We start from the raw sequence: 121,896 nt of genomic DNA on the forward strand, positions 1-121,896 counted from the left end.
GTATGCAATTTTACCTATATGTTCTCAAAAATTCTAGTTTAGCACTTCTTAGTTGGGATTCAGGAATCTGTGGTTTAACAACTCCACCAGGTGATTCTCATCATGAGAGAAGGTTGGGAAACACTGACCTAGGTTGATTTGAAGGCCAAGCTGATTACACTTCCTGCCATCTCGGGCAAATGTGCATCAGAGCCTGGGCTTTGCCAGTCGTCTGGGACTCAGCTGGCAACAGTTAAAAGAATGCCCAGGTGCCTTCCCAGGCGGCCTCTACAGGGTGGTTGGTTGGTTTTTCTTACAGTAAAATCAAAGCTGGTTGCAAGGTCTCTGGCTGCTCTCCAGACTACTGGTAGGCACTGGGGCATGCTGACTGGACACGGTGTGGAAAGTCAGAGGACTTTCGTTAACTCAGCTTGATGAGCTGTGGGAGCCCACGGGGATGACTCTCATGACATGCCAGTGAGTCACAGAGGTTCACAAAGGCTTCGTGTCTGTCCTGTGCCTTCAGGGAGGGGCCCTAACTGGGGATAAGAAAGGGGAAATGGAGTCAGCAGCTAAGGACAGGAGGGAAGGTTAGAAAGGAAGAAAGCAGGTTCCTCCTGCCGTTCCTTTGCCCGGTGTATGCATTCCTTTGCCCTGTACATGCGGCCGCCTGGGTTCTCACTGCAGGCCCAGCTGTCTCAGTGCTTACCTGTTCTTCAAGGCGCCATGTTTGGTCTGCAGGGATCTGACCCTGCAGACGGTGGACAAGCCTCAGGGGAGGAGTGACACGCACAAACCCACAGGGGAGTCTGGGAAGGAATCGCTTCCCTCCTGGCCTGTTTCAGGAGTGGAGGCAGGAGGGCAAGGAGTGGGGAGACAACCCAAATGTGGGCGCTGGGACTGGGCACGTGGCAGCCTCCAGGCCCTGCCTGTGGTGGCGGGTCACTGGTTTCCTGCTGGCCGCGGAACCGTGAGCTGTGCTGGGGCGAAGGGGAGCACGGAAGGCCTGGGGATGGTTAGGAAGTTGCCCGTCACTAGCCCTCCAGGGGCCAGGAGACAGCAGAGGGCCAGGAAAGGCCAAGGTCGGGACTGGTGGGTGCTACTGGAGGAGGCTGAGCCAGAATTAGGGACTCTGACATCCTTCTGGCCAGGGCTCCCTCTCTGGCCTCTGTTCTCCTCTCCTGCAGCCCAGAGAGCTTGGGGAGGAGTCAGTGTACACAGGGGAGGCAGCAAGATGTGCCTGCCCTGTCCTCTGGGAGCCACAGGCAAAGCCCGCCCTCCAGGACTGCCTCCCAGCGATGATGGGACTGCCCTCTTGTCACTCTCAAGGGACCATCACCACATTAAGGCGACAGCGACCCTTCTCTCCTGAGCGAGCTGATGCACATTCAAAGTTCACGCAGCAAGTGAGGAATCCCTTAGGCCTGGGCAACCCAACCGCAGGAGAGGCTGGGCTCTGGAGCCCTGGGACATGAACCTCGCCCACGCTGGCTCGCCTGGCAGTCTCTACAGATTCCTCATTTTCAAAGTCCCATGGGCCTGACTCACCACGCGTTACTGTGGTCAGATGGACTGAACCACCTGAGCAAAGTGGGTGAAGTGGGAGGAAGGGTACTATCGGGTCAGGGAAGAAGCAGGTTTGTTTGACTTTGTGTCTCCTGGGACCTAAGCCTTCCAGTGTCCCCACCATCTCCCCTTCCGGTGGCCCCACCGTCTCCCCTTCCCGTGGCCCCTCGGTCTCCCCTTCCCTCCCCCAGAACCTCCGGGGAAGGCACCCAGGGATCCCCACTTTCCAGAGGAGAACACGGAGGCACCGGAGTCCAGTGCTGCCCAGGGTCTGAGCCAGGCTCTGCCTCTGCCTCCCAGCCTGGTTTCTGGTTCTTTTTCTTTTTTAACATTTATTTGGGGATGACTTCAAACGTACACAAGGAGAACCAGAATAAGGGTAGACGTGTAGGATCTCTTCCCCGGGTTCACGGACTGCTACCTTCCATCCCACCTGCCCTGGCTCCCCTCTCTCTCGGATTGATTCCCCCCGGAACCGCCCGAGGACCAACACCGGGCCCTTCCCTCCGAGCCTGGGCGCGCACAGCCCAGAGCCCGGAGCCCAGGCCCAGGGTCGCGGTCCCAGCGCCCCGGCGGGGCTGCCCCTGTGGGCGGGGCGGGAGGCCCCGGGCCGCCTACCTCGTCGGCGATGGCCTGGATCTCGGCCGTGGCGGGCTTGGTGTCGGAGGTTCCACCGCACCGAATCATGGCGGAGCAGCGGGCACGGATCTGTGAGCAGCGGCCGGGGAGTGAGATCAGCAGCGGAGACAGTGGCTGCTAAGCTTTGAGCTCTGCCTCCTCTTAAACCCGCCGTCAGCTGACGCGGGCGGAGCCGCGGGGAGGATTCGGTCCGGTGGGCGGGGCCCCTGTGCGGGTTGGGGGTGGGGTGGGGTGGAGTGTGGGTGGGGTCGGGGTGAAGGGAGCTGGGGGAGGGACAGGCGCCTTGCACAATCTGGAACCCCGCGAGGGCGCCGCCTGGGGACCATGTCCTGTGCTGCAGGCAGTGCCTGCACCCTGTTTGGTGTGGGTAGGCTTGGCCTTGGAGACAAGCAGGGCGCCTCCAAAACATGTCACTTTCACCTGTTGATTCTGCTGAGCAGAGGGCCATCAAGACCCAGCCACTGGGGTGGTGAGAACTTTCACCTCTCCCTTCATAGCATGTAGGTACGGCCCTGGCCGGTGTGGCTCAGTCGTTGGTAGCTTTCCCCTGTGCACCAAAGGGTCGTGGGTTCAACTTCCTGTTCCATGTCCCCAGGGGGCCCTAAACTGTAGACAACTGATCCATGTTTTTCTCCCACATTGATGTTCCTCTCTTGCTCTCCCTCTCCCTTCCTCTCTCTAAAATAAAGGGGGGGAGGGGGGGACAAAAAAATGAAATGATTCCATTAAAATCATGTGGGCAGGGAGCCTGGTCCAGAAAGAGAGCAAAGGTCAGAGGTCATTTCTTTTTAAATGTGAGGCTCGCCTGCGTGGCAGGCAGACAGCTGGCCACCACACTTCTGCTCTCCCATCTTCCTGTGATGTGTCCTCCTCCCCTTCGAAGCTGCAGTCCCACATCCTGGGCCTTAGCTCTGGAAGCTAGGAACTCCGAACTCCGCTGCCACACTGCCGGCAGGGCAGGTTCCGGTGGGAGAGACCCAGAGGTGAGTTGGAGCTGGACCTGAGAGTCCCCAAGAGCAGGAGGGAGAGAAGTCTGTGCTCCGGAAGTAGCTGGGGGACAGACCGCCAGGGCATCCTGGAGTCCAGGACCGGGCCCTGCCTGGCCTCACTCCCCAGTGCCTTGGACTGCTCTGCACTCCTCATCTGTGAGACCTGACCCAGCAGCCAGCTTGCACCAGCCACTCCGGGTGTCACCAGCGTGTGACCCAGGGACTCGGTGAAGGGCTGATGTGTGTGAGCAGAGGAGGCACAAAGGAGTCCAGTGAGGAGATGCCTGCCAGGGCCTCCGGTTGGAGTGGGAGCAGCATTCCGGCTCACCCCTCCCCCACTCCAGGGCTGCACCTCAGGGGATGCTGGGCCTCTCCCACCCCTGGGTGCTGACTGCAGGAGCAGGCCCAGCCTTGCCTTCTGTAGGGCTCCGTGCAGAACCCTACAGAAGGGGAGGGAGTGGCCCATGAACAGGAAAGTGGGAGAGGCAAGCTTTTCTGGTACCTGCCAGGGAAGAGCCTGGTGTGTAATTCCAGGAAGGGTGGGAGGCCAGGTGTGGAGGGGAAGGAGAGACCCCTACAATTCGGTTATGAATGAATGACAGAATGAATGAATGACGGAATGAATGAATGTGTGAATGAAAAAGGGGCTACACAGCAGACCGGACAAGCTCTGGGCGCTGCTAGGTGAGCCTGACAGTAACACAAAGGTGATTCGATAATAAATTCCTAGCTGGGCAGGTCATGCTGGCAATCACATCCCACGCCCATAGCTTCTCGGTAAAGATCAATCTTTATCTTAAGCAAGCCCTGCCCATTGTTCTTATGCACCTAGGAAAGATACCTCTGATAAGTCAGTGTGAATTTTTTCCCCAAACCCCTCGGAGGCATAACCACACTGGCACCAGTTATGCTGTTCCCCACAAATTATCTCTACTTACTGTAAATGTTAACTATCCTTTACTCACTAATGTCAAGGAAGTGGGTGTTTCTCCATTTTGTGTCCTGTGTTCTCCATTTCGACACCTTACACGTGCTGTCAGAGCTCCGTGCTGGGGAGGTAAGTGTGGCCTGTGTGACTTCACCTGGAGAGGATTCTGGAAGCTCCTCCCGGTGTCTCCTGGACTCACTCTATATGACCGTTTCCTGTGCTGTTTGCTGTGTGTCTGTTTGCCATAAGAAACCACAGCCCTCCATCCTGGTAGCCTAGTATGTCAGCAGGCTTTGGGTTCCCTGACACGTGGCCCTTAACAGGAAAAATCTGCTGAGTCCATTCTGCATGAACATAAACACATAAACACAACATTGTCACACCTAAGAAAATAAAAAAATTATTCTGCACTATAGTCCAACATCTAGTCTATATGCAAACTTTCCCGTTGATCTCAAATGACTTATAGAGCTTTTTCTTTGAACCATGATCCAACCAAGATTTGTATATTCAACTATGTGAAGGAGTAAATCCCCTTCTTTACATAGGGGTTCCTTCCTTCCTTCATCCATGACTTTAACTCTGAAGATATTAGGACGGTTGTCTTGCCAACTGTCCCAGACTAGGGTGGTGATTGTCTTCTTGTGCACCCTGCTCAGCCTTCCTATGTCCTGAAACCGGGGGTGCAGTCCTGAAGGCTGGATGAGGGTCAGCCTTGACTGCCCACAGGTGCTGCTGCTGCGTGGGAGGGACCATCGGCCCACAGGGGCAGGCCATTTGGGGCGGGGACTGATAGCTGAGACCACCTTTCTTTAGCCCTTGTGCCATTTTCTGACGACTGTCGCCCTGAATCAAAGATTTACTAGGAGCTGCACAGATTTTTCTCCAATTCTACCATTCCTTCCATCTGTGCTCGCTGGCATTCTTTGCTAAAGAACCTTCTCGTCATCAACCAGGTTAAACTACCGCCCCCCTTGAAAGGCGGGCACAGGCTTAGTGACCCTTTAATTACAACTGTCTAGTGCTGTCATTGCGGTGGCCGGCCATTACGGGGCAGTGGCGTGCGGCCGGGGAGAGGCCCTTCTACGCGCTCGTAGTCAGAGAGCGCGCCCGGGCCAGGCCGGCGCGGTCGTGTGACGTCACACCGCGCGACCGGGCATAGCGCGGCGGCGCGGGCGCAGGTACCTGGAGTTCTCGGTGCGATCGCCATGGTTCCGCAGCTCCCCCCTGAGATCCAGCTGGCGCAGCGCCTGGCAGGGAACGAGCAGGTGACCCGGGACCGGGCGGTGAGGAAGCTCCGGAAATACATCGTCGCCAGGACTCAGCGGGCTGCAGGTTGGCGCGTGGCCGGCGGGGCCGCCCCGGGGACTGGGCCTGCCGGGTGGGGGCGCGGCGCGGCGGGGGCGGTCCCGGCTGGGTGGCCTCCGAACCACGCGGTCCGGCGCGCCTGCGGGTGTATTTTCCACGGCCGCTCCCCGCGGCATTTGTCACTTGTCACTGTAATGCTCCTTGTGTAAGTGTTGGGCTGTCATTTGAGTTTCACTGGTGCGTACGCTCCGCCAGAGCAGAGAACATGCTTGTTAACTGGTCTCTGCTGTAACAGTGGTTCTCAAAGTGTGGTACCCCATCGGCAACTTCGGCGTCGCCGGACGTTCGTTGGAAATGCAGTTTCTTTTTTATTTTATTTTATTTTTAAATATATTTTATTGATTTTTCACAGAGAGGAAGAGAGAAGGATAGAGAGTTAGAAACATCAATGAGAGAGAATTATAGATCAGCTGCCTCTTGCACACCCCCTACTGGGGATGTGCCCGCAACAAGGTACATGCCCTTGCCCGGAATCGAACCGGGGACCCTTCAGTCCGCAGGCTGACGCTCTATCCACTTAGCCAAACCGGCCCCGGCCTTTTTTTTTTTTTTTTTTTTTTTTTAAACAAAATATATATTTTATTGATTTTTCTACATTGAGGAAGAGAGAGGGATAGAGAGTTAGAAACATCTATGAGAGGGAATCATCAATGAGATGCCTCCTGCACACTCCCTACTGGGGATGTGCCCGCAACCAAGTTACATGCCCTTAACCGGAATCGAACCCGGGACCTTTCAGTCCATAGACTGATGCTCTATCCACTGAGCCAATCCGGTTTTGGCTGGAAATGCAATTTCTTGGTTGCCTCTCAGCCTTGCTGAATCAGAAACTGGCCGCAGGGTTAGCGATCCGTGTGTTTGGAAGCCCCCGGGTGAATCTAGCACTAGTGCTCAGGTCTGAGAACCACGGCTCATTAAACACGGTGCCAGACACAGGAACTCAGTCAATATTTAGAGTGATTGTATGTGTCTTCTTCCTGTCGTGGCCTGATGACGTAACCTTTTCCTTTGAAATTTGAAATCTGCAGAAAAGTGCACAAACCCCAAGTGTAACGCTGGATGAATTAAAATTCACCTGGGTAGCCAGCTGCCATCCAACTCAGGACATAGTGACTCACTCAGTTTTTTTTTTTTTTTTTTTTTTTAATCAATCTTTATTGTTCATATTATTACAAAGGTTCCTCATTTCTTCCCCCCTCCACCAGGTTCCCACCCCACCCTCCGCCCCCTCCCCATCCCCCACTGTCCCCATCCACAGGTGCAGTTTGTGTTCAGTCTCTTCCTCCCTCCCTTTCCCCGATAGTAAATCCCTTTTCAGATAGTAAATCAGTTACTTAGCATTTTCTCATATCAATAATACCTCCACATGCCCAATGATACATTTCACACAAAAGACACTTCCAAATAGGTCAACCAGCCTCATCCAGGCCCCACCCAAGGCACTCACAGATCAACACCCCAGCCCTATACTAACTCAACACATCCAGATCCAAGCCTTCATCACTTGATTCAGCAGACCCTCAAGTTCCCACAAAAGTTTCCAGCCATGTCTGAGAGGCAGCCGTGGGGCAGGGGCAGGCAAGGAGCGAGCTGTTCCGGGCCTGGCTGCTCTGGGCCTGGCCTCTGTTGCTCTGGTTTGTTCCACAACCAGCTGCTCCGGGTCTGGTCACTGCCGCTCCCGACCTAGCTGCTTTGGACTTGGCTGCTGCTGCTCCAGGCCTGGCTGCATCAGACCCGGCGGCTCTGGGCCTGGCTGCTCCCAGCCTGGCAGCCACTGCTCCGGGCCTGGCCACACCCGACCAATAGTGACTCACTCAGTTTTGAATCTCCAAAAATGTACAGTTTTGGAGGTTCTCAGTTTTTATTGCAAGAATGAGATGGCAGTTACCTGGGGGAGTCCCTGTGGGCCCAGGCCCAGTGGATTCCGAGTTAGGAGGATGTCTTGAGAGGAGAGGGGAGGTACTAAAAGGCTGGGGTCCATGTAGTCTGAGCGTTGCCGTTTTGATGCAGGTGGTTTCACTCATGACGAGCTGCTGAAGGTGTGGAAAGGTCTCTTTTATTGCATGTGGATGCAGGACAAGCCGCTCCTCCAGGTGAGTGTATGGGAAGGCAGAAGGAGCTGGAGCAGCAGCGTCAGGAGGCCAGATGGGCCTGTGGTGGACTCTGGGCGAAGATTACAGCTTTTTTATTTATTTATGGCAGGAAGGTGAGGGCCTTCGTTTAGAGAGGGTCTTGTATGAGTTGAGTTGAGCGCCATAGCCACACAGTCGCTCACCAGTGCAAGTCAGAGTAGTTTCATTGCCTTAAAATGCTAGCCTTTGTAAAGCAGTGTTTATTAGAATATGAATTGTTTTCTCTTCTTTAAGATCCTTGGGTGTTGGGGCAGTAGTTAAAGTGCAGAATCCTGCGCTGTATTCCATGCCCACTAAACTGGAGTCTCAGGGAAGGCTCTGGAGTTAGCCATTTAGGAAGTGCACTGAGTCCTGCTTGGCCAGTGGCACAGCAGGCAGTGAGAAAGTTAGACGGGTCTGGTAGCTCCCTCTTTGTACTGGTCAGGTGGCTGCATGTCCCGCACCTGTCTTCTCTTATTCTTTGACGGCCAACCTCTGTTGCTCAGGGCTCAGTGGGATCATGCGGGCAGTTACTGCCCTGTTGCCAGGTTCTGCTGGCCCAGCTGTACAGTGAAGCCCTTCATAGCAGGGATGTAGCTTGCAAACTCATGCACTCTGGGCTGAAGCAGCCAGGGAAGCCTGTCTCCTGGCGGGTGGCATTGAGTGTGCTGCCTGTTGTTGTGAGACTGCGTTTCCTCAGGGGCTGAAGGAGATTACTGTTTCCTGCACAGGAGGAACTAGGAAGGACCATTTCCCAGCTTGTCCATGCTTTTCAAACCACAGAGGCACGTGAGTATCCTTACCCTATGGGAAGGCCAGAACCACTGAGTCAGTAGCTACCACACACAGAAGCCTAAGCTCTGAGGTCTAGAGCAAGAGAGAAGACCATTGTAGCTGGTGTCTGCTGGCGCTTATGTGTGAAACACTTCAAATACACTCAGCTCAAAAGTCTAAAGGGCTAAAACCCTACATTTTAACGTTAAAATGGCAAGCTAGTGTGGTGTTACCAAGCTGCCGGACTGAATCTCATCCGATCGTTGTGGAGTTCCTCCGTGAGCTTCTGTTTCTCTTCTGACCACGATGAGTAGTTGTCAACACTGCCACTTGCCCATGAGGTCACATGGGAGTCTTTAGAGTCTTGATATCCAGACCCTGCTGACCTTAGGTGGAATTCTGAGGGTGGGGCCTAGGCCCCGGCATTGTGCCTCCCTCTGCTGCCCCAAGGTGGCCAGGGCCAGGAGCATCACCGGCATAGGCACTAGGACCATTGCTAGTGGGTTTAGTTCAGACTTAAATCGGCAAAGGATCTGGGGGTAGGGTGGTGGGGCCTGCACAGAAATCACAGAAACTACTTACTCAACTTGGCAGAGTGTAAGGAGAATATCTTCCTTCTGTACTTTTTACCTCCTAAGAACCTGCAGGAGAGTCTGCTCAGCAAAAGGCAAAGTAGAGAGTGTTCACCTAGTGACACTGGAATGAGTCAGTGCACGCAGGCCCGTCCGTTGCTGAGCCATCTGATCAATTTTTTGCTGTTGGAGAAGCCGTAAGGGGGGATAAGAGGTGCCCCTCTGTGTCCTGATGGCAGGTGTGGGCAGGGCTGGTTTCTCCTGGGGCCTCTTCCTTTGGCATGTAGATGCTGTCTTCTCCCTGTGCCCTCAGTGATTGTCCCTCCGTGTCTGTGTCCTGATCGAATCTTATAAGGACAGCAGTCTGAATGGATGAGGGCCCACACCAGTGACCTTATTTTATCTTTACCCCTTTAAAGACTATATCTATAATAATAAAAGCGTAATATGCTAATTAGACTGGACGTCCAGCCGGGGCTGCAAAGGAAGCCTGGGTCCCGGGTGCCTGCCGGGGCCGGAGGGAAGCGGTGCTGGCAGCCAGGGGAAGGAAGGCCTGCTCGTGCATCGGGCCTCTAGTATTCAAAGAAAGTCCTATTTCTAGGTATGGGGGGTCAGAGCTTCACCACAGGCGTCTGTAGGGCATAGCCAGCCCTAGTGCTCTGGCACAGCCATTGTCAGCAGGGTTTTGTGTTTGGTTGGTTAGTACGGCTGGTGGGGCAAGAGGCGAGGTTCTGCATGGGTGTCAGGGAGGCCGAGGGCCCGGGGAGGAAGTGGCCTGAGCAGCCTCCTTTCTTGCTGCTGGCTTTGCAGGCTCTCTGCACCTGCTCTTCAGAGAATGTGGCTGCCGTGCAGAGTTGTAGGGGAGCTCTGCTTTTCCTTCTGAGGTTCCTCATTGCTCCATCTCTAAGCCAGATTCTCAGCTCAGCAGACTCAGACAGAATGGCAGGGGTTGGTTGCACACAACGTCCTGACCAGTTTCTCATGATTCTGTCCCTTTGCTTTCCAAAGTGGCTTCTGTAGCCCTCCGTGATTCTCTTGTGGCCCGTTTTCCTCCCCAGAGCACCTGTTCCTTCAGACCTTCTGGCAGACCATGAACCGCGAGTGGACGGGCATAGACAGGCTGCGCCTGGATAAGTTCTACCTGGTGAGGAAGCAGCCTGCGCCCCTCGGCCAGGTCCCCTGCAGTGCCAGAGTGGTGGGGGGAGCACTCTGAGCACCCAGAGAGTTGGGGAGGGCGGGCTGGGGGTGCAGCATAGAGTGGTCTGGTCTTTGAGCCTCCACTCCAACAGGGCAGAGCTAAAGGCTCTGGTCAGTGCGGCCACCCTGACCGCTGACCCATTAGCCTGGTGGTCGAACGGGGAGCCTAGGTCTTGTTCGGGGGCACAAGCGCTTGGAAAGCTGGGCATCCCAGCCCCGGGTTCTGAGGGCTTGTGTCCTGTCCTCCTCCAGCTCTGGGGCCTGCTGTGTGTTTGGGGCTCGCAGACGACCCCGGGGCAGAGGGGCAGTCTGGGGGGGTTGGGCAGATGGGCAGTCTGGGGGGGTTGGGCAGAGGGGCAGTCTGGGGGGGTTGGGCAGAGGGGCAGTCTGGGGGGGTTGGGCAGAGGGGCAGTCTGGGGGGGTTGGGCAGAGGGACAGTCTGGGGGGGTTGGGCAGATGGGCAGTCTGGGGAGGTTGGGCAGAGAGGCAGTCTGGGGGGGTTGGGCAGAGGGGCAGTCTGGGGGGGGTTGGGCAGAGGGGCAGTCTGGGGGGGTTGGGCAGAGGGACAGTCTGGGGGGGGTTGGGCAGAGGGGTAGTCTGTGGGGGGTTGGGCAGAGGGGCAGTCTGGGGAGGGTTGGGCAGAGGGGCAGTCTGGGGGGGGGTTGGGCAGAGGGGCAGACTGGGGGGGTTGGGCAGAGGGGCAGACTGGGGGGGTTGGGCAGAGGGGCAGTCTGGGTTGCGCTGCACTAACGGCCTCCTCCTGTGCACAGCTCATGCGGCTGGTCCTGAAGGAGTCCTTCAAGGCCCTGAGAATGCGGGCGTGGGAGGAAAGGTCAGTATCGCAGCGCGTCCTCAGGCTGCTGCTCGCGGCCCGTCCGGGTTTCTGTCGGGGGATCGGGTTCACGGCTTCTCTCTCAGTTATTAGTTGTAAAGGAGACGTCACCCTAACATTAAGGAGTGACCGATGGCACTTACAATGAAGGTCATTGAAAAATTACAGTTTGCATGTGTTCATGTAAATGTTTGTTTTCAACCTTGATGCTAAGTTGTGCATTAGAATTGAGTTCTCACATAAAAAATACCGTGTATTCATGTTTAGCTCTTATCAAAGATCATAGCTCCTGGTTCTAGAAATAGTTGCCCAGACTCCTCACTGTGCCAGTGGTGCTTGTGGTGGGGTCATGTGTGTCCTCTAACCTGCAAGGGGCCTCCGTTCCCGCTGGCACAGGCAGAGCCGCTCAGCCGCGTGGGCGGCCTGGGCTCTGCTGGCTCTGCTCTTCCGGCCCCTCCTGGGACCGGGCAGGGCCCTCCAGCCGCCTGGCCTGGAGCTGTGCGTCCAGCTGAGGGGGAGCAGGTTTCTAACCTGGGGGGGGGGGGGGGGCAGACTGAGACCCACCACACACAGTGGGTTTCTGAATGTTCACTTAAAAATTTTTAAAAATTAATCTAATTTGGTTTCTTTATAATTGTTTTCTAATTTTGAGAGTGATACACGTTAGGTATAAAGAACTCAGAATTTATAAGACGTTAAAAAGCGACTTTAACTACAACAGACACTTTTTATTTTTATTATTATTTTTTTTTAATAAATTTTTATTGTTCATATTATTACAAGTGTTCCTTCCCCCCCCCCCCTTCCCACCCCACCCTCTGCCCTTTTTCCACTCCCCATTGTCCTCATCCATAGGTGCACAGTTTATGTTCAGTCTCTTCCCACATTCCCCTCTCCCCTTTTCCCCAAGAATCATCAGTTCACTCCCCTTCCATACCTCTGATTCTATTATATTCAACAGTTAATATTGTTCATCAGATTTTTTTTTTTAATTTCCTTGGTTTTTAGATTCACTTGTTGATAGTTACGTATTTGTTGTTCATCATTTTTATCTTTATTTACTTTCTCTTCTGAAAGAACTCCCTTCAGCAATTCATATAATTCTGGTTTGGTGGTGATGAACTCCTTTAGCTTTTTTTTATTAGTGAAGCTCTTTATCTGACCTTCGATTCTGAGTGATAGCTTTGCTGGGTAAAGTATTTTTGGCTGTAGGTTTTTGCTATTCATCATCTTGAATATTTCTTGCCATTCCCGTCTGGCCTGCATGGTTTCTGTTGAGAAATCAGCTGACAATCGTATAGGTGCTCCTTTATAGGTAACCACCTGCTTAGCTCTTGCTGCTTTTAATATTCTCTCTTTGTCCTTTGCTCTTGGAATCTTAATTATGATTTGTCTTGGTGTGGTCCTCTTTGGATTCCTCTTATTTGGAGTTCTGTGTGCTTCCTGCACTTGTAAGTCCAATTCTTTCCCCAGGTGGGGGAAGTTTTGTGTCACTATTTCTTTCAGTATGTTTTCGATATCTTGCTCTCTCTCATCTTCTGGGACCCCCATGATTCTGATGTTGGATCGTTTGAAAGTGTCCCAGAGGTTTCTTACATTATCTTCAATTTTCTGGATTCTCTTGCCTTCTAGCTTCTGCAGAGGAGTGTCTTCTGGCTCTTTATGTTCCAAATCTTTGACTTGCTTTTTGTGATCTTCTATTCTGTTTTTAGGACTCTGTATAATATTTTTTATTTCAGACAATGTATTCTTTATTTCTTGTTGATCCCTTAGCATTTCTTGTTGATCCCTTTTCATATCCTCATAGGTCTCATTTATTTTATCGGCCTTTTCTAGGAGTCTCTTGAAAAACCTTATAAGTGTGGTTTTGAACTCTATATCCAGTCGCTTTTTGTCCTCCATTTCTTTCGTTTGTGATCTATTTGGTTTAGGCATTTTCGCAGGCAGCTTTTCTGATGGGGCGGAGTTTCAGGGTGGAGCCTACAGCCTTGGCTTCCGTCCGCCCCGCCCTATGCGACTCCTGAGACTCAGGGTCCTTCAGTACTTGTTGCAAGCACCTCTGAGAGAAAGGTGCCCTCGATTTTCGCCTGCTGCCAAACAGTGTAAGCTCTCCCGCAATGGGCCCGAAACTGGGGTTCAGTTCAGTTGGAAGTGGAGTTGGAGTTGGCGTTCAGAGCAGTCTGGAGCCCCAGTCTCCTTCCCGCCAGGGCAGTCCTATGGCACAGCCGGCAGTCCCTTCTCTGCGCGCTGTGTGCGCGCCTCGGGGACCTCCTTTCGCGGCTTCCCCGGGTACCGCCTTACAGCCCAGCTCCCTCTGGATGAGCCTGGGTCCCCGGGGTCTGGCCCAGAACGGGGGTTCAGAGCAGTTGGGGGCCCAGCACAGTCCGAGTGTTTATCTCCTTCCCGCTAGGGAACGCCCGCCAGGCACTCGGCCTCCCTCCTCTCCGGCTCCGTCCTCTCCGCGCGCGCCGCGTGTCTCCGTACCTTGGGCTTTTACAGCTCCTCCGCGCTTCCTTCTGGTTTTCTCCTTGCTTCTCGTTGTAGAATTTCTAGTCAGTTGACTTTCCTGTAGTTCTGGGTAATGTCCATTTTATATTTTAGTTGTATTTTATTGAAATTGTTGCGTGCGGCTGCGGCTAGGTGCCTACCCGAGCAGCCATCTTGGATTCTCCAACAGACACTTTTTAAGATGCTACATTGCTTTGTGCACATGGTACGAACGTGGTGTCATTCAAACATGACATCTGCAGGCTGCTCTTTATTTTACTGAGGATGCACAAGAAACATCCTGCCCGATTGTAGGGCAGGGGTGGGGAAGACAGGAGGAAAGGGGCTCAGAAACAGAGTATTTTGAACTGATTTATAAGTTAAAGTGTACATTAAAGGAGTTAATTTCAAGTACGTGGATACTAAAACCAGTCCCCAGATGCTAGAATAGCTACCGAACCAGAGACTTCAGCTCACAGCCCCCGGTGTGCGAGGACTTTTTACCTTTGGAAAACAATGTTAGCAAAACCTTGGCCCTGCCCGTTTTTCCCATGTGAAAAAGATCAGGAGGAGTTGGACTGTAGTTAGCTGATTGTTTGTTTGTTTGTTCAGAGGCCTTGTGGGTGACTTACGTTGGGGTGGGAGTTCTCTGGTTTTAAGTGGGGTCAGCCCTAAGTCCCCAGGAGGGCCTTGCAGCCTGGGGGTCTCCCTCATGTCAGGACCTTGGGCTGTGGGTTCCCCAGGAGCAGCTAGTGACGGGAGCGGAATTCAGTGGTAAAGGCACAGTTGTACTTGAGTTAACTTCCTGTTGGTTTGTGATTACGGAGGTAGCTTCGTCCTCATTGTTGCTAGAAGTTCAGTGCAGGGATAGTGTTTGAGCACGTGGCCTCCCGTTGCCTGGGTGACATTGCTGTGTGCCCTCTGCTACCCTTCTCGGCCCTGACGCACATCTGTAACCGGCTTGTTTTTTGGTAAGCGTTCCTTAGCGTGGTCAGCAGCCCTGGGAGGACGGCTCCTGCACCTGCTCTGGCTCGACTCCTTTTTCCCACTTTCCCTTCCCGAATGCTGAATCCCTCCTGTTCCCACACATCCGGGCAGCCCCTTACAGAATGCCCACTTTCCAGCTCAGGGGGAGAGATCTGTGTGTCATCAGATGCATGTAGACCCTGAAGATTGGCCTCCGAGCTCTCCGACCTGGGAGACAGGCCTGTGTGGTCACTGAAACCAACGTGCCAGGCAGCGGTCTGGTGCGACCTTCACGGGCGTGTACTCGGTGAAGCAGCACCTGGAGCAAGCTCAGGCCCGCGTGTGGCCTCCGTCTCCTTCCTTGGCACTGCTGGGCCCTGGTGTGCCTTCCTGAGCAGCTCCCAGCGAGGTCAGAGGGTGCTAGCCTCCTGTCGCCCCAGCCTCTCCCTGCACAGGGACAGGGAGGGCCTGTGGGTGCTCACACGTCTTGCACTTTGTAACTGAGCTTGAGTCAGGCCGTATGTTCTGGTGCTGGGAAGGTCACGTGACTCGGTAATTGCCAGGGTCCTTTGTCCTGGAGGACCGCGTGCCGCTGCAGGTTGGCTGCTGGATGGCTGGGTGTCTGCATGATAAAGTATAGAACACCATGCCCTGGTGCCTGTCACGGCTGCTGCGTTACGTGCTTGTTTCTTTCTTCAGACAGATTGAGCAGCTGTTGGAGCTGCTGACGACTGAGATCCTGCACCCTGATAGCCAGGCCCCCAACGGGGTGAAGAGTCACTTCATCGAGATCTTCCTGGAGGAGCTGGCCAGAGTGGGCGCCAGCGAGGTAAGGGGGCAGGGGCAGTGGGCTGGGCAGGGTTGGCAGCTGAGCTCCTCCCTGGGTGTTGGTGAATGAGGGCCTGAGGCAGCTCCCGCTTACCTTCCCCTGCAGCTGACGGCAGACCAGAACCTCAAGTTCATCGATCCCTTCTGCAGAATCGCTGCCCAGACTAAGGAGTAAGTGGCAGGGGCTCCCTCCTGCCGGCTCTTCCTTTGCACTGAGTTCTTCAGGGACTGTCTTTGGGAAGCTGCTGTTCCCTTCTGGGAAGAGGGTACGAGTAGTGTCCACAGGACAGATCCCCTGGAGGGGCCGTTTGCCGCGGTGTGGGAGAGATGGTCACAGGAGGCAGCAGGCCTTTTTCTGCGGGTCCTGCCTAACGCCTGCCTTCGTGCCTGCCTCCCGTTCAGCTCCCTGGTTTTACATAACATCAACCGAGGCATCTTTGAAACGATTGTGGAACAGGCCCCGCTCGCCATTGAAGACCTAATGAATGAAATGGAGGATGAGGAAGACGAGAATGAGGAGGAGGGGGAGATGTCAGAGGATGATGGGCAGGAACAGGGCATGCCACCCAAGAAGCTGTTTGAGAAGCCCCCTGAAGGTGAGGCTTACAGTGTGCTCAGTACGACGGGCCTGCCCCCTCTGCGCACCTGCCCTGGGCCTCTCTTTTCTCCTCTCTGCCTTTGCCCCCAAAGTCTGTTCTTGGCCCGATGGCCAACGTGTCTTTTAAAAACAAGCACCATGTCACTCACTCTCCTGGCCCTCGCTGCATGTGCGCCATCCTGACTCCCCCGGCCCTCTCTCTCCCACCGGTCTCCACCCTGTCCCTCCGGGGCCCTCCCCTGACCGCCCTGCTTGAGGCGAAGCCTTCCAGCCCTCGCCCTGCCTCACTTGCTGTCTCACTTCCTGGCATAACCCGCTCCTCGTTACACAAATCCCTTGCATTGTTCCCAGCCCATCTTTCCCACTGGATGTCCACTCCACCAGGACAGGGCGCTCTGACCATCGATGTGGAAGTCTGTGTCAGGATCTGCTCCTCTTTAAGGCTGAATGGTGTTCTGTTGTGTGGATGGACACTTTTTGTTTGTTTTTAAAAAAAATATATTGATTTTTTACAGAGAGGAAGGTAGAGGGATAGGAACATCAATGAGAGAAACATCAATCAGCTGCCTCCTGTACACCTCCTACTAGGGATGTGCCCGCAACCAAGGTAGTTGCCCTTGACCAGAATCGAACCTGGGACCCTTGAGTCCACAGGCTGACGCTCTATCCACTGAGCCAAACAGGTTAGGGCAGTAATTCTATTCTTAATTTTTGAGAAACCACTGTGCTTTTTCCACAGTTGCTGTACCATTTTACATTCCCACCAACATTGCACACGGGTTCACATATCCCACATCCTTGCCAACACTCGTCCTTTTCTGGGTTTTTTGATAGCCGTCCTCATGGGTGTGAGGTGGTGTCTGGTGGTGGTTTTGAGTTGCATTTCCCTAAGGATCAGTGACGTTGAGCATCCTTTTGTGTCCTAGTTGGCATTTGTATGTCTTTGGAGAAGAGTCTGTTCAAGTCCTCTGTGCCTTCTTCATGGATGGTTTTGTTGAGTTTTAGGTGTCCCCTATATATTCTGGATACTAACCTTTTCCAGATGTATGATTTGGAGATAGCTGTTCCCATTCTGAGCTGTTTTTGCTCTATTGATAGTTTCTTCTGATGCACAGCATTTAAAAATTTTCAAGTCCATTTTGTCTATATGTTCTCTTGCTGTCTGTGCCTTTTGTGTAACTCAGTGCCACATCCAATGCTGTGAAGCTTTTGTCCTGTTTTTTTCCTAGGAGTTTTATTAGTTTAGGTTTCTTTGTAGGCTGTGGGTCCATTTGAGCTAGTTTTTGTATGTGGTGGTAGGGAAGACCAGCTTCTCTCTTTCGCTTGTGATGGCCGGCTTTCTGGCACCATCCCTGAAAGAGACGGGTCCTGGCGCCGAGTGGAAGGTCATTTGACCATAAATTAAGGGTTAATGTCTCCCTCTTCCGACTCTTAATGCCCTTGCTGGCCTGCTCCTTGGCTTTCTTATTAGTCAGCACTCCCCTTTCATTTCATGTTCTCTGGCCATCCCTGTCCCTCCCTTTCTCTCACTCTAAGCACCTGAATGGCCCTGGCCTGGGCAGACCCAGGAGTCTCCTGACTTGCCTGCCCGTGCCCACCTGTGCCTGTTGCAGCCTCGCTGTCCTCATCTGTCACACACACCTGCCCCCACGGCCAGCTGTGGTCCTGAGGTTTCTCTGTGGGCAGTGACATGAGAGCCCCAAATGTTCTGAAACATCGTCTCCGTAGGCCTGCCCTGTGGCTGGACTAGCTGCCCTTCTCCCTGGCATCCGGAACTCTGGCACCCCATGTACCTAAGATGCCACTCGTAATTCCCTCTGAATCTCCCTCAAGGACCTGTCAGGCCTTCAGGTCCTCTGGGGCGTCTCCCTTGTGTCCAGGCCTGTGGCGGCCCCACTTCCCTCAGCATGAGGCTGTCGGGGTCCCCCAGTGTCTCCGGCTGTGGGCTCCCACAGCCACCCCTGTGCACTCTGGGCCTGGCAGAGGGCAGCCTCCCATTGTTTGAGTTGATGCAGCTCTCTCATTCCAGGCTCCCGTGGGGCTGCCCCGGGCCTGGCTGAGGAGCAGGGCGAGGACGATGAGGACGGCACTGGCGCCGTCCTTCAGGTGGGTGTCCTGGGCTGTGGGCTGAGCTCAGCCGATCGGACCTGGCAGAGCTGGAGAGGAGGAGGCGCCAGGAACGGGAGGGCAGCCGTTGGCTGGGACTTGGGGGGCCCTGCGTCTGCCAGAGCACAAATCCTTGAAAACGGGTTGGGGGCCGGGCACCTGGAGACTTCACCGTTTTCGGCCGCCCAGTCCCAGGACTGCCCACCGCCTCCTGGGGCTGGGCCAGTGAGGACCTGTGATTTCAGGCGAATTGGGAAATGTGGGATAATTACAACTTTTCAATATTGATTACTTTGGAAATTAGTCAGGTTTTAGATATCTTGATTTAAATAAAATTTATCAAAATTAATTTTATTTGTTTTCCTGTGGCTATCAGAGGATTTAAATTTACACATTGTGTCTCCCTCTCCCTCCCCCCAATTTCTTTTGGGGGAGGCACTGTCCTGGAGTGAGCTGTTCAGTCACCTTTGCTGATGGGAGAGCAGGTGCTTCTCTCAGCACCTGGCACTGACCGGCTCTTTGTCTCCCTGTGTCTCCTTCTGAAACAGTTTGACTACGAGGCTGTTGCTAACAGGCTGTTTGAAATGGCCAGTCACCAGAGCACCCCTTCTCAGAACAGGAAGCGTCTCTACAAAGTGATCCGAAAGTGAGTGTTTCTCTGAAGGTGGCGGCCTGTCCTCCCCACTGCCCCGGTGGCCCCTTCCCTCTCAGGCGGCCTCAGCTAGGGGGGCGGGGCAGGACTCCACTTCAGAGTTCAGGCGGCGCGGGGCCTCACCGAGGGCCACTGTGCTGCCCCCACGGGACGCAGGAGTACCGCCTCCTTCCCCCTGCGGGGTCTGCAGCCATGGGGAGTGACTGTCTCTTGTTCTTGCAGGTTGCAGGACCTCGCTGAAGGTGAGCACCCGGCCGAGCACTGAGACCGGCCCCAGGGGGAAGGCATCTGTCCCCTCCTCCCGGGAGAGCGGTCTGCAGAGAGGGGTGCTGGGGTTCTGCAGCTCGAATTAAGTTCTGGGCCTGGGGCAGCATGGGGCCCAGGAACCTGCATTTTTAGTAAGTTCCCAGCTTGCTAAAGCTGCTGGTCTGCGGCAGACCTCTCCACGTCCTGGTGTGTGGCTCATGGAACTGGTACGGTCTCTCCTGCAGCCAGTTTTCTGGAAGGCTCATGATTGGACATGTAGCATTTCCCCCGCCAGCATGTCATTACAGACATATTTACACAGATAGCAGAGTTCAAAGGGTTTTACCCACCACCTTGACTCTGTCATTATTATTTCACTGTCCTTGTCCTATCATGAATCTGCCCATGGAGTCCTCCCGAGCCCCTCCCAGCATAAGCGTTTTAAAGAAGTGGGCCTGGCATCCTACATGCTCCAAGAGCGGGCTCTTCCCCGTTGTGCCGACTAGGGTTTCGGGCCGGCTGAGCTGTGGTGGGCGAGGAGCAGGGCCTCCTGGCACAAGCTTGGGGAGGGCTGCTTGCTGGGTCACAGGGAGCAGAGAGCTCACAAAGGAACGGCCTGCCCTCAGCCCTGCACTCTCTCTGCCTGGTCCGCAGGCCTCTTCCCTGAGGAGGACATCCCGGAAGAAGCCCACAGGAAGCTGCGGGAGGGGACGAAGGGGAGGAGGGCGAAGAAGCGGTCGCCCAAAGCCCAGCTGCAGAACAAGACAGGTAGGACCAGTGCCTGCCGACGTGGAGGCGCTTACACACTTGTAATGCGAACTCACCTGTCACTGTCCGGGGGTGGCCTCCAGGTGTGCCCCCTCCTGCCTGCCCGGGCTGCCCAGCATCGTGATGCCCTGCAGCAGAACACTGCCCTGTGCAGCCGGGACTCAGCTGGTCTGGCTTCCGGGCCACTTGCCATCTTCCCCGCTCTCCTTGTCTGCAGTTTTGGTCTGTGCCGCCGCTGCCCGATCCTTTTCATCTTGGATCTGTGTGCATCTGAGGGTTCGGACCCATCCACTCCTCATCCTCAGTGTCCTCCCGAGACCAGTTCGCCTCACCGCTCTCCTTGATTCTAGAGGCTTTCCTTCCCCTCCCCTCTCCTTCCCCCTCCTTAGCTGTCCACACAGTTATGGTGAGAATGTGACAGCCTCCCTAAGGACGACTCTGCTGCTGTCACCCAGGCCCTGGGCCACTGCAGACCGCCAGGCATGGGCTGCCTGTTGCAGTGAAGGGCCGTGCCTTTTGAAGGGTCTCGATTCACTGCTCTGGCCAAGGCCCCGCCGTTCATACCGTTTCACACCTGGGCCTTGCGGCAGGCACAGGGCCCACTCAGCACCTACTCCAGCGGCCCCCAATGCCATTATGGTTCTGGTGCACCAGGCCGAGTCCCTGCTCCTGGCTCTGCTTCCGAGCCTGGCCCTTCTGACCAGCATCACCTCCAGCCCCAGTGCACCCGCCCCTGCCATGCCTTTGCCTTGATCCTGTGCTCACCGTTCTTTGTGAGGCTGCCTCCCTGTTGGCAGGAGCCAGCGTGTCCACACGGTGCGGGCCCGCCTGCTGGTGTGTGTCTGCGCCTGAGGCTGTCGGTGCTTCTGTGCCAGGTGCTCTCGTGTCCTCTGCTGCCCTGCCCTGGGGCTGGCCCCTTCGGTCAGCATTGCAGTGAAGCAGCCCAGGCCTTCACGCACCTCATCATGTGGCCTTGCTGTTTTAGGGAAAGGTGAACAGGAGGACCCGTGTGCAGACCCGAGTTCCAGAGTGGAGAGAAAGAGGCGGCATCGGGGCCCAGGGGCTGACCCCGCTGCGCCCCAGGAACAGTCCGGGGGCCGTGGCAGGAGAGGAGTGCGCAAGAGGCGGCGGCAGCCTCCGGCAGGGGCCAGAGCAAAGGTGCCTGGGTGCCGGGAGCCAGGCGTGAAAAAGAAGCGGACACGGGAGAGCAAGAAATGACGTGGCTGGGCCCAGCCCCGAGGACAGCGCCGTCTCCGCCACTTCTCCCGTATGTGCTGTGTCGAGTGAGCAAACAGGATAGGTGGGCCGTGCTCCCAAGACTCCAGACATGCATGGTCAGCACTAAGTGAGGCTGGCTCTCAGTCAGCCATGCCCCAGAGAGCGCTGCTGCTGTGCTGACCCCTGTCAGGCAGGACCCCGCTAATACCCCTCCCTGGCAGGGCCGGGGACTAGCCACGCAGTGGGCGGCTGTAAATAAAATGCTACGCATTCTAAGAAATGGGAGTCCCGCCTTGTCTTCTTAAGCTGGAAGGTTCCCATGGGGTGAAATGATAGGTGCCGGCTCCTGAATGGTGCACCAGTGGGGTCCCTCGGCATAGCCTGCCGGAGATCGGGCTGAAACCGGCAGTCCAGTGCCGCCTGCCGCTCCTGTCTGCTGCTCCTGCTCATCTCGGCCCCGACACGCCTGCCACCACCATTGCTGCTGCTCCACTGTGGTCTCCAGGCTGCAGCAGCCGGCCCTGAGCCCTATGTCTGGCACCCATTGGTCAGCTGAGCAGTGCTCCCACACCAGGGGGCAGCTCCTGTGTCGAGTGTTCCCTGGTGGTCAGTGTATGTCATAGTGACCGGTCATTCGGTTGTTTGGTTGCTTAGGCTTTTATATATATAGATATAGATATATAGTTACCCATTTTTGTAGGTAAAATGGTTTATTCATTGCTCAAAATCTGGGAGAGGATGCCAAGTGCTGGTAGTGGGTTTCTGGACAGGCTGTTACTCTCCACCTTATAGACTGTGTTTAGTGCTTGGGGTTGATGTGCCTGAGGCAGGCAGAGCGGCTCCTCTGCCCACCTTCGTCTCTGTGACTTGGAGATAGAACCTGATCTGGCAGCCAGGAGGCAGACCTGCCCGTTCCCCATACTTCTTTCTTTTTTTTAAATATATATTTTATTGATTTTGTACAGAGAGGAAGGGAGAGAGATAGAGAGTTAGAAACATCGATGAGAGAGAACCATTGATCAGCTGCCTCTTGCACATCCCCTACTGGGGATGTGCCCACAACCAAGGTACATACCCTTGACCGGAATCCAACCCGGGACCCTTCAGTCCCCAAGCTGACGCTCTATCCATTGAGCCAAACCGGTCTCGGCCCCCAAACTTCTTTTAAAGTTTTTATTGATTTGAGAGAGGGGAAGGGGGAAAAAGAGAGAGAGAGAGAGAGAGAGAGAGAGAGAGAGAGAGAGGAGAGAGAGAGGAGAGAGAGAGAGAGAGAGGGGGAGAGGGAGAGAAATCGGTGAGAAAACCATCAATCACCTGTCTCCTGCATGCCCCCTATTGGGGATTGAGCCTACAGCCCAGGCATGTGCCCTGACCGGGAATCTAGTTGGTAACCTCTTGGTGCATGGGACAACTGAGCCACTCTGGCCAGAGCGGTTCCCCATACTTCAGCGCCTTCAGATTATCTCAGAGGTCCGTCCAGGAGGGTCTGAGCGGCTGTATGTTTGCTGGACCCTGACCAGAGTACCGTGAAGGGGACCTATCGGGACAAGCCCTGGCTCCTGAATACCAATGAGAAGGGAAACAGGGATGTGAAATAGTGCTGTGTGGCTCCCCGTGGCCTCCGGGCAGGGCTACAGCCATCACCGCAGACGTCACGTGGGCACTATCTTGGGCTCAGTGCACATTCTGTGTTCCGCCGGCATCCAGGCCAATTGGGCCACTGCTGGGCCAGGGCGTGGGGGTGAGCCAGCAAGCGGACCGCCCTGGGCAGACCCCCCCGAGGCTTGGACTGAACCCCGTTTCCAAAGCCCTGTGCCTGAGCACATCGCCCACCCAGGGGAGCCAGGGCCATGTGGGCCCCTTCCATTCTGGCTGCCGGGCAGGGGAGGCTGGCTAGGGGAGCAGGGTCAGGGGACAGGAAAAGGCAGCACGCAGCAGAGTCATCAGTTCACAGTTCCCTGTCCCCGAAGAGACTCGCAATTTTGTTGATTCTGTTGAAATTCCTTTAGTCACAGGGAACAGCGCGGCTGGAGTTGCTCAGCAGTTGAGTGTCCACCTGTGCACCAAGATTTCCGGGCCGGGCAGGATTTCTCCCTCTCTCTCCCTCTCCCTTCCTCTCTCTCTAAAAATCAATAAAAACATTTTAAAAAAGAAAAAAGTAAGGGAACCAGCCATTCCATAGGTCTATCTGATTGCAGGTCCTACCACCACCATGGTTTGTTACTGTCCCCCCGAGGATTTACAACATTTACGACATTGTGCTCCTGGCATAATGGCATCACTGTTAGAGTGCCAGCGGCTGCTGTGGACAATGGGCACTTCTCCCCGTCAGGAAACGTTCTCATTGGGCAAAGTGGCGAAACCCTGAGAGGAAGTTGAATGTGACCATCAACCACTGTCCCCCAGGAAAGCTTGTGTTCAGAAGTTGGCATTGATTTTCTTTCCTGTTCTCTTAAAAATGCTTTAATGAGAAATCGTTTACATACCATGCAGTTCCCCCACCCACGGTGGACAGGTTGGTGCTTTTATTTTTAAAAAATATATTTTATTGATTTTTTTTTTTACAGAGAGGAAGGGAGAGGGATAGAAAATTAGAAACATCGATGAGAGAGGAACATCGATCAGCTGCCTCCTGCACCCCCCCCCCCCCCCCCACTGGGGATGTGCCTGCAAACAAGGTACATGCCCTCGACTGGAATCGAACCTGGGTCCCTTGAGTCCACAGGCCGACGCTCTATCCATTGAGCCAAACCGGTTTCGGTAGGTTGGTGCTTTTAGTGTATTCAGTTACCACAGTCAATTTTAGGACATTTTCACCCCAAAGGACATGGTTAGCTGTCACCCTCCCAGTCCCTGGCAACCACTGATCTGTCTACAGATTCCCTGATTTGGACTTTGAAATAATTGGGGTCATACAGCGTGGTGGTCTGTGTCTGGCTTCCTTCACTCGGCACGTTTTCAGCGTTCATCCACGTTGTCTGTGTCAGAATCTCGTTTCCCAGTGGCTGGATGACATTCCCTTGTGGAGATGGGCCACGCGTTAGTTTACTCATTTGTCCCCAGGGATTGCCCTCATCCTTTCCCTGCCACTGGTTACGGGAGTAACGCTGCTGCGAGCGCTCACACGCAGGGTTTTGCGTGGCCTCACATGTCTCCTGTATATCTAGGCGTGGAGCTGCTGGGCCAGGAGGCAGGAGGTGATCATGTTTAGTGTGAAGAAATGCCAGTCACATGGCCACACCAGTTTATGTGCCCACCCTGGGGTTGGGGTCCCTCTCCAGGTGTGACCTCATGGTGCAGCCTCAGGGGAGCACTTGCTGGTGCTCCTTAACCGGTAAGCTGTGGTGTGGCCGGCACAGGGGCACCGCTGGCCAGAGCGCTGGTGGTCCAGCAGAGCCCTCGGCTCACCCCTGCGGAGGGGTGCACACTGAGGAGGCCCACCCCGACTCCTCCCATCTCTGCCCCAACTGGTCCCTTTTAGGGCCCCATGAAGTGACTCTTCTCAGGAGGCTTGGCTCAACCAAGTGTGTGACCTTGGGCTGCAACCACTGAACCCTCACTTACTGACCTGTAAAATGGGAATAATGAGGCTGTGATGAGGGTTGTGTTGCTTTTCTTTTTGAAACAGAAACAGGAAAGTTGCAAGTAGAGAGGTTCCCGCCCCTCCCCCAACTGTCACAGTTTGTGCTGCCTTGATGTGCGTCACCCCAAAGAGTTAGGGTGAGTTTCCTACAACAGTGATACACAACCACAAAGCAACCATCCAGTCAGAATAGCACAGGCCCCTCACTGACGCCTAACCCACAGGCCTGATCAGGGGCCTTTTTCAGTCACCCTTTCCCCGCTGGGAATGGGTTTTGTGTCTTTAGTCCCTGCCATGGGCCAGTTCCTCTGTCTGACATTTGAGATCTCAGTTCCATGCTGCAGCACCCCCTGCTGTGGGTCTCTGAAGGTACCCCTTGTCTGGACTCAGAACTCTGGGCCAGGAGCACCACAGAAAGCAATGAGGGCCCGTGTCCTGCCTGGGCTGCGTCCTGCAAAAGGTCTTGGGGAAGTGGTTGAGTGGTGGTGTGGGGTAGTTGACCTACATTTAGTCGTTGACCTACATCATGGCTGTGGTTTTTTGTTTATTCAGTGGATTTCAGTCCATTACTATCACTTGTACCAGTTTGGCCATGGGAGTCTGCAGGCTGGCTCTGTTCTCTTTAAGGAGTCCCACCATGCCCTGAGCATTCCTTGCTTTTATTTTTTTTTAATTTTTTTAATTATATATTTTATTGAGTTTTTACAGAGAGGGATAGAGAGCTAGAAACATCTATGATAGAGAAACATCGATCAGTTGCCTCCTGCACACCCCCTACTGGGGATGTGCCTGCAACCAAGGTACATGCCCCTGACTGGAATAGAACCTGGGATCTTTCAGTCTGCAGACCAACGCTCTATCCACTGAGCCAAACCGGTTTTGGCATTCCTTGCTTTTATTAGTATAAGAAGCCCAGGCCCCTCTAGATTCCAGTCTGGAGTCAGGCTGACCACTTTGATTCCACAGTGAGGCCAGGGGTGGGGGTGGAAAAGCAGGGAGCAGCTGGGCCCAGGCTGCATGGGAGGGGCCTCATTAGGAGAGAGGGGCAAGGACGTGGGGAAGGCCTGTGTGCTGGGCGGGGCCTGAACCAGGTGGTTTTGTACCCAACCCTCCAGTAGCTGGTTGGAGGGTGGAACTGGGGACAGTCCTGCCAGCAGCCCCAGTGGGGATACTCAGACCAATGTTTTGGGGAGCGCCAGCTTTTCCACAAACTGCCTTACAAAAACAGCCTTTTCATTACTTAGGGCCGGGCAGCAGGAGACTGTCTCCTCATCCTTGGCCAGAAGTTAAATGTGCAGCAAGACTCAAGACCCAGCCTCCAGGTGGCCCGTGTTGAGGCCTGGACTATGGAAGCAGCAGGGGAGGGGCAGATAAAGGGGAGATGCCACTCCCCATCCAGGGCCCTGCACCAGCTGGAGGAAGAGGTGCCTTAGTGGGAATCCATGTCAGGTGGTCAGCTTCAGCCCGAATGCAAGGGCCGAGGCAGGGGGCCCAGTGCCATCTGAGTCCTCGAGGGGCCCAGCCCGCAGTCCGGAAGGACCAGCTAAATCTCGGATGGGAACAGTCCCCAGTGGACTTGCATACTGCGAGAAGAACAGGCCAGTCAGCTGACCGCTGGCTCAGGCTCGGAGACTAGATTGAAATGGGCCACTTGGCCTGTAAGCCGGGCCAGATGTGTTTCCCACACTGGCTTTGGCTGGAAGGCGCCATCTCCGGAGGTGCCACGGCTCCTTCCCGCAGCCGGCGGGAGTTTGGAGGGTTCCCTCAGATCCGGCCTCCTGGCGCGAGGATTTCTTTTGGCTCCGCCTCCTGAGCTGTTTCTTTGCTTTGAGCTGGTTGGTGGCTAGCCAGACATGTCCACTCAGGTTGTGCTGCAGATTGTCCCCACAGAACTGCCTGTGGGCGTGTTTGCAAATGAACACGCAGTGATATCACTGCCCATCCATTTGTCCACCTCTATAGCTGCCCACCTACTCACCTATCCTCTCTTCCTACCTGTCATTCATCCATCACCTCTGCCTGCCTGCTTATCATCGTCCACCTCACCCCCCACCGCCGCCTCCTCCTCCTCCTCCTCACCTTAGAGAAGAGGTAACGGAATGAGAACCATGGTAACTATCTTCAAAGTAGTCCATCCCCCTCAAAAGTGTCACCCCCCCTCCCCACTTGGTGTGTCTGGGTTACCCCCACAATGGCGTCCTCTGTGGCAATGCCTTATTTGTGGGGAGCCCTCCACTCTTTTCTTTTTTAAAAAATATACATATATTTTTTATTGATTTTTTTACAGAGAGGAAGAGAGAGGGATAGAGAGTTAGAAACATCGATGCGAGAGAAACATCCATCAGCTGCCTCTTGCACACCCCCACTGGGGATGTGCCCGCAACCAAGGTACATGCCCTTGCCCGGAATTGAACCCGGGACCTTTCAGTCTGCAGGCCGACGCTCTATCCACTGAGCCAAACCGGTTTCGGCAGCCCTCCACTCTTACTGTGGATGGGGGCAGGATGGAGGTCCAGGGGGCTGCCCAGCCCTCTCTGGCCCTGATCCTGGGGATATTGTTGCTTCTCCCCACTCCTTCCCTTGTCACCTCCTTCATCCACTCCCATCTGGGTCTGGCCCCAGGGAGCAGGTGCAGTCCCACCATTGGCCTCTGGGGGGCGGCCGTGGCATCTCCATTCTCTTCAGGGTCAGAATGCCATCCCACCCTCTGCCAATGGCCAACTCCACACTCCATCACACTTCTGCCTTATTCTTTTCCTCAAGCCCAGCCTCCGAAGGCACCTCCCAGCACCTGAACCCTGCAGCCACGGCCCTCCCAGAGCTGTCCATCCCTCTGCTCCATGCGGGTGACCAGGGCTCTGAGTGTGTGGTGGGCATGGGCTGCTTGGTCACTCATCCAGCCTGGCACAGGCCTGGGGGTCCTTGGAGCCGGGTTCAGCTGTTGGGCAGCCCATGTCACATGGCTGGCTTGGAGGACTTGGCTTCTCACCACTGGGCCCATCAGGAAGTGGGGAGCGGGGAGGACGGGAAGAGATTAACCAAAGATCTATATGCATTCTAGAGGCCTGGTGCATGGATTCGTGCACTGATGGGGTCGGGCCGAAACCAGCAGTCCAACATCCTCTGAGGGGTCCCGGATTGCGAGGGTGCAAGCCAGGCCGAGGGACCCCACCAGTGCACGAATCCGTCACCAGGCCTCTAGTAGTTATTATAATAATTTCTGCCCTGATACAAATCCAAGATCTGCTTGAATTTCAAAAATGGGGCCAGTGTGAATCTGAATACCTCAGCGAGCAGCCTAAATGGCCTAAACAGGACAGAATTCACTGGCTCTGGGCCCTGAAGACTTCTGGAAGTGCCGGCCTCAGGTGAGGTCACCGATGGCCAAGCCCCTTTTTCACCTACGGAGGAGCAGCTCCGGGGCTCCCACGCCCTCGGTCACCCCCTCTGAGAAGCTCACCTGGACGGGGCCACCTGCCCTGGCCAGGCAGGAACCCAGTCTTCACCTTCTCTTGGGGTAAAACTGGCCAAGTGGAGTCATGTATTAACACCAAGAAGCACCATGGTCACAGCCTCAATGACCACCTTTCATCCCAACCCCCTCCCTGGATGCCCTCACACTGCGTGACATCCCACTTGGGTAGCCAGGCTCTGGGCACAAAGATCAGCGTTTCTGCCGAAACCAGTTTGGCTCAGTGGATAAAGCATCCGTCTGCGGACTGAAAGGTCCCAGGTTCAATTCCGGTCAAGGGCATGTACATTGGTTGTGGGCACATCCCTGGTGGGGGGTGTGCAGGAGGCAACTGGTCAATGTCTCTCTCTCATCGATGTTTCTAGCTCTCTGTCCCTCTCTATTCCTCTGTAAAAAATCAATAAAATATATATTTTTAAAAAAATCAGCGTTTCTCCCCACCCCTCCCCGGCCTGGTAACCCTGTGTCCCTCAGCACTGTGCCCACTGGGCTGGGAGCTGGGCAGGATGCCCTGGCTTCTTACTGGCTTCTTCCTGCTGGTCCAGCTTATGGGTCAGCCTCCCCGCCTCTCAGAGGCTCCACCCCGACTCTAATTACTCCAGTCTCCACCTCGTAGGCCTGAAGCTGCCTCCTCCCACCTGACCTCCCATCACGGTCTTCAGCAGCTCCGCCTGGGCTGTGCCTTGACCTTGAGAGGAAAACCACACAGTTTATACTTCATGTGATTGACTTGAGGAAGAGCCAGAGTTCAGGCCTCAGCACAGTTCTCTCCAGGCCCGAGCGGAGGGCTGCTGGCCCCGAGCTGTCTGTAGGGCGCCAGGCTGTGGAAGGGAGCCAGACAGCCGTGCCTCGGCTTCCCCCTCTGTCACATAGTGATCGGCATTAGTTCCTGCCTCAGGGGCTGAAGACTCAATAAATCAATGTGTGTGGATTTTTTGGGAGTGAGCCAGGACAGAGCAGCTGTGGGCAAGCGCTAACCATCTGATTTTTTTCCTGTTTTCCACTCTGCCTGTGCTGGACAAAGGCCGCCCCCGGACGTCAGGAGGGCGTCGGGAAGTGGACAGGGAATGGGAGACGCTGGGCAAGTGGGAGAGGCCGGCCACGGCGAGCCTGAGTGTGGGGAGCCACCTTGCCCGCCTGGCTGCGGTGACCGGACAGAGCCGCATGCCCGCCCGCCCGCGGGGAAACGCCATTGGCGGTTTACTTCAAGGAAGTGATATTTTTGGAGAAGCCTCTTGCAACATAAAAGCACACACATTGCTTAAGAGAAAAGAGCCCTTTTACTGCTTAACCCGCCAGAGACGGAGGCCCCTGAGCCCACGTTCCGGGCCTGTCGGTAGCGCGCTCTCCGAATGTAAAGATCACGTTAGGGGAGTAATTGGTGTCTTAAATAGTCACCTATAAATAGGACAGATGGAGTCGGAAGGAAGGAACGGAAAGGTGCTGGGAACAGCAATTACCCCTGCCAGAGGAGAAGGGGCTCAAGGCTATGGTCCCTGCCACCAGCCCTGCAAGGCCAGGCGCCCCTGCCAGGCGGCTGCAGGGGCTGACCCTGTGGGGCGGGTCCATGGAGCCGCCTTTGCTCTCTGGATGGTCCGTGCCCTCAGGCTGGTGGGGGCAGTTCTGGCCCCAGAGCCCACCTGCCCTCCCCACGGCCCTGAAGAGCCCGGTGACCAAGCTCAGTTCAGACCACGGTCCACCCGGCAAGGCGGGCTTCTCAGGGACGATGCCCAGCAGAGCGTCACCCCCTGTCCCACCTGGGGAGCCTGACCCCTTCTCCCTCCCCTCTTAAGAGGTCAAGCTGCCCACGGGCTGGGTAAGGTCAGGGGGAGGTGAGTGAGACCAGTAGGCAAGCTCAGGGCCAGATTTTGAATTTATTTAAAATTTTGACATTTTGTTTCTGCTATCGATTTTTTGGCATCAGTTTTGATTTGTTAAATATTGTGTTAAAGCCTTAGTGGGTAGAGCGTTGGCCCACAGATGGAAGGGTCCCCAGTTTGATTCCGCTCAACGGCACATGCCTCGGTTGCAGGCTCAATCCCTGGGCCCAGTCAGGGCACGTGTAGGAGGCAACAAATCAGTGTGTCTCTCTCAGGTGGATGTTTCTCTCTCCTTCCTTTCACTTTCTCTAAAAATCAATGAAGCCCAGCTGGCATGGCTCATTGAGTTCTGGTCAGGGCACATGTCTGAGTTGCAGGCTTGATCCCCAGTGCAGGAGGTAGTTGATGGATGCTTCTCTCATTGATATTTCTATCTATCCCTCTCCCTTACTCTCTCAGAAATCAATAAAAATATAAATATTTATTTATAAAAAATAAAATAAAGTAAGTGTTAAAGTACTATTGAATTGACCTCAACTGCTGAGTTTTTGGCGCCTCTGAAATTTTTCGCCCAAATGAGCAAGGCTCTCCCGCCCAGCCCCGCCTTCCCCACACCTGGCCCTGGGGGACACCAGCCCAGTCCACCCTCCCCTACTCCCTCCCTAGCACCAGAGATTCCGTCCTTTATGCACACAGTTTGGTGGTGACACAGTCACACCCTTGGGCTTAGTGAGATGGGAGGGATAAGAAGAAAGGACCCTGCCCTGGCTGGTTTGGCTCAGTGGCTGCAGCATAGGGTTCCTGGTTCAATTCCAGTCAAGGGCACATGCTCGGGTTGTGGCTTGGTCCCCAATAGGGGGTGTGCAGGAGGCAGCCGATCAATGATTCTCATCATTGATGTTTCTATCTCTCGCTGCCTCTCCCTTCCTCTCTGAAATCAATAAAAACATATTTAAAAAAAGAAGAAGAGAGGCCCCTGCAGTGGGGGTGGGCTGGACCCTGCATCACCCTCATCCCGCTGGCGAAGGGTGATGACTCCTGTGTCCTCACATGCCTTCACCCCCTCTCTTCCCCCTTCCCCTGCTTCAGTGGTAGGCCAATCAGTTCTATTTCCTACGAAGTGAAGTAAAACACAAACCGCATGAATGCCTTGTCAGGGTGACAAGCAGAAGCAGCAAAGATTGAGCAGTTAAATAGCAAGTGGAGAACAGACTTTATTCTTCTGCCTCAAGTTCATCTTTGAGTATCAAAGCCAAGGAGCATAAAGGGCCAGAGGGTGAGCTCAGACCCTGAGTGTGCATGTGTGAGTGTGCAAATGTGAGCGTGTGTGTGTGTGTGTGTGTGTGTGCACTTGAGTGTGAGTGAGCATGGGAGCCTATGTGTGTGAGCATGCCAGTGTGTGTTTGTATTGTGTGAGTATGTGTGTGAGCATGTGAGTGTGAGAATTGTGTGTGTGTGTGAGCATGTGAGTGTGAGAATTATGTATGTGTTTGTGTGAGCATGTGAGTGTGTGTGAGCATTGTGTGAATATGTGTGAGTGAGCATGTGAATGTGTGAGTGTGTGAGTGCATGAGTGTGTGAGTGAGTGTGAGAAAGAGAGCTGAGAGGAGCCCAGAGGAGAACCCGCAGAGATGCCGTCTCCATGGGAACATTTCTCAGTTCCGGTAACAGCCCTGTAGCCAAGTCCCAGGTTCCCCTGAACAGAGGAGATGCCATGATGGACACGGGTGGTGGTGTGCCGTGTGCTGTGTCCCAGCCATGACCTGTGAGGTGTGTGTGTGGGTGTCTCTCCCACAGCTGGGTGGACTCCTGCCTCAGTGCTCTCCTCTTGGCACCTCACCCCCACCCTGGGAGCATTCCGTGTGGCAGGGCCTGACACTGCATCTGATCTCTGGAGGAGTGGCTACACCAGTTGGGTCCTTACTGGACAGCAGTAGAAGCTGGCTCATTCAGTTTGAAGGGATGTCAGAGAACACAGGGCCACCGGGAGGCCAGAGATGCTTCCAGAAGCAGCCAGCACCCCAAACTTGCTGAGACCTGGGCCACTAGAATCAGCCTGAGTCTGCTGGCACCCACAAACACAAAGGTTTTGTGCTGAGCCTGCCCCTCCAGTCCCCCACCCCAATGGGGGCTGGAGCCTGGTCCTGTGCCTGATGGCGGGGGTGGGGACCGGAGCTGTGTCTCTGACCCAGGTGACGCTGATGACCTGGACACTTCCCCAAATAAAGACAGGCCTTTCCAGACATGTGCCACCGAAAGGGACAGAGTTGACACACACACACAGCTGGATGGGTCTACGGGACATTTTGCGTGAAAAAGCCAATCCTCGAGGCTATGTGTGTGTGATTCCATTTAGAGAACTTCCTTCAAACGCAGACTATGGAGCCAGAGGGCAGATGGGTGGTTGCTGGGGGTTGGAGGGGCAAGGCTGTGGGAGGGCAGCTGAGGACCACGTGGGGACGGGAAGCCCCGTGTCTCCTCTGTATCAATGTCAACACCTGGCTCTGACACTCCTGTGCTGCTGTTTGCTTGTTTGTTTGTTTGTTAATCCTCACCCAAGGACATTTTTTCATTGATTTCTAGAGAGAGTGGAAGGGAGGGGGAGAGACACAGAGAGAGAAACATCGATATGAGAGGGACACTCCATTGGTGTATCTCCTCTATCATGCGCCCCGACCTGGGCCAGGGATGGAGCCTGCAACCCAGGTGCGTGCTCTTGACTAGAATTGAACCCGAGAGCCTTCAGTCCGTGGGCCGACACTCTATCCCCTGAGCCAAACCAGCAAGGGCTCCTTTTAAAAAATATACATATTTATTGATTTCAGAGAGGAAGGGAGAGGGAGGGAGAGATAGATACATCAATGATGAGAGAAATTATCAATCGGCTGCCTCCCCTATATCTCCCACTGGTGCTGGAGCCTCAACCAGGGCATGTGCCTTGACTGGGAATTGAACCATGACTTCCTGATTCATGGGTTGATGCTCAACCAGCGAGCCACTCCGGCCAGGCTGTACTGCTGCTGTTTTGCAAGATGTTGCCATTAGGGAAATGGAGTAAAGCATCTCTCTGTGTTATTTCTCTTCTTAAAAAAAAAAAAAAAAAAAAAAAATCTGCCGAAACCGGTTTGGCTCGGTGGCTAGAGCGTCCGCCTGTGAACTGAAGGGTCCTGGGTTTGATTCCGGTCAAGGGCATGTACCTTGGTTGCGGGTGTATCCCCGGTAAGGGGTGTGCAAGAGCAGCTGATCGATGACTCTCTCTCATCGATGTTTCTAACTCTCTCCCTTCCTCTCTGTAAAAAAAAAAAAAATCAATAAGCTATATTTAAAAAAAAATCTTTGTTGTTGAAAGTATTACAAATGTCCTCTTTTCCCCCCACTGACCTCCTCTAGCCCACCCCACCCCACCCCAACCCTGTGATATTTATCACAACTGCACGGGAAGTGACTCTTATCTCAAGATAAGAAGGTTAACGATGAAACAAAACAGCGGGCAGCCAGGCCTGGCCAGATGCCCATGTGCCGGTGATGGCGGCCACGCTGGCTATGCGTTGCTGGCACTGTGTGATTTTATCTGCCCAGGAACGTGCAGACCCGGGACACGGGCCTGGCAGCTGGAGGCTTGCTCCCTCAGATGTCTCCCGGCCAGAATCGGGGGGGTGGTCACAGGAAGATGAGCCCGTGGGGTGACACTGCCGCGCCTTTCCTGGCCCTCAGCGTGTCTCTGCTGTCCCTCTGACCAGCTTCACAGGTCGCCGTCTCCAGAGCCGCAGAGCAATGCCATCCACAGCGATCACAGCTGTGCTTCTTGCACATCCGAGGAGCCGGCAGCTCCAGGGACAGTGCACTGGCTCTTTTATTTATTTATTATTATTATTTTTTTTTTAATTTCCCCCCCTATTTATTTATTTTCTTTATTGATTAAAATATTACACATGTGTCCTTATCCCCTCATTGTCACCCCCCCCCACTTGTGCCCTTACCCGCCCTCCCCCGCCCCAGTGTCTGTGTCCATTGGTTAGGCTTATATGCATGCATACAAGTCCTTTGGTTGATCTCTCCCCCTTAATCCTCCCCTTCCTCCCCTCTGAGGTTTGATGGTCTGATCGATGCTTCTCTATCTCTGGATCTGTCTTTGTTCATCAGTTTATGTTGTTCATTATAATATAAAAATAAGTGAGATCATGTGATATTTATCTTTCACTGACTGGCTTATTACAATAATGCTCTCCAGGTCCATCCATGCTATTGCAAATGGTAGGAGTTCCTTTTTACAGCAGCAGCAGCGTAGTATTCCATTGTGTAGATGTACCACAGTTTTTAATCCACTCATCTGCTGATGGGTACTTAGGCTGTTTCCAAACATTAGGTAATTTTTTATTATTTAAAAAATATTTTTATTGATTTCAGAGAGGAAGGGAGAGGGAGAGAGATAGAAAACATCAATGATGAGAGTCATTGATTGGCTGCCTCCTGCATGCCCCCTACTGGGGATGGAGCCCACAACCTGAGCATGTGCCCTGACTGGGAATGGAACCATGACCTCCTGGTTCATTTGCTCAACCACTGAGGTCAAAGCTCAACCACTGAGCCACACCGGTTGGACGGCTCTTATTTTTACTCTTTTCTTCAGTTTGCCAGTGTTTCATGTCGACTGTGTTTGCGAAGAAGCATGAGCACAGGAAGCTCTGATGCTCCGAGCTTGGTTGAAACAAGACAGAGGCGTGTGGGGGGCAGGGCACACCGTTTTGCTGACGTTGGCGTGGATCTGGGGTTCCACGGCCTCTGGCTCAGGGGGGAGCTTCCTGGGGCCTCTCTCTGTGGGGCCCCGCCTGCTCCTCGGCAGGAATGTGGCATCTGCCAGATGCAGACCATCCAGGCGACCAGATGTCTCCTGTCCGGGTCTCACTGTCTGACTCAGCGTCCCCAGCGGACGTCACGGTGCAGGTGAGATTCCAGCGCGTGAGGCTCTGCATGTCCGCCTGGGGTTTAGCTGACATGAGAGAGAGGGATGGAGCCACAGACTCCCCGGGACCGCACAGCAGATGCCGGACACAGCAAATTCCAGCCACCAGGCTGGCGAACGGAAAACACAACAAAGCAAAGGCCAACCAAGCAAATTCCACCCTCCGGAGTCTCCTGGTGGCTTACAGGCCATCTGCTCACCTCTCCTCACTTCTTTTCCTTTTCCTTTCTTTTTTCTTTTCTTTTTTTTTTTTTGGTGGCAGTGGTGGGATATGAACTACTTCCCTTCTATTTCTGAGTTGCTGGCACTGTGTGGTTTTACCTGTTTCTGTCACAGAGAAGAAGCGAGGATCTGATTTTAGAGCCGTCAGTGGGACAAGCATTGCTGCCATCTGGGGTATCTTCTCTCTCTATCGGGGCCCAGCGCACATGGGCAAGACCCTTCCCTGCATCCAGAGGGGCCGCCATCCCTCAGGAACCCTCCTGACACCAGAAGGCTCCCCTTGTTTGCCCTCTTAGCTGTGTGGGTGTTGGGAGGGGAGAGTTTGGAGAGGGTGGGAAGCACAGGTTTTAGAATGAAAAGTCCAGTGCTTAGACTTTTTACCCTTGAGCGTCCCCAACACTGTTTGGGAAGGTCGCTTCACATCACAGAACGGCTCCTGGAGCACCAGCCATCATAACCACATCCCGGGCAGGAAGGAGGAGGGTGAGCGGGAGAGGGCACCTCTCAGCCCAGGCGGTCCTCTCGAAGGAACTTTCTAGAGCGTGGGGAAGCAGGGAACGTGGTTGGAGGGTCTGTAAGGAGGATTCTCGAAAGGCCGGGCCTCTGAGGGGACCTTGGTGAAGGCGACAGCCCCGGCCTTGACTTTTCCAGGCACGTCCGGGTGTGCTGCTAGAATCTCCGTGTTGAGCCTTACAGACGGGCCTTGTGGAAGCATGTGCGTTCCCAAGGATGCCCACCTGCTGATTGCACCCAGAGATTAATTTCCGTTCCAGCTGTTCTAACAATAAAAGGCAGAGGAGGCAGGCGATAGCCGAGCGTCACTTTCCCTCTTGTTCACAGAAACGTGTATCAGAGCAATCTGTTCATCCGTCGCTCAGGGTCTGCGGCCAGCCCGGCACTAGTCTGAGGTCATCATTTATATCTCTCCGCGCCCCCTTCCACCCCCCCCCCCCCCGCCTCCCTCCCACTTCCTCCCTCCCTCCTCCGGCCTCGGAGTTGGCAAACTCCACTGCAAGGGGCACTGAGGAACCTTTTCAAAGCTGCGCTCGTGGCTGCATCACCAACACGGAGACGGTGCTCCAGGGAGGAGGGAGCGTGCATGCTGGACAGGTGCCCTCGCAAGGAGGCTCCCCTGCTCCGTCTGTTTTGCTTTTGTTTTGTTTTTAGCTCCTATTTGCTTTGTTTAAGGCACTAACCACAGATGGTAACTATGGCTTTTGTTTGCCTCCCCATAAGAATGCACGCTTGCCCTAGCTGGTTTGGCTACGTGGATGGAGCGTCTGCCTGTGGACTAAGTGGGGGGAGGGAGGGGTCCCAGGTTCGATTCTGATCAAGGGCATGTACCTTGGTTGTGGGCACATCCCCAGTGAGAGGCGTGCAGGAGGCAGCTGATCGATGTTTCTCTCTATCCCTCACCTTTCCTCTCTGTAAAAAAATAATAACAATAATAAAAAGAAGAATGCACGCTCCATGAGAGTGTGGGCTGGGCTGATCTGTACCCCCACCCCCAATCCTGGCTGCAGCCCCTGTTGGCCCCTGGAGCAGTGCAGGGTTTGCTGGAGGGTGGGTCTGAGCCCGCCACAGGGGACCAGGTGGGTGGAGACCTGCAGCATCGACTCAGGGGCCTCCCCCACCCCCCAAACCCCAGCCTGGGGCCTCGCTTCCCACGGGGATCCAATCTCTGTGGCCCTGGTGTGAGGTGAAGGAGAGAGGACTCCCCGAAGCCCTCTGACCAAGCACAGCTTTGGCAGAACGACGGCTTGGCCCGAGCGGCCACAGCTGTGAGGAGGAGGCCGGAATAAAGTGGGGATCCCTCAGCCCTGAAATCAGCCCAGAGATTCCATTCCATTTAAATTCAAATAATGTCAATGGAAAGCATGGAGGGGTTTCGTTTTTTGGTTTCCATTATGAAGTTAACCCGTGATTATTGATTTAAAAAGCCATGACTGTTCTCAAGAGTCACCGCTGCTTTTTAATAGACTTGTTCGTTTTTGCTTTAATCACCCACTCATTTGTCCGCGGTTGTCTGAGCTTGTAGCCTGCTAGGTGCTGGCTGTGGGCGCGGGGAAGGAGTACAGAGCAGGAAGGTAGGCCCATCTGCAGGGCATGTGGCTGCTGGGAGGAGGGGAGGCTGAGGGGAAGGTTGGGGGGCAAGATGAGAAGGGGCTCAGGGAACACCCAGCTGGACGGGGTGGGGCAGGAGTTAGGGGAACCGGCACCCCCAGCAGGCACCACGGAGTGCTCCCATTTTCCCAGCACGGGCTCCGGTGATGGCAGGGTCCCCGCGGAGGGGGCCCCAGTTCCACCCGTGCTGAATCGCTGTGGCCCCAGGCTTCTGGCCACCAGAACCCCCAGTTCCATGGGGGCCATCTTGATGGGTCCCGGGGATGAGGACACCAGCCAGAAGCAGGGAAATGGCATCACTGCAGAGTGTTGGTGTCCGCTGGGAGCAGACAGGCTTCTTGAACCTCACCGTGGCCCTCTGGGAGGAATGGAAAAACATCCCATGGGTGCAGAAGTCCATGCCCAACGTGTGGCCCGTCTGCCCTCGGTGCTCCGGGGCCTGCGCTGCAGACGGGTGGGAGGAGGCTGCCCACACAGCGGATGTGTGAGGGCCTGAGCACAGGTTCCCCAGACACTCTCCCACTCCCTGCCGGGACCCCGCTGTGGCCGTTCTGGTTTTAGGTGGTTGGGGTGGTAAACTCTTCTGCTGTCTGGAAAGCAGGCACGTGGGGGTTGCGGGCTCGGTCTGCAGTGGTGGTGGTGATGGTGGGGTAACAGGAGGTATCAGACCAATGGCACTGGGTAATTGTATCTGGTTGCAGTCACAAAGGAAAAGAATTAATCTCCTAATTATAAGGAGGTTAAGCAATTAGGACCCAAACAGGCCCCAGGGCCTAGCTCTCAGACAGGGGTCTTTGTAGTCTTCTGGAGTCCTCCAAAGTTTCGATTTCTGCTCCTTTTTATGCAAACAGGGAAAGTAACCCAGAGAAAGGTGTGGATGTGTCCCAGGCCCCTCAGGTCATCAGAGGCACAATGGGCTCTCCTCCAGGTTATGAGGTGGTGGTGGTGGTGGTGGTGGTGGGGGAGGGGGTTGGAGAGATGGGGCTGTGTTCCCCAAGGATTCCAGGCTGGGTCTCCCACCCACAAGGGCCTAGGGGACCCACTGCCCCCTGGAGCCTCCTGGCTCTGTCTGCCCCCAGGTGACCTTGGCCTCTGCTTCTTCTTGGACAACACGCCGGGATCTGCTGAGCGGGCGGGGAGACCCTGAGCAGAGGGCAGGCCTTCAGAAACGTGGTCCTTCCCCCTCAGGTTCTCTCTCTCTCGGGACCTCTCCTGGTCCATCATGAGACACAGAGCACCCTGGCCAAGGAGCACCGAGTGAGGGTCCACCCATGGGAACAGCCCTATCCTCCCCGGGACCCCCTGCCCCAATGCACACTGGCCCTGAGGGTGTGGCAGGAAGGCCCGCCCCGTCCCCACCTCTCCTGAGCACCGGGCTCAGCGTCTTTCCTCTCCCTCCGTGCCTGTAACCGCCCCGCAAACCCCTCGCTGGAAACCGCTTTCCAGAGGAGCGCACAGGACCTGCTTCTGTAAGTGTTGGCGTTCGGAGCTGAGGTCGGCTCACCTCCCGCCAGCATCTCCGGCCCCGGTGTCCACACCACAGGGCCTGTCTTCAGCCCCGGGCTGCCTGCGGTGCAGAGGAAACCTGGGTTAGCCAGTGTCACCTCTCCACTGGACAGTCGAGGGTGCTGGGGGCTGGTAGGTGGGGGCAGCTCACACCTCCACAGGAACAGACACCCTCGCAGGACCCTCTGACCTCGCCGGTGGCTTCCGCCTGGAGTTCCCTTGTCTCCTTTGTATTATAACACAGCGGGACGCAGGCAGGAAGACCCAGAGGTGACAGAGCAGCCTGCCCGTCCGGTCTCCCTTCCCCAGCTTGGGAGGGCTCGGGGCATCTGGCCACATCTGTCTGTGCTGATGTGGAGATGGATGTAGCCAGTGTACATGCATGTCATGCAGGGTGAGCTTTCCCCATCAATATCAACCTGCACATGGCCTTCGGATACTTGCTATTTATTTATTTATTTTATATTCCTTTATTAATTTCAGAGAGGAAGGGAGAAGGAGAGATAGACAGAAACATCAATGATGAGAGAGAATCATTAATTGGCTGCCTCCTGCACACCCCCTACTGGGGATCAAGCCTGCAACCCAGCCATGTGCCCTTGGCCGGAATCGAACCTGGGACCCCTCAGTCCGTAGGCCGACTCTATCCACTGAGCCAAACCGGCCAGGGCTATTTATTTATTTATTTATTTATTTTTAATATATTGTATTTTATTGATTTCTTTACAAAGAGGAAGGGAGAGTATAGAGAGCTAGAAACATTGATGAGAGAGAAACATCGATCAGCTGCTTCCTGCACACCCCCAACTCGGAATGTGCTCGCAACCGAAGTACATGTCCTTGAATGGAATCGAACCTGGGACCCTTCAGTCCGCAGGCCAATGCTCTATCCACTGAGCCAAACAGATCAGGGCTAGATGCTTGCTTTCTATATGAACTCCATGCCTGGGGAAACTTTGGAAATGTCAAGTAACAAATGATGTCTGGAGCGATACCAACGGGCTTAACCCAGAGTCAGGGACCTCCCCCCCATTGGTTCACATACATGGACGGTCTCGGGGGGCCGTGTAGTCCAGCTGGCGTTTCTGTTTTGCCCGTTGCCCTGCGTGTGCTCCTGTGGGGTGTTGCTCCCTGAGGACCAGGCCTGGGCCCCAGTCCAGCGGCTCTCCTGGAGCCTGAAAGGAACGCTGGTCACAACGAGCTGCAGGCACACGGTGGCACAGTTAGACTCCTGGTGGCTTCTCCAGTTCCCGAGGAATGAGGGTCCCCATCCAGCCTCCTACTGTGTCCCCCGGGGCCCAGAGTCCAGTCTCTGCTCAACAACTGGTGTCCGAGGACGATCCAGACACCCAAACTCGGGGACTTGAACCCCCTGGGGGTGCGGGCAGGAAAACACAGGCAGCGCTCAGAGAGTTGAACTCGGCAGGAACGGGGTGAGGAGGTGGGGAGGGGTGGGCAGGGCAGCGTCAGAGATTTGAGGGCAGTGGACGAAGTCCGAGAATGCGGGACACGGGTCACAGGGCCAGGGGAGGGGACGGGAGGCCTCTCGCCCCAGTGGGGCTGGTGCCGGTGCTGGTGCTGAGAGCAGGGGAGGTCAGCTGGGGAGAGAGGAGGGCGGACGATGTGGAGTCCTCCATTTTCAGGGAAGCTCCAAAAATTAAAGGATCTGCCCTGAGAGTCCGCTGGCCTGTGCCGGTGCTCACTCCGTGTCTGCTGGGTGAGTGGTGGGTGGGTCTGGTAAGCTGGGCCCCTGCCAGCCCCTCCCCTGCTGGGCATTGCTTCAGCCGCCTGGCCGGGAATCTGGAACAGAGGAGCCATGAATGACCCTGCCTCTCCGGCCCGCAGCCCTGGAGCTGTGCCTGGACAACAAAGCCAGGCCTGGGGTGGGGCCCGGATCAGGCCTCCCCTAGACGTGTCCGGTGTTAAATTGTGTCCCCAAAAAGACGTGAGGTCCTGGCCTCCCACCTGTGGCCTGGTTTGGAAATGGGGCTGCTGCAGACGGAACTGGGGAAGACGAGGTCCCGCTGAGGCAGGGCGGGCCCTGATCCGGGGACCGGTGTCCTCATGGGGAGGCCCAGGGATGGCACAGACCAGGGGGCAGCCACGTGGTGACGTAGCCGGAGATGGGGTGAGGCACAGCCAGCGACATCGGGAGACACCAGAAACGAAGAGGCAGGAAGGAGCCCCCCATACCCCCCAGGAGCAGGCCCTCCACTCCTGGATCCTCTCAGGAAGCTGCTCCAGGTGCCGGGCCTCCAGGGTGAGGGTCAGCTCGCTGGCTCTCAGCCGCCCAGTGTCCCTGGGACCTCGGGTAACTTGTCATGCAAGTGACTTCCCTGCATATCCTGACCTCGCCCCCAGCCCCAGACATCCCTGGAAACAGAGAAGCACCAAATAAGCAGATCTGTAACCTATCCTTTTATTTTATTTTTTATTTTTTAATAACTTCAGGTGTGTTTTTTTTTATATATATATTTTTATTGATTTCAGAAAGGAAGGGAGAGAGAGAGAGAGAGAGAGAGAGAGAGAGAGAGAGAAACATCAATGATGAGAGAGAATCATTGATTAGCTGCCTCCTGCATGCCCCCTACTGGGGATCGAACCCGCAACCTGAATCAAATCTGGGACCCTTCAGTCCGCAGGCCAACACTCTATCCACTGAGCCAAACCAGCTGGTGCTAACCCTGTCTTTTTAGCTCAAGGCCACGAGAACCAAAACAGTAAACTGCCCAGCTGGCCGGTGTGGCTCAGTGGTTGAGGGTCAACCTATGAATTGGATTCCTGGTCAGGGCACATGCCTGGGTTGTGGGCATGCAGGAGGCAGCCAATCAATGATTCTCTCTCATTATTGCTGTTTCCACCTCTCTCTCCCTCTCCCTTCCTCTCTCTGAAATCAATGAACACACATTTAAAACAAAAATATAAACAACAGAGTAAACTTGAAGCAGCTGAGGAAATAGGAAGCTGGTGGTGTAGACACAAACAAGTTTCTAGAAGAACCCGCCTGTGGGTGCCTTCCTCTTGATTTGGCAACGGGCTCCTGGGGGGCCTCCTGGTGGGTGGCCCTCGGGCCTTGGGTGGGCCTGGCCTCGTGGGCTCGGCTCCACGCTGTCCTTGCATCTCCCTGCAGCCCAGAGCTCCCACTTCCCAGCTCCAGTGGGGGAAGGGGGACGGGGGACCACGCTCTCTCCTTCCTGAGGCCTCACCTCTGTCTGCACCGGGGCCGCCGCTTTCCTTGGGTTCCTTGGTGCCCCGTCTGAGCCAGTCCACTGCCCCGGCCCCGGGACTTCTCAGGCGGGGCTGGCCCCTGGAGCACAAAGCTGGGGCCTGGCTGGGCCACCTGTGTCCTGTCAGGATTGTCCTTGGCCTTGAGGTGAACGTGCTGCTCGGCCCATTACCGTGAGGACGGCTGGGGCCAAAGAGGTGGGGCAGGCCCCTCGGAGGCCTCCCAAGAGACCAGACGCCTCCACCGGGCACCGTGCCCCAGCCCAGGGGACACCCTGGCTGGGGGTCTTGACCTGCGGACGCTGGCCTCTTCCTTCCTGAAAAGGAGCCCCAGGAGGAATATGCAACACAACCCCCAAGGGTTGTACTTTATCTGACGCAGAACCAAGGACCGTGATGAACTTGGATCTGCTCCCAGCTGGGCTGCTCAAGCCATCCTGGCGCCCGACACTTTGTGTGTGGATTCGTGGACACGTGCCCCGGACGCCTCCTTGTCACAGCTCCTGGCTGGGTGGCACACGGACAGCCATGGCCACTGAGTGTCTCACTAAGGATCAGCTTGGGCGGCAGGACTCTGTCTAAGGCTAATGTGGGGGGGGGCAGTGTGGGCTGGAACAGAGTCTGGGGGCCACCGTATTCCATAGCGAATAGAACCCTGCCCCAACTCCCGGTTTTATCCTCCCTATTTCAGAACTGTAACAGAGGGCGGAAGTTCGTTCAGCTGGTCCACAAGCAGCGCAGCGGGAGGCTCCCTGAGTCGTGTTTCCACAAGATTACAATTCCCAGGCAGCCAGGCCACGGCAGCCTCCCGCTGGAGTTAGGACAAAGGAGCGCCACCGGCTCCATCTCCTTCCACATTAACGCGAAGGGAGCACAAAGCCTGTAGCCGTTTGAAACACATCAGCTCCTCACAGCTACGAGACAGCCAGGATGCTTCTCTGTTCACAGGAACGGAAGGTGCTGGTTGTAACTTCCCCCCGGGTTCTGGAAGGAGGGCGAGCCGCGGCCTGTCTGGGTGTGAGCGGCAGAGCGGGCAGTTAGCCGGTGTCGGCCATCTGTAGCTGTGGGACCATGCGCCTCAGTGGCTTCAAATCACCATCTATTTAGCTCTTGTTGCTGGGGGCTGGCAGTGAGTGAGGGCTCAGCTGAGTGGTTCTTCTGCCGGGTTTGCCAGCACCTGAAGCCAGCTGGTGCCCCGGCCTCACTCTCGGGACTGGTGGTTGGCTGGGTGATGGGTGACTGGCTGTGTTACTCTTAGCACCCACCAGCTGGCCGTTCATATGGTGGGACCCCAGTCTTGCCAAGAACATCAAGGCAATGAGCCCATAGGCAAGACCTTTTATAAAACCACTCATTTGTTTTAATCATTTATAATATAGATGTATCATTTTGACCACTTTTTAAAAAAATATATATTTTTTTAATTGATTTCAGAGAGGAAGAGAGAGAAACATCAATCCTGAGAGTGAATTATTGATTGGCTGCCTTTTGCAGGCCCCATACTGGGGATTGAGCCCCCAACCCAGGCATGTGCCCTTGACCAGAATTGAACCCTGGACCCTTCAGTCCGCAGGCTGACGCTCTATCCACGGAGCCAAACCGGCTAGGGCTCATTTTGACCACTTTTTGTTGTTGCTTTTGTTTTGTTAATCTTTACCCGAGGATATTTTTTCCACTGAGTTTTAGAGAGAGTGGAAGGAAGTGTGTGTGTGTGTGTGTGTGTGTGTGTGAGAGAGAGAGAGAGAGAGAAAGAGAGAAACATCCACCATCAGCATGTGCCCTGACCAGGAATCGAACCAGCAACCTTTTCAGTGCACAGGACAATGCTCCAACAACTGAGCCATACTGGCCATGGCAGGATCAGGATTTTTTTTGTTGTTGTTGTTGTTGTTGTTGTGTTGTTGTTGTGTGTGTGTGTGTGTGTGTAACGATATGAACAATGACGTTTGGAAACTGGCCAGATGAGAACTGAAACTGAAAGGAAAGGCCCAGGTGTTCCCCTCTCCTAAGTGTTTCCAAGAAGTGACACTGAGCTTCTGCTGCCGTTCTGAGTATTTGGATCTTATATATTAATATTTTATTAGTGGCCCGGTGCACAAGTTTTGTGCACATTAAAGGGGAAATTAACACATTAAGCGCCCTGTCAGTCACCGGTGACTGACACTATACCTTTTGTCAGAAGACAAAACAGTCTAGGCACTTAAAGTGTTAATTAGAGGAAATATTTAAATATTGCTATTTGACCTTTCTCTATAATAGAAGGGTCAGAGATGAAAGAAAATTAGTAAAATGTATATGACAATCTCCCTCCCGTCAGAGTCTGGGTTGCGCCATGGGACCCAGAGTAAGTGCCTGCCCACCTGTGTGTACCTCGAAATCACCCGAGACCCAGACCTGGCTGGCCCGGCAGGGTGGGAGGGGGCAGTCCCCCGGCCCAGCCTCAGGTCCCCCAGCCCTGTCATGAGGGCAGGAGGGTACAATAGCATGACGACATTTGCATATTAGCTCTTTATTCTATAGGATTTCCAATCAAATCAAATCAGGATCTGTGCCCATGCCTACGTCCTATGCCTGGGGCATTTAACAGCCTCTCCAAAAGCTACTGAGCCACTCCTCCCCTTCATACTAACCCACTGGGTTGTATTTTTTTTTTTCTGGAAGCATTTCCTTGATTCCACTAGAAATCATCCCGAGTAACTTCTTTTCCCATTTCTTGGGAATCAAATGGTGTAATGGGCCTGCGGGATGGGCTAGCCCAGTGGTCAGCAAACTGTGGCTCGCGAGCCACATGCAGCTCTTTGGCCCCTTGAGTGTGGCTCTTTCACAAAATACCACGTGTGGGCACGCACGGACAGTGCGATTGAAACTTCGTGGCCCATGCGCAGAAGCCAGCTTTCAGCCTGGGCGAGCCTATTTTGAAGAAGTGGTGTTAGCCAACCACTGGGCTAGCCTTTTCCCGCATGCATTAGCAATACCACGTCTGAACAGGTGAAATTTTAGAAACAGCATGATTTTTTTTTTTTTTTTTTTTTTGTTAATCCCGGAGAATAGTTGAAAAAGAATTTGCAAGAAGAAAAAAGTTAAAAATTAAAAATTATGCACCCCACAGCCCTGTTCTGGCCTCCCTGTCTCTGCCATCAGCCTGTCTGCTGGCCCCGCTGCCCTGCTCTCTGCCGTCCTCAGTTCTTCCGTGGGAATCACTCACTAGTCAAAGGCTGCTGCTGCTGGCCCAGGCTGCTGCTATCAGCTCAGGAGCTCTCCCTGAGGCAGGCCCTCAGTCCCTGTAAGATGACAACTGCACACAGCGGTTACTACCTGCAGAGGGGGCTCTGACCTGCCCTCACAGCCATGCAAGGGGGGGGGGGGGTCCAGGTTCAGGCCAGGCTTTATCTCTGCTTCCCATGTGCTGGGTTTCTGCCCCCCTCCCCTCCACCCGTCTGTTCTCTGAGCAGCACTGGCTTCTCCTGCCCTTGGGACTTTGACTTTGACCTCCAGGCTGGTCAGGCCAGGCTTCTCTCTAGTGCCCCTTCTGCATGGCACTTTTGTGGTTTCAGCTGATGTGGCTGAAAGAGATTTCCCATCAACCACCTCGAGGGCGGGCTCTCAGGGTGTCCTGGGGGCCTCCCGTCTCCACCGCAAACATCCCTTTTCTTCTTTTCGCCCTTGTAGAAGCCCTTGTATAAAACAATCTGTCTTCTGAAAATTGCATTTGTCACTGCTTTAGTCAAAAGCACACAACACCTATCTACCAGTATTTGAGATTAGTGGCAACTTATAAAATTCCAGCAAAGTTATTTTCTTTAGCGATGGGATATTTTTACATCTTGGAGAAATGTCAAGTTCGCCTTAGATTGTTAAAAATGTCGGAAGTAGCCCCAGAGCTGTGACTTTCTTGGCCTATTCTTGGAGCTCAGGGAAAACTCCAGTGGGAACTTCCTTGCTTCATAGAAAAGGAAACCAAGACCCCAAGGGAGAATGCCCTTGTCCAAGGTCACCGGCCAGCTGGCTCTAAGACCCCTGGGCGGTTGTACTGGGCGCAGGTCTGTGTCCAGCAGCCCTCGAAGCCTCCCCTGATTGTCCACCAGCCAGTAGTCCTCCCCCAGGACCCGCCCAGAGCCCATGCCATTGGCCATGCCCCTAAATGTGCTGTGACGGGCAGGCAAGTTCTCCAATGAGAGTCTCAGAGGTGGGCCCCTGCCTGCCATTTGACCTTGAGATCACCTCTGGGGCTCTGGCTTACTTATCAGTAAAATCGGATCCCTGCAAATTTGCCCTAAGAATTAGAAGTCACGAACCAGGGGTGCCCCCTCTCCCCAAAGGCCCAGTCACACTCACGGGGGCCCTTCAATGTCGTTTTCCTTCTCATTCACGGCAGAGATGCCCCCTCTCTATAAATCTGTGCCACATAACACTAGGCAAGAATTGTCCTTCCCCTATTTTAACTTACGTAGACACTGGGGTCCGAGGTCGTCTCCTAACAAGGAAGCTTCAATCACTAATGGGGCCAGGAGAGGCCCCAGCCCTGTGGCCGAGCCAGGGGGCTCAGGGGGTGCCTGGATTCTGTGGGAGAGATGTGCAACTTGGCTGTGCCTCAGTTTCCACAAATGTGTAACGGATGCCTCGTTTCCCTAAGTAGGTGAAATGCCTCGTACAATAGGCTCTCGGCAAGCCTGCACAATGAGCACATTTCCCATCAGCCGCACTCCACAGGGCCCGGCCGGCAGTGAAGGGCTGGCTGGCGGACTTCCAAGTTCCATTTAACTGTTTACTCTGTTCGTATGAGCTTTTCCTTTTTCCTGCTCCGCTCAGGTCTGAGTGACCATAGATTCTAATTGAATGGAGATTAGCTCATACTGATGACACTTCGTGCTGTTGAGAACAATGCAGTGTTTTTTTGTTGTTGATATAAAAGCTCAAAGTAATTTTGTTGTTGTTGTTGTTAGTTCTTATTGGAGGATATTTTTTCCATTGATTTTTAGAGAGAGTGGAAGAGAGGTAGGGAGGGAGGAAGGGAAGGAGGGAGGGAGGGAGGGAGGGAGGGAGAGAGAGAGAGAGAGAGAGAGGGAGAGAGAGAGAGAGAGAGAATTAATGTGAGAGACACATCAATTGGTTGCCTCCCACACCTGACTGGGCCTGGGGATTGAACCTGCAACCCAGGTACGTGCCCTGGACCAGGAATCGAACCTGAAAACTCTTTGGTCTGCAGGTAGATGTTTAACCACTGAACAGAAACTGCCCAGGGCAGTTTTTAGTGTTTTAAATTTAAAATAGTATTAAATGAATATTCTGGAGTGCATTTAACCAGGTCTGTGTCGGTACGCTCAGGTTTTCTGTAATTCTGTGCTGACGTCGGAATGTTCTCGCACACACACCTGTGGCGCTGGTGGGATTCATCTGTGGGATGAATGCCTGGATGTGGCTGTGCAGGGTCCCAGATTCTACATGTAATTTCTACAACACTGCAAACCGTAACTTTCCCTCCCCCAATTATAAGGGGATTGCGAATAGAGCAGGTGCATGTATGTTTATTTCAATCTAGGTGTTTGAGGAGCTTAAGAACAGGCACAGCCAGCACCTGGTATTTTAAATACCTTTTGGTGAGCCGAAACCGGTTTGGCTCAGTGGTAGAGTGTCGGTCTGCGGACTGAAAGGTCCCAGGTTCGATTCCGGTCAAGGGCATGCACATTGGTTGCAGGCACATCCCCGGTAGGGGGTGTGCAAGAGGCAGCTGGTCGATGTTTCTCTCTCATCGACGTTTCTAGCTCTTTATCCCTCTCCCTTCCTCTCTGTAAAAAATCAATAAAATATATTAAAAAAAAAAATAAAATAAAAAAAATAAAAAAAATAAATAAATACCTTTTGGTGAAACCGGTTCAGGCTCTGGAGGGATGGGGGAACCTGAGGACCCAGCAGAGACGGCGGAGTGGAGGTGACCCTCTGTAATGGCCACCAATGGACGGGCTGCCTCAGGACAGTCCTGCCTGCTGCTCCCTGGAGGCTCGGCTGGAGGGCAGGAGATGCTGGAGATGCTGGAGATGCTGGAGATGTGGGCTCCGCCAGGCCAGAGTAGACTGGGGCCGGGGAAACTGTTTCCTGTGGGGACACTGGCTCCAGGGTCAGACACCAGTAAAGCCGGAGCCAACGACAAGAGCACGTGGGTCTGAAACACGACCCGCCCGTGGAGTCCAGGCTCCCAGGACACTCCCCACGGTGACCCCGCTCCGGCGGTGAGCCTCAGACCACAGCCCGGATCCGGGGATCCGGACGGGAGCTCACGCCTGGAAACACCCCGTGCCCTCTCGGGGTTCCCCGGGAGGCGGGGGAGTCCATGCGGGTCCCAGGGCCCCAGGGCACTATCTCCGGGACCCCGTCTGCCCGGACCCCTCCCGCCACGCTGTGCCTGGCCCCAGTCCAGTTCCCCGTGGGTGCCTGGGCCACTGGCCCCCTCCACCCCTAACCCGGCCCCTCCACGGGGGGGGGGGGACCTCCATAGTCCCCACCCCACGTGCCCTCCTCCCCAGCCCGCAGGCCCCGCCCACGCGTGTCCCACAGGCCCCGCCCAGCCCCGCCCCTGCCGCCCCCCATCCGTGCCCCCTGTCACCCCAGTCTCCCCTGCCCCTCCCAAGGGCTCCCCAGCTCTCCACGGACCCCGGTGCCCCCACGCTCCGCGTGTCCCCCGAACCCCCCGCGTGTCCCCCCGCCCCGCGTGCCCCCCGAATCCCCCGCGTGTCCCCCGCCCCGCGTGCCCCCCGAATCCCCCGCGTGTCCCCCGCCCCGCGTGTCCCCCGCCCCGCGCCCCCCGCGTGTCCCCCGCCCCCCCCGCCGGCGGAACTGTGGGCGCGGCGCGCACAGGAAGTGGCGGGGCGGCGCGGGGGATGGGGGCCGGGGGCGGCGGGCGCCGCACTCGCTGAGGCCCGACGCAGGGCCGGCCCCGGGGCCGAGCGCAGGCCGAGCGGCCCGGAGGCGGCGGAGGGACGGGCCGCGCGGACCCGCAGGTGAGGTCGCCCCCCCCCCGCCGGGGTCGCCCCCAAAGCCCGCCGCCCGGGGTCCCCCCTCCCGCCGCCCCGCCGCCCGGCCCCGCCGCAGTGGCGGCCGCTCCGGCTGCGGCCTCCGGGAGGGGCGCCCGCGGCCCGGCTCCCACCTGCCGCCCGGCCTGGTCCAGCGCAGGCCCAGGCCCTGCCCGCCGCCCTGCAGCCCGGGCTCCGGCCCTGGGAGGGGCCCCGGAGGGCCTGGCTGCCGGAAGGGGGCTCCCACCCCGCACCCCGCACCCCTCACCCGGACTTTGGGGGGATCCCCTGTGCCCCACGGTGGACGCGGCGCGCCCCCTGGACCCGGGACCCCGGGCGCCCTCCTCCCCTCCGCTCGCGGGCCGGGTCCACGCCGCGGGAGGAGGGAGGGCTGCAGGTGGACTGCAGGGAGGGGCGCCGGGGTCCGGCCTTGACTTTGGCGTTTGGACCCGGGCTGACTGCGAATTTCCCTGGTTCCAGTCAGGTGATGGGTCCGGAGCCCGGAGCCCGGAGGAAGCCGCCTCCCCAGGGCCACCGGAGGGCATGCTGGCCCTGGGCCCCCGGACCCCAGGACAGGAGGGTTCCTGGCAGCGAAGCCACCTTGGAAAATTGTGCTGGTTTTTGTTTTTTCCCCTGTAACTTTGAGAGAAGTTCAGTGGAATAGGAAAAACGCTTTTATAAATGGCTCCCCGGCCCTTTCCCTTTAAAGCATCATGCCGGTCTTGCCTAAGAGAATACTTGAGCAGTTGGATGGCTGTCAGAGGAAACATGATCTCCCGAGAAGGGAAGATGAGGGCTGCTGGCCCGGAGGCGGCCCGGAGTGAGCAGCGGCGCCTGGGTTAGAAGTGAGACACCTCCCAGACCAGGCCAGTGAGCCGGTGCTGGTGGAACTGGTGGGCCCTGGGCTGCATCCAGCCCGGAGGTTCCCTACCAGTTAAGTTACAGCGCTGCGGGCTGGTTGTACTCATTTGGGGATTGCTAACCAACGCCTTTCTCCCTTTAAAAGCCTCAGAAGCTGTCAGTCAGATGCTGAACCTCCTCTAATTGGATCACTTTCTCTGTGTCCCCGCCCCCTACTTTGTCCCTCCCCTGCCCCCCTGAAAGTTTCATAGTGAGTCTGTTACAGTTCACTTCTGTATCCATTCCTTGGCCACTCTCAGAGATGGTCTTGGTTAAGTGTTTGACCAAGAAGCTACAGGGGATGGACATTCAGCATGCACAGGGCCTCTCCTTGGCCTTGGAAACTGTAAGGTGCCTTAATGTTTTGAACCAAACTTTATGTGCTGGGTGGAGCCTCTGTTCACCCCACCTGCAGGGCGGGGGAGGGGTGCCCTACGTGGGCATCTCTGCCAGAAAACCCGTGTCTTAGCAGTAGGCTGCAGAGTTGGTGAGAGCAGGGCTAATGCCAGTGTTACTGGTGGTGAAGGCAGACACAGCAGGGGTCCGTGAATTGGTGGTGAGTCCTGATTCTGGAAGCTGTGCCCAGTGGGGGGATGCCCCGTCCCCGGGCTGGCCCACTCTGTACCCATGTTGGTGTGTCAGGGCTGCGGACGTAATCTGGGAGTTGCTTTATTTTGGAAGTTAGAACAAGAGCATCCATCGACCCTTTTCACTCCACTCCCCCTGGTAGCCAGCCGTGAGTCCTGACACGCTGGGTTACCCTTGACCTGTGTTGTCCCCGATCAGACTTTGACCTTGTAGAGTGGTCGTGGAAAAACAGGGAGGCTCGGTTACCTGCTGGAGGTCAGATCACAGATCAGCGCGGCCAGCATTTAAATTAAGCTCCACGGGACTCTCATCTTTTCAGATCCATCCGTCCGCTGGAAGTCTGTAAACTTTTTATCTCTGGTGACATCAGAGGTGGGAGGGCATGTTGAAACCCTTACACACACACACACACACACACACACACACACATACACACACACACACACACACAGGGAAAATGAAAAACAGATGTGTTTGAGCGGAGCCGGATGGACTGGGGTTTGTCTTGGGAGTGTCTAGTTAACTTGTCCGGTCACACTTGACCCTGAAACACACACGTTCCATTGACTTTCCATCTGACTTAGAGGGGGCTGGCCCCTCGATGTGAGCTGCTCCCCGCTTTGTCACCGTCAGCATGCACCTGTGGCAGGAGCGACGGCTTCCCCTCCCACCCTTGCCTTCCCCCTCTCGCCTTGTCAAAAACTCAAACGTTTGACTGTTACAGTTTGTGGCTGATAGATAGGGAGAGAGCAAAGCATTGGGCGGGTGGGTTACCTCCCTCCGTGTGTTTCTGAACGATTTGTACAACTGAGATCTTCGTTACTTCATCTTCTTATTGAGAAAACTTATCTCAGGTGGACTGAACGTTGTAAAAACAGTTGCTAAGAAATTTCATGGGTGTTTCGGGGGTGAGCCATTCTCTGGTCGGTCAAACAACGCTTGAAGTTTTAAAGGAGTCGTTTCACAGGGTAAAGGGAAGTGACTGTGATTTCATCTTTCGTTCCCGAAACCACTTACTGGTCTTTTAACAACGAATCCTAAATTACTGATTTTAAAATGCAAGCATGTTAGTGGCTCATCCTCTGACAGTCTTTTGTATCTAGTTACTTATTTGGCGCTGTTTGATGACCTCTGTCAGGCAGGTGTGAGAGAGACTGTGACACTTGTCACAGGGGCTGGGGAGCGTCTGTGTGTGTGTGTTTGTGGAGGGGAAACTGGGGCCGTGGTCTTGTCCCCAGGAGTCAGAGGGTTGCAGACACGTGTGAGATGTTGGTGTCACCACACTCAAAGGAACATGTGTCCTTGAACACGTGACAGGCAGAATTCTTCCTGGTCAAGTGCTTTGCATGGAGTGGGACTAGAAGCTGAAGCTGGGTGCGCCGGTGGGAGCGGCGAGAGGCCTGTCCCAAGGCGACTTGGGAGGCCACGTGCCATTCACGTGGAGCGTCTGGATCCCTCTGGAAAGCGGTGGGGAGTGAAATCAGCCAAAGAGCAGAGTGAAGCTGCTGCCAGGGAAGACCTCGCCCAGACCCGTGGCTTCCGGGGACCTGCTCCCTAAAGGTTGCACCCAGGCCAGGGGCTGGTCCTGGAACGCCAGGAGGGCTCTTTCTCTCTCCATCACGTCGTTTGCTGACCTGAAAACTGGGTGCGCAATGCCGACATCAGATGTGCACCCTCCCGTGTCATTTAGGCTCCGTGTGTTGTTTTCGTAGCAACAGCTTCAGTTCTTGCACCTGTCCACATTTTATCTGCTTCTTTGGTTGTTGGGTTCTCAAAACAGCGTGTAAGGACAGTAGTGTTGCCCCATTACACAGACGGAGAAACCGAGGTGGGCAGGCTTGGCCAGGGCCGCTCAGTGAGCAAGCAGCGGATCTAGGTTGCAGACAAAGGTCTGATTAAATCACATCGCCGGGATGCTCAGAAAACTCAGTAAGCGAAAGCCTGTGTTTTAGAAACAGACTGAGCGAGTGGATTCCCATAAGTCCTCACTCACAGACTTCTCACCTGTGGACGGAGTCAGATGATAGAGGCAGACACGAGGCAGGCAAGATGCTGCTTTGGAAAGAACAGAAACTCAGTTTATGTAGCTTCACTGTGCCCAGCGTTTTTCTAGACACAAGGCAGGGCTGAGCTGAAGAGCTGTCCACTGACCCATCACGTAAGAACATGCTGATGATTGCCTGAAACTCCCCATCGATCGATTTCTAACATAGGCGACTGTCCTGGTCTCATTGGAGTGATCGAGTGCAGGGATGTAACTTTTATTAGGAAGATACATGTAATTCTTACGGTCAGAGAGAAGTCACTCAGTGGACAGGCCTTGCAAAGTACGGTTCAGTACCAGCAATTTTTGCCGCATGAGACTGCAGTCACGTGGTTAGGTGAAGATTGCCTCGGTGTTGGTTAATCGGCAGGTGGACATCAAGGTGAGCGGTGCCAGGAGGGTTCAGAGAAGGCCCTGGTTTCAGCAAGGTCTCCTGAAGCTGTCACTCAGGCCCCCTCACTGCCACGCCTCTGAGGTGGAGTGTCCCGGCAGGTGCTTCCAGACGGATGACAGAGATCAGCACACACGTCAGCTGCAAAGGTCGCTCTCGGTTTTCTAAACCAAAGCCCATTATTTGCTCGCACACGCACTGGTGGCTGCAGGTCAGCTCCAGCTCCCGGCGAGCACCTGTCTTCCCGGAGCCCCGCCTGCTTCGTGCCTCTCGCTACTTTTCCTTCACACGTTAGAGTTATTGGATATAAACACTTCTTTTTTTTGTGAACAAAGCTACACGTGAAAGTTGTAGACACAGATTCCGACAGGGGCCAGGAAGGTGAGCCAGCGACGGAGCGATGGTGGCCATATGAGCGTGAGTGATGACCCAGCGCCTCTTCTGGGGCCCCCTCGCCTGGCCCAGCACGGACGCCCAGCCAGCAGGACCAGGTGGGAGCCGGACCAGAGCTACTGACCTTTGGTCTGCTGGGACGAGCCAGGAATCTGGATTTTTATATGCAGTTATTTTTAACAGACCATGCAGGCAAATGGAAAATGTTCGTGCTTTAATTCGACCAGTTAGACCCTATTTTTGCAACCTCTGGCCTAAAATATATGTTTAATTTTTGAAATAAAGTAACTGAGCTAATTAAGCGAAGACACAATGGGCACTTCCCAAATGCATGTGAGGGGAGCAGGACATGAATAACAGAAGCCTAAGCCTTTATCTGCAGATGAAAACCATATACATTGAGTGGCCAGATTATTATGTGCTCAGAGATCATAATAATCTGGCCACTCAGTGTATATCCTATATAATAAAAGGCTAATATGCAAATTGTACCCTCGACTAGGAGTTCAACCAGCAGACAGGCCGGCCAACTGCCCATGTTCCCTCCCCCTGGCCAGGCTGGCCGGACCCCACCCATGCACAAATTCATGCAATGGGCCTCCTACACACACACACACAAACACACACACACACACACACACACACACACACACTGTGTGGCCAGATTATTATGCATTCAGAGATTAAATAATCTGGCCACTCAGAGTATATATATTTTGAAAAAATAGTAAACGATTTTTTTATCGTTTCATAAAAGCTTTGTCAGGATTTTGATTGAAATTGTATTAATCCTGTAGATCCATTTGGGGGATTTTTAATCTTTATGATAGATATTCAGTCTCCCTGCTGTAGACATAGCATGTGTCTCCATTAATGAAGATCCTTGACTTGAAATTAGGCTTTATAATATTGCACATACTGCCTTAGACTCTGCAGTTAAATTTATTCCCAGACACTCATAACTTCTGTTGCTTTTGTAAGTGGTGTTTTAAAAATTTATTTTTAATTAAATTGGTTTCTAACTTCTTGTGGGTGTTGCACAGAAAGGCAGTTGATTCCGGTTATCAATTTTATAGCCAATCCCCTTATCCATCGTTATTTCTAGCTTTGTGAACTTGGGGGCTTTCTGCGCAGACATCCCTATTGTCTTGGGAATGGTGGCGGCTTTGCCTCCTCCTTGTGCTGTTACTATCTTTCCTTCCCACTTCACTGCCGGGGCCTTTGGGACGGGGTTAGATGGCAGCGTGACAGGGTGTTCTCTCTGGTTCCCGGTTTCAATAAAGGATGCTATTGTTTCCCCTTGTTGTGCTGGTGTAGACACAGGCTGATTGGTTCTGAATCATCTCATTGCGCCTCCCGGGATTAGAGGCCAATAAAGAGATTAAAGATTTACCTGCCGGGACCGGTTTGGCTCAGTGGATAGAGCGTCGGCCTGGGGACTGAAAGGTCCCAGGTTCGATTCCAGTCAAGGGCATGTACCTTGGTTGCGGGCACATCCCCAATAGGGGTGTGCAAGAGGCAGCTGACCGATGATTCTCTCTCATCGATGTTTCTAACTCTCTATCCCTCTCTCTTCCTCTCTGTGAAAAATCAACAAAATATATTAAAAAAAACAAAACAAAAACCTGTGTTTATATATATATATATATATATATATATATATATATATATATATATATATATATTTAAAAAAAAAAAAAAAAAGAGTTACCTCCATTGGTCATCAGGGACCCGCAAAAATACGGCCACGGGGAGGTGCCGGCCCGCCCAGCGCCTTGGCCCAGCGCTGCAAACGGGGCAGCGCTTCAGAGATCCCGTGGCCAGATCTGCAGGCGAGGCCATTGCGTGTGACCCAGTGTGCGTGTCAGGACCCGAGCAGGACAGGAAGGCCACACCACTTAGCGGGCGGGCCCTGGAGAAGAAAAATGTGGTGTGTATGTACAACGGAATATTGCTTCCAATAAAGTGCACACGATGGGAAGGAGATGAAGTGCCGCAGCCACCGGCAGATATGTGTGGCTCTTACAGGTGTAGGAGCGGAGGGCGTGAGACACAGAGGTACGTGCTGCCTGGTCCACGGATAGGAAGCACAAAAGCAGGCAAGACCAGGCCGTGCTGCCTGGAGTCAGGGTGTGGCCACTGAGGGGCCCCTGGGGACCGGAAGGGGACATGCAGGGCCTCCTAGGGGCACTGGGAATGCTTTCTGTCTTGATCCAGGAGTTGGTTACTTGGGTGTATTTAATAGTTGCACATCTGTTCAGGTTTTCCAATCCCGTTTGAATATAACCTGGTAAGTTATTTTTCTAGGGAGGCATCTGCATTAGTTACCTGTGCTGTGTGACAAATGGCACCAATGTTTGTTGGCTTTAAAAACAGCACTATCATTTCACAATTGCTGTGATCCAAGAATCTGGGCTCAGCTTAGCTTTCATGGGCTGCCATCGAGTTGTCGCTGGGCTGTGGTCTTATCTGAAGGTTCTATGGGGAAGGGTCCCTTTTCAAGTTCACTCATGGTCTGTTGTCAGGATTTTGGCAATTTTCTCATTGCAGCATGCAAGCATGAAAGGAGTGAGAGGAATAGAGAGGGAGGGAAATAGAGAAAGAGAAAGTTGCAGTCTTTCAAAACCTCATCTTAGAGGTGACCTTCCATTACCTGTGCTGTACTCTTTAAAAACACACACACACACACACACACACACACACACACACACGCATGTTTTTCTTGATTTCAGAGAGGAAGGGAGAGGGAGGGAGATAGAAACATTAATGATGAGAGAGAATCATTGACTGGTTGCCTCCTACACACCCCACACTGGGGACTGTGTCCATAACCCTGGGCATATGCCCTAACTAGTAATCAAACCGTGACCTCCTGGTTCATAGGTCAATGCTCAACCATTGAGCCACACCAGCTGGGGTTGCTGTATGCTTTTTGTTAGAAGCCAGTCTCCAGGTCTAACAAACCCTCAAGAGGAGGGGATTGCATGAGGGAGTGAACCCTGGGGGTCATCTCAGGGCTGCCTACCGTACTATCCATTTCCTTAAACTGGCCATTTCCTTGGTACAGAGGTCATTATATTTTCTTAATTTTAAAATCTCTACTGTGTCTGACATTAAGTTCCTCTTTGCATTCCTAAAATTGCTCTCCTTTCTTTTTTATTGAGTCATCTCAGCAGAGGTTTATCTATTGTAACACTGACTGCAGCACCGGCTCTAGCTTTGTGGACCATCTCCATGGTCTGTTTTCTGTGTCATTAATTTCTGCTTTCTTTGTCATCACTGCTTTCCACACTCCTTCAGTTTATCCTGGTGTTCTGCTAGGCTACTGGATTGAGATCGTTATTTTCTTTAATATATTCTTTATCCTTTTTTCTTTTTTTTCTTTATTATTATTCTTTATTGTTTCTGATTATCGTTTCTTAATTTTCAGGCTTTTTTCCTATCATAAGCATTTAAGGCTGTTACTGTCCGTGGCTCTGCTTTAGGGTAGCCTGTATGTTTTGGCACATAGCATTTTCACTGTTCAGTTATCAGCATTTAACCATTTCTGGTGTTATTCTTCTGTGACTCATGAGTGATATAAAAGACATCTTTATTTTCTAAATGTGTGGGGATTTTAGGTTAATTAATTTTTTATCCTCGCCTGAGAATGTTTGTTGATTTTAGAAAGAGAAGAAACATCAATGTGAGAGAATTGCCTCCTCTGTGTGCCTGACCGGGAATCGAACCCACAACCTTCTGGTGTACGGGATGATGCCACCCTTGCCCTCTGAAAGGGTCATGCGGTTTCCACTCACCCCAGTCACATTGGAAAGAATGACACCCTTCCAGGCGCCTACTAATTTTCTCATTTTCTGTTATTTCCTCATTTTGAAATCCAACACGCTAGGACCTCGTTGTGAGCTGTGACAGGGCCATGGTCAATGCTGTTGAGGACCGCGGTGAGCATGGAGGGCGGGTGACTGGCCTCTCCTCTGGAGGGCTTGGGGCACACCATCGGCTCGAGGTCAAGGGCATGGGTGACAGCGGCTCTGGCAGGTGACCCCTCGTCTCGGTCACGGCCTCTGCTCCTCCTCTCTTCCCCGTGTGAGGATCGGAAGGGCCACGTGTGAAAGCGCTTTGTAAGGAGGTGTGCACGCACCACGTACCTCGTGGGGTGGAGCAGGGACGTCCATGTGGCAGTGTGTGTGAGTCCCGGCCTCCGCCAGCACTTAGGAAAAGGGGCTCCGATGGGCCACAGGGAGAGGGGAGCAGGAACAGAAACATGGGCTGAGCTTTGCACGGATTCGTCCCCAAACTGGCCACGAGCCCGTGGACACCCGCAAGGGTCCCTCCGGCGTGCTCCCCTGCTGACGTGGGCTCCCCCGCTCTCCCCGTGGGCCCGACGGGGAGACGTGGGCTTTGTCCGGCCCTGTTCGCTTTGTCTGGATGAGGCTTGGTGGCATCAGCCCAGTGATGGCAGCCCAGTGTCTCGCAGGTGCCGAGCGTGGTAGAGGCGGGGGCATTGGCATGAGCTGTGCCACCCACCTACACCCAGACGGGGTGTCTGCCTGTCCACACAGCACCGCGTTCTGTGCCAGCGTTGGTGCTCCTTGTTGCTGAATCATTTCATGGCTCAGCAGATCTGGGAGTAGCATCTCTCCTTCCCTGAGAGCCACTAGCCTGAGAGGGGCCGGGCTGCTGGCGGCTGGGTTCACGCCGTGGCACTTGGCGGCTGATGGGCAGGAGCAGGCGAGGCCGCCTGTCCTGGTCTCGTGTCCTCAGGCCACTCTGGGGCGAGGGCTGCGTCGGGGGCCCCGGGAGAAAGCTGCTTTAGGGGCTCTGTAGGGCGACGTCAGGTCCGGGGGGGCTAATGGGCTCAGTGGGGCTGACCTCCCCTTCCCAGCGGTTTTGTTTATTGCCCTTTGTGTGGGGGAAGGGAAGGTGTGAGGAGCAGTTTTAACATTTGCCACCACATTGAGGGCAGGACAGATTTACGTAACAACAACGATTGTACCGATTAGTCTTTTTATTTCCCCTCACGTGTATCTGCCAAACAATGACATCAGCACCGAGAGGCGCCTGGCCCAGCACGGAGTCGGCAGCAGCGGCCCTGAGCATTTCAGATGCGCTTTATTTGACTTGGCGTGTAATTTGACACGTGTGACATGTAGTATGTCAAGTGTCCAGAACAAGAAAGATTTGTGCTGGGCGGGTGGTTTGATGACCGAGATGGTCCTTCCTGTTGTTGGGAGCGGGGCTGGGAGGCGCTGGGGGTTGAGAGACAGTCTGATAGAGAGACAGAGAGAATATAAATCAGAGAGGGGCTTCCAATACATAAGAACTTTTTTTTCCTAGAAAAAAAGAGAAAGTTTAAAAGGAAGCGATGATAATTACAAATTGTTGATGTGTGGTCATTTGTACTTATTTCCAGAAAGGGTTCAGTTTCTTCTTTCCCTTCCAGAGTTTACGGAAGAAGTAGAAAATTGGGAGTATTTGATAATCTTGTCATTTTTATTTCATAATTTGTGATGATGTTATATTTCCAGGAATGGGTTAGTTTATTTTTTTTAATTAAGAAAATGAAAACAGACTATTGAATCCCCACACTTACCATCCAGTGGAAGAATTAACCACCGTGAAATCATTTGAAGTCACAGAGCTCATGAAAGTAACATTTGTAACTTGTGAATGGAAAAGGGAGGTGGGAGGACAGGGACCCTCGGAGGGCGTGTCCGCCTGCGCTGCGCTGCCCCCCACGGAGCCGGAGCCCTGGCGGCTGGCCGGGGTCAGGAGGTGTGGTCAGAGTGACCTCACATGCTTTCCAAGAGCACGAGAGAGAGTGAAGACACCTCCCAAGATGCTTGTACACGGACCGGATGTTGGACATATTGGGTTGAATAAGACATATTATTAAATCACTAGAGGGAATTGCGAGAGAAGGTGCCCGCCTCCCGCCATGCGAGGAGGCGCTCCGTGGGCCGCCGTGGGATCAGGCCTGACTGGAGCCTCGGCGGCTGGGACCCGCGCCTGACTTCTTCTGCGCCCCCGCCCCTCCGCCCATGTCTGTTCTGGGCCGCTCCCTGTCTGTCTCCACTCCTGGCCTCACCTGCACATGCAACCTCCTCCTGTCCAGTTGTGACCCGTTATGGTGTCTGGCCTAATTTGCATATTACCTCTTTATATATTATAGACGTTTGCCAGTTTCTTCTCACTTGTTCATGTGGCTGCTAGAAAATGAACAGTTGGAGGAGCACTTCCCATTGTGGCTCCCGTCAAGCTCCCACTGGACAGGCTGTCGAGGCTCCGAGTGGCCTTGTGGGGGCGGGCCCTGTGACCTTGGCATGTCCCACACCTTCTCACCACTTTTATCCAGCCTCATACAGGGAAGTAAGAGAAGAAAAAGAAAAAGACATACATGATGGAAAAGAGAAGGGAAATCTTTATTCACAGGTGTGGATAAAGGTGTGTCTACAATAAGCTACTAGAACTAATAAGTGACACTTCAGTGAGTTCACAAGATACAGGTCAGTATAACGCTGGACAATATAGTAGCACTGGACAATTAAAATTTGTAATAAAACACCATGTACAACAGCAGGAAAAATATGAAATTCTTAGGGATAAATGTAACCAAAAAATGTACCAAAAGAAATTAAAGAAGTCCTTATAAATGGAGGGATATACTATGTCAATGAACTAGGACACCTAATGTTAACAAACTGTCAGTCCTACCAAAACTGACATGGAGATTCAGTGCAATCAAAATAATAATCCTGGCAAGATTTTTGTTTTTGTTTATTTTTTTCTTAGACATTCACAAGCTTATTTTAAAATTTAATGGAAATTCAAAGACCTAGAATAGCCAGAATGATTTTGAAGAAAAACAAAAGATGACCTGGTTTTAAGACTCTCTGTTGCTTCACTGATTGTGGGAAAGGTATGCATGAAGATCAGTGGGCTGGAATGATTCCAGAAACAAACCACATCTAGAGTCAATCAGTTTCCAACAAAAGTACCAGTGTAATTCAATGAGGAAGTGATAGTATTTTCAACAAACGATGCCAGGATTATTGGACACCCGTATGCAAAAACAATGAACCTTTGTCCTGCTTCTCCCCATTGTCAAAAAAGTCAACTCCAAATGGGTCATACGCCAAGTGTGGAAGCTAAAAACGACACGTCTGATAGAAGGAAAATGTGGTGTATACATAAGTGGAATATTATTCAACCTTAAAAACAAACACGCTTATAACATGGATGAACCTGGAGGACATCACGCTGAGTGAAATAAGCCAGTCACAAAAGGACAAATATATGATTCCACGTTTATGAGATGCTTAGAGCAGTCAAATCCATAGAGACTGAAAGTAGGATGCTGGGTACCAGGGGCTGAGGGACAGGTGTGTGTGTGTGTGTGTGTGTGTGTGTGTGTGTGTATGTAGTTAGTGTTTAATGAGGAGAGGGTTGCAACTGGGGAAAGTGAAAAGCTCTGGAGATGGACCATGTTGATGGTTGTACAAAAGTGTGAATGTGCTTAATGCCACTGAGCTGTGCCCTTAAAAACGATTAAAGTGGCCCGGCCAGCATGGCTCAGTGGTTGAGCGTCGGCCTCTGAACCAGGAGGTCAGGATTCGATTCCTGGTGATGGCACATGCCTGGGTTGCAGGCTGGATCCTCTGGGAGGGACTTGCAGGAGACATCCCATCAATGATTCTGTCATCATTGATGTTTCTATCTCCCTCTGAAATCAATAAAAATACCTATTAAAAAGGACTAACATTTGGAATTTTATGTATATTAACCACAATTTAAAGCAAACAGAAATAAGGAGTAAGACTGGCCAGTGGCCCAGGGTTTGGCTCCATTGGTCACAGCCGAAGGCCAGCTGTCCGGAAGGGAGCCTGGTGTGCAGGGTTTTGCTGGGTTTGGGAGGGAGCAAGAGTGCGAACGAGGTTGGGCAGCACTCTGTGCTGGAAGGACAGATCCTGGCACCCAGAGGGCAGAGGCCTAGGGCCGTTGGATCATGTGGCACGTGGCGGGAGGAGGCCATCTTCAGCTGCTCCCGAGCCTGCAGGGCGGTTGCAGTTGCTCTGTGGTCCTTCCCGGGGTGTGCTCATTTGTGAGCCATCTGTGGGGCCTCCCGAGCAGGCTGTGGGAAGTAACGGCTCGGAGAGGCCCCGAACGGGCTGTGGCCTTGGCATTTGCTGAAGGGCGTGGAGTGTTCCGTTCATTCGCGGTGGTCAGCTTCCCTGGCGTGTTTTCCCTCGGAAGTACGTGTTTATGCCTGTCACTTTTAGGCCCTCAGGGTGAAACCCTCTCAGGACGATCGCTTCCCCTGGACGTGCCAACCCTGAGCCACCCGGCATGTGTGTGTGTGTGTGTGTGTGTGTGTGTGTGTTTCTGTTCATGTGGGGGTGTGTGTGTGTGTGTTTCTCTGTGTGTGTGTGTGTGTGTGTGTGTGTGTGTGTGTGTGTCTGTTCCCCGGAACGGCCCTGGAGTGGGCCCTGCCCTTGTGATCTGGGCACAGCTCTTGCTGGCAGACCCAGAAGTCCATCTGCGTTGAGAGCCGGGCTCACCGAGTTAGCTTCGGTGACATTGAAGGACCTTGTGGAGCACAGTTGGGCCTCCGTGCATGTTGATTGATTTTCTTAAAGGGGTATATGCTTTTTTCTTAGGTATTTGTTAATCTGTTCCCATTTATCCAAAATCCAAATGAGAAAGTTCAGGTGTGGGGTTTCCCCCTCTGTTCTTTCCTGGGGGGCCAGACTACAGATGCCGCTGGGTCCCAGTGACCCGCGGGGAGCAGCAGTGGGCATCCCTCCGCAGAGCTGGGCCTGCTTTTGTTAGACCCCGAAGATGGAGAGACTCTTTGAGATAGACGTGGCTGTCCCATTTAGATGTCCAGGGGTGACGTGACCCCGAGGTCTGTGTGCGTGCTTGCCAGGAGGAGACCCAGTTCGCCGTGGGGCAGCCAGCTCTTAGGGTGCTTCCTGGGAGCCCAGAGATGATCGGCAGCTCAGGCGGAGAGCACTGAGTCGGTAGGGGGTACCCAGTTCATCAGAGTCTTCAGGTCCATCCCACAGAATGGCCTCCGGTCACCCGCACCCCCTCTTCTGTCCCCTGTGTCCTGGCTCCAGGCAGCCCGGGACCCTTCTTTTAGGCTCCGTGCTGACCACCGCCCCCCTGCACCCACAAGCAGTCTTGAGACCTGCTAGGGTTAGGTGAGCGAGCGGCAGGTTCCTTTCTGTTAATCACGCCTCCACAGGCAGCCTCCTGCCATTTCTTCTCTGGCCTGGAGTCACCTGTCTTTTATTTATTTATTTTAAAAATATTTTTAATTGATTTTTTTTTTTTTTTTTTTTTTTTTACAGAGAGGAAGGTAGAGTGATAGAGTTAGAAACATCAATGAGAGAGAAACACCGATTCAGCTGCCTCCTGCACACCCCTCTACTGGGATGTGCCTGTAACCATGGTACATGCCCTTGACTGGAATCAAACCTGGGACCCATCAGTCCGCAGGCCGACAATCTCCACTGAGCCACACCGGTTAGGGCTCACCTGTCTTTTAAAGTGTTGTCCACGAAGAGCAGGTTCCCGCCACCATGTCTAGAAGTTTGCACATTTAATTAATAGTTTCCAGTTCTCAGCAGGATGTTTAAGCCCCTGTGTAATGGTTATAACAAACAGTGTGCTGATGGCTACTATTTCGTAAAAAAACACACACACACACACACACACACACACACACACACACACACACACACGGTTTTGGGGATACGAGTAAGTTGATACAACCCCGTGCCAATCTCATACTTTTTGTATTTGTAGTCTTGACTTGTTTCAAACAATGTTGCTTACATATATGAACTGAGCACTGCAGTACTGCCTTCCTTTTCAAGTTAAAGATACTTTGTTTAGTGTCGCTTTAGAATTAAGTCTTTTCTTGCCAATCCCTATTTAGGAACCGTTACCATAAACGTGACACGAGCGGCAGCTCCCGGTGCTCTGACCACATTGTGAGTGCGGTACGGCTGTAGGCGCTGACATTCTGGATCAAAAGTGAAAGTGCTTTCTTCATTGATTTAATACTCAGCTTAGGGCTTCCCTTGTTAAGATGTTGAGAGCGGCTATTGTGTACACAAGAAAACCACAGTTACATTGTATCCTAGGGCTGAGCTCTCAATGCATCGCTTTCTTTTCCTGTCGATTATCACCTGCAGGGACTGGAGGATGCATGGGGCTGAGAGGATTCTCTCCCTCACAACGGCCCGGGGACCCAGGGTCCGGGGCCCGCTGAGCAGCAGGGGCTCTGGGCGACGCTGGGAGCCTTGCCATCCGGGAGGCGCACTGCCCCGGGCACAGCAGGTGTGTGTCCTCCGCTTGTTCCTGGGCTGTGGGGGCTAGAGGCCCTAGTCAGCAGCCGGCCCTCTCCCAGAAAGATGGCATTTGGGGCGATTGGAGACAGAAATCAGGTTCCTCTCCCAGAAAGATGGCATTTGGGGCGATTGGAGACAGAAATCAGGTTCCTCTCCCAGAAAGATGGCATTTGGGGCGATTGGAGACAGAAATCAGGTTCCTCTCCCAGAAAGATGGCATTTGGGGCGATTGGAGACAGAAATCAGGTTCCTCTCCCAGAAAGATGGCATTTGGGGCGATTGGAGACAGAAATCAGGTTCCTGGACCGGGTTTCTGTCCCAGAAAGGGGCGCCTGTTTTCTGGTGCATCCCACCCTGCGTGCTCCTGCTGGAACACGGGAAGGGCAGTGTGCACACGGGCTCACATGCCTTCGCTGTCCGGGTCGCCGGTGCTCCTCGGCAGGGCTGCCTGCCCCAGGCACCTGACCCCAGGCCGGCGCGGCAGAGGCCACCGTGCGGGCGCCGTCTTGTCTCCCGGACACCGCCTGCCTGGCAGCTCCTTATCTCCTGGGGCCTGGAGCTAAACCTGAAGCTCTCCTCTGGAGCGGCCGAGCCGGGAGCGCCAGCACCTCGTGTGCCGTCGATCTGGCTCTGTATCGGGGGTTCTGGCTGGAACAGAGGACGGTGGGGAAGGGCATCGGGGGCCCCGTCACATGTATCTGTCTGGTGGCCACGTCTCGTGCAACCTGAGCTGTCCTGGCCGCCTCCTTGACTCGGCGCTTGGCGTTGCCTGGTGAACTGAAGTGAAGAGGTGAGTCCATAGCACCACCAGGCTGAGCCGGGAGGCATGGCCCAGCCCAGACGTTGAAGGGAGGTCCCAAGCAGGCCTGGCACCGGGGTGAATGCCACCCAGTGCGGCCCCTGCGCAGTTTCAGTGCCACTTTGCTCTCTTCGCCGTCCTTCCAAAGTGGGTGTCTGTCGAGGGGGCGTGCGGGCAGCCGGCAGCCTGGAGGAAGGGCAGGCGGCTGCCGCGGGCAGAGCGGCATCCGTGTTCTACCACCGTCTCCTGCGGCTCTCCGTTTTCCATAATGCGCCTCCAGAGCGTCCTGGACTTCCTGTGTAGACGATCATCTCATCTACCAGTGGCAAAAGCTGTGTAATCTCTCTTTTCTTATTCCCGGCGTTCTGTCCCTGTGGCCACAGTACGTTCTCGGTGGTGGGATGGCGTCTCGATGGGCATTCCTCAGGGATGAGTGGCATTGCACTTCCCACCCGCCTTTCCCGAATCCAGTGAAATAGGCTTCTTTTCTTCCTTTTTCTCTTATTGCCAATAATCAGATTAATTGATTTTCTTTCTTTTTAAAAAAATATATTTTATTGATTTTGTACAGAGAGGAAGGGAGAGAGATAGAGAGTTAGAAACATCGATGAGAGAGAGTCATCGATCAGTTGCCTCTTGCACACCCCCTACCGGGGATATGCCCACAACCAAGGTACATGCCCTTGACCGGAATCGAACCTGGTACCCCCTCAGTCCCCAAGCCGATGCCCTATCCATTGGGCCAAACTGGCCTCGGCAGATTAATTGATTTTCTATAGTAAACTGTTTCTGTGTCCTGGTATAAACAAAATTTGGTCATGATTTTATTTTATTTTTTAAATTTTGGAGCATTTTTAAAAATATATACTTTTATTGATTTCAGAGAGGAAGGGAGTGGGGGTGGGGGGAGAGAGAAACATCAGTGATGAGAAAATCATTGATCGGCTACCTCCTACATGCCCTCTACTGGGGATTGAGCCTGCAACCTGGGCATGTGCTCTTGACCTGAATCGAACCTGGGACACTTCGGTCCGCAGGCTGATGCTCTACCCTCTGAGCCAAACCAACTAGAACAGTCATGATTTTTCTTTTAAAAACTGCACGGCTAGAATCAGTCTGCTAATACATATTTATGGTGAGTATCCCATCTATATTCTTGTCTGCGATGGGCTCAGTAATGGGCATTTTGTGTGGCTCCTGCTGTTTCCTGGAATGCCTTGACCGTTTCTTGTTCAGAAAATGCTGACTTTGGGACTGAGAGGTTATTACCTTACAGTAGGGGTGTCGAACTCAATCAGAGAAGGGGCCAAAATCTAAAATCCAGCCTAAATCGCGGGCCGAATGGTTTACTGAACAGTCATAAACTGACAATGTCATAAACTGACAGCGGAGTGCAGTGATGACAGCGCGGTGCGGGCCACATTGCAAGGCCTGGCGGGCTGGATTTGGCCCGCGGGCCTTGTGTTTGACACATGTGCCTTACAGGGAGTCAGTAGTGAGTGAGTCACCTTCAGGGGAAGCATATAATGAGTGTCTATAATCTTTTATACTGCCTCCACTTGCTGAAACTGGTTTGGCTCAGTGAATGAGCATCGGCCTGCAGACTCAAGGGTCCCAGGTTCAATTCCGGTCAAGGGCATGTACCTTGATTGCAGGCACATCCCCAGTAGGGGGTGTGCAAGAGGCAGCTGATCGATGTTTCTCTCTCATCGATATTTCTAACTCTCTATCCCTCTTCCTTCGTCTCTGTGAAAAATCAATAAAGCATATTTAAAAAAATAAATTGCCTCCACTTTATGGAGTGTTTTTATCAGGAAGTGAGGTTGGATTTTGCTTACTAACCTGATCAGCATTCTTCTTAAAGAAACAGAATGAATTTTATTAATAGATTTCCTACCACAAAATCATGGTTGTATTCATGGAGCAAACGCTTCTTGGCCTCCATGTGTTATTTTTTTTAAATATGCTATTAGATTCTCTTTGCTAATTTTTAAAGGAATTTTGATATGTATATTCATAAGTGAAGAGCAGTGGTTCTCAAACCTTTGATCTCTTTACGCTTGGCAGTATCAGGACATGCTTTTGGTTGATAAACTGGAGGTGGTGGTGCTGGTGGTGTTTCTGTTTGCCTCTGGTGGGTAGAAGCCAGGCATGCTGCTAATATCCCACAGTGCACAGGGCAGCCCCATCACAGAGTCTCTGGCCCAAATGCCAGGAGTGCCCTGGTGAGAACCCCCCGGTGTTGATGTATATACTGTTTTAGAAACTAACACCAAGAACATTTAAAAACCATGAATAATTTATTTAAAACAGCAGCAATAGCTCTTTGCTGGTTTGGGTCGTGCGGGGAACCATGAGCAGCTAAGTCCCCCGGGACACCCTGCACCAGGCGGTGCGGAAAGTCAGCACAGGAGGCGGCCCAGGAGGTTTGTGCAGACGGTCGGGCTGCAGATCGGCTTGAAAAACTGTGACCCTCGGAAGGACAGACGCTCTGGGCACCGCCAGGCAGAGTCCACTCCTGCCCCACTTTCTCCACATGTGAGCTGGGCGACCAGCAGCCCTGTGCTGAGGCCATGGCCGGGCGCGCGCGCGCGCGCGCACACACACACACACACACACACACACACACACACACCCCACACGGACATGAGGCGCTGAAGAAAAAACTCAGAAAAGAGTACGAAGCTGGCCAAGACGTACGCTGTCTTTGGCCTCAGAGTCTCTGGTCAGGCAGGTCCCATGAGTCCCGGGCCCAGGCCTGGATCAGCTCCTGCCCTTGCTGACCCCAGTGAGAACGTGGTGGCTGAAACGCTGAGGTGCCAGCTGGTGAAGGGGATGCGTGTCTGGCAGAGGCTGTCGGCCACGTGAAGGTGACGGGGAGGAGCTTGAGTGTAACATCCCCGTAGCTCTCAGCTTCCCGGTGGGCTGCTCGGAGAGCACTGGCAGAACATGCGGCTTCGCACACCGGGAGCCCCCGGGCCGGCCCCGCGCCTGGACTGGCACAGCTCAATAAGCCAGCTGCTACCATCAAGAAAGCAGTAAGCCCATTGCCCGTTAACATCAGTAACATTTTTAAATAAAGAAAACTACATTTTTTTCAAAACGGTAAGACAATGTAGTGAGGAGCGTGGCATTGGTTTATATTTTTGCAATATAGTCTCTTTCATGTCTGACTAATGGCGCAGGGATCTGTGTCAGCAGTGGCTGAGGTTCCTGAAGAAACTCCTGCCTCACCCAGCACCGCCTTGCTGGGGGGAGGGGAGCGGGGGGACGGGTCAGGGGACTCCCAGACCCCCTGGCGGCCCTCCCGTCCCACTGAGAAACGGATTAGACGAGCCTCCGCTGCATTCGTTCTCACGCTGCGAACGCACGCGATGCCACACTTGCTTTGTGCCGGGCTCCTGGGAGCTCCTTCCTCGCCGGGACCTGGGGAAGGTAAACAGTGTCAGGATGCTCTGTTGGTACAGGCTGGGTGGAGTCCTCCTGGGAAGCCCTCTGGGTTTGGCCTCTTGCATCAGCTATGACAGACAGCGCTTGTAATTCTACCAAAGCAGGTGTGCTCAGGCGGCCCATCCCTCCTGTGTTCCTTTTTGTGTAAATTTCTCTTCTCTAGAAAAGTATACACTTGATCAAGGTTTTCAAATTTATTTGCATAGAGAGATGTGCAATCACTTCCAGGATTTAAAATAATATTTTCTTCGATGCTTAGTTCCTCTTTTCTTCATTTAGTCATTTTATTCTCTTTTTTCTTAATTAGTTTTCTTTTTTCTTGTTGAAGGTGACTGGTCTTATTGATTTTTTTTTTTTTTTTTAAAGAAACCATCTTTTAAAAGTGTATAACTAATTGTAATGTTTTTCTCTAACTCACTATATTTTACTTTTACCTTTATCAATTCCTCCAGTTACTTTGTAATTTTCTTCCAAGTCTTTCCCCCCATGCATTCTCTTATTTCCATGCTTTCATTTCTAAACATTTAAAGTATTTAATGCAGTACCTTCTCCTCAGAGCCCTGCTGTCGCTTTCATTATGTCTTCTAGACATTTTCTACTGCTGAGGAGCATCTGCGCTGGAGAGGAGCATCTGCGAGGAGAATGCTTAGATTTCTGTTTTCTGACTTTGTTACGAATTTCTGGAGCATATTGTTTGTATCATACTTACTGTTTGGAATGTGTTGAAAACGTCTTTGTGGCTTCATATATGGACACTGTGTGTGGGTGTTTCTATGAGTGACGGGGAGAGGGGTGTTCCCTCTTAGCAAGTGCAGGTCAGCTGTGTCTCAGGCCATGGCATGGCCTTGTCCCAGGTTCTAGCCCCTCCCCCTCCCTCCTCCCCGACCTCTGTTCTTGACGGAGATGTGGCAGCGTTTCTCGTGGTCAGCTGCAGGGACTCGTGGCTGCTTCATGACATGGCGGGCCGCTGGGCTATCTGGTACACAGGTATTAAGCCATCAGATTGTTAAGGATTTTAGTTCTAGCCTTATAAATATCCCTGCTTTATCATTTACTGTCACTTACCTGGATATTTTATTCTCTGATATCAAGCATTTGAACCCTCTTTTTACCTGCATTTCCCCGATACACATCTATTCACCCTTTTTGGCCCTTCTGGCTGGCTTTGGTCAGGTACTTCTCTGTGAAGCAGCTCCTCTGCTGGCCGGTGAGCTCCGCTGGATTGAAGGGATGGACGTGGTCCATGTTTTGGTCCGTGCTGTTGGTATTTGTGTGTGGGGGGTTACAGATAAAACATGTTGCCATTCACAGACACGCTCACGGAGCACATGGCCTCTGTTCTCCGCCCTCAGGTTGTTGTGTGTTGTGCTGAGTTGTGTTTTGGTGTGGCTGGCCGGAGAGCTAGGGAGGCGTGTGGTTTGTCTTCATGGTCACCAGATCTTCCCTTTCCTCCTTTTGGGAGATGCCTAGTGTTTCTGCACTAAGAGTGACAGGAAAGCATCCTGTACCTCCCCTCCCCAGGCCCTGCCTCCCCGGGCACCTGCTCTGGCACCTGCTCTGGCACCTCCACGGGCCTTTCTGGCCCGCCTGTCAGTTCCTCTGCTCTCAGTCCCCACTGCTGCCTCTGAAGCCACAGGCTCCTTCCCTCCTGCCTCCCTCCCCTCCTGCCCCTGATGCTGGGTGGTTGTCAGAGCATCGGACACTGGGCCCTCTCTGCTCAGGCGTCTTCCTCCGGGCAGACTCGTCACAGCTCGTCCGTGGGCCTTCCGGGTGCTTCAGGTGGGTCCCTGGCTCCGTTGAGGGTGGAGGTGTGGACTGTTAGCAGATGGAGCCGCTTGCTGCTGTGCCCCAGCTGTTCCCTCCCCAAGCCTCTTGCCTTCAGGTCAGTTTCACGATCCTACTTTGTTGTCCAGCATTTCTTGGTGAGTGTGTGTGTGTATTTCCCTTTGATTTAGTTTCCTTCTTTCTGAGACACACTGTTTTAGCCTCGTCCTTATAAACCCAGCAGATGGCTGGATTTTGCTGCTGCGTGTACTTAATGTGGTGATGAATATATTTGGACTTTCATCGACATCGTTATTTACTATCTCCTTTGTGTCCCCATCTTCTCTTGAATTTAACCTGTTAAACCTGTCTGTCTGTTTCCACCCTTGGAGTGGTACCTTACACATCGGGATGCATGGTCGACTGAGCTAAAGCTCATCGCTGCCTCTACTTCCTTCCCGAACAGTATCAAGGCCTGAGAACCAGGACTGGTTCCACCGTGTTTCAAACCCACATTTCCTGGGCACACACAGCACCGTGTGGGTGTTTGCACCTCTGTCCTCTATGGAGTCCTGGCCGTGGCCCTCAAGGGGCCCTGGGCCCTGAAGACGTGACCCTGGAACCAACCCCAGGACACGTGGGGCCAGGCTGTGCTGCTCTGCATGGCCGCTCAGCACTCCCCGCCTCCGCCTTCCCAGGGCGCTGGCCACGCCTCCTTGCACAATCACTTCTCCGTTCCCAGGGGCACACAGCTCTGAGGTGGCAGGCCCATGGCGCTTGTCAGTCCACGCTGATACCCATCATCACCCGCCCACACCCTTGAGCGTGGGGACCCTTCCTGGGGCAGCTTCCCGGACCGCCGGGCAGGTGTGCGGTGGACACTCGCCTGTGTGTGTGCGTGCACCTCCCTGCGTGAGGGTGGACTGGGGCTAGAGCGCAGTGAGCTGCTGGTTTTGTCCCAGCTCAGGCCACGCGAAGAACTTGAAGAGACCTTGGACTTCATCAAAGTCAGGGAGAGCTTTGCAACAGCCAGTGATCGGTGCCTCTGACAAGTTTCGGTGAGTAATAAAACTAGGGGTTGGTGGCTGTCCTTCGTTAATGAGTAATTAACTCCACGCTGCCGATTCTCGGAGCTGGCTTGTCCAGGGTGAGGACTCATTTTTTAAAAAGTATATTTTTATTGATTTCAGATTGGAAGGGAGAGGGAGAAAGAGATAGAAACATTAATGATGAGAGAAAATCATGGATCAGCTGCCTCCTGCACACCCCATACTGGGGATCGAGCCCACAATTCGGGCATGTGCCCTTGACCAGAATTGAATCCAGGATCCTTCAGTCCGTAGGCCGACGCTCCATCCACTGAGCCAAACCGGCCAGGGTGAGGGCTCATTTCTTGAGGAGACCCTGAGCTCTAGAGTCTGGGGTTCTGGTCGGGGCTGGCGAGGTGGGCATGCCCTCCAGCCTCAGTGTGGACAGGCCATAGAGGATACCCCACGAGACCAGCGGCAGGAATGTTGTCAGGACGTCTTTTTACCAATTTCTCTGTATTTTGATGCTATTTTGGTGAAGGTTTAACAAATATTGGATAGATTATTGTGAGGATCTAGGCTTCTTCATTTGGAGTAAATGCTGTCTAACGAAGATTTCCTGCTAGAAGTTAACATTCTTAATCCCATGGTCTAGACGAGGAGCAGGAACCGGTGGGGAGGGGAGGTTGAGGATGTCGGGACCAGGGATGTGTAGGGAGGCGAGGCGCTTATGAATGGGCTTGGGCGCTTGCTCTCTGGTGTAGGCACTTGGTCGTACACGCCTTCAGATGTCAAGTTGCTTTGGAACCCGCGTAGCTATGGCTAAACAGAAGGGAACACATGTTCGTGGCTGCTGCGAAGCTGGATCTTGGGGTTGGGAGCTCTGGGTCCCGTGTGGTTTGTTGGTGAGGAAAGGATCTGGATAGCCACTAGGTGGGCTCCCCACGTCCCTCCGCGGGGCCCCCAGGAGGTCAGCTATGCCATCAGATAGCGCAGACCTCATTCAATAACTACTCACTTAGTGGAGGGTCCCCCATGTGCCAGTGCCCCACTTGGTGTTGGGGGCAGAGGGGACCACCATTAGACCCACACAGACTAACAGGAAGCATGTGTGAAGTCCCACTTCCAGTCATTTGTGCTCCATGGACTAGAGTCCTGAGAGGTACGTGTTAGTGGGCAGCCGGGAGGCGAGGTGACAGTACTGAACAGATAAACACACTCGAGGTGCCAGATGAACTGTGCTGAGAGGGATCTGCGTGGGGCTGTACAGGGTGATGGGCAGCGTGGATGCCGATGGGCGACCCTCACAGGGTGTGGCCAGGAGCAAACACCCAGCACCAGCAAGCTTGCAGGCTGGCGGGCGGGAAGGTGGGCAGGTGGGCAGGTGGGCAGGTGGGCGCAGTGAGGCTGGTGAGGGCCAGGAATGCAGGGGGCAGGCCCAGGAGGCCAGGGCGCCTGGCTTAGTAGACATGAGGGCATGGCTTCTGTCCTTGGCTCTGTTCAGCGGGAGGCACCTGGGGGTCCCGGGGGCGTGGGCCAGCTTGGCATGACCCCCAGTGGGTGGAGAGAGCTCTGGCTTCCCATGGATTGCAGGGGACAGAGTGGAATCGGGAGAGGTGATGGGCTGGCGACCCAGGGGTGGAGAGCAGACAGGCTTGCTAGCAGGTTGGGTGTGCATGTGGGAGTATGTGGGATATGTGTGTACACATCTGCGTATGTGAATGCGTGTGCGCACACACGTGTGCGACTGACAGAGGCAGCACTGGGAGGAGCACCCTCATCCCAGGAAGCATGAGTCGTCCTTGGAGTTTGTGTCTGTCTGAGACCTTGTGCTGCTGCTTGGCAATATGACGGTCACCTTGGGGACAGATGGCCAGACGGCACCCAGGCACTGGCCAGGGGTGGGCTCTCAGCCTCAGTGTTTAGCCGGACTTTCGAGCTGTCTCTCTGCCTGGCCTGTGCCAAGGCCCCTGGCTGGCCGCACCGCCCTCAGGAGGCTGGGTGGGGAGTCTGCACCTCCTCGGGGTTTGCAGACCTGCCCCCACGCCTACAGGACAGGGGAGGCAGAACCAGGAATGACTAGGAAGAGGGGAGGGCCGTGTGCCTTGTCCTACTTCCCACCAGGATGGCGGGACGGCCTCACAGCGGAAGGCACATGGCGAGAGGCTCTGAGCTTGCAGGATCCCGGTCATGTGACCCATGGCCAAAGGCTGGAGGCTGGGCAGGAGGCTGCTTCTCTAGGGGTGGATGGATGTGAAGGGTGGCCCCGGCTTCAGGAGACCAGTGGGGCTGAGGAAATGTCCCAGCTCCGGGGCAGTATAGGAGGCCGCTAGAGATGGGTTCTCACACCCAGTTTGTGTGTCCAAGACGCAATTTATACCCACAGCACAGGGGCACACTTCACACGCACACCATATACACACCACACACCACACACACAGGGTTTTGTTTATTTAAAGACACAGAGCCGAAGCAGTTATGGCACATGTTCCATCAGTGATGGGCGTCTGAGACACTGCCCTTTGTGCTTGCCTCTTTAAAATTAAAAACATATGTAAGTGCTAAGAGAGGGACATAGGAAAGGGCTCCTCCCGCACAGAGCTCTCCTGCAAGGAGGCCGCCCTGAGTTCGGTGAGAGGACAGGTGTCAGCCACGCATCAGGCGAGGACAGGTGTCAGCTGAACCTGCTGCCGGCAAACCTTGGGTGAGGGGATCTCACGGGCCCATGGGCAGGGTGTTGGGTCTGGTCAGCAGGACTTGGGGCCGGGGTGCTCTGTGCACGGCGAGGCCAGGCCCTGGTTGGTGAGTGTCTGCTCCCATCAGGCCTCTGCTTTCCTTCTCAATGCTGCAGGCGAGTGTGCTCTGGGAAAACAGCTGGTGTGAGAAGAGAGGCCAGGGGAGCAGGGTGGAGTGGGGACCGCTGGGTCTGGGCCCTGCTGGGCGCAGCCTCCATGGCTCTGTGGCAGGAAGCTCAGACGGGAGATTTGGGGTGAAAGGTGGTACAGCGGAAGTCGGGAACAGCTCAGGTAGTTTCCATTGACCCCAGGATCTACTATGAGATGCTCCTTTGCCATAGAGTTCTACATGTGTAAGGAGCAGGTTCAGCCCAGGTGGGCAACAGATCAGTGCCGACCAGTCTCACCTCCCCCAACCCCCCATCTCCCACCAACACCGAGACAGCCCACACAGCCACAGGGACCCAGGCTCCCTCTGACGTCCCTCTCAGCCTGCAGCCCCGTCCTCTTGATTTTGTCAGTGGCTTCAAAAAGGCTGCTCCAGCCTTGCCATTTCACCTGCATCCCAGGCTGGAGGGGGAGAAGGGCACGTGGCTGTCCCAGCTGCAGGGTGCTGGGACCTTACCTGTGGCCGAGCCTGAGTGTGCCTGACAGCGTGTCCCTGATGGTGTGAAGTGAGGGGCAGTGAGGTTCGGACTGGCAGTGTGTGGGGTAGCACTTCCCTCTCCCCTCAAGGTCCCGGCTGATCTAATCATCAAATCCACACGAGACAGATTCGCCCTAGAAAACGGCCAGGTTTAATGCAAATGTCCACATGGAACCCCACATACACGAGCGGTTCCGAGACAGACAGGGACAGTGAGGTAAGGTTCCTGGGAGCCTCCGCGGGCCTTTGCAGGATGGCGAGAAGAGCAGGTGTTCAGTAATTAGTCTGTCCTGCCCCATAGAGAGCCCCAAAAGGTCATCTCTGACCATCTCTCACTAAGTGCAAGGCCCCTAATTCAATTCTTCTAGGTTGGTGGGCGTGGGGACAGAAGTTTCTCTTGAGCCCACAGGGTCTTGGTTGTCTTTGGCTCAAAAGAATCTACAAACCACAGAAGCATATCTTGGGGTGCTCATTCTGAACCCCTATAGCAGCCATCTCCTTCCTACCACTCCACAGGATGGTCAGTGTTCCAGAAATCAGGTGTATCCGTGCCCTTTGACCTGGATGTGATAAGAAGGCATCCTCTCCCTCTCTCTGTGCTTCCCTCTTGGCTGCACTTGGCACACGCGGGCTGTTCTGCAATCGTCGCCCTGCGTTTCTGGTTTTCGGAGTGGGGGCTGGGCAGGCCCTGGCTTTCCGTCTCTGTGAAGATAAAAAAAGCCGACAGCCACTGCCTCCAGCAGGACCTCTCCCTAAGTGCTCCCCCGCCTTGAGTGGTGCCCACCCCCTGGACGTGGGCAGCTGGGCACTCTGCCCTGGACCCTGCAGCGGCTGCCCCGGCCACCCCCGCTCCTGGCTGCCCTCACCGTCCTATGAGCAGAGATTTTAACTCGGGGTGAAAAGGAAAACTGGGGAGCCCCTGCCTCCCCCGTGGGAGGGGCTGAGGGCAGGATAAGAGCTGGGCCCTCTCCCGCGAGGGAGCCGCCCTCAGCTCTGGCCGGGACGCTCACAGGTAAGGGCAGGCTGCTCTCTCTCCAGCAGAACCCCGACCCCACCCCCTCCCCATGGAGCAGGCACCGAGTGCTGGAGGGAGAGAGGGTGGCAGTTGAGGGCCACACATCTCAGGCTCCACCGTCTCCGTCCGAGTCTGCACTCCCTGTGGGTCCGACTCTCCCTGAGCTCTGGCCACGGAAGTGTGGGCGGGTGAGTTATTTATCCCGGACCCTCCGCCTTTGCTTGCCCGGAGCAGCACCTGTCCCTCTAACACGTGGGAGGTCCCTGCAGCTGGCGTCTGTCCTTCTCCACCCTGAGCTCAACTGTCAATGTAAGAAGTGTCCAAACTCGTAGAGAAATTTTTGTAAGAGTTTCTTTGAGCCAAACTGATGACATATGTCGGGGAACAAGATCTCAAAAGCTCTGAGATTTTTTACCTTCTTATATACAGTTGAAATCAAGAGAGATTACATGAAGGTGGGGAGAGCAGGGCAAGGATTGGATTACAGTGCAGTTAACAAGATTGTTCTCTCTCTCTCTCTCTCTCTCTCTCTCTCTCTCTCTCTCTCTTTCTCTATTGTTAATTCTCACCTGAGGGTTTCTTTTCCACTGATTTTCAGAGAGAGTGAGAGTGAGAGGGAGGGGGAGAGACAGGGAGAGAAACGTCGACATAAGAGAGACACATCAGCCAAAACCGGTTTGGCTCAGTGGATAAGCATTGGTCTGTGGACCAAAAGGTCCCGGGTTCGATTCCGGTCAAGGGCATGTACATTGGTTTTGGGCACATCCCCAGTGGGGGGTGTGCAGGAGGCAGCTGATAGATGTTTCTCTTTCATCGATGTTTCTAACTATCTATCTCTCTTCCTTCCTCTCTGTAAAAAAAATCAATAAAATATATTTGAAAAAAAAAAAAAGGAGAGAGACACATCATTGGTTGTTTCTCACACACACCCTAACCAGGGCCAGGGACGTCTGGTGTTTCAAAGGTGTGCTAACCTAGATGCAGGAGAACAATGGACAGGGCTGGCTTCAATCCTTCCACTAAAAAAGTTATAGGCCTGGGCCGGGCTGCCCACCACGGGCTGCCCAGCTAGGAATTTATGATGGGATCATCCGGTGAGAACTTCACACAGAACCCGTCTTCACCACAAAATGAAGGCAGGGCTGGGTGAGTAAGACGTCTCATTGGCGTCTGCCTTACAGTCATCTTCGGGGCCTCCGCCTCAACATTGCCGTCGGTCAGGATTTCGACAGAATGGTTTCTGAGTCCATGTTATCTCCCAGTCAGGGTGAGCCAGAGCTTTTGTCTGCCACAGATGTCATGTGACTAACTTAAATGACAGAGCCAACCGTCCCGTGTCAATGCCACTGCCCAGAGTGGCTGGTGAGCCCTTGGGAGCACAGAGGCCAAGCCGAGGGGTGCCGAGAGTTAAAGACTTGGGAGCTGATGGACCGCAAAGCCCAGATGACAGGGTGACACAGCACCTGGCATTGACTCCTTCTCCCTGTTGGCTGCACGTTGACCTGGTGGCATTTGGGCTGTGTTGGGTTGAACCAAAAGCTGCTTCTTTTGGGGTTACCATCAGTTAACACGCAGGTGGGCACGTGCTCAGGACCGTGTGGCCGGATCGGTGCCCGAGGTGGGCTTGGGCGTTAGGCTCTGAGAACAGGCCATGCTCAGGGACCACATCCGCCCGACAATGAACTTAAACCAGCAGCTTCCATCGTGTGGGGGGTTTTATGCTACAAAACCTGCACCCAGGCATTTGAGAGCGAGGAGTTCTCGGTGGCTTTGCTAGTGGTTTAGTTTCTGTCCATTAGGTGCGGGGAGTGTTGTGCAGGGTGAGACCCGGGCCCTGCTCAGCAGCCCTGTGTGACGCTGGAGGGGCCAGGCAGGTGGCCAGGCCAGGGGTCCAGAGGGCACAGGCCCTACCTCAGCACAGGTGGCAGGAGGTGGGAAGGTTTCCTGGTGAATTAAGTTGTACACCCAGCTCCCACCAGACAGATCTGCCTGAGAGAGAGAGAGAGAGAGAGAGAGAGAGAGAGAGAGAGAGAGGAGAGAGAGAGAGAGAGAGAATGCTCCCCTGTGGCGGAGCTGGCGGTATTGCTGCACCCGGTGTGAGGACGGCGAGAATTGGGATCTGGGAAAGACTCGCCCCAGTAATGACTCAACATTTGACTAGACACCCATCCATCTGTTCATTTCACAGATAGATGTTTGGTTACTGTTACTGCCAGGACCTGTAAATCATACATGGTATATCTGCCCTGGTCTGTCAAGGAGCAGGTGTGGTGATGCCTGGCCCTGGTCAGTGGCCACGCCTGAGCTCCCACAAGAACGCACCGATAGGCACTGACCAGCCAGGCACTGGAGAAGCTGGTGCAGGGAGGGATCTTAGGACCTGTGGCCAGGGGTATTGGGCAGCAGAGTCAGGCATGGGGGCGAGGGCCTGGAGTCACCTGTACTGTGGTCAGCATGCGTCTGCCCAGGCGCTGGCTTGTCCTGGGTCTGGACTGCAGGCCTCAGCTGGCCAGGCGGAGCCAGCTGCCTGTGACGAGAGAGAGGAGTCAGCAAAACCGCACCAAGCTCTCAGCCAAGGTCAGGGTCACACCCGATGTCCCACATGAAGACCACACGGAGTCTGTGTCAGAAAGGGATCTCTCCGGGTGAAACGCGTTTTGTGCTGCCCTTGGGAAGGTGCTGGAAAACATACTGTTTAAGGTGCTCAGAGGGCCGGGGGAACTGAGCACCTGTGGATGGGACAGGTCACTGCAGGGCCGAGTGACTGTGAGTCGGAGCTACTAAACCAGTCCTTGACCTGTCCGGTTTGGAACCAGGGGAGGTAAAAATGTCAGCTCTTCCCTGATCTCTTCAAGAACACGTCTTACATGTGCATCTGCGCGGCTTCCTGACCTAAGCCCCAGGGTTAGAGGGCGTTCCCACCAGGCACAGTGACTGCGCCTGCCCTGCAGGGTGGGGTTGCTGACAGCAGACCACCCAGTGCTCAGTGGGCAGCGGGTGCGTAGCAGATACTTAGAGATGGCTGGAGGGTCAGGTGTGACCTCCCAGTGGTCAGAAAATGCTAGTTCAACCCAGGCAGTCATGACTCACCCCGCAGACCAGCAGACGCCAAGGTCAAGGGGCCTGAGCAGGAGCCGGAGGGCTGGATTCCAGCCCGGATTAGCCATAGCGAGCAACTTACGGTGGGTGTACACTCAGTAACGACACCTTCTGAGCACAGACAGGTGGGAGGGTCCCAGAGCGAAGGTCCCAGCCGCCTGGTGCCCTGGGAAGGTGGGTGAGCCAAGTCAGGCCCACGGGGTGTTCCTCCCCACAGAGAGCCCCCGGGGGGCACAGGAGGAGGTGGCCGCGGTGGAGTGCTGGGAGGGTGAGACTGTGGTGTCACTGATGTGCCACCTGTTCACAGCTGGTTTGTGCAGGTCGACAGGATTTGTGGGGACATTTCTGTTGATCCAGGCACATGGCATGTGTAAGGACGAGGCCGTGGGTGCTGCCGGGCCTGGCAGGCTCCAGGGCTGCCTCACCTCTGCAGGCAAGGCTGTGAGGTGGGCCGTGGGTGTCGTGCCAGCCGCCCCGCCCCCAGAATGCCCGGCAGCCCGCAGCTGGCACTTGCTGTGCCTTGGGAACGGTCCGGTGTCTTCTTCCTGAAGCAGCCCGGTCTCACACCCCTGTCCCTAAAGGCCAGGTGCAGCTCGTGCAGGTGCGCCGCTGGGAGCGTGTGGGAGGCTGGACAGGTCTGGGCTCTGCCCAGCCCCACAGCCGGTCTGACGACTGGCTCAGCTTTCAGTGTTTGAGGTTGGAGGAGCAGGAGGAGCGGGCGGGGAGCCCGCCCTGAGGTGGCGGTGGCAGTGGTGGTGGCCGTGGCGGTGCAGAGAGGAGAGGAGCAGAGGAGGGGCCAGGAGCCGGACAGGACCCGGGAGCGCAGGGCGGCAGCTGGCCCTCCGGCCCTCCAGGTAACGCCACTGTGGCGCCTGCAAAGTGTGGTTTTGGTTGTTGGCCTTCGTTTGTTTCTCTTTGCTTTTTCTGTCTCTGCCTTTTCTGTCAGGTTAAAGCAATAGCTCGCCTCCTCTCAGGAAATGGTCGAAGTGCCATTTAGCAAGGTCCGGGTCAGGACCGTAATAGCGGCCACCCCAGCACCCTCCCCCCGCGCCATGCCCAGGCGCAAAGGCCAGGCACGGGCAGTCCCGGCATCACAGGCTGGCCCCTCGGGACCTCACACACCATCCGAGTCCTTGAGGCTTAAAAGCAGAGCAGGTGACCCAGAGACGGTCCACCTGTGGAGACCAGCCAGCAGCTTCTCCGTGGAGACGAGCTGGCCCAGCCTGGCCAGTGACCCCCATGTGCCATGCATGTGCTCATGTCCCGGGCGAGGGGTGGTGACTGTATCCCTCAGAGCAGGCAGGCAGGCAGGGTGGTGTGGGGGCAGCCCGGAGGCTTCTCCATGGTTACACAGTCCCCCCACAGGACTCCCGACATGGGATGGGGTAGGGGGGAGGGGGAGGAAGCTCCACCTGAGTGAAAAGTGAGCGGGGCCACGGCAGGCCACTCGGTCCTCGCCAAGGAGCCCGAGGGGATGGCCCTGAGTCACACTGTCACAGCACAGGCTGGGCACACGATGATCCAAGTGTCCTGGGCAGGAGAAGGGTTACCTGCCGTTTAATACGTTCCTACATGGAAGAACTCTGCAGCCAGTTTTACAAGAACGAAAGAGGGCAGGGATGCTGACGATAACAGCGCTGAGCCCTGCACCAGTCCCCGGTCTAGTGCTTTTCACAGCTCCCTCATTTAATCCCGTAACCTGGTGGTGTAGGAAGTGCCCCCTCTCCAGAGGGGGAAGTGGAGGCTCAGAGAGGCTCAGTCCTGTCTCCAGGTCACACAGCCTGGGGTTGGGGAGGCCAGGATTTGAACCTGGTCGCGTGCTCCTGTTCGCTACCACCCCTCCCAGAAAGGCGAGGCTTGCCCTGACCCAGCAGGCTTTCCTGGCGGAGGGTCTGGGTCTGTTCAGGCTGTTATAACAGAACGCCATAGACCAGGCGACTTTAAAGAAACAGATTTCTCATCGTTCCTGAGGCTGAAGTCCCACATCAAGGCACAGGGACCTGGAGAGGCCTGCTTCCTGGTTCACAGACGGTGACTTCCTGCTGTGGAAGGGTGAAGGAGCTCTCTGGGGTTTCTCTTATAAGGACACTAATCCGTTCATGGGGGCTCCGCCCTCATGACCTAAGTGACCTCCCAGAGGCCCCTCCTCCAGTACCTCCGCGTGGGGCGTTTTGTTTCAGCATATGAACTTGGTGGTGGGGTGGGGGCACAAACATTCAGCCCACAGCATAGAGCAAGCATCGTGGGAGGAAATCAAGTCATAGTCGCACACATTGCCACCTGCACCAGGAACAGACAGACCCCAGACCCCGTGGCAGTCTGGGGGGGGGGGGGGGGGCGGGCGGAGAAGGTTCCTCTTGTGACCATGCACTTCTGGGAGCAAGGTTTGAAAGTTTTGCAACAAGAATCTATTATTTTCTGCTAACGCACAGAATCTCATTATTTACAAAATCTTTTTAAAAAATTGATCTTAGAAAGAGGAAGGGACGGGGGGGGGGGGGGGGCGGGGGAGTGAGAGAGAAACATCAGTCTGTTGCCTTCTGCATGCACCCCAACTAGGGATCGAATCCATAGCCTGGGTAGGTATGTGCCCTGACTGGGAATGGAACCTGCCACCTTTTGGTGTATGGGATGACGCTCCAACCAGCTGAGCTACACTGGCCAGGGCTTTGCAAAACCTTTGTGAAAACACAGAGTTCAAAAGTTGGGGTGTTTTTGCTAGAAATGTCTCATTTGGTTACAGAACGGGCAGCCAGTCTACACCTGTGAGTGGCTGCAGCGTCTCAGTCTCCCGGGCGAACAGGGGTCTTTGGAGTTCCCCACTCACCACCCCGTCCATTCAGACCGGTTTAGAAGGCAGCGAAAGAAGGCTGCTGCTTTTATCCTCCCTCTCTCCTCCCAGGCCTCCTCCTCAGCTCACAAACCAGCAGGCTCCTCTCTGGCTGCGAGGCTCAGAGTTCTCTGCCTTTGAGCGGGGGGATGAATGGCTGTGTGCAGGGCATTTGGTTGGATTTTGCTCCGAGGCTGTTGAGGACCCGGTTCCCGTTCATGGAAGCCCGAGTCCTGATCCCTCCACTTGCTTGCTCTGTGACTCTGGGCTAGTGCTTAACCTCTCTGCACCTCAGTGTCAGGTCTGTAAAATGAAGCTCATAGGTGCGCCTCCCTCCTCTGGGTGGTGGTGAGAGTGGATGAGCTGACACAGAGGGCCATCTGGGTGCTCAGGGACGGTGACCGGCGTGCATACAGAGACATGCTACAGATGTGTCTACAGACATGCCACCCTGGGCAGCACTGTTAGGATGTCCTGCCTGAAATTCTTCCCATGCCAGGGGCTGGTTCTGTGTTCGGCGGTTCAAGGTGCTCCCTGTGCACCGGGCAGCTGGTCACTGGGCACCGCCTGCACTTGAAATGCAGCATGAGCCCTGAGCAGCCACGCGCCGGCCAGGGAGAGCAGCTCTGCGGGCGGGGAGGGGAGGCTGGGGTGCAGGTGGTGCAGGCCCCGCCCAGCACCGAGAGCTGGTGATGGCTCCTCACTGGCTTCAGTCTAGTGTGTCCCTGTCCCAGTGCCTGTTCCACGGAAGGAAACGCGGCTGCGCAAACATACTGTCCTGAAAATGCAAATGGAAACACTATCCGGCAGCACCTGCGGCGGGCGAGCTGGAGGCCCCGCACAGGTCCCGACGGGGATGGGACCTGCAGCCTAGGCGTGTGCCCGGACCGGGGATCGAGTCCGCAACTTGTTGGTGTGCCAGGGCCCACCAGTGGTTCTCACAAGTGCTTCAGGGCTGCGTGCACCTGCTTTCCTCACCGTCACCTAGTCGGGCTGTGACAGCCTTCCGAAGGCTCCCCACCAGTCCTGACACTCAGCCGTGAAAAAACCAGTGTGTCCACATTGGCTGAACGTGTCCTGAGGAAGCTCTGCAGGCTGACCTTTCCGTCTTAGAGCAGAGCAGGTGTCTCAGTCCACCCCGAACAGGCGAGGCCCTGCCCCCACGGGGCAGCGTCACCCGGGACACCCGTGTAAAAGCCACGGAGGAGCTGGGAGCCGCGCAGATAGTGTCCGGCGTGGCGCTCCCGACTGCACTTCAAAGCACTTAAGAGTTGGCCGCTGGCCTTCCTGGGCTCACACCTCGCTTGTTTACTTGTGTTTGGTTTGCATAGTAACCCACGTTCTGGAGCGCGTCCCCGTGTGGATTGGAGGGACAGGGTATCAGCTGGTCCCTGCGAGCGCCCGCCTCGCTCCCGGAGTTTCTGCGCGGCTCACTTACCCGGAGGGAGTCACAGCTCGCAGCCCTCCCGCAGGGAGCGCTACTTGTACTTATTTGTTTGTGCACCTAAAGCTGCAGAAGGGCGGGCTGGGTGAGGCGTGGAACCCAGACCAGCAGCCTCAAGTGCGGGACGTGGCCTCCTGCAGGTGGCACCATCCGTGTGTCAGGAGAGGCCGATCGGACACGCCCCCAGCTCTGCCCCCAGCGCAGCGTGACAGGAGCGGGCCTGGAGACTGTCTGTCTAGGCCACTCGGGCTGCAGACTCTGTCTCGCCTGCTTCTTCCTGGGGCCGGAGGAGAAAGCTCCAGGGACTCACAGCCGTTCCAGAGCCGCCGGGAAGCAGCGGGAGCTCCGGTCAGTGGGAAGGACGCTCTGGGCATAAGAATGAGGTGGGAGGTGGGTCCCTGTCAACAGCCAGGAGCCCAGGGAGGCGTCAGGGCAGGGGTGGAGGAGTGGGGGTGAGGAGTGGTTGAGTGAGTGCATTTTGCCACTTTTCTTCTTATTGATGGTCCTGCAACATGTTGCTGGCACCCCGAGGGTTCTCTCGGTCTAAGGGCTAATGCTGAGCTCAATCAGGATAAACAGGCTGGCACCATGGTGTGTTCCCCGCGGGCGGGCAGCATCTCATTAACCTAATAAACCGCAGTGGGCTGAGCCGAAAGGCAGGGCGGAGAGCAGGGAAGTAACTTGCTCAGCGGCTCTCCGGCTGGAAACTCAGTTCTGGGGTTCAGGCAGGACCCGTTTTCTTGAGGCCCGGGTGCCAGGAATTGACACAGCGCCTTTGGGGACGCTGTGGAAAGAGGGTGATTAACTGTGAGTTAACAAGAGTCTGAGGCATGGAGACACCCGGGCCCCTGGGGCTGCTGGAGACCGAATAAGCCACCAGTCACCAGGGGATTGGGCGGGGAGGGGGTGTGTCTGGGTTGAACCGGCTGCACCAGGGCCAGTGAAATACTCTGGTCGGCCAAACCTGGTTCTCCTCCTGGGTCGGCCAGTTATTGGTGAGCCGTGCAGTTGGTTGTGGTACCGAGAGAGCAGGGCTGTTGAGGTCACTAAGTGAATAATTGGTGTTTAGTGCCTGTCTCTCCGCACAGCCTTGGCGTGGTCTCCCCGATCGCTCCCTGGCTTGTCTGCGTGCCGTCTCCCCGATCTGTACCAGTGGGTCTCGGGGTGGCCGTGGGCCTTCCTTAGTGCCCTGTAGATTCTGTCCTTCCAGAGCTCAGCGTTAACAAGCCCTCTCAGTTAACTCAGAGGCCGTCCACTCCTGGTTCTGGGTTTCCAACGGGTTCCACGCTGGAGGGCTGGGACCTGAAGGTGAGGCTGACGGGGGCGTGTCACAGTTTCGGGTGGGGAATGGCAAGAGCTCTGACCTGGTCGCACCTGGCCTGAAGGTGAGTGAAGAGAGCAGGTCGGGCAGGGAGGCGGCCCCAGGAGCAGGACAGCCAGGACCCGGGCACTCCGTCCAGCAGCCAGCGTGGACAGCGCTGTCCCCTGTCCGTACCTGCCCCTGCCCTGGAGGCAGGTAGATGGGATCGCATGTTTGTTCTAGAAGCTGGAGACGCAGCTCCTGCAGGCGCCACCATGGAGCCTGGGACCAGTGGCCCCGCGGGCCCCGGGTGGGGTCCTGCCCTGGACGAGGCCGTCAGCAGTTAATGCAGAGCTTCTCTGAGGAACTGCGTGACCTGCACCTGCACGTGCCCTCACTGTCCTCATGCCGATGGCGCAGTGTCACCTCCTGGAGCAGGAATGATCCTCAGCTGTGTACGAAGGAGCATGTGGGCATTCCACGAGAAACTTGCCAAGTGTAAAGAATTAGGTTTTTAGAACCTTCCTTTCATGTGGCCGCTCTGAGGACACCGGCAGGAGGTTCTGTCAGCACGGTCCTGCTGCTCTTTCCTATTGTGCGTAAGTCAGTCATTTAGGGTCAGGGAAGTGCCTAGACACACAGTGTTCCTGTGACATGTTCCTGTGTCATACCTTCCAATTAGCTTCATTCTCTCTAACCTCAATAACAGACTCAGAATGAAGTCGGATAGTAATCCAGGGGCGGGAGTGACCTCACTCACACACATGGTCTCAGGACAGGGAGGCGGGAGTGACCTCACACATGTGGTCTCAGACGGGGAGGCAGGAGTGACTTCACTCACACACGTGGTCTCAGACGGGGAGGCGGGAGTGACCTCACTCACACACGTGGTCTCAGGACAGGGAGGCGGGAGTGACCTCACACATGTGGTCTCAGATGGGGAGGCAGGAGTGACCTCACTCACACACGTGGTCTCAGACGGGGAGGCGGGAGTGACCTCACTCACACACGTGGTCTCAGGACAGGGAGGCAGGAGTGACCTCACTCACACAGGTGGTCTCAGGATGGGGAGGTGGGATGGCCTCACTCACACACGTGGTCTCAGGACAGGGAGGCGGGAGTGACCTCACACACGTGGTCTCACACGGGGAGGCGGGAGTGACCTCACTCACACACGTGGTCTCCTGATGAGGAGGGAGGAGTGACCTCACTCCCACTTGGGCTCGAGGACCCAGAGGGCCATGGCCATGGGCCCTGAGCAGGGCCAGCGGACAGGTGCACTCAGGACCCACGGGGAGTTTCCCGTCCACAGAAATACTATTGGAGGAGGATTTTGGCAAAATTCCTATGCCAACCTTTATTTCAAAATCAATAAAACCAAGATTCTAGGTTTGCTGTGTTTCACACAAGTAATGGAAAGGGCACAGGAAAAAGTGAGAACTATCTCAACATTCCTGCCCTGGCTGGTTTGGCTCAGTGGATTCAGCGTTGGCCAGCAGACTGAAAGGTCCCAGGTTCGATTCCTTACTGTTCAGGAATCAAAGGCTTAGTTTCCGTTCTGCTCCATCCTGGAGAGAAGTCCTTGGTATTTCTCCCCACCTCTGCCGGCCGGTCCCTTTGTGGGCCTGGTTCAGGAGCCATGTACTATGCCAGGTGTTTTTCCAGGTGCTTTCCCTGCACCAACCCCCTAACCATCACACCACCCATGGACGTGGGCGGAGGGATGACTCCCACTTGACAGTAAACTGAGGCTTAGCTTGAAGGAGGGGGTGCGGGATTGAGGCCCAGCCCGTGCTGTGCAGCCTCTCTCTGGGGATCACAGAGGCCTCCTGCGATGTGGCTGGGAGAGGAGACTCCTGTGAGAGCGAGGGCCGGGGCCCCTTCACCAGAGAACCCCTTTCCGGGGCCGCTGTGTGCTCAGCGTGGAAAACCAGGAAGGCTGGCTGTCCTCTGTCCTCATCCGGGCACCCGGGGAGCTGTGCGCAGGCCCTCATCCAGGGGCCCAGAGTCCAGGGGAGAACAGGAGAGAGAAGCAGGAGCAGGTATCCGAGTCTGGGTGCTGAGCACAGGCCCGCAGGCCCCCAGGGGAGCCGCCTGGAGGCGGAGCACTCAGGGGGCCTGTGCAGTCTGGGTGTGCGGGAACCCCTCGCCTGTCCACTGTCTCGCCCGCCAAGGCGCCAGCCTGGCTCCTGCCCTGTGAACTTGGCAGGGATGCAGGGACGAGGACAGGATGTGGCAAGTGTCTCTAAAGCCTGCAGTTGGGAAGGTGGCTGCTGGGCTCTGGCAGTGGCAGCTGGGGGTGGGCCAGGACCCGGTATCTATTCTGGAAGAGTCTCTCTGGCTGCACCGTGGAGGAGGGGGCTGGCGCCCTGAATTACTGGGGGTACAGGCCAACAAAGTCCTCACAAATGCCTTTCTGAACAGCCCTGACCGGTGTGGCTCAGTGGATAGAGCATCGGCCTGCGGACTGAAGGGTCCCGGGTTCGATTCCAGTCAAGGGCATGTACCTTGGTTGGGGGCACATTCCCAGTGGGAGGTGTGCAGGAGGCAGCTGGTCGGTGTGTCTCTCTCGTTGATGTTTCTAGCTCTCTCGCCCTCTCCCTTCCTCTCTGTAAAAACTCAATAAAATATATTAAAAAAACAAAACAAAACAAACAAAAAAACACCTTTCTGAACAAATACTGACCTCAGGGCAAAGGCTGGCTCAGGTGCTTCCACTCAAGTCAAGGGCACCTGCCACCCTTTGTGGAGGAGACCCCTGGGTCTGCAGTGGGCCTCCAGCCGCAGGGCCCACATCCTCGAGGTGCAGGTGCACGAGGCCTGGGCCTTGAGCTGCACCCGCAGACGGGGGGTGGTGGCCGGGCAGATGTGGATACCCACGCGGGGCTTCTTCTCACTGATGATTAGAAAGGCCGAGGTCCGGGTACGTGCAGGAGAGGCCCTGTTCCTCAGGCCTCAGGTGAGGACTGTCCTCACACCGCGGGGAGCACACACCGCCCTGCAGGAGCAGGTCCTCCCAGGTCAGCAGTCCCTCTGGCTGCTCTGCGGATTATGGAGTTGGAAAGCCTTAGGCAGCAAGACACTGCTCAGGGCAAAGCCCCTCTCCGGCGGGCTAAGGGAGGAGTGGCGGCCTGCCCTCCCTCCCGATGGCTTCTCGGGCCACAGGCCTAAGTGCAAGTCACAGACGGATGCCTCCAAAGGGTCCTGCAATCGGTCTGAAGGCTCCAGAGCCAGTGGGCCAGGTCTGAGAGCAGGGGCAGGGGCGGGGCAGGGGCAGGGCAAGGGCAGGCTTTGCCAGCTGCGGGGCCCGCTCCCTGGCAGGACACAGGTGTTGGAGGGGGCCTCGGCCGTCCTGTCGGGAAGGGGGTCTTTTGTGTCATGTGCAGAGAAGGTGCACAAAGCAGTAACTTTCCCGTCACCCAGTGATGACCCTGAAGCAGGGGTGGAACCTTTTCTCTGCCAGGGGCCTTTCGGGTATTTATAACATCATTCCTGGGCCATACCCAGTGATCCTCTTAAAAACCAGCCGTGGCATTTGGTCAGACATGTAATTAACTTACCCCAATGCCGGGGCAGGGCCAGACCACGTGACTTCGTGGGCCTCATGGGGCCTGCGGGCTTGGTGTTCCCCACCCGGCCCTGAAGGAAGGTCATCGCCAGAGGCCCCTCGAGGGGCTCGCTCAGTGAAGTCTCTCTCCCGCTTCCGTGCGTCTGCGCGGCGAGCGGCATTCGAGGGCGACACTTCGCCGGCATCTCTGTCTCCTCTCAGCTCCGTGCAGAGTCAGAGTCCAGGCGGGGTCACAGGGGGACAGCAGTCCTTCACACTCTGGTGGACTTTCCGCTGTTTCCCAGGGAATAAGAGCGTCATTCCCCCGGGGGGGGAAGGGGGGAGAGAGTTGGAGCTGGGCCTCTGGTGGGAGCGCAGCAACCGGCTCTGGGCCAGGGACTGATGGGCTGGGCATTGCCCCGAAGAGGGGTGTCTGTCCAGCACCGGGGCCCACCCCACTAGCTCACCCCACGTGCTGTGCTCTGGGGTTTCCGTCGGCTTCTGGGTCTGAGGCCCCGGGCCAGCTGCTCGGCGGGGCCCGCTGACCTGGTCCTGCCCGGGCCGTGATGGGCCTGTTTACAGCGGCTCCTGCCGAAAGCCGCTTATTGGATTAGCGGGAGCCGGGCAGCCCGAAGTGGGCCGAGGGGAGGCCGAGCCCCCTGTCTGCTCCAGGGCCCTGCTTTCCTTCCAGTTGGCTTTCCAGACTCGCAGGTGCCTCTGGGTCGGGAGGCAGCACCCCAGAAGTGCGTGTCCCCCTCGTTCTGCCGAGCAGAAGCTTCGCGGCCCAGGCCCGTCCTGTGTGGGAAGTGTGGGCCTGGCCATAGTCCCCTTCCTTATCCTCCGGCCAAGGTGACACTCGCTGCCACCTTCCGCTCTCGGAAGACGGGGCACAGGCTGTGAAGATGCTGGCCCACTACTCGACCTGCCTCTTCTCGGGGGTTTGTGCCGCGCTGGTGGCCGTGGCTCTGGCCTATTACCTGTACTGGTGAGCGTGGCGGTGCCGGGGTCTGGCTGTGGGGGGGAAGGGGTGAGGGGCTCCCATGCTGTGGTTCGCCCTCTGTGCTGTAGGTCCAGACTCTCTCCACCCGCCAGGGGGGATTCATGGCGGTGGGGAAGGAAGCAGTTACTGCCGGAGCACAGTGCATGCAGATTATCCGTGAATGCTCTTTTGTTAGAACCTTCCTGAGGGAGGTCCGGGGGCTCGGTACCCTGACGCACAGTGGGTGCTGGGTGACTGGGAGGGAGCCCCTGCCCGAGCCCGCACCATCGCTTCTGCCCCTCAGCCCAGAGCAGGGGCAGCAGGCGGACACGGGGTCTGTCAGTTGAACAGGAAATGGTAGCTTCCATCAAAGGGATGTTACCCTGTTGTGCCCATAGGTGACAGATGGCTTATGGGGAGTCACCGGTGACCCTTCACAGAAGCGGTGGCCGGAGTGCACTCCAGCGCTTGCTGTGGATGTGGGGGCGTCTGTGAGGTGCCATGGGCCACCCTGGCCTGGGGGTCCAGAGGCTCAGCTCCTCCAGCCTCTCACGAGGCTGTGACATGTGCTCTGGGCCCCAGGTTCTGTCTGTAAAACCGGATGTTGACTGTATCTCTGCAGCTGGCCTTTGCACACGGGCACGCACCGCTGGCACACAGGGCTCGCTCCCTCCTGACAAGTGCTGACGGGGTGGTTGTGGGGAAACCCCAGCCCGGGTCTGGGGTCACTTGATTGGCTAGTGCTGGAGAATGAGCAGTTTCCTGCAGAGAGGCAGGCTTCCCGGAGGTTCCGCCTGGCGTGTCCTTGTTCCTCCCACGCACATGGCTGGGTGGGAGCTCTCCCCTCTGACCTGGAGGCTTTCTCTCCTGCAGATCCGATTAACGCTTCTTTGTGTCTGGTGACGAGGGTGCCGCGGGTGGGCCGGGCTCCCTGCTGGCTCCGGCCTCTGTGGAACCCAGGTGTACCCCAGGCCCCTGCAGCCCGCCTGAACACTCTAGTCGTTTATGTGCCTCTTAGGGGCCTGGTGGCACTGTCAGTCAGCTGGACCCCAAAAGGGGCGGGTCTGCCTCACCGCGCAGCCGCCGCCCACCTCGCCAGGGAGAGGCACGCTGCTTTTCTCGTCTGTCGTTGGACGTTCCCTCTTTCAGCGCTTGTCCTGGCCACTAAACAGTCCCTGTTCCACACGTGGGAAGAGACCCGTTGGAAGAGACCCCGTTGGAAGCTAGTTGTGAGCCCCTGCCACACCCTGCTGAGCCCCGCCCTCGCTCCCAGTGCTGGAAACTGGGAGAGAATGCCAGCTCTGGTTCCTGAGGTTGCAGAGCTGTCCCCTCCCCAGTTAGACCTGACTCACTGGGTGCCTTTTCAGCTGCCATGCTCCCCATTGGCGGGGTGAGTGCCAGAGCTGGTGTGGCCAGCCACCGGGTGGGCTCACCCCACCCCCGCCCCCGCCCCGGCTCCCCGGCTGAGACCAGCAACCTGCCTGGCTCAGGAAGAGCTCCGCTGCTGAAGGGGCTGCCAGCACCCGGTTAACTCGAAACACTTAGGAAAGGGCTCGAGGACTCCGCTGGGAGTTGGTTCCGCTAATGGGGTCAGTGGGAGGGTCCTCGGGAGGCAGCTTCCAGGGTTCCCTCTGCCACTGCTGACAGCACCGCACCCGTGGCCGTCCTGTCTGCGTCTCTGCTGCCAGGACTCTCGGCAGGTCCTCCTTGTGCCTCGAGTGAACCTGCCACAGCGCGGGGCTGGGGTGGGGAGGCTCTCCGAGGGGAAGCCCGGCCCAGCGGCGAGGGGCCACACGGAGCCCCTGATCGCCACCTGCAGGTCTCTGCAGCCGCCACCTCGGGGCTCACGGGCCAGGGGCAGAGCCGTGCTTTTCTCAGGGGGCCTCGCTTCAGACCTGGCGGAAGACGTGTAAGGAGATGTGGGTCCAAACACCAGCCACACGTCCAGCGTCGCCTGCAGGTCACTTTCCCTTTTATCCAGCGACATCGCCAGCCACTGCCTCCAGATGCGGCGCTGTCACACACATGTTGTGAAACGCACCCCGGGCTGTAATGTCCAAGTGCGGCTCTGTACGCGGTGGAGCAACAGCGAGGCCAGCACAACCCGCTGGCCACGTGCTGCCTGGCATGAGCCAGAGCCGGTCACACCCGCTGGGGCTGCCCCGTCCAGAGTTCGCCGCGTGGGAATGCATTACTTTACCTTGGCCCAGCCATAGGCTTGGTGTCGGTGTCTACGCCACGATTTAGGAAAACCAGGCAGAGGAAGCGAGGCCGTTATGTGGGAAGGAGGAAGGCCCAGCTAGAGGGACCCGTCATTCCGGGCGCGTTCCCCACGGGGCGGAGCGCGGGGTGCTTTGTGCGAGGTGGCCGCAGCGGTCCTCCTGGGTGACAACTTCCCAACAGCGGGGCTAGGCGGAAGACGGAGAACTCGGGGTTTCTATGCCAATTAGAGGGAATTAACAATTAAAAGCGATTAAAATGTTGAATGTTGCGGAAGTATTCCTAAATCGGTGGCATTTTTCAGAGACAAGCTGCCTGTGTCTTTGGAGATTGACTTGAGGCAGAGCTTGTGTGCCTGCCTCCCAAGCATCGATGGCTCTGAGGTGCCTTTGTTGACCATTTAATTGAAGGCACTTTGGTGCCAGCGAATTCTATGTTTTTAGTTTCATTTCATCTTGGAAATCCCTAAACTTAGTGCAACAGGTGATCTACCTCTTGGTAGTGTTCTGAAGACTTTATATATCCCTGCTTCTGTCTCCTGTCTCCTAACCTCCCTCCCACCCCCTCCCACTGACACCTGCAGGCAGGAACCCTTTCCCAAGAGGAGTCCCAGTTCCACGAACTTGTCCCATTGCTCGGTGGCAGAATGCTTGTCTAATAGAAAGAGCCATTTTATCAGAGGAGAAACCTACTGAGTGACAGCCATTGGCATCAGCCGCCATCCCGCATGACGCACATGCCAGGGCCGCTGGCACAGGCCAGGCATCGCTGCCGGCCTGGGCCTGTGGGCAGCCCTCGGCCTGGGCTCAGTGAACACACAGGTGTTGGTGCTAGGGCTTCTCATCTCCGTCTGCCAAACACGACTCTTCGGAGCTTTTCACTTCAAGGATACTGTTTTGTTTTTAGTGGCGTTTTTATGATTATAAAAGTAATCGTTATTCCATGTCAAAAACTTAAATGAAAACCAGAAAAGCATTTTTTTTTATTTATTTAAAGGCCATGTTATTTCATTACCAGAGACTTCCCCAGGCAGTTAGGTTCAGCCTCTCCCGGGTGTGTGTGTGTGTGTGTGTGTGTGTGTGTGTGTGTCACGACGTGTGTACCTCTGCCCTCCAGCCGTGCAAGCAGTGTTCACGTCACCGAGGCCTCGGTGCAGCCAGGTCCTGAGGGACAAATGCACCTGGAGGCGGTGCGCCAGGCTCACCGAGGTCGCCCTGCGTCTCCACGTGTTCGGTATCGTCCATCACTAGCCGCCTGCCCACCTGTCTCCTGGTCTCCGCAGGATCGGTTCCTCACCCTGAACTCGGGGCGGGCGGGCGGGGCCTCTGGGGTTGGCTGGAGCGCCCTGTGCCCAACGGCCATGCAGAAGAGCCATCTCCAAGGGCTGTCACTTCCCTTGCTCTTTCTCACCCGATGGCAAAGTGAATTTGCTCTTTTTCTGTGGACCTAGATCTCAGGGAAGGAAGTTACTTACGGAATTTGAGGGATATCTTTGATTATAGAGGCATAAGCCAGGTGCCACTCCGCCCAGCCCCCAGCACAACCCAGACACTTAACGGAACCCACGGGCTCTGCGGTCTCTGCCCCCGTTTGACTGGAGGGCCCTGTGGTGGGTGGTCTTGGGGACAGAGACTCGGAGGCGCAGGCTGTTGCTTGGCCCTCGGTGAGCAGCGTCTGCCGGGCAGCACCAGGGCTGCTACGAAGCGACCTGGGCACAGGCCTCCAGGTGCCCTCGGCCAGTTCCTTCACGGAAACAGGGACGGACGCTGTGGTGAGGGGTGCCAGGTGCCGTGTGCCCTCGGCCAAGCCAGCTGTCGCACGCGGTCACCGTGGAGGCCACGAGGGCCTCACCTTGTGAGTTTGCTGGTGTTCCATGGGTATGGGTGGACTGAGTTGTGCACTGTGAGTTCACCCCGATTTCTCAGAGTGCCGGGCGCCGTCCCGGGGACAGGACAGGGAGGCTGTGGAAGTCATCTCTGAAGGGCTGGGTCACACTTTGCAGTTCTTCCTGGAGACACCGCCCTCCTTCCCCGGGTGGCAGTGTGTTCCAGGGGGACACTGGTACTGGGTTCTAGACCAGGCGTTCCCCGTGCTCACTTCCCAGGGAGGAGACAGGCGAGAGAGCCCATCCTGGGGAACAGCTCTCCAGGGCTCAGAGTGAGGAGAAAGGCCGGGCCGGGCGGGCAGATGCTCAGCTGATGGCTAGGGACCTCCCCTCTCCTGGGGCCAGGCCTGCAGCGGCCAGCCCCCGTGTCCTCCTGGAGTTCAAAGTCCTCTGGGGCAGCCTCCTGTCCCCGTGCCAGCCCAGCCTGGACTTTTCATCCTTCTCGGGGAGCCCCCACCAGCATGGGTCGGCGGTGGCTCGCCGAAGGGCGTGTGGAGAAGAAGGGGCCGAGCGGTGGTCCTGCTGTGAGGGTGCTGGCGGGGAGCAGCAGCAGCAGCTCCCTCAGCACTGTTAGGAAAGGCGCGGCTGGAAGAGTTCTGTTTAAGACCAACGTGGAGGGCAGCAGGCGGGGTTTCTGTGCTGTCATCGCGCTGTGTGACCACTTTCTCACAGAGATGGAGCCCCAGTGCACGGGCGGCGTTAACAGCTGGGCCCGGAGCCTGGAGGGGCTGGCCAGGCTGCACTGAGAAGGGGCCCCCGCGGAGTTTGAACCCTGGCGTGTCCTGCCTCCCCCAGCTCTGCCGGCCTTCCCCTCTCACCCCATTCTTCCATTGACCTCAGCGCCAAGCCTGAAAGTGAGCTTGCAACACAGCGGTGCCCCAGGCCCTAACATTTCACCTACTTGGCAGCGCGCTGTGCCCCGCTGGCTCTGTGACGGATGCCCAGAGCCTGCTCAGAAATGCAGGCACGGGGGCCCCTCACAGCTCTGCGGCCCACGGACGGTTTTCCGCTCTGGAGGTCCATGCTGAGAGGGCCTGGGCTGTCCGAGAGTCCTGCTGGCTGAGTCCCGGGAGGGACAGAGGTAAGGGGCTGTGGTCTGGGCTGTTTTGTGGCCGCCCTGCAGGGTCATGGGGTGGGGGAGGGGCAGGGCAGCGTCCAGCCTGGCTGCTGTGGGTTTTCTCTGGCTTTTGGGCAGGAAGTCGTGGGCACAGATGCCTGTGGGAAGGCAGCTGTCTCCCTAAGCAGGTTCCCCAGAGGGGTCACAGGAAGAAGGCTCTCTTAGGGGCCAGGGATTCCTTCTCTTACAATGTCCCGAGGTCACCATGGAGACGGCTGGGCATGGGCGCCTGTGCCCTGAACCAAAGCAGCCTTGTTAGGGACAAACCCAAGTCAGCGGCTGGGCTGCCCCCTCTCACCAGACTCCATCGTTTCCTGGCTCTCCTGGAAAAACTGACCCCGCTGGAGGGAATAGAGGTCATGTCTGGCCTCGGCGGCTGCTCCCCCACAGGCCAGCGCGTCCTCAGTCCAGACCCTCCTGGTGCCCCGGGGGGGGGGGGCTCAGGAGGCCCCTCATTGCCTCTGTCTCATCCTCACGACCACAGTTCAGAGTCTGCGTGATAGCTTGTGTATCCTTGAAATCACAACCCCAGTGACAGTGTCATGAACTTGAAGTTGTAAGGGCGGGAGTGACAGGCTCTCTGCATTCCCAGGAGGAAGTGGGTCGGAGCGGCCCACAGGACAGAGCAGGGCCGGCCCTGCGGGTGGGTCGGGCGAGGTGTGCGCCATGACCTTGAACTGCCCGCGTCCAGCCCCTCGGGCCAGACCGCTCCGTGCTGCAGTCTGAGGAGGGCATCGACCGGCGGCGGGAAGTGAGGGAGCGGGGTCAGCCACGTGCCAGGTGCTGGGCAGACAGCATCACATGTTTGCTAACTGCTGGCAAACCTGTGGGCACACCGCGTTCACAATGGCAATCTTTATTTCGCCCCCCATTGGATCTTACGTTTCCCGGGTCTGAGTCTTGCTTTTGGAGACCATCCTGTATGTTAAAGCGTGTGCATCTGAGATGTGCCAAGTTTACGTTCGGATGGGAGCTCCGATAAGAGGCAGGTGCTGAGTGACAGGTGACCCTCCTTCCATGACTCGGGGTCAGGGCTGCGGGGGGACCGTGAGGGGCGTCTGGGGGCGCTCCCACCGCTGTGAGCAGAGGCCAAGGGTGGGTATTTGAAACCCAGTTCGTTTGTTCCATTTTGAATCCCTAACTTAAAAAAAAAAATCTACTTATTAAGTGTGTGACTCATAATGCCTCTTTAACTACAAATGTGACATTTTAAATCTTTGTCAGCGCCTTGGTTAAGGCTTGTTTCTCATGATAAAAACCACCCTGATTACCGGCAAGTTCTAGAGTGTGAGCAGGTGGCGCTTTCCCAGGACTCTCACTGTGTGTGTGTGTGTGTGTGTATGTCACAGAGGAAAAGCCGGTAGGAGGGTGAGGGTATCCCCTTTTCCCCCTCCCGCCCCCCCCCCCCCTTGCCCCACAGCTCTGCAGCTTCACACTCACTCGCCCAGCTGTGCACTCACCTGGTCTCTGCTGTTCCAGCCAAAATGCTCTCAGCAGCCTCCTGGATCTGCCCCGGAACCTCAGGGCTCAGTCCCGCTCTCTGCAGGCCCCATCTTGCCCCCAATTTCTTGTTAGCTGGCTGTCCTGTGACCTCAGGTCTCCGATGGGACTAAGGAAAGTCATGAACTTGCACTTTGCTTGGCTCTATTCTTGTAAGGGCGGGAGTGACAGGCTCTCTGCACTCCCAAGAGGAAGCCAGGACTCCCATGTAATTTGTGAATTTGAGAAATCCATTGTACACGCAGAGAAGCATGTCAGCCACCAGCTGGCTGATAATCACAGAGCAAACCTCCACCCATTTCTTGGCGAGTAAAACGTTGTTATTACAGCGGGCGGTTCATTGTCACAAAATTAGGTCTAAGTCAAGTTAGCTGTCACTGGGGTGTGTGTGTGTGTGTGTGTGTGTGTGTGTGTGTGTGTGTGCATGGTGTGTGCTTTGGAACTCGGCCCCCACTCCAGTGCTGTGGCCCCCAGCCCCTCGGGGTGCGCAGTGCCCGCAGCGCCCTGCAGGCCAGAGACCTGGCACAGGTCTGTTGTGCAGTCACCAGGTCCCGGAGCTTTTCACATCTCTCCCCGCCTCCTCCCCCCGCCGCCTCCTCCCCTCCCCTCTGCAAACACCAGAACAGCCTTGAAAAGGAAAAGATTCTGGAACTCGGAGAGGTGGGGTAGGTAGGGTGTGAGGGGTCCTGGAGGTGCTTCACCAGCTGCCTCCTCACCTGGTGGCACCGTGGCTCTGTGCCCCCAGGGCCCCACATCCCCGCTGTCCACAGACTGGAGCAGGCGTGCACCCTCCTACCGGGGTTCTGCAGTTTTGTTTTGTTTTTTAAGTATTTTAAAATATATATTTTTTGTTTATTTCAGTGAGGAAGGGAGAGGGAGAGAAACATCAATGATGAGAGGGAATCCTTGGTTGGCTGTCTCCTGCATGCCCTCTACTGGGGATTGATTCTGTAACTCAGGCATATGTCCTTGACCAAATCGAACCTGGGATCCAGTCCGAATGCCGGCACTCTAGCCATTGAACCAAACTGGCCTTTACTTAAAAAGATTTAAGCACCATTTTTAGAGAGAGGAAAAGAGAGGGAGAGAGAGAAACGTTGTTGGGCTGCCTCTTGCACGTCCCCTATCGGGGATTGGGCCCACAGCAGAGGCAGGTGCCCTGACTGGGAATCAAACCAATGACCTCTTGGTTCATGGGTCAAAGCTCAACCACTGGGCCACACCAGCCAGGCTGGTGTGTCATTTAGTTGTACCTTTATTACTCACTGGTGGAGCATATACCGTATTTTTCGGACCATAAGACGCACTTTTTTCCCCCAGAAGTGGGGGGAAAAGTCCCTGCGTCTTATGGTCCAAATATAGCCTACACATATACTGTAAAAAAAAAGTTTTTTTACTTGCCCGGCTCTGTGTGGTCTCTGTGTGCTTGCCAGGCTCTAAAATGGTTCTAAATGCTGCTGTTTACTTTACAGGGTTGATTACAGGTGTTTATGACTGTGATGTTGGGTTTTAATGCACATAAAATATTTTAGGACACTATTTGTTTCAGAATCTTTTTTTCTTCATTTCCCTTCTCTAAAAACTGGTGCGTCTTATGGTCCGGTGCGTCTTATGGTCCGAAAAATACGGTATCTAATGCTAAAAGATTCACTTAGTCCAGTAGTGGTTTTAAGTTTATTTAATATTCTATTTATTGTAATGGTATCTGAATACAATGGAAATACCAGTCTGTCCAAGTTGAAATAAATAAACGTGAGTACATATATATGTGCGTGCGTGTGTGTGTGTGTGTGTGTGTGTGTGTTGTTCCTTAGCCTGTAGCACTGTGCAGCCCATGCACAGCCTCCACCACACAGAGGGCCATCCCTGTCAGGGGCCCGGGGCTCCCACGGCCTCTCCTCTCACTGGTTCACACGTCTGTGCAGAGGCAGGACCACACTCTTGATTTTCTTCCTTTCTTTTTTTTTTTTTCTCCCTTGGGTTTTCTTTTTTCTTTTCTTTTTCTTTCTTCTTTTTTTTTTTTAATTTTTTTATTGATTAAGGTATCACATATTTGTCCTCAACCCCCCATTTCAATTATCAGCCTCCCCATTCATGCCCCTTCCCCCTATTGTCCTTGACCACTGGTTAGGCTCATATGTATGCACATAAGTCCTTTGGTTGATCTCTCCCTTTTACTTTATTTTATTTATTTTATATTTTATTAATTTTTTTACAGAGAGAGGAAGAGAAAGGGATAGAGAATTAGAAACATCGATGAGAGAGAATCATCGATCAGCTGCCTCTTGCACACCCCCTACTGAGGATGTGCCCACAACTAACGTACATGCCCTTGACTGGAATTGAACCTTGGACCTTTCAGTCTTCAGGCCGACGCTCTATCCACTAAGCCAAACCGGTTTCAGCTATCTCTCCCTTTTTATCCCCACCCTCCGTTTGAGGTCCAACAGTCTGACCCATGGCTCCTTATCTCTGGGTCTGTTCTGTTCATCAGTCTATGTTGTTCACCACACTCTTGATTTTCAAGGCTTCGTGGTATGTTGTGACCTTACGTTGGCCTCTTCCTTGGTTCTTTGTCATGGTTTCCTTGGCTGGTCTTGCCTGTTTGTTTTTCCATATGAACTGTAGGATCTATGTGTCTAATTCTGGGGGTAGGACTATTGGTTTTTTAATTACGGCTCAATTACATTTATAAACTAACTTAGAAAGTATCATTTATGTATTTCTGTCTAACAAACCGCCTCAATATGTAGCAATTAAAAGCAACCATTGTTTTGTTGGCTCACCACCCCAGGTCTCTGCGGGCTGGTTCCTCTCCTGGTCTCACTTGCAGTCCTTTGCATGGTTGTCGTCTGCAGGCAGCCAGCCTGGGACTGTGGGTCCATCTCTGCTCCACATGGTCCCATGGTGGCAGGCTGGCCCCAGCTTCCCCCCCCCCTGAGGCCCAGGGGCGCCGGGGAGGCTGCACGGCCTCTGAAGGGCCAAGCTCTGGAGTCCAGGACGTTCCTCCCACCACATCCCATTCCGAGCCCTGAAGCCAGCCAGGGCCCAGGGGCTGCAGTGGCCCATGCCTGCCAAAGGCACTGGTGAGAGCAGGGAGGGCAGTTAGGTGTTGCCACCTGTTGTTGCTCAGTATTTTTTGATTCGCTTAGTTCTGCTTTTGTATCTCGCAAGCTGTTGTAAGGTTTCATTGCATAGGCTTTGTTTCATTCTTCTGAAGTTTGGGAGTAGGTGTTTGGTCTTTTTATTGCAAACGTATACACTGCCTCCTCCACTATGCCTTCTGCTTTTGTGTGTTTGTGTGGATCCGTGGCTGCACGGACACATGACAGGGCCACGTGTCCTCATCCTCCTGGCCGCCGAGTGCTCAGACTCTGAGCTTGCATTCTGCTTGCAGGAGAGGAAATCCCTAGTCCTGACTTCCAGTGCTCCCCCTTTCTGCCTCCTGGAGAGGGACAACAGAGCCCCCAGGAAGCCGTGCACCGAGGGCGGAGGAGTCCCCGCAGCCCGGGCCCCACGTGTCCCTGTGTGGCCGAGCTCCCAGCTGCCGGGAGCTCCCGTCTTCAGTGCCTGGCTTCCTGGGCCGCTCTGTTGTCCCAAATGACCATCGAGGTCCAGTGACCTGGAACTGTCAAGTCACTGAAACTGTCCGGAAGTAAGCTCTATTGTCATCGTCTCTTCTAGTTACTTCAGTTAGAACTAGTTATTGAACATTATGAGAATGTTGATTTCTTCATGTTTTTACTGATATATTGATTTTAGAGAGAGAAGAAGGGGGGGAGGGGGGGAGAGAGAGATGATAGAGAGAGAGAGAGAGAGACATCGATTTGTTGTTCTACTTACTTATGCATGTGTTCCTTGGTTGATTCCTGTCTGTGCCCCGGCTGGGGATCGAACCCACAACTGGTGTATCAGGATGACACTCTAACCCGCTGCGCTGCCCGGCCAGGGTTCTGCATGTTGTATTTCATTCCTCTCAGGACTGCTGCCGTTACTGTTTACAGTAGCATTTTGGTTGCAGTGGATTCTCTTGGTCTAAGGATCCAAACCTGCTCTCTGCACATAATGATGTTGTTATTTCTCCGTCCTGACATTTAGACTTCTTGGTGATTTCAAAGGCTGATGAGGCTGGACTGGCAACAGATTATTGTTAGCAAAGTAGTATGTCATCTTTTTCCCCGTTACTGAAAGATAAGATGGTCCCCATGAGTGAGTTGACCCAAGAACTAAAGCTAGAACCTTTAAACCTCAAAAATAGGATTCATCTATTCTAAAACTTCAGTTGGAGTTGTAAATAATACCTTTGCTGCTTTCCAGCCTCCTTAAATAACACAGTGAGCATGGTACAGCCCTTTCTCAGCATTTTAGTGAGGTCAGGGTGGGCCACAATTGTTGTATTATGTTCTCATTCATGATGTCATTGAGGTGCTGCTGGGTCTGCAAACCTGCTCCCCAACACTGGACCCCATTGGGGATGGTGCTGATGGAGTCACCAGCTTGTCTCTGCCCCTTTGTGCTGCTGTCAGCAGGCTGTCTGCCTCCAGCACCCCCCTTCCCCGTGGTGTAATCTGGTGCTTCCCATTGGCTGTGGGCCAGGAGACCACACAGCACGCTCATCCAGGCTGTGTTTGAAGCGAGAGTAATGGAGAGCAGTATTTCCGTGTCCTCTCCCTTCTACCGACCACTGTCTCCTCAAGGTCAGACCGACTGCGGGAAAGACCGCACGGACAGGACCAGGTGAGGGGTGCTGTGTGCTCAGCTCGGAAGGGGAACTGGTCCCTGAGAGGCCGTCTCCCCGGAGCTCAGGAACCAGGGCCTCAGGTCACTGACGTGGCTGCGCTGGCACTGGCCAGCTCCTGCTCCAGCCAGAGAGAGCCACGTGGCTGTGGGCAGCCTGGGCTTTGTAGGGGATGGTGCAGCGTCAGGTCCTCTCCGCTCTCCTGCTGTCTTTTTTTTTTTTTTTTTTTTAATATATTTTATTGATTTTTTAATATATTTTATTGATTTTTTACAGAGAGGAAGGGAGAGGGATAGAGTTAGAAACATCGATGAAAGAGAAACATCGACCAGCTGCCTCTTGCACACCCCCTACTGGGGATGTGCCCGCAACCGAGGTACATGCCCTTGACTGGAACAGAACCTGGGACCTTTCAGTCCGCAGGCCGACGCTCTATCCACTGAGCCAAACCGGTTTCGGCTCTCCCGCTGTCTGATTGACGCGCAGTTGGCAGAGGCATGAACGGCACCCAGATGGAAGGGCTGACGTTGACCTCGCGTGTAAATGAAAGAGCCGTCCTCCCCATGCAGAGAAAGCCATTACCTTCTCTGCATTGAGCGAAGCCATGGAGACGCCTGGCCACACGCTGGCTTTCCACAGAGACCCTCAGGAGGCTCTCTGAAGGTCAGACCGTCTGACCAGCCAGTTCTTGAGGTTGAGAGCGACAAAGGGGCCAGGGCTGGGGAGAGGGTCCCCTGGGCGTCTGGTGATGGACTCCTAGGCAGGGGACGGGCTCACCCTTGAGCAGGGCGAGGCCTGGTCAGGGTTCACTGCCAGGCTGTGAACCCTGAGCAGCAGGGCCAAGTTTACAGAGGACATGGGAGGGGCCTGTGCTCTTCCTGGGAAAGGCCCGAGTGCTAAAAAGAAGTGAATTCCTTTGATGGGGCGCTGTCACGGTACCACAGGTGGGGACATAAGCAACAGAGATTCATTCCTCACAGTCTGGAGGCTGGAGGCTGAGGTCATGGTCATCACAGGTCTGGTTCCCCCTGAGGTCTCTCTCCTCGGCTTATGGACGCTGTCCTCTGCCCGTGTCCTCACATGGGCGCCCCTCTGTGAGCCTGTCCTCATCTCCTCTTAGAAAGACCTCTGTCCAATGGGATTAGGGCCCTCACCAGTGACCTCGTTTAACTCGGTTACGTTTATAAAGACCACATTCCCACCTACAGCCACATCCTGAGGCCCTGGAGTTAGGGCCCCAGTGTTTCTTTTTGGGGGACACAGTTCACCCGTCATGAGGTGCCAGGGTCAGGTCTGAGAATGGCCAGGGCTCCTGGTTCCCAGCTCTCCCCTTCACCGCCGGCCTTGAGAAGGAGCAGTGGGTGACAGGGGCCACAGGTGCAGAATTAGCAGAAGCACCTGGAGCAGGGGTCTTCAAACTACGGCCCGCGGGCCACATGCGGCCCGCAGAGGAGTCTGATCCGGCCCGCCAGGTTTTTTGGGCAGTGAGCGCAGCCGAGATGTTACAGTAGGAATTAGTAGTTCATATAGTCCGGCCCTCCAGCTCTCTGAGGGACCGTGATCTGGCCCCCACTTTAAAAAGTTTGAGGACCCCTGCCCTGGAGGGACAGCATCGGGCCGTGGAGGGTCCCTCTGCTCAGGGGCGCTGCAGCTGGGAGGTCTGGGTCTGGTGCCCAGCCCTTCCTGCCTGACTGGGACTCTCGCTGGCTTCCTGGAGCCGTGCCTCGGGCCTGTGAGGCTCACCTGTTGTAAAACTATTTTTAGCTCGGCCTTGCTGAGCCACCTGGCTCACTCCCCTCTCTGAGTGGCCAGCAGCCTGTCCCCAGGGGGTGGGGGTTTGTGAGTGGGGGTGACACCACCCTGTATCTCCCTTTGGGGAGGGTGATCATGCAGCTGAGAAGCTGGGGTCCTAGTGGCCTGTACAGGGGCCACAGAACCCAGGCGGCAGCCACCTCAGCCGGGGAGCAGGCCGCGCAGGTGCCAGGCTCCTGGAACAATCTAAGCCTGTCATCTACCGACGGGACTTAGAAACGGCTCAGGATCAGGTTTCCTCACCATCTCCGAGCTCCGAGGATGGCGTCTGAGCATTAATGAGCAGGCCCTGTGGATGGGTGGGCCGGCTGTCCGCCTTCAGGGCCTGGCCTGGCTCTCCTCTCAGGTACAGCAGCAGCAGAGGCTTCCCCACGGTGCGGGGCCTCCCATGCTGTCCTCCAGGGTCACATGATGGGGGAGGAGAAGGGCTGGGGTCCAGGCCTTTTCTCAACGGAACCCTGTCTTCACGCGTCAGACACAGAAACCAGGAGCAGCTTGTGGCCGAGGGCTCGCCGTGGCCTCACCCGTCCTGAGCCGCAGGCCCTCTGGTCCTCAGTTTCCCCAGATGTAACACAGGGAGGTCAGAGGCCAAGAACCTGCAATATTGAAATTATGACGTTATAGTCATCTGTCTGTGGAGTCTTGTCTGCTGTTGGTGGAAGTGGGTGTTGGCCGGGTCCGTTAGTTACTATAATCATTGCAGTGGTCGGCAAACTCATTAGTCAACAGAGCCAAATGTCAACAGGACAACGATTGAAATTTCTTTTGAGAGCCAAATTTTTTAAACTTAAACTTCTTCTAAGGCCACTTCTTCAACAGATACTCGCCCAGGCCGTAGTATTTTGTGGAAGAGCCACGCTCAAGGGGCCAAAGAGCCGCATGTGGCTCGCGAGCCGCAGTTTGCCGACCACGGCATTAGAGTAACGGATTGTTTTCTGATGCTGCGTAACTAGTGTCCCGGCACGGTGCTGTAAGACAACATGAGGCCTTCACCGCCCTCAGCTCCTCAGGGTCACCCCTGCAGGCAGGCCTGGCTGGGCCGGGCGGTGCTTACGGTCTGCGGGCATCTGAAGGCTTGTCTGGGCCTGGAGGGTCAGCGTCCACGCTGGCCTCTCTCCGGGCACAGGTCTGGCTCCCTCCCCATCCAGCACCCCCTGCTCCAGTGCCCTCCCTGGCAGCTGCTTCCCCTGAGCCAGCCAGGCAAGGACCCCGCTATGACTCGGCCTGGGAAACCCCCGGCACCGTTTCTGGCGGTCAGTTATTCTCCAGGCACAGGGATGCCAGGGGCTGGGCGGCTGGTCCCTGGTGCGCTCAGCTCGCCAAGTGCGGCAGGGGCAGGCCTGCAGGGCGCTCAGCAGGGTGCACGCAGCACAGTCACGTGCCAGCTGGGACTCGCCAGGGCCTGAGTCACAGCTTCCCTGTCTCTCTCCTCACAAGGGGAATTGTCGGGCAGCACCCAGAGCAGGCACAACCCCAGAATGCGAGCTCTGGCGTCACCTTCAGAGCTAAGAATTGCACGTTGGAGAGAAGGGGAGAAACACCAGTTAAGTCCTTGGAGGAGTTGGCGCTTTTGGGTTAGAAACCAAAACAAAAGCCTTTTAGCTTAAAAAAGGCAGTCATGTGTTTTATTTCATGTGCAACTTAATTTTTTAAAATAAGATGCTAAAAAAAAAGTTGAAATTACCCACAATGCCTTTACCTAGAGATCATCGCTATTTATATTTGGGTGCATTTCTTCTAGTCTTCTTCCTTTCTTACGTGCCTGGGTATGTGTGGTTCATGTATGTGTATGTGTATGTGTATGTGTATGTGGTGTGGTGTGTGTGTGTGTGTGTGATATGTGGTGTATGTGTGACACATGGATAGATGCTGTGTGCCAGGTCCCTGTATGTCCTGTGCTGACCCGTAGAAGCTCCTGAGCCTGCCATTGGGCTCCTCCTCGGGCTGCAGACCTGGGCTCTGAGGTGGGGACCATGGGCTTCCCTTCCGCTTGCAGCTCTGGACTCTGGGCCCTGGCTCACGCCCTGACTGCTGCCCCTGTCCCGGTCCCTCCAGGACGGCTGTTCTCAGTGAAGGACCTTGCTCTCGCTACTGAGGAGTGACCATGGGCCTGCTCGCCTACCTGAAGACCCAGTTCGTCCTGCACCTCCTCATCGGGTTCGTCTTCGTGGTGAGCGGGCTGGTCATCAACTTCATCCAGCTCTGCACCCTCGTCCTGTGGCCCCTGAACAAGCAGCTGTACCGCCGGCTCAACTGCCGCCTCGCCTACTCGCTCTGGAGCCGTGAGTACCGCGCGCACCGCTGGGCCTGCTGCGGGGCGGGGCCCTCAGGAGGCGGGGGGTCACTCACGGGCGTGTGCAGAGATGCTCTACCCACGCTCGCCATGAGGGCCAGAGGTGGCATCCCGACCCTGGCCTTGGGCCTGCAGCGGTGGCAGCTGCGTGAGGTTTAGCTTTGGGACTTGGAAATAAAACTCAGCCCACCAATAGCAGCCCTCACAGCTGCCAGTCCGTCCCACTGCTCCTGGGCACCCGCCCCCTCTCTCGGGGCCTGTCATCCCACCTGCCTCTGTCACCTCTCTGAGTCACGTACCTGTGTGCGGACGTGCATGTCTGTTACCTGTGCCCTGTGTCTGTGTTTTTGTACATACGAAATCAATCCATCGTGGGCTGTCAGATGGACAGACGAAAGCTGTGAAATGGAGTTCATGTCACATGCTGTTCTCCCAGTGGCCCTGTGAGGAAGCCACTCTTTTTAAAAAAAATTAATTTCTTTATTGATTAAGGTATCACATATTTGTCCTCAACCCCCCAGGAAGCCACTCTTATCTCCTTTCTGTAAATGGGGAAACTGAGGCTCAGAGCCCCGGCTCCAACCACCGGGCTGTCTTGGAAGTGTTCCCTGGCCTCCATCCCCAAGGGTCGGTGCCCTTGGAAAACAGAGAGGCTAGGGCTCAGCACAGAGGGAGCGGGCTGTGCTGTGTGACCTGCCTGTGCCGCCCACTCAGCCATGCTGCTGACCACAGGACCCGGCTGGCTGTGCCCACACCCACCCCTCCCCCATTCTGTGGATGAAATGGGCGCTATTCCAAAAACCCACAGCACAGGTGGAAATATTAACTGGACACAAGATAACTATCTAAAATGCCAGTTTTCCTAATTCTTTTTCTGCTACTTTCTGGCAGTTTCATTTGTCTTCTCCCCAACTTTTGCTTAGAGAAGGTAATCACAAGTTAGGAAAACTTATTTTATTAAATGTAAGCCACCTGAACCCATGTGTAGCCCAAAAGCGCAGTCCGGATGGAATACTGGAAAAGCCCCGCCCGCGGGCGGCAGAGCCGGGCCTGGCCTGTGCTCCCTCCCCAGGGAGGCGGGCCGGAGCGCAGCTGTGTGCCCACACCCTGCCCCCCGTGTGCCCGCAGAGCTGGTCATGCTGCTGGAGTGGTGGTCCTGCACGCAGTGCACGCTCTTCGCCGACCAGGCCACCATCGACCGCTTGGGGAAGGAGCACGCCGTCATCATCCTCAACCACAACTTCGAGATCGACTTCCTGTGCGGGTGGACCATGTGTGAGCGGTTCGGGGTCCTGGGGGTGAGTGATGTGGGGGGCCCAGGGCGGTGCTGGCCTGGCTCTCTGGGGCCCGGGCTTCCTCTCCTCCCGTTTTAGCTCCTGGCCCCTGAGCTGGGGGTCGGGCACATGGCTGGCCTCAGGTGCCTCGATGGAGGCTGCTCAGGCCTCCTGAGGTCGGCTGTCCCGCCTCTCCTCTCCTAAGCCTTACTGTTACCCTGCGAGTCCCCAGAGCCTCAGTGAGCCGCTGCCCGGTGCAGTGTGAACACCCTGAGCCAGGCCCAGGGCTCCCACCACGGTGGGCACTGTGCGTGGCATCCCCGTCCTCCTCCGGAAGGCCCGGCCTTGCCGCCAGTTCCCGTGGCTGCGTCCTGGGCACCCTCCCTCTGCCAGGCCTGCGCCCTGGTTTCCTCATCTGTAGGAAGGCATGCCTGCACTCTCGGGTCAAGCTGGTCCCAGTGCCCACACTCAGGGCCAGGGTGCCCCTGTGGACATAGTCACGACCACCACGCCAGGCCCGGGGCGCCCGGGGCACCTCCAGCCGAGAGCGCACTACCTGTCCCTCCTCCCCGCAGAGCTCCAAGGTCCTGGCCAAGAGGGAGCTGCTGTGCGTGCCCCTCATCGGCTGGACGTGGTACTTCCTGGAGATCGTGTTCTGCAAGAGGAAGTGGGAGGAGGACCGGGACACCGTCATCGCAGGCCTGAAGCGCCTGGCCGACTACCCTGAGTACATGTGGGTGAGTCCGTGCACACACGTGGCCCTGGCAGGGAGGCTGCGCTGGCTGGTGCCACCTTACACGTATGACCATGACCTGCATCACGAGTGGGAAGGCCAGGCCGACTCACAGCAGGGCCCAGGGGCCACCTGCTCCCGCTGCCCCCATTGAGAGCCAGAGCGGGGAGGGAGGGCGGCACCTCCCTGCACAGCAGAGTGGGGTCCCCTGAGAGGAGTGGGTGCCCAGGCAGCGCAGGCCGAGGAGCCCCCTCTGCAGGGAGGGCCTTCTTTAGAGGTGGCTGCAGAGCGACCCCTAGTGACCTGCAGGTCTGGGTGAGTTCATCCTTCAGGGCGGACAAGAGTCACAGGGCACGTGACACAAGACAGGGGACGCGGGGCACCACCTGTAGCAGCAGCCAGGGCCCGGAGCTGGGGGGAGGGACTCCAAGCCCCTCAGATGCGTTTGACCACACCCGCCTGGAGTCACGGTGTCAGGCGGCTCAGATCTGTGTCCCTGTCGCGCCTTCTTTCTGGCCTCAGAGCTGCCTCCTCACTGAGCGTTTCTACCTCGTGTGTTTTCCGCTCCAACCAGACGGTGCTGCCCAGGGCCTCCACGTGTCCTCCTTCCTGTTGCTCTGAGAATGAGCGCCGTGCTGTTGGCTGCTGGGGAGGGGCTGTGTGTGGGGGGAAGATTTTAGGGCAGGTTGTAACCCTAAAATAAAAGGACATTTCCAAGTGCCTGTCCCTGGAGCAGCGCTGTCATTCCCGCCGATCGGACAGCAGGCGTTTGCTGCCCGGCCGGCTCCCTGTGCCCGGACGCCCCTCCAGCCCCTGCCCCTGTGTCCTCCTAGTTCCTCCTGTACTGCGAGGGCACGCGCTTCACCGAGAAGAAACACCGCGTCAGCATGGAGGTGGCCGCCTCCAAGGGGCTGCCCCCCCTCAAGCACCACCTGCTGCCTCGCACCAAGGGCTTCACCACCGCGGTCCAGTGCCTGCGCGGGACAGGTAAGAGCCCGGCCCAGAGCCGGGACGCTGGTCCCCGGGCCCCACGCCGAGCGAGAGGTGACAGCGGTCCAACGCCACGTGAGAGAATCACATGTAAACTAATGTAAGCTACAGGACAGAGAAGGGAGGACCGTGTGAGCGGAGTTAACACGTTGTAAGATCCTGGTACCATTTCTGAGGTGATAGAATGCTAGTTAGTGGGAAAGTAACTAAAATAATCGAAAAGTATAAAACTGAAAACCTTATAAAGGGGAAAATATATATATATCTTACCCCAGAAGAGGCAAGATGAGAGGGGCAGAGAGCAGTTAGAAGAGGCAGAGAGTGGATTTAGATGCACACACGCCAGCAAGCAGTCAGTGAGCACAGGAGGTGTGGTCAGTTAAATGTACAACCAAACGTGGGGAGTCGGCAAAGAGAACGTGACCCGCGTGACAGCCGCTGGGCTCAGTGCCGGGTGCGGGGTGAGGGGTGAGCGGCAGCCCGGCTCACCCTGCACCCCGGCCCCCGCAGTCGCAGCCATCTACGATGTCACGCTGAACTTCCGGGGAAACAAGAACCCGTCTCTGCTGGGGATCCTCTACGGGAAGAAGTACGAGGCGGATATGTGTTTGAGGTGAGCTCCGTGCCCGGCGGGCTCCCCACCCTGCCCGGTGCCCCCCACCGGGCCGTCCCAGCCCCAGCACACGGCTCCCCTCACCCCGGGCTTAATGCCGTATTTCTGTGGCCTTTGTTAGCACCCGTGATTTCAGCCCAGAATTTAAGGGATCAGAGTCTGTAGGAGTCCAAGGGAGGAGGGTCTGTCTTGGGTTTCACACCAAGTGGCTCCCGGAGCCAGTGAGACGCGACAGAGGGAGGCACCAGGTGTCCGTGCTGAGCCGGGCTTTGTTCTGAGAGGCAGGCGGGGCCTCTCCCGGGAGTGACCTTCATTCGCACAAGATCAAGGTCAGCGACCAGGAGAGTGGTCCCCGGATGGCGACTGCATGTCTCATGGTCAGCTTTGACTCTCCAAGTGTCTCTGGCTCATGAAGAGAAGATAATTGATCCCCGAAATACCTTTTAAACATAAAGCAGTGGAGATTACACTGTTAGTAAAATGGTGTTGTGACTTTGATTCCAGCTCAGGACAGAAGCCCAGGCAGGGCTTCCACGGCCGTCTCCTGTCTGGGTCTCCCCGGTTGAACGGCCAGTGACGCGCCCCCCCCTTCCCCCCTCCCCGCCGTGTCATTCAGATTTTCCCCAGAGGCTGGCCCTTCCCTGGTGTAGAGACCACACAGACAGGCTCTGTGTTAGCGCCCTGGCCTGCTATCTGACCACAGCGACTCCGTCACCATCCTGGCCAGTGTGATTGGCCAAGGCTCAGACAGGCCTCTGCATTGCCGTCTGGAGAGCTTGACCAGCACAGCTTTTAAAGAAAATACCACCCAGACGTGGCTGGCGGTCAGTTGTCAGAGCATTGGCCTGTGCACCAAAGGGATGCAGGTTTGCTTCCTAGTCAAGGGCACATACCTGGGTTGCAGGCATAACCCACGTACATCCAAGTTCTCAATGTTTAGAGCAAAAAGTCTGAGAGATCTTAAAACAGGACATGACCCTTCACCTGGCTCTCCTCTCACTGTGGGCCCCTCTGAAGTGGGCAGCGGGCTCCTGTTGTGAGTTATTCTGGCTCAGGTGTGCTAGTGATCTTGAAGCACAACAGTTGCTGTGAAAGCGGTTCTTCACGCCAGCCGGTTTGGCTCAGTGGATAGAATGTCAGCCTGCGGACGGAAGGGTCCTGGGTTCGATTCTGGTCAAGGGCATGTACCTCGGTTGCAGGCTGGTCAGGGCCCCTGTTCGGGGTGTGTGCAGGAGGCAACTAATGGATGTGTTCCTCTCACATTGATGTTTCTCTCTGCCTTTCCCTTTCTCTCCCACTCTCCCTAAAAACCGATGGAAAAATATCCTCAGGCGAGGATGAACAACAACAACAAAGAAAGTGGTTCTTGTCCTGCTAAGCTTCCAGGTGGACACCTCCTCTCACGGGGCTGGCGATCTAGCTGGTGATTAGGCTTATAAATAAGTTCGTGTCCTAACCGAAGTCAGCTGTTTGCTCATTGAGATTAAAGTTCTAAACCTCTGTTGTTTTTCATATTTGAAGCAAGTAGATTTCATTTGTGAAAGACACAATCTTCTTTGCCTAACGAAAGACTCCAAGTCCTAATTATTTCCAATGAGTGAACCGATAAGAGAGACCAAACCTCCTGCTGAGGTTAATGCAGGGTCACCCTTCGCAGAGGAGCTGGGGCACGGCCTTCTCACTGCACTGCTCCTGGGGACCCCTTGTGACACCCTCCCCCTATCCCATGGACATAGACGCGGCGTGGCCCCCTCTGCAGCGCCCTGCAGGCCCTGGGGGACCCCCAAGGAGAAGTGACTTGGATGCTTGTGTGTTTTTGGGAAGTAAGAGTGAGGTTGATGAGCAGGAGCAGGCCAGCAGGCCACCCTGATGCACAGGTGTTCCCCCATTTTCAGTTTGCTGTCACCTACGCATTCACCTTGCTCTCGATCTTCTTCCCGAAACAGGAGGTTCCCTCTGGAAGAGATCCCGCAGGATGAGAAGGAAGCGGCCCAATGGCTCCACAAGCTGTACCAGGAGAAGGTAAAGGCGAGCTACCGGGCTCTTGGGCGGCAGCCGGCAGGCCGGCTCCCTGTGGGGCAGGAGTTCCCAAATGCTTCTTTCTAATTCTTTCCTTTCATTTTTCTCAGCTTTGAGAAATTAACAAACTAGAGGGAAATATAAGGGTAACAGTGCTTATGTAACTATGGCGGATAATAATTGATCACATTTGTTCCATTTTTTCATGTAAAAGAAATAGATATATAACATGTACATATGTGTATATATATGGTTTGCAAGAAGAAACACACTATAGATGACAAGATTCATACGATCACACCCAGCCCCACCTCCATTCTCGCATGACATGCCTCATTCCTGACTCTTAATTTTGTTTTATTTTACATATACAAATATACAGGACACTAGATTTTTGTTTTCTGAGGGAGGCTTAGATAATCAAGAAATCCTTTCAGGATATAATAAATATTTTTGTTATATACTATTATAAAATAATAAATGCATTGATGAGCTTGCAAAAAATAAGGGAAATCTCTAGGAATAAAAAAAAAAGGAGATGGATGCCCTAGGCAGTTTTATTCAGTGGTTAGAGCATCAGCCCTTGGACTGAAGGGTCCCGGGTCCGATTCCCTCCAAGGGCACATACCTCAGTTGCAGGCTCAATCCTCAGCCCTGCTTGGGGCACCTGCCGGAGGCAACCAATTAATATGTCTCTGTGTATTTCCCGCTCCCTTCCATTCTAAAAACCAGTGGAAAAATATCCTCGGGTGAGGATTAACAAAAAAAGATGGAACTGAGACCTGTAGTAAGCCTGGGGCTGACACAGCCACATTCTCCTGGTGGAGTTTGCTGGTCTCCTTAACCCAAAGTCTGCCTGCCTGGAAACAGAAGGCAAGGGTTTGGTGTTATTCAAGGCAGAAGTTGGAACTGGAAACGCTACTTGAAGCTGGAGCCCTCTGAGAGCTTTACCCTCAGAAAAGTTAAACTAAAAACATTGACCTTCCAGCACAGGGAAATGACTGAGCTTTCCTTTCTTGGTCTCAAAAAGTCCCCCTGGTAAGTCACAATCACAAGCCTGCCTGCAAACAGGTTTGGGGTTTGAATTTACACTCATAACATAGTTCAAGAACAAAGAGAAAATATCAGCATAAAAAGTGGTTCCAGGAAAATCTCTCTGGAGTTCCTGGGAGAAGCATGGGCAAAACTGGAAGAACATGACTCCAAACCTAAGCTGTCCATGATTAGCTCAGGTAAAACTGTGCTGGAGATGAGCTCAGAGCCAAAATCAATCATGGGCAAGACAGACAGAAAAGCAAAACCCTCCAAAAACCTCAGCTAAGGGAACTATCAGACAGAGACTAAAACCAGTATTTTTGAAATGATTAAGCACAAAAGAAGGAACTGGAAAGAAAAAAGCAAGACCTATGGGAAAAAATGAGTCAGATTTGGGAAAAACCAAGCAGAATTTACAGACATGAGAAATCTCGTCACTGATAGTAAAATCTTAATAGATTAAATACCAGATGGGATACAGCTAAAGAGAAGTGAGTAGGAAAGATTTAGGGGATATTACTCAGAATGCAGCCCGGAGGAAGTGTAACTATGAAAAGAAGGCTAAAATGTATAGAGAATAGACTTAGAGGTCCAGTAGGTAACTGTTAAAAAGTCCAGAGAAAGTAGAAGGAATGGTGAAGGGCAGTTGTCACAGCTAATAACCATAAAACTGCTAGAAATGATGGACATAGATTTCAATAGGTTCATGAAGTACAGTTTGAGATAAAATAAAAGGGAAAAGTTCATCCCTGCTTGGCAATGAAATTCCAAAACACCAAAGACAAAAGGAGATCTTGGAATCACCAGAGAGAAAAGACATACTACCCACAAAGGAATGACCAGGAGGTTATCAGAGACATATCTCTTACTATGTATCAGAATTTTTTAAAGTATTACATATTCTATCCTCTTAATAACCACACACAACATTATACATGCACACACATGTACACACAAAACATAGTAAAGCCAGAGGAGAACAAATAAAAATAGCATAAATGATTTACACAGGAAGAAAAGCTACAAAAGAGTGAATCAACAGCACCAAAAGCTTTTCCTTTAAAACTATTATAAAATAGAAAGCCTTGGGCAAGACTGACCAATTAACAAAGAATGATGACATTAATAGAAATAAAAAGGATGACCCAACCAAAGAGCAGAGAGTGAAAATAACATGCTTTATGCTCACACAATTGAAAACTTAGATGAAACATATAATCTACACTAATAAAAGGGAAACATGCAAATTAACCATCACTCAGCTACACCCACAAGCCATGCCCACCAGCCAATCAGGAGCAAATATGCAAATTAACCCAACCAAGATGGCGACCGGCCACAGCTGGAGAAAGCAGGAGGCTTGGGTTGTCCTGGCAATGGAGGAAGCCAAGATTCCTGCCCACCCTGAGCATGTGCCCTGACCGGGAATTAAACCATGACCTCCTGGTTTATAAATTGATGCTCAATCATTGAGCCACACCGGCTGGCACAGGTGTTTTTACAAGCTTTTGGTACAAACAGCCAAGGTCTGTGGGAAGGTCATGCCCTTTTGTCTCCCGCCCGCAGCGCACGATTCTCCAATCCCCGGGGTGCTTGCCAGGAGGAGCTGTGTTTCCGTCCCCGCGTGCTCTCGGGGTACGAGCACAGCATGTAATGACACCACTCTTCCTATGGGCTCTTGCAGGACGCTCTGCAGGAGACGTATAACGAGAAGGGTGTGTTTCCGGGGGAGCCGTTCAGACCTGCCCGCCGGCCGTGGACACTCCTCAACTTCCTCTTTTGGGCCACGGTTCTCCTGTCTCCTCTGTTCAGCTTTGTCTTGGGCGTCTTTGCAAGCGGCTCTCCCCTCCTCATCCTCACGTTCCTGGGCTTCGTCGGGGCAGGTAAGGAACATGAAGGCTGCTGCAGCTCACGCCCCGGGCCTGCCGTGCCCCATGGGGGTGCCCAGGCCTGCAGACCACCACGGTGCCCGGGAGGCATCGAGGAGCCGGGATCCAGGCAAGGCCTCTCGGCCTCAGCACGGGCTCCAGCTGCCCCGCTGCGGGAGCCACCTGCTCCGTGGGGACTGGGCGTGCGGGCGTAGAGGGCGGGCGGGAGGGGTCTGCCTGCCACCCCACAGGCCTCCCAGCAATGATTTCCCAGTCGATCCATCTAACCCACCTTTCTCCTGTTTTAAAGCTTCCTTTGGAGTCCGCCGACTAATAGGAGTAACTGAAATAGAGAAAGGCTCCAGCTACGGGAACCAAGAATTTAAGAAAAAGGAATAATTAATGGCTGTGATTGAACACACTTACCTTGATGGTGGTGTCTGATTAACTCAATTAAAACCAGAACCACACACACAGAGGAAAAAAAAAAAAAGACACTTAGAAACTATTTTCTTATTAACTGGTGACTAATATTAACCAATAAACTTGAGCCAAGAGTAAAGAAATGAGAGAGCCTGCCGGATGGAGACTTCGCAGCGCCCCCTGCAGGGCTGCCTGTCGCTGTGGGAGACGGGGTCCTCTCTGGGCGGTGGCCCCGGGTCCGGGATTCCCCCAGCGCCGTTGCTCGAGGACTCTGCTGGCCAGAGAGAGCCTCTGATGCTTTCTCTTCTTAAACTCGGGTCCCGTTTCCGTTTGTACCTGTGATTTTGGGAACGCCCTGGGCCCTCGCTGCTCCCCGCACCCCAACAAACTCTCCTCAGACTCTTCCCCAGGCCTCCTGGGTGCCGATGTCACAGCCTCTCTGGTCCCCAAGGCAACCAGCATCTTGACTTCCGGACAGTAGGGCGGGGAGCTGGGTGGCCGGGCACGGTGGAGACCGTGCTCTGGTGATAAGCACACACTGGGTGTCGAGTGGATGGGGCCGGCCCGGGCCGGCCGCTGGCAGATGCTGTGCCGTCTCCTCCCTGAGCCTGGGTGTGAGTCCCCGAGGGCGCGGGTGCGGTGAATGTAGCTCCGCTGCCCTTTCCCTGTGGCCCTGAGGGCGGTCCCTCTGCTGGGTGCTGGGAGGGCCACGCGGGGCCAGTGCCCTCTCCCCGCAGCCCCAGGACCCGTGATGCTTCTTAAGAAGCAGTGTCCCACCCAGTCTGTCTTCTGAGATGGTTGGAGACTGTTAGCACAGGGCCTGTTAGCCTCTAGAGATGCCATTTTCACAGTTGATCTGTCGGTGGCGCTCAACTCCCTGATGAAAATGAGCCGTGGCGAGCCGTCCCCCATCCCATCGCCCGCCCGGCCCTGAGCAGGCACCCTTGTCTGGCCAGGGCCTGCTTCTGACCAGGTGGGTGGCCTCGTGGCCTGGCGGTGCCCACACCCACAGGTGCCGGTGGAGTGTCTCCCCGGGTCCCCTCAGCCTGTGCTTGGCTTACGTCCTCCCAGCAGCCTTTGCAGGCGGGGCCCTGGAGGGAGGCTGATCCCGCAGATGGAGCCTGGCCGGCGGGAGGCTGCTGGGCAGACGCAGTGGGAACCAGGGCTCCTCCCGCCTCGCCGGCTCCGCTCAGCCATCCCACCGCACTCGGCTGCTTTGGACTTCCTTCTTAAACCTTCACGTTGGCTTTTTTTAAAGTCACATTTTCCGCCTTTTTTTTTTTTTTTTTTTTTTTTTTAGCAAGGGAAAGAAAACGAATGGGTATTATCTCTGACACGCTGTAACCAGCATTCCGAACAGAGTCAGGTTGGATTTTCTAGAAAAGCAGAGGAAAGAGAAATAAGAGGAATTAGAAACTGAATTGAAAGAAGAATAATGTACTGGCCCTACGTATGCATTGGGGAAGATTTGTCAGGCTGGCATCAGTGCTCTGTAACAACGATGCCCTCCTGGGGTTTGGGTTTGGGGGCCATGCAGAGATGGGCACTCCAGTTCCCGTGTCCCAGGGCGAGTGGGTGCAGCTCCTGTGGGCTGAAGATTCAAAAACAGTTCAAAACGCTTTTGTTTCAGAGCTGCGCGCGCTCGCCTCTGTCCCGAAGCTCGGTCCCCGCCCCCTCAGGGCCAGCGGCCACCTGAGAGTTGATTTCTCTCCATCCCACGCTGCTCACCTGTCTTCATGCGTGTTCATCCATGTCATTGGCTGAGTCACGAATGCCTAAATCAGCTTAAAGGGAACCAGAGGGAGGGTCCTATGGACGGAGCCCCACCAGGAAGATGCAGATTTAGATCCTTTACCACTTACATCAATAGTCTTGGTTTCCCAGCTAAGCCCCCTTTCCCTGAAATTAATTTATAACATGGGACTTCTACATCTAGGCGATGAGTGAGCCGTGCAGAGTCCTGTAAATGGAGCCTGAGACCAGGGTGTAGGTTTCCAATCTCAGTGATTCCTCCCGATTGGACGTGGGTCAGCTCGTGCATTGGACGCGGAGCCCTTCGGGAGCAATAAAAACTCCACCGGGAATGTGCGGCCTTTTTTTTGGGTGGGGGGGGGGGAGAGAGAGAGAGAGAGAGGGTGGATGTTGCTTTCACTTCAGAAGGAAAGGGGAGGGGAGCCCTTTTAATTTTTTACCTTAAATTAATAAATTGCAGAATTGTGCTTTTCTTTATTCTTTGCCTTTACACTCGCTACTGAGTGCCATCTGCTGCTGATGGTGCCATGTCACCTTCAGGCTGAGGGTGGGACAGGCCCTGCTGGTTGCAGTTATGGTGTGCTCTCCAGGCATAAAGGGCGGTCCCGGGTCAGTCAAGGCTGAGAGGTGTTTTCTGCCCCTCCCTGCTGGGGCTGTCTGCTGTCCCTCCCTGCTGGGGCTGTCTGCTGCCCCTCCCTGCTGGGGGGTCTGCTGCCCCTTGCTGCTGGGGGGGGGTCTGCTGCCCCTCCCTGCTGGGGGGTCTGCTGTCCCTCCCTGCTGGGGGGTCTGCTGCCCCTTGCTGCTGGGGGGTCTGCTGCCCCTCCCTGCTGGGGGGGTCTGCTGTCCCTCCCTGCTGGGGTGGTCTGCTGTCCCTCCCTGCTGGGGGGTCTGCTGCCCCTCCCTGCTGGGAGGGATCTGCTGTCCTCCCTTCTGGGGCTGTCTGCTGCCCTCCCTGCTGTGGGGTGGTCTGCTGTCCTCCCTTCTGGGGTGGTCTGCTGCCCCTCCCTGCTGGGGGGTGGTCTGCTGCCCCTCCCTGCTGGGGCTGTCTGCTGCCCCTCGCTGCTGGGGAAGTGTTTGCTGACTCTCTCTCGGGTAGGCTCTGCCACTTGCTCTGTGTCTGGGAACCAGCCCCCTGCTCCTGCCGGGGGGTCGCTGGCTGCATGTTTCTCAGCTCAGGCCAAGGCCCCACTCTCAGGTGCACGTTTCCAATCCCGTGTCCTCTTCCACCTCTGTACCCGGCCCCTGCCTGGTACATGGAGTCTGGCCTGTGGGCCTTCCCCATGTGCCTAGCTGGGGGCGGTCGCAGTCTTTGGGCCCCTCTGGGGAGTCCAGGGGCTTCTAGGGTGACTGTGCTATTTCCAGGGTGACTTTGTAGCAACTACCGGGGGACTCTCTGGCTTCCCTCTCTGGGGTCCTTGCCACAGCACCGTAAGCAGGGACTGGGGAACAGCTGGGCAGAGGGCGAGCATCGATTTGTGAATGCTCGTTTTCCGTCTGCCCTCCTTTTCTCCAGACCTGGTGGAGGCCTGCTGGGGGGTTTGGAATAGCTGCCCATTGACAAGCACTTTCACCAGAGAAAGCAGAGGGGCAGGCTGCCCCGTGCTTGGTGACAGCACTGGCTGCTCGGCCCCATTGGAGGGGCCCTGGAGCTCCGGTCCTCCAGAAGCACAGGATCCGTGTGAAGCGATGAGCTCTGAATGTACAAACCACAACACATCACAAAGCAACAATGGACACCGCACTTCTCTGTACAAAAACGGTGCAGGTGCGGCCACCGATCGCGTCTGAATCTGCCTGTGTGCCCCTGTCACCCCCCGGTGAGCCGAGGCAGGAGAACCTCCTTCCGCTAACGTACAGAGCGTGGTTTGGCCTGAAGGGAGGCGGGGGGTGCTGTCACGTGCAGGTCGGGGCTGTGACTGCGGGTTGTGTCAGGTTTGGGGTGAAGGAGGAGTCACTCTCTGCATGTTGCTTTGTCTCTGCCCGAGACACTTATAGGATAAGCCAAATAGAATCTTTCAGCCCGGCTGATTTTCAGCCGAATTGTTCAACCCCGAGCGTGACTCATGCTGCGAACTTCTCACCAGTAGTGCATGCTCCCCCAGCATGCAACCCTTAGCACCCAATGGTGTGCCGTGGCTCCAGGCCTCCTGCCGTCTACCAAGGCTGAGGGTTGGAACAGCGGGCCCGCCATGCCCACCTGCCTTCTCTCTGGAGTCGGCACGTCCCTGGCCCACGTGCCTGCCCCTTTGTGTAGTGGGTTAGCTCCCAAAGCAAGGGCCAGCCTCTCCGAACGCCCGGGCCTGGGTGCCCCACCCTCACCCCCACACACTCCTGGCGATCCCACCCACTCGCACTGGGCCAGGCTTCGTCCCAGACCCTGCTCGGCCTGCCAGGTGCATGCAGACATCCGGGTTTCACATTCTTGCATATCAGGGCCAGACACAAAAACACAGGGACAGCTTCTGGGCAGATGTCTGTGTGACTGAGGAGTGGACACCCGTGAATTACGTTTCAGCACAAGCATTTGCCCAGTGGCTGATCTCAGTGACAATGGTGGCCTTCTCACTCACCACTCGGGGAATTCAAGGACACAACCACTTTCAGGGAGTCCGGGCAATTCCCAGAGGCGCTGACGCCCGTCGGCCCCCGTGGCAGCCAGGCATTCTTTTCAAAGACGATGGGACCGCTTTTCAATTTTTAAGCTTTGTAATGGCAAAGTCCACCTGGAATTTTCTTTCCCCCTAACCTTTCGTTTCTTAACCTTTTGTTGCATAAGCACTTGGACAGAAGTCAAAACTGTGAATGAGATACTGAAATGCACTAAATTGTATTAAATTAAACTGGAGTTACTTGATAACAATGAAGAAACGCATCTGATCTGCTTGTATTTATTGTCTCGGAGCTGTATGTTGTGACAATCGGACGTTACTTGTTTTCCTAAATGCCGGGAAATTCAAAACTGGCTTCCTGATCGTAAAGACCATCGGCGAGTAATGTACCACAGACTAACCATCACACACGAAGACCATCGGCGAGCACTGTCACCGGAGATGAGCACCTCTCTGGAAAACCTCACAGACCATTGACTTGAGTGCACGTGACAGGTGTTGGGGTCTTTTTCCTATCGTTGACAATCTGCCATAGCTGACCACCGGCCAGTTTCAAGGATGATACACTGAATACAGGGTGCAAATATGTTCTATGGACGTTCCTTTTGTACTCTTCATTTTTACAAGTTTGCTACTCACGACGTTTCTGTAGCTGAGGATAGAGGTATTTTTGGTCTATGGGAGCCGGGGGAGGGGGAGCAGCTAACTTAGACTTCCAAAGCCTGTGCCCCAGAAACTGACTGTGTGTGCCATGCTCCGTGAAGATCACTCTGTAATGGGCGTGCGTGAGCCTGCCTGCGTGGCGCTCTCTTCTGGATCGAATGCTGCAGGCGTCATACTTGTTTGTTAAAGTTGCTGCTGTGAAAGAGAGGGATAAATATCCACAATCTAAGAGAAAAGTGACTGTCTGCCTCCTTCTGTTCCTTTGTCTCTAGTCTGCATAGATTGTCATCTCCTCTACCTGCTCCCCTTCCCTTTCCCCTCTCCCCCTTCCCCCTGCTGCTCCAGGAAGTGAAGGACCTGGGCTCATGGGCTGCGGGGTTGCCGCCTGCACAGGCCACTCACCTGCCCTCCATCTTCCCTTTCCTGCTCAGTGCACTTTGCAAGCCTCCCCTTTGCCTGTCCGTTGCCTTTGGGGGAGAATTGGAGAAAGAGCGCCACCATCTGGCCGAGGCCGGGGAGGAAGCTGGTTGGTGCATCAAGTCTCCGATATATGGCTCTGTCTGAAAATGGGTTTTAATATATTTTATTGATTTTGTACAGAGCGGAAGGGAGAGAGAGTTAGAGACATCGATGAGAGAGAATCATCGATCAGCTGCCTCTTGCACACCCCCTACTGGGGATATGCCCACAACCAAGGTACATGCCCTTGACCGGAATCGAACCCGGGACCTTTCAGTCCCCAAGCCGACGCTCTATCCATTGAGCCAAACCGGTTTCGGCTGAAAATGGGTTTTAGAGCCATCAAGGATGAAAGAGTTTCCAAAGTGGGCCTGTATACATCCAAAGCTATTTTTCATAAAAATGTATTCTCTGGAGAAAACCAAGGGACCCTTTTCCTCCTGGATAAAGAACTCCTGTTAGAACCAAGAGCTAGTCCACGGTCCCATGTGTTTGTCTGAGGAAAATAAATTGAGCTAAAAGAGCCATGGCGTCACGGGAACGGCCGTGACCACGCGTCTCTGCTCTGTGTGGGTCCAGGTGGTGGTGGGAGCTGGGCTGGGCCTGTCCCCACTCAGCTCAGCCCCTTGAGAGCTGGAGAGGCCGGGAGCAGATGGGCCATCAGCTCTATCCGTGACTTATTTTAAAAATACATCCAGAACTCAGAGCATGTGTATACCAGCAAGCCACACCTGTGCACATGCAGGTATGTATACACACATGCACATGTGCCCACACATGCACATGAACACACATAGGAGTGGAGTTTGTGGAGGTGTGATGCAGGAGATGAAATCAAAGGGCCCTGCTGCCATTGATATTAAGTGGTGTGGGGAGGCTTGGTCAGTTCAGCCTCGCTGTGTGCTTGATCCTGTTTGAATGCAAATGTCCAGAGTAAAAATGACTGGCTGTGGATATCACTCCTGAACCCCCAAACCCTGAGTTTCACAGATCTCCGGGACACCCAGACAATGAGCCAAGCCCGCCTGCTTCTCTGGCCCAGATCCCACCTCTGCTTTGACTGCCAGGTGTACTTGATGTGTAGGAATCACCTGACATGGTGAGAAGTGTGTGCCAGAATGCAAATACACATGTGCCTGTGAATACACATACCTAAACACACACACCTACACAAAGGCATATGTATGCATATGCATATACATGCACACAAACCCATGTAGGCACACGGTGGACACACACACACACCTACACACACATGCACTATGTGTATGTATACACACATACTCCAAGACGTGCGCACAAACACACACAGGTGTGCACACATATGTACAGGCACACCCCAAAGAGCAGGGGCAACACTTAGAGGTCATTTAAGCACAAGCCTATTAGGAAGCAGGGTGAAATCACAAGCCTGTGTTCTTGAATCATCTCACGTCCCTCCTGGTACAACGCCTGAGAATGCCAGGGTCCAGGTGCCCGTAAGCAGTGGGATTTGTGGAAAGAAAAGCTCCTCTTAAAGGAAGTGCTCCCCAAGTGCTAACTAAATCAGCTTGCCCTGGGACATCTCAGAGGAGTTAGGGATGTCACGTGACCACTCTTAAAGGAAGTGCTCCCCAAATGCTAACTAAATCAGCTTGCCCTGGGACATCTCAGAGGAGTTAGGGATGTCACGTGATCACTCTTAAAGGAAGTGCTCCCCAAGTGCTAACTAAAGCAGCTTGCCCTGGGACATCTCAGAGGAGTTAGGGGTGTCACGTGATCAATCTTAAAGCAAGTGCTCCCCAAATGCTAACTAAATCAGCTTGCACTGTGACATCTCGGAGCAGTTAGGGATGTCACGTGTTCTGGGCGCTAGCTCCATCAGGGAGCGGGGAGAACGTTACACCCACAGGCGCTTTATTCCAGGGGGCGTGTGGTGTGGACAGTGGGCAGAAAGCATGACTCGTGGGGGCATCAGGTGGTGTTTTCAGTCCCTCCTCCCAGGGAGGGCCCTGCCTATACCCAGCGGGTACCCCAACAGTATGGAGTGGGGCCTGACTCCCTATAATCAGAATTTGGAGTCCAGTGAAGCCCTCAAACTGCCTGCTGGCAGGGTGTGTCTGGAAGAACGGGGTGTAAGCCTGGCCGGAGATGATCGCTCCGTCCTGGAGAAGGGAGACCCAGCGCTGTCCCAGGCCTGTCTCCATCTTCTCTGCAGGCCCAGAGGGTCAGGTGAACTTTGGGAGTCAGAGGCAGGGATTCTGGGGACCCCAGAGCACTCTGAACCAGGAGGTGTGTGCAGGAGCTTGGGGTTGTCCTTAGAGACCTTAAACAGGAGCTGGTATCGGAGGGGACAGCCGGTTCTAGCTAGGTGTGTCCAGCCTGTTTGCAAAACTATTGTGTGCTTTAAGCCCCCGCCACGGAGGGCCAGGAGCCCGGGAGCCAGACTTCAAAGGACTCGGTGCTGTCGGTCCGGGTAGATGCAGACCTGGGTGCACCTTTGCCCAGTGTCTGTGCCGGTGCCACACCCCGGCCCGGGCTTCATGCAGCTTCTCCTTAGGCACCATTCCTGGCCAGAGAGCCTCCAGAACACCCCACAGGCTGTCTCACCCGCTCGCTTTCTGGCAAAGCATCTGACACTGTCTCTAAGCGGTCAGTTCCCTGCCCAGGGCTTTGCAAGGAGCCTGACCCCTGGGGCCAGCCCAGGGCCGTCGGATGACCCTCCACTTATGGCGAGACCCTGCCTCGCGGACATGACTCAGGAGCTGGACCTCAGAAGATGGCGGAGCAGGTGTGAATTACTGTCCATTCCTCTTGTGCAAACCCTCTGAGGCTGCTTCCAACCGTACATAGTGGCGGAGGCCCAGCCGTAGCGCCCTCTGGAGGAGGGGCAGGTTTGGTGTGGAAGGAGACGTGCCCGCCTCTCGGGCCGCACGTGACTCTGGGGTTGGAGGGTGCCCTTCCGTAAGGTGTGTGAGGTTCGTGGTCCTGAACCTCCTCAGCCCCTCCTCAGCCCCTCCTGGTCTGCCTCTCTAGGACACAGAGCTCCCGAAAGCCTTGGAGATTCCGAAGCCATAGAGCACGAGGCTCCTCTCTCATTCTAACGAGGTGACTGTGGGTGGGCTCCTGGGTGGCTCCCAGAGGAGGGCCGGTCACCAGAGAGACCACACTGAGACTGGATACAAGCTCCGAACTCTCAGCCCCTCCCCCACGCCTCAGCCGGGAAAGGAGCCGGAAGGAGAGGGAGGTAATGCTTCCCCCCCTTCCCCCCCCCCCCCCCCCCCCCGCGGGAGGAAGCCTCCACAGGACCCCAATAGCGCGGGGTCCGGGAAGCCCCGTGTATCAGGAGGGTGAGGCTCCCTGGGCTTAGGGTTGCCATTAGTCTCACCAGAACCATGCCAGCCCAGCCCTACAGCTACCGGCTGCCTTTGGTCCTGAGCTCCTGGCCCATCCTGCCAGGACCCCTGGGACTGGCAGAGCCTCCAAGGGAGCCGTTAGGTCCCACCAGAGCTGGGCTGGGGCCTGCGGGCAGCTTGGCTGGGGCAGCCCCCCAGCTCCCACATCCCCTGAAAGGGCTTTCTATTAATAACCATTAAGTCCTCCTAACGCTCGAAAGGAAGTATTTATTGTGTGTGTCCTGAGCCAGCCAAGTCCCGAGGCGGCGTATTAAACATTGAACATCGCAATAATAAATGAATCATTGATTTTCAGTAACCAGGCCACGGATGGATCTGTTTTAGGCTCTCGGGCAGCCATGTGTGCCCACCCCTCTTGGGTGGGGGCTGGGCGGCGTGCGTGGGCAGCAGGACCACAGTGGTCTCTGAGCAAGGGCTTGTTGCAGGGGGTCTGTCTGCCAGA

At 55.1% G+C, this 121,896-nt stretch overlaps 3 protein-coding genes across 6 annotated transcripts in view; 2 read left to right on the top strand and 1 right to left on the bottom strand.

Moving 5' to 3' along the window:
- The window catches only part of LOC311617290 (cystatin-B-like), a 4,902-nt gene extending 2,508 nt beyond the window's left edge, over positions 1–2,394 (bottom strand). The window contains exon 1 of the mRNA XM_084873730.1: positions 2,164–2,394. Within this exon, the coding sequence (XP_084729856.1) occupies positions 2,164–2,232 (69 nt within the window). The 5' untranslated portion in view covers positions 2,233–2,394. The remainder of the gene's footprint in view (positions 1–2,163) is intronic.
- A 2,831-nt stretch (positions 2,395–5,225) lies between these two features.
- RRP1 (ribosomal RNA processing 1) lies at positions 5,226–21,104 on the top strand. The gene is made up of 13 exons (XM_084873665.1): positions 5,226–5,436; positions 7,480–7,562; positions 8,312–8,369; positions 9,985–10,070; positions 10,894–10,955; positions 15,108–15,237; positions 15,343–15,407; positions 15,639–15,832; positions 17,864–17,940; positions 18,489–18,586; positions 18,815–18,834; positions 19,493–19,606; positions 20,592–21,104. Exons 1-13 carry the CDS (start codon positions 5,310–5,312, stop codon positions 20,822–20,824), a joined length of 1,347 nt encoding a protein of 448 aa, XP_084729791.1. The 5' UTR covers positions 5,226–5,309; the 3' UTR covers positions 20,825–21,104.
- A 27,484-nt stretch (positions 21,105–48,588) lies between these two features.
- AGPAT3 (1-acylglycerol-3-phosphate O-acyltransferase 3) lies at positions 48,589–117,836 on the top strand (the record flags this gene model as incomplete). Of its 4 annotated transcripts, XM_084873685.1 has the most annotated exons (11): positions 48,589–48,734; positions 103,384–103,610; positions 104,750–104,919; positions 105,471–105,632; positions 106,462–106,615; positions 107,129–107,231; positions 109,178–109,253; positions 111,970–112,168; positions 112,464–115,009; positions 115,240–116,145; positions 117,105–117,836. In XM_084873685.1, the coding sequence occupies exons 2-9, from the start codon at positions 103,433–103,435 to the stop codon at positions 112,550–112,552; spliced, it is 1,131 nt and encodes a 376-aa protein (XP_084729811.1). In that variant the 5' UTR covers positions 48,589–48,734; positions 103,384–103,432. The 4 variants fall into 4 exon arrangements, with proteins under 4 accessions (XP_084729811.1, XP_084729810.1, XP_084729813.1 ...); XM_084873684.1 differs by having other exon boundaries at positions 115,240–117,836; XM_084873686.1 differs by lacking the exon at positions 48,589–48,734 and adding an exon at positions 82,011–82,578 and having other exon boundaries at positions 115,240–117,836.
- Between the last annotated feature and the right edge of the window lie 4,060 nt (positions 117,837–121,896).

Source organism: Pipistrellus hanaki, assembly GCF_964339955.1.
Source record: "Pipistrellus hanaki genome assembly, chromosome: 2".
In the NCBI taxonomy this organism is placed as follows: Eukaryota; Metazoa; Chordata; class Mammalia; order Chiroptera; family Vespertilionidae; genus Pipistrellus; species Pipistrellus hanaki.

Coding starts and splice junctions, on each gene's coding strand:
- RRP1 (XM_084873665.1), top strand. CDS start 5,310: ATGGTTCCGCAGCTCCCCCCTGAGATCCAGCTGGCGCAGCGCCTGGCA. Junction 17,941..18,488: donor GCACTGGCGCCGTCCTTCAG/GTGGGTGTCCTG, acceptor CTTCTGAAACAG/TTTGACTACGAGGCTGTTGC. Junction 18,835..19,492: donor GTTGCAGGACCTCGCTGAAG/GTGAGCACCCGG, acceptor CCTGGTCCGCAG/GCCTCTTCCCTGAGGAGGAC.